Genomic DNA, 144,179 nt, shown 5'->3' with positions numbered 1-144,179 from the left:
GTACAGTATAGAAACCTGGACTATAGGTGTTTCTAAGGCAGGTGGCTCATATGAGACTTTTCTATTTTATTTCAACAATCTGTGTGATCAAATTTTTATTTTTTAAAAATCTTTCTGTTAACTGTATTGAAGTTGGTTTTTTAGACGTTGGAGTCAGGAAGACAAGTTAGAGGGCTAATGTGTTAAATTAAATGAGTTACTTGAGGGTTAAAACGCAATAGTGGCAATGAATCTGTAGCTCAGGGAGATGCTTTCAGAGATATTTCAGAGAATAAACTGAGGGAACTGTTGAGTGTTGGGTATCTGGTACAAATGAAAAGAGTTTTTAAAAAATGGGTTGAGGGGGCCGGCCCTGTGGCACAGCAATTAAGTTGGCACATTTTGCTTCTCAGTGGCCTGGGGTTCACGGGTTCGGATCCCGGGTGCAGACATGGCACCGCTTGGCAAAAGCCATGCTGTGCTAGGCATCCCACATATAAAGTAGAGAAAGATGGGCATGGATGTTAGCTCAGGGCCAGTCTCCCTCAGCAAAAAGAGGAGGATTGGCAGCAGTTAGCTCAGGGCTAATCTTCCTCAAAAAAAAAAAATAAATGTTTTGAGTCTGCTTGGGACTTCCCCTCTGCTCACTCCTGTACATACTCATCCGTATATTTAACGCCTGTTAAGAAAGGGTATTCTTGATATGCTGTCGAATAAAAACTGTGAGCTATAAGGAAATCCCTGAAATGTATAGAGCTCCATATTGGACATAATATGCCATCAGACAGATATGAGTGAAACATCATTAAGGTATTTGATGGCGAACTATTATCCAGGCAGCTCCGAATAGAAATAATTTAAGTTCAGATTTGTGTTCTGATTCATTTCACTATTTTTAGGCCAACATTACTAACCATCTGCTTTTCCATGGTTAATAGAAGGAAGTTAGTCTATGTTATTGTATTCAATGCCCTGAAAACCTTCTAATAAGCCCTTTAAAAACTACTAGACTCTTATTAGATATATGATTTATGTATATTTTTCCATTCTTTGTGTTGTCTTTTCACCTTGTCAATAGTGTTCTTTGATCACAAAGGTTTCCATTTTAGTAAAGTCAAATTTATCTATTTTTTTTCTCTCATTGCTTGTGCTTTTGCTGTCACATTTAAGAAACCATTACCTAACCCAAAATCACAGCGATTTATACTTGTGGTTTCTTTGAATAAATTAATAGTTTTAGCTCTTACATTTAGGTCTTTGATTTCTTTTGAGTTGCTTTTTGTATTTGGCATAAAGTAGAGATAAAAGTTTTCTTTTGTGTATAGGTATCTAGTTATACCGATATGATTTGTTGAAAAGACTATTATTTCCCCATCGAATAATCTTGACACCCTTATTAAAAATCAATTAACCATACATGCATGGTTCTAAGACTCTTAGTTCTATTCTATTGATCTCAATGTGTATTGTTAGGCCAGTATCGCAACGGTTTGATTATTGTAGATTTATAGTAAGTTTCGAAATTGGAAAGTATGACTCTTTCAACTTTGTTCCTCTTTTTCAATATTATTTTGGCTATTCAGGGTCCCTTGCAATTCCATATGAATTTTAGTACTGTCTTGTTCACTTATGCAAAAGAGTAGTTGGGATTTTTATAAGTATTACACTAAATCTGTGATCCGTTTGGGAAGTATTGCCATCTTAATTGACACTAAGTCTGCTATCCATGAACATGAAGTGTCTTTATTCAGGTCTTCTTTACTGTCTCTAAAAAAAGTTTTGTCATTTTCTTTCACAAGTATTGCACATCCCTGGATAATTTACATGAAATAACTCCTACAACTTAATGATAAAAGGACCAAAACTCAACAAAAAATAGGCGAATGAGTAGACATTTCTCCAAAGAAGACGTACAAATGAGTAAAAAACACGTGAGAAGATGCTCAAATTCAGTAGTCAAGAGGGAAATACAAATCAAACCCACAATGGCATACACTAGAGTGGCTATAAGACACATACATAACAAGTATTATTGATGATGTACAGAAATTAGAACTCTTATCCGTTGCTAGTGGGGGTATAAAATGGAACAGCAACTTGGAAAACAGTCTGGCAGTTGCTCAAAATGTTATCTATATTACCATATGGGTTAAAACATGATCCAGAAATTCTACTTCCAGGAATTGAACCTTACATTCACACAAAAACATGTACACAAATGCTCATATAAATATCATACACAACAGCAAAAAGTTTACAGCATTAAATGCATAGTTTTGGGAACAATTAAAATCACGCTACATATATGTTTGTGTTTGTGTATCTGTGTGTATACACACAAGTAAATGTGTAGTATTGAAATGAAAACACTATTTCCACCTTAGAAAATTTAAGAAAGAAGTGCAAAATAAACATAAAGCAAACAGAGGAGAAGGCAGACTAAATATTACAGCAGAATCCACTGGACGCGAAAACAATAAAGTCAATGAAACCAAAAGATAGTTTTTTAAAAGAGGATTACTTAAATTCGTAAATATCCAACAAGGCTAACCAAGACGGAAACTACTACTATCAGGAAAGAAGGAGAAGGTATGAGTATTTTCCTACAGATGTTGAAAAGAAGTAAGGGAAAATTATAAACAACTCTATGCACATAAATTTGATAAATGAAATAGACCAATTTCTAAAAAATACAAACTACCAAAATTCATGAGTATCTCTATATCTATTAAATAATTTGAATGTCTAGTTCACACACTCCAAAAATAAAAATCCAAGTGCAGATGATTTCACTGGTGAATTCTACCAAACTTTTAAGGGAGAAGTTATACTAAATCTGTACCACTCAGAAATCAGAAGAGTTGAGAAAATTTGCCAACTCTTTTTATGAGGCTAGCATTACCCCAATTTGAAATCAGAAAAAAAATAAATAAATTACAAGAAAAGGAAACTACAGCCCATATCTCTCTCGAACATAAATACAAAAATTGTCAACAAAATTTTATTGGCAATTCAAATACAGTATTACATAAAAAGGATAAGAAATCACAATCAAGGTTGGTGTTGTGTATCTCTACTTGACACCCAGATACATAAATACGAATTAACCAAAGCTATTGCCTCAACTTTAGGTAGCTTTTTTAACGGAAACACACATATGTACAAAAAATCACAATAGAGAAAGATAAGAGTGCAAACATTTAGGAAAACAGAGAAGAGAGAACAACTAATTCTGGCTTTGCAAACAGGTAAGATTTCAAAGATTACATGACATTTAGATGAAACCTTAAATAAAAGTACGCGTGTGTATGTGTGGGAGAAAATGCCTATCAATTACAAGAAATGGTTAACAATTTGATGAGGTCAGAGCAAAAGTCACACAGGACCTAGGTTCTAGAACAGGTGCTATACACTTCATTAGTTTTTTAAGCATAACGAAAAGAAGAAACAACTCTCCAACACAATTACCTACATTAATGGAAATGTTCTACAATCTGTGCTGCCCAATATATTAGCCACTAGCCTCGTTTGACTACTGAGTATTGAAATGTAATAATTTAACTGAAGAATTTATATTATATTTAATTAATTCATATTTTTAATTTAAATAACTACATGTGCAACTTACACTGTGAAATTTAAGGTCTAGCAAAGATGTGACCTCGTTAGCAATTAAAATGTATTTACTACTGCAAAGAAGAAGGACAGGGCATTACGGGAACATATAAGAGTTTGAGAAAATCAAAGAATCAGAGAAGACTGCCAGAATGACAGTAAAGTTAAGGTAGAATTGCTGAATGAGTAGAAGTGAATTGAGGTGCCGAAGAAACAACTTCCAGGAGGCAGAATACAGAGGTGAGTGTGAATGCTCTGAAGGAGAAGAGAAAGTGTCAGATATTAAAACAAAAGTAAGAAGCAAAAACAACAGTTATTCTCGATGGAAAAAATGAAAATGGATGATATGAAATGAGTCTGAAATGGTAGGAGTGGATATGATCTTATAGGGCCTTGGCTCTGTTAAAATTAGACACTTTATGCTGAGAGCACTAAGGAACCTTTATTTTTTCCTGAAATGTAAGAATTATTAGTTTATCAGACAGAGATTATATTTCAATGAGCTCAATTCTACCCTGAGTTCAGTTGAAAGATGATTCGGGGAACTTGTTAATGAGAGCTCTGGGCTGGAAGCATTACTAAGAGGGGATAAGGTGACATTGATGCTCTTTGTAACTCGCTGTCCAAACTCTCTGATTGTCTCTCGCCTAATGATGTTAAGGCAGTTTTTTATCTGTTAAAAAAGCAATACAAATACATCCATATTCCCCACAAGAAGAAATTCTCGATGAATTAAAGATGTAAGTGTAAAAAAAACGCCATACAAGTATTAAATGTAAACGAGTATTTACCAAATTTTGAAGTGTGTGTGGAAGGATGTGCTGAGAATAGATCACCAAGAATTCATGATAGCCTATCCAATCTTTCTGAGTTGAGCCACACTATAAAAAAGGCAAAAGATAAGGATAGGCAATAAAACACATGTTGTAACATATAAGACACACCAGAAGTTTATAGCCATAATACATAAATATGTCCTACTAATAAATAAGGTCACATAAACAAAATGAAAAGTGAACACAAGTTATGAATAGGCAACTCATTGTTGAGAAATATAAATATTAAAAATATCGCAATTTCTCTATTAATTGGAGAATATGAAACTTAAAAGAATATATAATATTTATACACTGAGCCCTGACTATGCCCTAACTACACTGCTAAGCACTGTTTATACACTATCTCATTGAATCTTTACTATATCCTGAGTTAAGACTATTACTGCTCTCATTTTGTAAGTAGGAAAGCTGATACTCAGAAAAATTAAATAAATTTTGCAAGTTTAAAATTATAGTGGATGTCTGTAACCTCGAAATCCAGGCATCGTGACTTGGTCTTTATGTTACTGTCTTTACAACTAAATGAATTGTGGGATCACTTTTGTCTCTCTGTTTGTAAGATTTGTAAATGACAGAATATCCAGTGCTGGTTAGGACGTAATGAAAGGGACTTGTCTGCAGGAGGGAAATATTTAAGTACGAAAATTTAGTTCTTACATTTTATACCAATACTTGTATATATGCAAATGAATGCATAAAAATGGACAGCATTGTAACTAATGGTGTGAAATTGGGAGTAATCTAATTCCCTAGATCTTAATAAATAATGAAATTATTAAATTATATATGTCTTCTATGGTATTCTATGCAATGTTATTAAAGAATGAGTTGCAACAAAATAATTTAACAAGGAATGATATCTATTACATACCGTTAACTGAAAATAAGGAAAATTGCAGAATATTTTGTGTAGTCAAATTGCTTTAGTGTATCAGGAAAAAATATCTCTTTGAGTGCGTGAATATGGCTGTGTGGGTGAATATATAAAAAGATCTTGTAGAACATACTGTAAGTGTTTAATATTGGTTAATTTGAAGATCTAAGGACAAATGGAGGATTGGTTGGACACATAAAGGCCATTCCATAAGTCACTATATTCTGTTAATTCAATACTTGATTCTCAGACACTTGATTCTCATATCATTAAGCATATATTACTATTAAAATTTTCAAAAATAAAAAATTAATGTTTCAAGTACTCTACTGACTTTTAAAGATATTAAAATGCTTTCTTTATTCATTAATTCTGCTTTGTTATTGGGGAGATGTATGGATGAAAAAAACATGAATAATACCCTCAGTGAAGGGTCCACTGTGGTGTAGCTCAGCCCTGTGTTTAACCAACCCCAGAGGAATTGAGATAAATAATCTCCCGAGTGTAGACTGAGCACCATGTGCATATTCGGAAAATCAAGTCCAGCCAAAGGGAAACCAGGTTGATGCTATAAGGTGGCTGGTTCACTCCTGCTTTTCTCTGACTATGTTGCTTAGGTTTTTAGAAAGTTTATGTCATGACATCACTACATCTCTTGGGTTTCTCCTCCCTTGCACCCCGTCTTTCTTCACTGTGGTCTTTTGAGGATTTATCTGATGACCAGAGAAGGTAGCATTGTTTTATCTTTGGGTAGTTTCCAGTCTTCATCTCAGCCAGGGGACTCTGAAATGTTTTACCTTCCAGTCATTCAGGAGGATTCCCTGGAAATTTACATAAAGTACTCTCAAGATTGCAGTAGGAACTTCTTGAAGTTCAGATCAGAACAACGTTTATGTTTATATGGAAAGATAAAGGAGGTAATGAAAAATTCTTTTACTTATAGCAGAATCTATAGAAAACTTGCATGCAATCAAACCTGTACTTTCCCCATGTGAGAGGCTTCTATGTAATAGATGGAGGCAAGGGAGAACGAAACGACAAAAAGTCTCCTGAGGTACATTATGAATGCATTACATCTCATATTTTAAAGAAATTAAGAAAAATCTGGGATTATATTCCTGACTGGAATTATTGGACATGTCAAAAAGTAAGTATGTTCCCTATTTGTCAATAAATGTAGTTTTATCTTTCTCCCAGCCAAAAGTTTATTTTGTTAGAATAATTGCAGGGATCCCCATGTTATCACTTTAACATATTTCGTATTATTAATTTTGCATTTTAATATTTCAGTCATTTTTCAAAACACAGTAACAGTCTCTGCCTTTTGATCTTCCAATTTTGCTGATATGTTAATGACAAAAATGTGTATATTCCTAAAGAAAGAGAATGTTGATTGTCAGAAATCAATAAAAGAAAAAAAGGCACAAAACCAGCTTTGATACTTATCAGCTGCTGACTCACCCAGTTCATGCCGTAGAAATAAAACAGTACAACAAACGTTATTGAGAACCTATATTGTCGATAAAATGCTGGTTTCTAAGAAAAAAGAGAAAATGGGTAGATAAAAATCATTTAGATTACACTTTAAAAATTTGTGGTTTCTATAAAGTAAATCTTAAAGATAATTTTATTTATTCTAATTATTTCTAGAAAGAAGGAAATGAGGAATTTTGTCATCAAAAACTCCCTTATGTGGTCCTTCTTGTCCTCCGGCAAGTTTAAGAGTAAAAAGACAAACTGAATATAGTAAAAAAAAAGATGAATATGTATATAGATAGGACTTTTAATCTAAATAAGGAACATAAAAATGACACAAACAGGTTGGTATATTCTAGAATCATATTACTGTTATAGCTCTATCTATATGAGCATTGATCAATTTCTCTGGCTTCTGTTTTCTTTCTCATTAATTAAGAACTTTTGTTTACAACCAAGGCAATTCTAGTCCTATATTTCTGTAATTGCAAACACATTTATTTCTGTTGGTCATATCTAAAAGAATATGTATTAAGAATAAAAATTATTATCTTAGCTATTGTTAAGTTCAGGAATTGTGACTGGGTCATCAATTTCCACCAAAGTCTTGCAAGACAATAAACTTTGTAATTGGCATCAGCATTAAAACCCAAATGAGATATTTCAGTCCTAAAAGCCACACAATCTTCGAAACTGGAAAAAGATGTCTTCATATCCAAACTAATTAACAAATATTGTTGCAGAAACATATAATTAAAGGTGCACATATAGAAAATGTGGTTACATGTAGATGTTTTGGGAAAGTCTTTGATGTGGGGACTTTTAACGTACATCCATGAATACGTTTCCTTTTCAATGGAGGATGTGCGAAACTTTTCTGCTTTAGTAAGAGTGAGTGGATATTGCAAGCATGCTACAGGGAAGAAAGTCTATTGCTTCATTTCATTGGAGCTACTAATACCAATATTTAAATCTTCAATTCATGGGCAATTCACTTAGTCTTTCTTTTTGTTTGTTTTTCGCCAATAGGTTTTGCTTAAAGAAAAAAAGTCAGTATGAGAAACCACACAATGATTACAGAGTTTGTACTCTTGGGCATATCAGACAACCCAGAGCTTCAGGTTGTAATTTTCACTGTTTTATTTATGGCTTATGTATTAAGCGTCACTGGAAACCTAACCATCATCATCCTCACCTTGATAGACTGTCGTCTGAAGACTCCTATGTATTACTTCCTCCGGAATTTCTCCTTCTTAGAAATTACATTCACCAGTGTTTCTATCCCCAGATTTTTGGGGGCAATCATCACTAGAATCAAGACCATTTCCTATAACAGTTGTTTAGCTCAATTATTCTTTTTCATCTCCATGGGTGTGTCTGAATTTTTCCTTCTAACTGCCATGTCTTATGATCGTTATATTGCTATCTGTAAGCCTCTCCGTTACACCACCATCATGAACAAGAAAATCTGCACTCTGCTCGTCTTGTGTTCATGGCTAGGAGGTTTTCTTACTATTTTCCCACCACTCATGCTTATCCTCCAATTAGATTTCTGTGCTTCCAATGTAATTGATCACTTCTCTTGCGATTATTTCCCCATTTTAGAACTCTCGTGCTCAGATACATGGCATTTAGAGATGATTGGCTTTTACTTTGCTTTTGTTACTCTGCTGTTCACATTGGCATTAGTGATTCTATCCTACCTGCGCATCATTAGCACCATTCTGAGAATTCCATCTGCCAGCCAGAGGAAAAAGGCTTTCTCCACATGCTCCTCTCACATGATTGTCATTTCCATCTCCTATGGAAGCTGTATATTCATGTATGTCAAGCCTTCAGCCAAAGAAAGAGCATCATTGACCAAAGGAGTAGCGATTCTCAACACTTCAATTGCCCCAATGTTGAACCCTTTTATTTATACCCTGAGGAACCAGCAAGTAAAACAAGCTTTCAAAAACTTGGTTCATAAAGTAGTGTTTTCTAGAAACAAATGAAAGTGTGTATTAATATTATTGAACGTCATTGTGAAGAGGCAATAAGGGGAAAATGAGTTGTAACTTCTGCAATGTCCTCCCACATCCATCTCGCAGACACCTGCAACGCTGAGCTCACTTGCTTAAGCTTTCTTTTTAACCTAAAAATAGCTATGCTATGTTTTCCTTTCAAACTATCTATAGGTTCCATGGAATCATGGATTTATAATTTTGAACAGGAAACCAATAGCTGTAAAATGTAAATCGTTTTGCTGATTATTCCAAATAATAAAAATACTTTATACAGTAATGGCTAAAGGAGTGTACATTGTTTTAATCAACTTACTCAAATTATTTCTTGTTACTAATACAACAGTTTATTTCTTACAGTTATAAGAAATATGACAAATTAAATATCTACAACATGCATATTTTTGCACACTATCTGCAGTATCTGTTCAATTCTTCCCACTTATCTGACGGACGTGGATATTTTATTTTCCTACTACCTATAACTTGCAGTTAATAATATCCTATATTTCTTAGTTATACTGAAGGCACGTGTTATGTGTCATTTTATATACTTTCCTTGCTTATCAGTATTCTTTTTAATAAAACATGTAAAAGGAGAATAATTGCATAATTACCATTAGTCTTATGTCTACTAGAAGATTTATAGGAATTTTATAAATAATAATATCTCCTCTATAGAGTGTATTTATTCTGAGCCATATGCTGATCTAGGTATGTTTTATACTAGATCTTATTTAACTTTCACAACTACATGGCAAATTAGACATAATTATCTCTTTTTTTATAAACGTGTAAATTGATGCTCAGAAAAGTTGAGTAACTTGACTGAGGTGTTGAGCTATAATAGCCAGTATGATAGCGTGATCTGAAAAAATAAAATAAAATAAACAAAAAATTTGTATTGGCTCTACTTTATACAAATTTGAAACTCTGTAAGGATCTGAAAATTCTGCATAGTTTTTACTAGGACTTGCACAATTTTATTGTTTCTTTTTACTCACATAATCCCATTTGGTCATGATTATATTGTTATAGTCTAGTCACAGAAGGTACTAAATCCTAATATTACAATTAGCATATAAATTACAACATTAATCAATTAAAACAAGAAACTCTTCAACTGACATCCCTGGTGAGCAAGAGTGAAGAGGAAAAAGAAGTATAAAATATTGGCAGTATTATGATACCAAAAATTCTTATTGGAGGGCATATTAAAAATAATGCAGTTAACAAACGTACTTAGCACAATGTGGTAAACTATGAGTTTAAAAAGTGGGATGGAGTATTGGGTAGAGATCTCCATCATGAATTAAGACATATGGTTATTAAACTTTATTTGAAAAATAATGTTAAGGGAAACAGACTTCACACTTAGTGTTTTTGTTTGCTTGTTGGTACTTTCTCGGTCTCACTGGACACTGTCCCCCAAGCTTCCTTTTCCAATTTCAATAGTAATGTGTAGCATGTTTCATATTCCTTAGGGTTTTGTGTACATTCCTGTTCTGGCAATTTCGATTCCTCTTGAGCCAGCAGCAGAGAGAATAGACAAAAAAGTTAACTGATTGTGCTACATAAAATCTATGTAGAAACCATACCAGAGAGCTTTAAAATACCTCCTCGTATTTTTTTCACTTTCACATATTTGCTCCTTTCTCACTCTCTGTAGTCAAAGAAATATATCCTGTCTGGATAAAATGGAAAATTTAAGACAAAAACGTTGACAATAGAAAGCAAATTTGTCCAATGAGAGCAAATGTTTTCAGAAATGCTGATTTCCCTGGATTACCATAATGGCCGTTGCTAACATGTTTTATAGTCCAGCTATTCTGAGTGTCAGTGAGCCTGTAGGAAAATCAGAGGTAAGTCGGACATATAGAAGGCAGTGGAAGTCCCCCTAGCCTTATCATTGATTTATTACTTATCAGCTCTACTTCAATCAAATTAAATAGGAAATATTGGAGTTATATTTTGCAACTGGATATATTAAAAAGTGTAGTAAGGGTTTAATATATTTTGTTTTATGATATCAATTTTCATTCTCTATTAAAGGCAGGAAACTACTATCCCTGTCTGCCTGTGTTTCTAATTGAATATAGGCTATGTAGTTCTTTGTTTAAGGGAATAGATTTTAGTTTCAGGTGGTCTGAGATTACATTTGACATTTGATAACTGCATGAATATATCTAAGTATATAACCTCTCTGAGCCTAATTCTTTGTTTGGGATTAAGATAAAAGTTTCATAGGTGTGTTATTAGGGCTAAATGAAATAAAATATAAAAGTCTTTAGTATTACACTGGAATAAATAATGTTTTTGCTAAATCACAATTACTATGAATATCTTTCCCTAAGTTAATTCCAACTGACAGAAAAAATAAATAAACAACTATTCATAAAGACTAAGTGCCACATGATTTATAGAGTATTTTCATTTCCATTATTCCTATTAATTCTCAAAAACTGCCTTGAATTTTCAATTCCATTTTAAACAGAGAAAACTGAAGCTTAAATAAATTAACTCTTACAAAGTCACAAAGTCATTGTGACCCATTTTTATTTTGAACCCATGTTTCTCTAACTGCAAAACCTATATACTTACTATGATAATAATTAACCGTAGAATGTCATAAATAAAAAATTAATAGAGTTTTGATAACATAATATTATTACTCTTTTTACTTTTCTTTAAATTATACCTGGCTAACAAAAGAAATAAAAGTATGAGGTTATGAGTTGATATTTGCCATAAACAGATATTGGTTTTGCTACTTCTAAAATTATTATTAAATATGATTTGTTGATTTGTTTTACCTTGATTTTGTTCTATGAACAGTTCATGAATGATGAGAATTGAATATGCCCATATTATTGAAATGAAGAAATATAAATTATTCAGATTTCTCAAGGACATAGTCATCTAAAAGAATTGTGAAAATAAAGGTAAAAAGCACATAATAAAACAATCTTTCCAACCACTCAATGTATTCTCCTGAGGAGTCTGGCTTCATTCGGGCCGAGGGAAGTTCTTCAATGAACTGTGTTTCATGGCACAAACCCCAGAATAATTGAGCAGTGTCCAAAGTAAATGCAGAGTAGTTATGAAGCCAAGCTAGCTTTCCCCACAACGTTGAATTAGGTGATTTTCCTTTTCTCTGACTTCTTATCTTACACCCTGAACAACTGTTTAAACTCATAAAGTGGAAAGAAACTGAGTGATATAATCAATAAAGCACATTGCTCTGGAGATAGGATTTGTGAAATTTGCTAACGACCTCTAATGAGACTTAACTGAAGAAGAGAGAATTTAGTAGACATAGAAAAAGTTGAAACAATTAGACTTTCAAAGTTATTATATTACTAACGAATGGTTCCACACAGTGCAATATAGAACATTATTTAAAACTACAACAACAACAAAAAAACCAGCAATAAAACTGAACCCGTCTAAGGCTCTTCTCTCAGTCTCTCACAGGACCATGCACTGGTCCTTCAAGCTTAATGTATCCTTTAATATAGAGTCCCTTTCTCACCTTGGGCATCAAATAAATCATCAATATAAAGTTTATCCCAAGGATTACTGTTAATATTAACTTGATGGTAGGAATTTTGGAAGGGCAAGACATAAAGGTATTTTCAGAATGACTCCTTGAAGATGCTTTGTACCAATCTTATTTAACAAATATGAAATATTACTGTTACTTTTCAGTTTGAATAGCTCAAAGAGTCTCAAATAATTGAATATGATGAAAGGGGTGGAAAGAAATATAACAACCTCAATCATGGTCATCCAAGGGGAAATGTGGATCAGTATTCAGAAATAAAAAGCTGAAAAGCCAAGTTAAATTCTTGGAGATATCCTTGATACTCTGCATGAATGCACCCTGGGGATGGGTAAGGAAGGCTCTAGGAACCACATCACCTTGATAAACATTGAAGTTAATTTCTCTCAAAATGCTGACTAATGAATAAATGAATGCACACAATTTTTGTCATGCTTATTTGATGTTGGTAAATGACCACAATATGCTGAATTTTCGTAAAGGTTTTTACATAAAAGCGTAGTCCAGCACCTCCAATTCTGTAATATTGGATCATTGCTTGCTAGAGTTTCTCTAAGCCTGTTTGCTCTGGTCCTAGAAGGCTGGTTATATAAATACTAATTTTGAGTGATGCTCACATGGGCCTTTCCAATATCTATTAATATCTTTCTTCACAGCTCTTCATACATTCGTTCACAGGCTTAATCAGTAGCCAAAAAGTATAAGTCATGGTATTATTATTCAGGAAAGTGTTAAAATTAAGGGGAAACTTAAGAGGAAATACAAATATGCAAAAAAAAGTTTGTGAGATTAAAAATCTAGTCCAATGATACATTATTCACTATGTAATTGTGATGGTATAATGTTTTTTTAAAAAATCTGTATGTCCAATTTCAACAAGTTAAAATTTAACAAGCAGAAATTTCAATCAGGAGATTGAAACCAAATCTTGTGTATTTGATGAGAATGCATTTTATGACTTCAAGGTGTTATGAAAAACTAGCTCTTTCAATGAAAAGCAGACCCTGATGAAGGAAGAGTGATGGCACCGAGCAGGAGGAAGGTTATTCAAAAGGATGAATTGTGAAGAAATTTAAGAAAAGTAATTTTGAAATGATGTTTTATGAAGTTTTCTTTTAAATTATATATTAAAATATTTAGCTTCCTTTACATGCTTTTGTTATAAATTTACTTAACACAGGAAATTTAGGCCAAGTAGATAAATATATCTCAAAAAGTAGGTAAATTAGGAAAATACATCTTGTAAAACAAGACAAACTACATAATGTACAGCCTAGAATTTGGCATAACATAGAGAATTGCACCTGATGGTGGTGTATGATTCAATGACAAACTCAACATTATTTAACCTATTAGACATGTATTTTAAACCTACTATGATTATGCAAGGCACTGGATTACATTGCAATAGCTTTGAAGGTGAGACTCTGTCCCAACTTTCAGAAATGCACAGAGCAGTGGAGGAGTTCACAGGAGATTTCAGCACAGGGTGTGGTGAGCTGGGAAGAACAAGTATGAGATTCCTATAGAGCTCATACAATGAGCATTAAACCTAGTGTTAGAGGAATGATAAAAAGAAGTGATTTTTGGGTGTCATTGAAATCTGCTGCCCACAGTGCCAGTTACATAGATAAATTTTATTTAATGAAAGCTTCACAATCCTTCCCAGAAAAGTTACTATTACTAATGAGGGGCAGAGAAATAAAGTGGCCACTGGTAGCCATGTTGACATGCTGCAAATATCTAGCTTGCCTCAAATATGGTGATCAAATCCTACCCGAAGATGAGAGTTGTTGATTGTGTGTGGGGGTAGGATGGGGGGACGACGTGGTGGAGAAGGCAGATACACCATGGTGGGAGAGGTCACCGTGGACACAAAGTGCAAGAACAAGGCTAAGATTCACTTGCCTAAAATGCCTGAAAGTTATTGTACAAGCAGGTGATTCCGCCTGATTTTTGTTGTTGTCATTATTTCTATGCGATTTTCTTTGTTCTAAATTTATTCATTACTATTTATCTTAGACATACCTTTTAACAGAGGAAACCACCTTAATCCTAAGGTTTTCAGCTCAGTGGTTAGGGAACGTTTTCTCCCTTGAACAAAGCCTTATAAGGCTTTTATTAAATTTTCATCATTTTTCTAAATGCTTCACATATATTCAGACATTTAATGCTCACAATAACTTTATGTGACAGGCTTGTCTGCAGAGGAATAAACTTTGCATTTATAGATGAAGCACAGAAGAACTAAGAGATTTGCAAGGTAGTAAGTGGCTTGGATTCAAACTAGATATCCTCACTCTTCCTTATGGAAATATCTATGGTAGTACCATTTAAATTTTATTTTTAACAAAGAAAACTTAAAACTTACTATTTTAAAAACATGTACAAATAAAGACATGATACCGTTTTCCTAGATTCCTTTGAGAGCATTTATCTAAGTCTTTAACTGAGGGAATTCTTCAATATAATAATAATAATAATAATAGTTATTTAAATAGAAAGGTGATAAGTAACATAAAAATAAAGGTCATAAAAATAGCACAGAGGTAGGCTGAAATGTCATAAAATATTGACAGGGTTTCGGATGTAGTCCACATCAACATTTTTCTGTGTGTTTGTGAAGAAGATTGGCCCTGAGCTAATATCTGTTGCCAATCTTCCTTTTTTTTTTCTTTTTTCTCCCCAAAGCCCCAGTACATAGCTGGTTATCCTAGTTGTAAGTCACTCTAGGTCTTCTGTGTGGGATGCCACCACAGCATGGCTTGATGAGCAGTGTGTAAGTCCATGCCCAGGATCTGAACCGGTGAACCCTGGGCTGTGAAAGTAGAATGCAAAAACATAACCACTTGGCCAAGGGGCCATCCCCTCAACCTCAATTTTAAGCTCTTCCAGCTTAAATGATTTTCCACCTCTTTCTCCCCTCTATCTCAACATCTGAAATTACTCATGGCAATGACTTTAGCATTTCTGGCTTCCAACAAGGTAGTAGTAGGATTTGGAAAAGCTGAGTGTTAGCAAAAGTGGATAGATGGCTGAGGACAGAACAGTCACTTAAATAATAAAGCGTCTTTCCCACTTTTGAGAACTCTCAATGTAATTGAACTTTTATATTGACTGAGAAAGTTGTATAGCAGTTGGAGCAATAGCACAAAGGGGGTTCTCATTGGGAAGGAAAATCCTGGGCAAGTCTCTGAGCGTTCACATGTAATATTTGGAGTCAGGAAAGTCTGGGAACAAATTCTTGCTGAATCACTTCAAGCATTGTGATAATAACTTCTTTTAAAGCTACCTCGAACAAAAGTTTTCACCTATAAAACAGGAAATCAGATCATTGCCATTATCAATCTGCTTTAAATTTCCCCTGAAGTTGAAATGACATATTTCTGCCATATTACAGCTCCGCTCTTGGATATGTTACACCACTCTTCAAGTTTGTTCTTTGTACTTTTCCCCATAGGTCTGGCAGGAGACGAACAAATACGTAACTGAAGAATGAGAAACCAGACAGAAATAACAGGGTTCATCCTCCTGGGACTGTCAGATGACCCACAGCTCCAGGTGGTGATCTTTGTCTTTCTGCTCATCTCCTACATGCTCAGCATCACTGGGAACCTGACCATCATCACCCTCACCCTGCTGGCTTCCCACCTCCAGACCCCCATGTATTTCTTCCTCAGAAACTTTTCTTTGTTAGAGGTTACATTCACGAGTGTCAGTATACCCAAGTTCCTGAGCACCATTATTTCAGGAGATAAAAGCATTTCTTTTAACGATTGCATGGTTCAGTTATTTTTTTTCATTCTCTTGGGAGTCACTGAATTTTACCTTCTGGCTGCCATGTCCTATGACCGTTATATTGCCATCTGCAAGCCTCTGCATTACATGACCATCATGAATCGGAGAGTCTGCACACTCCTTGTCTTTGCTTCCTGGCTGGCTTCGTTCTTAATCATATTCCCATCACTCATGCTATTCATACAGCTCGATTACTGTAAGTCCAATGTTATAGACCATTTTACTTGTGATTATTTTCCCTTACTACACCTTTCTTGTTCAGACACAAAACTCCTAGAGACAATGGGGTTTTCCTATGCTGTGTTTACTCTAATGTTCACTTTGGCATTGATATTTCTCTCTTACATATATATCATCAGAACTATTTTGAGAATTCCTTCTACTAGTCAGAGGACAAAGGCTTTTTCCACGTGTTCTTCCCACGTGATTGTCATCTCCATCTCTTATGGCAGCTGCATTTTCATGTACATTAATCCATCAGCAAAAGACAGAGTGTCTTTGAGCAAGGGAATTGCTGTGCTAAACACCTCAGTGGCCCCCATGCTGAACCCCTTTATTTACAGCCTGAGGAATCAGCAAGTCAAGCGAGCCTTCCTGGACATGGCGAGGAAGACTCTATTCTTCACGAACAATTCTAAACATGTAGTGTCATGAATTAGAGGCACAGTGAGGGGAAATTTAAAATATAAGTACGAATTTTGAGTAACTCCTTCTAATCGGAATAGCCTCTCTGTTATCCTTGTTTTTCTCTTTCTTTTTTCTAGGAGTTTACAGGCGTATTTGTTTAACATACTTTTCATTCCATTAAAATACATTCCTTGTGTCTTTGTGACTCCCCCTTCGTTGCACAACTTTTTAAATTACAGCCTTTTCAATAATTATTTTGAAAGCGAAATTGTGTTTGAGGTTTTTTTTCAGGAACATAAAATGGCCCCCAGCAATGTCGGAATTTCTTTATAAACATTGATAAGATATTTCACTTGCTATACACAGAAAATATAATTTTATCATTTCATTTATTTTTGATAGAAATTCCCTTCTCTATGTTACTGATGTTCTAGGAAATATATGAAAAGTTGTCTTATAATTTAAAGAAAACGTAAATACATTCATTTTAAAAGCAAAAAATATTTTCATTCTTCATTTTAATTGGATATGTCCTTGGAATTTATCTATTAGTAAAGAAGCATATACCATTATCAGTATACTCCTTTTTAGAAATAGGTTCTATTTATATTTACACTTGTTGAATTCCATATCTCTCTACAAAGAATGATGATGATAGATAGATATATACATACATACACAGATATTGTCAAAAATTAATGAGGAAATATATGTTCAACTCCTAAGATACATTCATTTTCCGTAATTGAGTAGAAAACAAACTATTTTCTCTCTCTCAACAGCTAAAAAAAATACATAGGTCTCATTCTCAAGTTTTGCACTAGTGTAGAAATAGCAACTATTTATACCTAAACAAAATCATTTAAGGTTAAGTTTTTTTCTTTTTTTGAGGATAGTTAGCCCTGAGCTAACATCTGTTGCCAATACCCCTCTTTTTGCTGAGGAAGACTGGCCCTGAGCTAACATCCGTGCCCACCTTCCTCCACTTTATATGTGGGATGCTGCCACAGCATGGTTCGACAAGTGGTGTGTAGGTCTGCACCTGGAATGCAAACCGGCAAACCCCAGGCCGCCAAAGGAGAGTGTGTAAACTTGACCACTGCACACCGAAAGCTAAAAGTAAAGGGTTGGAAAAAGATAGTTGGTGAAACTGGGAATGAAAAGAGAGTGGGATGACTGGCTATACTTAAATCAGACAAAACAGGCATTAAATCTAAAACTGTCACAGGAGACCAAGAAATGTATTACATAATGATAAAAGGGTCAGTTCGTCAAGAAGATATAACACAAATATATAAAATCACAAACTCAGAGCGCCTAAACATCGAAAGCACACTTTGATGGAACTGAGGGGAGAAATAGACAATGTGAAAGAATTTCAATCTAAAATAGAACCAGTTGATATAAAATGGAGAATCTCCCACACGTGACTTCAGGTAGACGAAACCCAAGGACTAGGAGACTGATTACATGTAAACGCTTAATTTGCAGAAAACTGATAGTGTTGGAATTTTCTTGGATGATGGAAGGTGGATCAGAGGTTGTCTCACATCAACCTTGGGAAGTTTTGCCAGACACGTGAGCAGGAGATGACCCAGGTCAGGTTGGTCTCACAAAGTGGGCAAAATCGAGCTTGCTTTGTGTAACTGGACTGATTTTCTCTGCTCGGCCAGTTTTCAAGTTTGGTCTCTGTTGGGTTTTGTTTTCTGTGTTCATGTTTTTTCTGTTCTTGTTGTTGATAAATTGCTTTTTGTTTTTTTTGGTGGGGGGGAGGGAGATTGGCTCTAAGCTAACATCTGTTTCCAAACTTCCTCTTTTTATTTTCTTTTTTCTCACCAAAGCCAGAGTACATAGTTGTGGACCCTAGTTGTAAGTTATTCTAATTCTCCTATGTGAGATGCCACCACAGCATGGCTTGATGAGTGGTTTGTAGGTCCGTGCCCAGGATCCAAACTAGTGAACCCGGGCTACCGAAGTGGAGCCCGCAAACTTTACCACTTTGCCAACAGGCCAGCCTCCTTGTTTTTGATTTAAACTCACTCTAACTGAACTCTCCCTTCTTTACAAAACCTTCCCATAAATAAGACCCACCCCAAACCCTCAACAGACTTGCCTAGGGCTTGCTACAGTTTCTTCTGCGTTGCAATTCCTCTGCTATTCCAGAATAAACTCATCTTTTTGAGCTTGCCTCAGTTTACCTCTTTATTTAAGTCAACAACAACAATACAGTAACAATGGGAGACTTAAATACTTTCAAATATGGATAAGACAAACAGAGAGACAATCAACGAACAGTGGGCTTGAACAACACTACAAATCAAATGGACCTATCAGACCTATACAGAACACTATGGAAAACAGTATGGAGGTTCCTCAAAAAATTGCAAATAGAACTCTCATACGATCGAGCAATTCTACTTCTGGATATATATCCAAAAGAATTGAAATCAGGATCCCTAAGAGATATCTGCACCCTTATGTTCATTGCAGCATTATTCACACACACACACAAAAGATACGAACACATCCCAAATGCCCATTGACAGATGAATGTATAATGAAAATATGGTATATACATGTAATGGAATATCATTTAGCCTTAGAAAAGAAGAAAATCCTGCCATTTGCAACAACATACAAAAACCTGGAGGACATTGTGCTAAGAGAAATAAGCCAGTAATAGGGCAAACACTGAATGATTCCACTTACATGAAATGTCTCAAATAGTCATACTCATAGTATCAAATAGTAAAATGGTGGCTTCTAGAGGCTAGAGGAAGGGGGAAATGGGAGTTATAATCAACTGACAAAAAGTTTCAGTTATGTCATGAGTAAATAAATTCTAGAGATCTCTACAACATTGTGTCTATAATTCACAATACTGTATTGCACACTAAAAATTTGTTAAGTAGGTGTATCTCATGTTAAGTGTTCTCAGGACAATAAAATACAATTTTTAAAAGACAACATGACGAAAGACAATTTTCAGCTTAGTTTACAAACAAGAATTTTACGTACTTAATATATAACAAGATTCTAAACATAAAAAAGAAAAAAAATATAGGAAACTATACGAGAAATAGTAATATATTTTAAAGAATAATATACACAAATAAAACAATCAAATAAATTTTTTTCACTCTCATTCACCATATAAGAACTGGAAATTAAAACTACACTAAATGGGGCCGGCCAGGTGGCGCAGTGGTTAAGTGTGAACGTTCAGCTTCAGCAGCCCAGGGTTCGCTTGTTTGGATCCTAGGTGCGGACTTGGCACCGCTTGGCATGCCATGCTGTGGTCGGCGTCCCACTTATAAAGTAGAGGAAGATGGGCATGGATGTTAGCTCAGGACCAGTCTTCCTCAGTGAAAAGAGGAGGATTGGCAGCAGATGTTAGCTCAGGGCTAATCTTCCTAAAAAAAAAAAACTACACTAATCTATCACTTCTGCATCTGATTTATTGGCAAAATCTCAAAACGCAACAGCATTCTTTAACAAATCTGTGGGGATTAGTCTGTCATAAATTGTAGGTGAGGTATAAAGTGAAATAACCCTTATGGGGTATTTGGAAATAAACAGTAAAATTACATATGTGCTTCTTCATTGACCCGCAAACTCACTTCCAGGAAACGATTTTAAGGAGAAGCTAGTAAAAAAATTTAATTAAAAAAAATTTAAGGCAAATTCATGAGTCAATTCACCATAAGCCTACTTGTAATACAGCAAGATTAGAAGGAAAAAAGATACTCATTATGAGAGTACTTTTTGAATAAATAATAACATATACACACATGTCATCTGTAAAAGGCATGACACATATCCATATCCTACTGCGGCATGTCCTCAGTATATATTGATTAAGGAAAATGGGAAAGTGTATATATATTTCCTTAAGAAGGGAAATGTTAATTTGCGCATACAAAAGCTTATGTTTAAAACATAGTAAACAATGGAAAAGCAAACCATAGAACTTAAAAAAGAGATTTTCCTTTAGAGAAGGAAGGAAAGAGGTTGGAACAATCAAAGTTTGACCACAGACATTTTGTAATATATCTAGTTTGAATATTTGATTTTATACCTATGTTAATATTTTATAATTACAAATCCATTAATTTTAAAAAAACGAATCTCTGAAAAATAAAATTTAACTGGAATAAAAATAATTTAATGTGTATTCAGTTGGTGATATAACCACATGATGCAGAATTATTCCAAAAAATTTTCAATATTGTAATTGGACTGTACATCTAAATGGAATTTAGTCTAAGGGCAAAGAGAATAGCTAAAAAAATATAAAATTGTTCCTAGGTATGAGTGAAATTGTGGGTGGTAGTGCTGTCATTGTTATTCTAATACTGTTTTATGTGCAATGTGAGGGGAAAAGGCAAATGAAGATAAAAGTAATATTACAATTTTATCTAATTCTATTGATAGTCATGGCACCCCTTATGACATAAAGGAAATATAAATGTATGAAAGATAAAAGGAGTTTTGTAAAAATATACTGTAGTCCTAAATTTTAATGATACATTTTAGTATGCACTCATAGATATTTTATCTTAAAATATAAATGTTTGCTGACCCTGTCCACTGAAAATACCTAGACAGGATGATCAACTTCATAGAAATTATTGCAACTAGTGTTCAGATTCTTATCCTGATTTAACATTTCCTAACTAAGGTAAGGAGGATTGTGTGGAGAAATGACTCAGTCCAGTTCTAATATGGAAAAGTGTAGCTTGAGCCTGGAAACACTTGCCATACAAGAGAGGAAGGAAGCAATCAAAGAGTAGAAATGTAATGTCCAAAAGAGTTAGAAGCCAACCTGAAGAGTTTCCTTCTGGCTAAAGCACTCCAGAGAGGTAGTGATGTATATTTAAATCTCCCCTGAAATATTTGTCAATCACTAATGTGACCTACAACAAATAAAACATTTATAAATCCATGTATTCATAAAGATACTAAGAAAAAGATACTAGAAAAGCAACTCTGAACACTGAAATAGGAATAAAGTAGGCATTCATCTGGGCTTTTCTGTATAAAATGTAACAGTGAATAAGCAAATGGTAAATGATAGATTAAGGATATAATCATTTTGCAGCACATAATGAATTAAAGGACCCAGCCATTGATTAACAATGGAAAAAAATCCAACTAAATGTAGTATCTCCTGTCAAAATGAAAAATTCCACTTCTGGAGTAGTCTTGCCAAAACACAAGTTCCTAAACCTGGATTAAGCCTCTAAATCTGAATAACAATGACAGGACTCCATGAGGATGAGGATGCAATGAAGGGAAGCAACACTCCACACGTGCCCTCCATGAAGAATGATAGGGTTCCCTGTTGCTTATTAAGTGGGCTTTTAGGATTAAAACATAACATCATTTCGTGATTGCCACAAAACTGATCTGTAAGAATAAGGCATTATATAACTTATTGAAATTTGCTGTGAGTAGAACGTCATTGTTCTCACCTCAAAAAAGAAATGGAAACTATGTGAGTGATAGATGTATAAACTAACCCTACTGTGGCAATCACTTCACGATGTATGCATATAAAATCAACACATTGTATGTTTAAACATACACTATGTTATATGTTAATTACATCTGAATAAAGCTGGAAAAAAATGAATGAGGTGGACAAGGGTATCGCTCCCTCCGATATAGAGTCACATCTGTCTAAATGCTCCCTTTACTGAGTTAAACAAACATGGTATATGCATTCTCACAGATCTGAGTTATGCCTACTTTTTCTTTCCATTTTTTCCACACTCACTTCTAATTCCTCTCTTGTGGTAAGTAATTCCCAAACAGACTAGCATCAAACTATGATTTAATTGTGCATGGTGACTGTATTATTATCTGATTATATAAATTCCTTATTGTATTTTTATGTTAACTGCACATCTTGTTTTTTCACTTAAATATAACAATTATTTAATATTAAGTAATTATATAATATATTTTATTATTTTATGATTATATAACAAACATGTGGCTTATTATTAACTGATTATATATAATTTTTATTGTTTAAACATTTGTGAAACATAATAAAATCAATAATAAAGAAAATAACAATAATTCACTAACCAGAATTTGAAATAAAAAGAAGATTAGTATTTTGTGATATTTCTCATTAGAACGTTGAAGACATGATTTTTGGTTGTTATAGTGAGTCAATTTCAAGTCATAACCATCCTATGTACAGAAGAACGGAACCCCACCTGGTCTTTTGCTCCATCTTCTCACCTTCCAGTGCTGTATCAGACAATGCTCCCCTGCTGTTCACAGGGTTTTCATGGCCAATTTTTTGGAAGTGGGTGGCCAGGTGCTTCTTCCTAGTCTGTCTTAGTCTGGAAGCTCCACTGAAACCTGTCCAGCATGAGTGACCATGCTGGGATTTGAAATCCCAACTACAGAGCTTTCCACATCACAGCAACACACAGCCACCACAGTATGACAACTGACAAACAGTTGGTGTGGTTTACTGATGGGTAAATGACCCGGATCACAGCTCTGAGAGCATTAAATCTTTATCACTAGATCACCAGAGCTGGAAGAAACAAGATGAACAATAAGATAGACAAAATTGATACTGCAATTAAATATTACTATTGGTAATGAAGATTAAATTAGTTAACCTATGCAACAGCATTTTTAAAAAATTGTGGGGGCTGGCCCTGTAGCCAAGTGGTTAAGTTCACATGCTCTGCTGCAGGCAGCCCAGTGTTTCGTTGGTTCGAATCCTAGGCTTGGACATGGCACTGCTCATCAAACCACACTGAGGCAGTGTCCCATATGCCACAACTAGAAGGACCCACAACGAAGAATATACAACTATGTACTGGGGGGCTTTGGGGAGAATAAGGAAAAAAATAAAATCTTAAAAAAAATTGTGAGCAAAACATGTACATTATAATAGCTATTATTTTACTTAGAATTACGAAATAACCTTGTTTCTTGATGCTCCAACACTAACAGACCCTGAGGATAACCAACAAAAAGAGTATTTGTAGAAACATTTACTTTTCAAGGAGATGATTTAAAGTAAATTACACTGAGTTCTATTTTTGTAAGAAAATAGATTTCAAAACTATTTTTATTACTCTTGAAATATTAATTTCAATTAATGGAAGTAATTATTTTGTAGAAGTCAATATTTTATGTTCTCTGTGGGATACAAAGATGAACATAACTGTTCTCAAGGGAGATTCACCATAAAGAAGGGTTAAGAGGCTACTGAGACACCCAAGAATGGCCTTCAGGAATCCCTCATGATCTGTAACAGAGCAGAGATGTAGTTTTCTCTTTAAAATTGCTGTCTTAAACTTCTAGATTAACAATATCAAAGCTGACTATGGTATATTTCCACATCTTCTTAAGGTTTCTTACATTCTACTTTTATTTCCTGAACTGTTTCTTTGGAGCTATCATAAAATAGAGAAAAAAATAAAATCAAATTTGATTAATGTGAATTTTGATAGTTTCTGGCAGGAAAGCAATAATTTTACATTCTATCCTTCACAGTAGAAATTTGACTATCTAAAATATAGAGGAAGCAACTGTCATAATTCTAGCAAACCAAATCTACAGCATAGTATATCCAGCACAGCTGGGAATTAACTGAATAGTTTAGGACAAATGGAAGAGGTTTTTCTATACATTTCTGAGATATCCTTATGGATCAGTAGTCTTATGTGGAAGATAACTATGGGGCAGAATTACAAGGGAATAAGACATCTTTTCCCCAAAGCTTCATAGCTCAGAAAGAAGGATGTCCAAATGGAAAATGAACTGGGCTACAATCTGGGTGACAGAGCTGCTAAGATCGGAGGCAAGTAGTGTCTTTTGCAGTTTGTGTTTCAGTGCAAAATGAAAAGTAGATAAACGCCGTATGACCTTTCAAGCTCAGAAATAAAAATGTTTCCATATATACACTTCTAGCAAGTCATAGAAGATGTGAAACATGAATGATTTTGATGGAATTGTGAGACTAACCAATAAGTATGTTCTCTATTTGTTAAATAAAATAATTAGACTATTTGTATAATCTTATAGCAAATGTATATATAAATTTGTATAGAATGTATATGTATAGAATGTTCTCATATTATCTTGATAATTACACCCATACATATTAATACTAAAAATAAAATTAATAATTAAATAAAAAGTAAAAGTTAATTTTATTTGCTAAGAAAAACATTAATTGATTCTATATATCATAAAAAGTGTAATGGGTTGTTAATTTAGTCTTCTAAGTTTCACTTTTACTTTTTGAGGGAATTAAGATCATCCATTTCTGGTTCTAGGTGGTGGTATCCTATAATAAATACATGACAGAAAAGAAAGAAAAAAACATATTTTATATGATCATTTCAACAAAAATATAATGATTTGCATAAATTGGACAGAGCAAGAGGTATTGATTTTATTTAACAGAGCAAGAAGGATTGATTTTATTTATTGGCATGGATTATAGAAAATGTTTTAGAACTGCATCAATGATGATATTGATCATGATGAATCATATTTTCATCTCCTCTCTTTAGTATTCTTTCCACCTAAATATCATTAAAAGAAGAAAAAAGAAGAGAGAGAGAAAAAGAGAGAGGGAGGGGAATGAACCACACAGTGATCACAGAGTTCATCCTCCTAGGCCTTTCTGATGATCCTGACCTTCAGATTGTGATTTTCCTCTTTTTATTTATCACGTACGTATTAAGCGTCACTGGAAACCTGGCGATCATCACCCTCACCTTGGTGGACTCCCATCTGCAGACACCGATGTATTTCTTCCTCCGGAACTTCTCTTTCTTAGAAATCTCATTTACAACCGTATGTATCCCTAGATTTCTGGGGGCAATTATCACCAGGGATAAGACTATTTCCTATAACAACTGTGCAGCCCAACTATTTTTCTTTATTTTCATGGGAGTGACTGAATTTTACATCCTAACCGCCATGTCCTATGACCGCTACGTTGCAATCTGCAAGCCCCTTCACTACACAACCATCATGAACAGGAAACTCTGCAGCCTGCTTGTGCTCTGTGCGTGGCTGGGCGGGTTTCTGACCATTTTCCCACCTCTTATGCTTCTTCTCCAGTGCGATTACTGTGCTTCCAATGTCATTGATCACTTTGCATGTGACTATTTTCCCCTTTTACAACTGTCTTGCTCAGATACATGGCTCCTAGAAGTAATTGGTTTTTACTTTGCTTTGGTTACTTTGCTAATCACTTTGGCTTTAGTCGTTTTATCTTACATGTACATTATCAGAACTATTTTGAGAATCCCATCTGCCAGTCAGAGAAAAAAGGCTTTCTCCACTTGTTCCTCTCACATGATTGTCATTTCCATTTCTTATGGAAGCTGTATATTCATGTACGCTAATCCCACTGCAAAAGAAAAGGCTTCATTGACAAAAGGAGTAGCTATTCTCAATACCTCTGTGGCCCCCATGCTCAATCCCTTCATTTACACCCTGAGAAACCAGCAAGTAAAACAAGCTTTCAAGGATGTGGTCCATAAAGTAGTGTTTTCTGCAACTAAATGAATTGGGGTTTTTTGTCAAAAATACAGGACGTTCTACAGAGCATTGAAGGGAAATCTTGAAATTCCTAAATATCCATATAACTATACGTGTTCTTCATAGTGTCTTTATATGCCACATTACAGTTAATTTAATATTTTCCCAGCGCATTTTTTCTACTTCCATACCCAAGTTTCTCCATTGAGTGACTTATTGACTTGTTTAAAAGTATAATAAAGCTTATTTGTCCTACAGAATTTTCTGGAAGTGAAATGCATTTCTTTAAGACATACTCTATGGTACAATGTAAAAAATAGTTTTAATTCTGTTAACATCAATCCCTAAAAGGTACGTATGATATCACATTGTACTTCAAATGTAGAGTTTCAAAATTAGTTGGTATTTTTTTCTGTATTTTCGAGACAGACATTGATAATTTCCTAACATTTAAAGAACCTACAGGTTCTGTAGATTCAGAGTTATTAAATTCAGCCCTAAGAGTCAACAAGTCCTAGTGCATTACACTTTAAATGTAGAGCTTTATACTTTGTGAACTTCAGTGGATATTTTCAATGTAAATATTGATCATGATATTAAGTATTAGTTATAGAATTTCCATGTTATCTAGTACTTTTTAGAAAATGACCATATTTTAAAAAATGCAAAATAAATACAATAAAATGAAAACACATGCCACTTTCCTGAGCTCATTGAGCATCTTTATGACAGTTATTTTGAATTCTTCGTCAGGTGTTCATATACCTCCATTTCTTTAAGGTCTGTTTATGGGGATTTGTTTCTTTGATTGAGTCATTTTTCAGTTTCTTGTAACTTTGTGTTGATATCTGCACATTTAAAAAAACAACCACCTCTCCCAGTCTTTTTAAACTGGACTTTTACAGAGGAAGACCACCACCATTCAGTCCACCTAGAGATTCTGGGGTCCTTTCAAATGTTTTCCAAGGATATTCCTAATTAGAAGATTTTGTCCATTTTTTAGATGGATCTTGTAATCTCTTGCGCCCTCTGTTTTTGTCTGCTGTAACACTGGTACTCGAAGCAACAGCATGTACTCAGCTCTTTTCTGTTCTCAGCAGCATCCAGGCATCTAGGGTAAGTCAGGTCTCATAAAAACTTCAAGATAGGCTACAGACACCAATCCTTGGGCAGCCCCTCAAAAGCCCAAACATTGGACCCATGCTCCACTCTTCTCTTCTCCCCTGAGCGAGGGATCCCCGAGCGGTCTTGGCCCTCAGTCTGCTGTAATGGATCCTCTGGAATATGAAATTTTCAAAAAACCCTTTTATAATGTAATAAAACATGCTTTCTTTGAATTAAATCCTTCTAAATTAGTTGCATTTCACTATGGACTAGATTATAGTCAGAGTTTGGTAAACATTTAAAAACATTTGTAAAAATGTTTTATAAAACATTTGAAAATTATATGTAATGGTAGTTGAGTGCAGGGTCCTGTTTCAGTCAACTAAGTCCAGTTCATTAGTACCGTGATTTAAATCTTCTGTATTTTTACTATTTGTATAATTACTGAGTTATTTAAATCTCCCAAAACAACTATGGAGTTGATTCTTTCTCTTTGTAGTTACGTCAATTTTTTTTTAAATATTAACACTGTGTTTCTACGCAGGCACAAATTTGGAATTGTTATATCTTCTCTGTGAACGTGTTTTTTTCATCCTTATTGAGAACCACCAATTCTTTTCTATCAAAAGTATACTTTTTTCCATAAAATCTACGTTGACAAATATTTAGATAGCTAGACCAGCAATTAAAAAATATATTATCTACGTGGCACATATTTTATCTATCTGTTATTCACTTTTCAGTGGATGCTAGCATATTATATAGAATATCTGTAACTAGGTACAGATTTTTATTCCTTGATCAAAGTAGCTAGTTATTAGGTATTCCCAATGAGGCCAAACATATGGGTAGAGGAAGAGGATGTCATGTGGTAGAAATTTGTTCTGAAGGAGTCTAAATCATCAATTCATAAGCCTTACTTATGCCTCTGGACCTGCTCAAGTCTGATCTCCTAAGCACTATCTCCCTTTGATGATAGATTGCTGTTGTGAATGGCCAGCATTATATCTCAGAGGGTCCAATGACACTCAATTCATTATGGGAAGCTCAAATCTAACGGTCAGTTGATGTCCTATGGTTTGGTCTTTAGTCTCTACTCAGAACCAGTAGCAAGCCAGGAAGTGTTGTTCAAAGGCAAAATGTATGTGTGCAATAGGCTGCTCCATAAGCACAGTTTCTGCTTTGAATTTCCACTTGTGGGGAAGCAGAAGTGCCATATAGCATCCTATTTGTGATTGACACTTCAAACAGCATTAGAATTTCTTGGTCACTTGGTCCAAGTGGAAGAGTGCTAATACTAAAACCAGTATTAAATTTCATATGGAAAAACAAACATGCAATATTAATTAGGAAATCTTGAGAAACAAGAGAAATACGAGGGGACTAACCATACTAGTATTAAAATATAACATTTTCTCAGGTATGAAAACAGAGAGATCAATGGAGTAAAACATGTAAATGATACATTTCTGAGTTTAGGTATTTGTATATTTTTAACTTCTGAGATCTTCTTATTGTTTCACATATTTGAAATATTTAATTTAAAGTGAAATGAGCAAGAGTGGGAAAAATCCTAAAATCAATACAAACAAGTGAACATAATTCTAAAATAAATTGATAATCTTGTAGGGGGGAGAACAAAGAATTGAGGCAAGCGATTTTTTCAAGATAGCGTTTTGACAATTGTCTAGAAACTGCAAAAAAAAAAAGAAATTTTTTTAGTAGGTTTGTTGTGCTAATAATAGGAGTATAACAATTCAGAAACTATTTTATGTATGTTGTAGAAGTGAGTAATTGATAGGTTAATAGATTGCTGTTGGAGCCAGGTTTCTCACTGTGGAGGAAAAGAGAAACAAATGTGATATAAGAGAAAAAGTCGGCAAATTCTGTTATTGGTCTGGAATAACAAATGTCAGTGTGAAACTATTATTGTTTTAAATGTAATTCCTTTCTCTGTTCCATGAAAATTCCAAGGAATAATGATAACAGAATAGTAAGGAGCCCGCAAAGCATGCAGATCTTGGGCTATAAGGACAATATTTACTAAAAGTAACCCCTGAGAACTGGAGAAATGGTTGATTCCAAGACTAAACTTTGAAAGAACAGGATGGGCTGGAGTGTCTTATTCCAAAAAAGAAGTGTGCAAAAAAGTGTCGCAACATGTCAAATGATATAGGATTCACTTGGAAGGAGTTCCCACAGACAATATCGGGACAAACTAAGCACTGAAATGAATAATGCCAAAAATTAATAATAACACATTAAATAAAAAAAGGCACTAAGAAATAAATTAACAATAAATTGATAAATCAATAGGATTAGAGAAGATAATGCTGTTCTTTGTGGTAAAATCCCAACTAATAAATGTAGAAGGAATGACAGATTTAGAAAAGTATTAATGTGATACTAATGTATATTACTGTTAGTTAGATTAGGGAAGGAATAAAAATGAATAATCAGGTAAAAGTTCATTAGACAATATAATATTTACTCTGATAATATCACTTCACAAATTACCTTTTTATTACTTGCGGGGGATGCCTTTACAGTGGAGAACTTTACAGTAGAGAACCACATGAACAAATGATACGTGTTAACATCCTTGATAATATAAGGCTGACAAAAAGTGTTTCTTAATGTGATACACTGAGAAGGTGTTTCAGTCCCACTGACTAGTTGACTATCCACTTACAATACTACACAATCTTAATTATGGTAGCTTTATCTGGTAGTATAAGTACACAGGTTTCCTCCTGTCTTCCTTCTTCAGAATTCCCTTGGCTGTATTGTCTTTCAATTTTTATTGAGATTATATTCCAGTGAAAAAGTACATATATATTAAGTGTGTAGCAAATTGAATTACGAAAAAAATGTACACACATGTAACCAACAGAAAGAACAAAAATAGACTATCATCAGATATCCATTTAGAACTGATATTATTATTTTTCTCTTTTAAAGATTAGCACCAGAGCTAACAACTTTTGTCAACCTTCCTTTTTTTTTCTGCTTTTTCTCCCCAAATCTCCCCAGAACATAGTTGTATATTCTAGCAGTGGGTCCTTCTAGTTGTGGCATGTGGGACACTGCCTCAGCATGGCCTGATGAGCAGTGCCATGTCAATGTCCAGGATCCAAACCAGCAAAATCCTGGGCTGCCAAAACAGAGCACTCTCACAAACTTAACCACTCAGCCATGGGGCCGACCCCTAGAACTGATATAACTTTTATCTAATACCTCTCTGATCAGAATTTTTTCAATTCTTTGAAATTTTTAATACTCGGTTTATTTTGAACCAGTTGATAACCCATCATATGGTTAATTTTGGTATGTATTGCGTGTGTGGGGATATAAAATAAAGCAGGGAGGAGTGACATCAGCAAGATGGCGGAATAGGAGGTTCCAACTTTCATATCCCCACAGAAACACTAATTTAATAACCATCCATGGGAGAAAATCCCTTCAGGAGAGCTCTGACATCCAAGAGAGAGGGTACAGCACACCGGTGGAGCACAGAAATGAGAAAAGAAGAGTTGATAAAGGTAAGAATAACAGTTTCACTGTTTTGGTGAGGACATAGATTTTAACATTTTTGAGTAAATACTAAGGAGTGTGATTGCTGGATTGTACAGTAAGAGTAAGTTTTGGGGGGAAGAAATCATCAAACTGCCTTCCAAGTGACTCTCCCGTTTTGCATTCCCATCAGTAGTGAATCTTTAGATCATGTTGAGAAGAACTGACATCTTGACAATATCGAGTCTTCCTATCCATGAACAAGGGCTGTCTCTCCATTTATTTAGTTCTTCTTTGAATTTTTTCATCAGAGTTTTGTATTTTTTCTCCCAGAGATCTTATATGCATTTTGTTAAGTATGCATTTTTGGGGGGTGCTAATGTAAAATGATATTGTGTTTTTTGTAATTTCAAATTCCACTTGTTCATTGCTGGTGCATAGAACAGTGATTGACTTTTATGTATTAACTTTACATCCCGCAACCTTGCTGTAACTGCTTATTCATTCCAGGAGTCACTTTGTTGATTATTTTGGATTTTCCCCATGGGTGATCAATTTTACATGAAAAGAAACAGTTTTATTTCTTCCTTCCCAACTTGTGTATCTTTTATTTCCTTTCCTTGCCTTATTGTATTTAAAAGTCCTTCCAGTATGATGTTGAAAAAGAGTGTGGTGAGATGGGCTATCCTTGCCTAGTATCTGATCTCATTGGGATAGCTTTGAATTTCTCTTCAATAAGGATGATGCAAGCTGCAGGTTTTTGTGGATATTCTTTATCAAGTTGAGGCACTTCCACTATAGTCCTAGTTTACTGAGAGTTATTAGCATGAATAGGTGCTGGATTTTGTCAAATATTTTTCTGAATCCATTGGTATGATCATGTGATTTTTCTTTTTTAACCCATTGATATGATGGATTACTTTAATTGATCTAAAACATTGAAACAGCCTTGCATACCTGAGATAAATCTCACATGGTCACAATATGCAATTATGTTTATACATCATTGAATATGATTTGAAAATATTTTGCTGAGGATATTTTCATCTATGTTCATGAGAGATATTGGTCTGCCATTTCCGTCTCTTAAAATGTCTTTCTCTTGTGTTGGTATTAGGGTAATCCTGACCTCATGGAATGAGTTAGAAAGTATTCCCTTTGCTTATATCCACTGAAAGAAATTGTAGGGAATTGGTATAATTTTTTCCTTAAATGTTGGATAAAATTCTCCAGGAAACTTATCTGGACCTGATACTTCCTGTATGAAAGGTTTTGAATTATTTCTCCAATTTCTTTAATAGAGGACTGTTCAGATTGTCTATTTATTCTTGTGTGAGTTTTGACAACTTATGCCTTTCAAGAAGTTGGTTCATTGCATTGCAGTTATCAAATTTGTGTGCAGTGAGTTGTTCATAGTATTTCTTTATCATTTTGATATCCATATGATCTGTCATGATGTCTCAGTTTTTCATATCTGATATTAGTAATTTGTGTCCTACTCTCTTTTTCTTAATTTGGCTGGAGACTTGTCAATCTTTTTAAAGAATCAGCTACAGGTTTCATTGACTTTTCTCTATTGATTTCCTGTTTTCAATTTAATTGATTTCTGCTCTAACTTTTATTTCTTTTCTTCTGCTTACCTTGGATTTAGTCTGTTCTCCTTTTGCTAGTTTTCTAAGATGGCAGGTTAGATTAATGATTTTAGATCATTCTTCTTTTCTAATATATGCATTCAATGGCATAAATTTCTCTTTAAACACTGCTTTTGCTGTATCTCACAAATTTTGATGAGTTGTCTTTTCATTTCATTTAATTAAAATATTTTTATATTCACTTTGAGATTTCTTCTTTGTTCCATATGTTATTTAGAAGCATGTGATTTAATCTCCATATATTTTTGGACTTTCCAGTTGTCTTTCTATTATTGATTTCTAGTTTAATTCCATTGTGGAATTAAAGCAGACATTGCATGATTTCTAATCTTCTAAATTTGTTCAGGTGTGTTTGAGGCCCAAAATGTGGTATATTTTGGTGAATGTCCCATGTATACTTGAGAAGATTCTGTATCCTGCTGTTGTTGAGTGAAATAGCCTCTAGATATCAGTTTTATACAGTTGATTGATGGCATTGTTGAGTTCATTTATGTCCTTACTGATTTTCTACCTGGTAGATCTGATCATTTCTGATAGAAGGATGTTGAAGACTCCAACTGTGATAGTGTGTTCACCTATTTCTTTTTTGCAATTCTATTAGTGTATGCCTCACATATTTTGATTTTCTGTTGTCAAGTGCATACAAATTATAAACTTTTATGTCTTCTTGGAGAATTAACCCCTTTATCATTATCTAATGTATTTCTTTGTCCCTGTTAAATTTACTTGTTTATATCTCTGTTCTGTCTAAAATTAATATAGCTGTTTATGCTTCCTTTTCATTAGTGCTGGTATAATATATTTTTATTCATTCATTTACTGTTAATCTGTATGTGTCTTCATATTTAAGGTTGGATTCTTATAGACAATATATGCTTGGGTTTTGGTTTTCCTTTGACTTTTCATTTTTGCATTCAGACTATTGACATTTAATTATCCAATATATATTTGGATTCATATCTTTCATATTGATTACTGTTTTCTATTTTTGCCCATGTTTTTTATACCTATTTTTGTCTTCTACAGGTTTTGCCTTTTTTTGTTTATTTGAGCATTTTATATGATTTTATCTTCTCTCCTTTCTTAGCATATTGGTTATATATTTTTTTTACTTTTTTTCATGGTTACCCTATGGCTTGCAGTATACATTTACAACTAATCCAAGTCCATTTTCAAATAATGCTATATGACTTTATGGATAGTGTGAATACCTTATAATAACAAAATAACCCTATGTCTTCCTTCCCATTGCTGCCACTCATTTCACTTATATATAAACATACATAAGAATATATACATATGATACGTACATAGGCATACACAATCAAATACATTGTTGGCATTATTATTTTGAGCAAACTTTTATGTATAATATTATTTTTAAAATAATATATATTTTTTTACCATCACTTATTCCTTCTTTAATGTTCTTTCTTACTTTATAGAGATATGAGTTTCTGACCTATATTATTTTCCTTCTCTCTGAAGAACTTCTTCTAACATTTCCTTCAAGTCACGTGTACTGACAACAAATTCCCATAATTCTTTTTATGAGAAATACTTTATTTTTTCTTCACTTTTGAAGGCTTATTTCACAGGTTACTGAATTCTAGGTTGGTGGCTTTTTTCTCTCAACATTTAAAATATAAACTCTACTCTATTCTTGCTTGTATGGTTTCTGAGGAGACATTCGATGTCATTCTTATCTTTGTTCCCCTGTAGGTAAGGTTTTGTTTGCTCTGGCTTATTTCAGGATTTTTTCTTTATTTTGATCTTCTGTTCTTTGAAAATGATATACCTAAGTGTAGATTTTTGGCATTTCTCATCCTTCGTGTTCTCTGAGGTAGTCTGTGGTTTGGTGTCTGACATAATGTAGAGAAATTCTCAATCATTTTTGTTTCAAATATTTCTTTTGCTATTTTCTCTCTTTCTTCTCCTTCTGTGTTTCCATTAAACCATTGTGACACCTTTTGTAGTCGTCCCACAGTCCTAGATATTTCTTCCTTCTTTTTCAATCTTTCTCTTTGCTTTTGTTTTTGAGGATTCTTTTGATATATTCTCTAGCTAGAGAGTCTTTCCTCAGCCATGTCCAGTCTACTGATGAGGCCATCAGAGGCATTCTTCATTTCTGTTACATTGTTGTTTTTTATCTTTTGCTTTTCTATTTGACTGTTTCTTTGTATTTTCAACTCTCTACTTCCCTTGCCCATCAGTTCTTGCATTCTATCAACTTTCTCCATTAAAACGCTTATTGTATTAATCATAGTTGTTTTAAATTCCCAGTCTGATAATTTTAACATCTTTGCCCTGTATTGTTCTGAATCTTTCTCTGTCTCTTCTAATTGTCTTTTTGCCTTTTGGTATGCCTTGTACTTTCTTCTTGACAAAAAGACATGATGTACTGGCTAGAGTTAACTAGTTTAAGTAAACCTTTGGATATGTGGTGGTGAGGTATGGGGTGAGCGAAAGCATTCTATAGTCCTATGATTAACTCACAGTCTTTCAGTGATCCTGTACCTCTGGACTGTGAACTTCACAAGTGGTTTTCATTTTTTTTCTTCTCATTTAGGTGAGAGAGGATGGCTAGAGTGGGCTGAATTTGAATATTTCTCTTCTCTTACATGGAAGACTAGAGGACACTAGAGTTGGGTGTTTCCTTTACCCTGGTTCAGTTAGGGTCTGCTTAGCTAGTTTTCCTTGAGGGCAAACCATTTTAGGAACAAAGTGCTCTGGTTTATTTCAGAATGGTTCCTTTTCCCCTCCCCCTGGCACATGCATGAGGTAATTTTTCTCTGATATTTACAGTGTGAACTGGTCAAGCTCCTGGAATCAAATCTCACAATATTGTGGTGGTCTCACTTTTCTTAGTATCAATAGAAATTTAACTCTCCAAGTTCTCCACACTAAGCTTCCAGCAACTTATCATTTATAGTTCATGTTTTCCTGCTCTGGGACTGGTTCCCATGGCTGTTTCTACTCATGAGTCTCTGCTCCAGTAAAACTTGACTCCCTGTATTCGTCTGTCTGATTCTCCATACTTGAGGGCAGTGATTTACCCTATGTCTTTCCTGCTCCACAGATCCAAAAAGAGATTTTGGTCTCTTTTTAGTGGTGACTTCCAAACCCTTACATGCAGAAATGGAAATCAGAGTGTCAGATCTCTTTGAACACATTATTTTTTTGTTTAATCTCACATTTCTATATGTTCTTTGCATGACTATGCGTCTGTCCAAGCTACTCCATCTTATAGAAACAGAAGTTTCCACATATTATATCTCATTTAATACTTCCAAAAATTTTGAAATTCTTTCTTATAAACCTGTTTTAGAAATGAAGAAAGTAGGAACTTTAATAACTTTTCCAATATTGCAACATGAATAAATGGCAATGCTTGAACCTATTTATCTTGGATCTAAGATCCCATTTTTTAAAATCATACTGCCTCCCATTGCTATTCTTACATCATAAGCACTTGCATATCAAGCTGAAAACATTTTCTGAAAATTTTGACCCCTGAAGGTCACAAAAATTATCTATAGTTGAAACTTTAATATAAATTAAAAATATATATTAAAATTACTCTTTTAATAAATATACTAGTTATATTGGCTAGCTGTGATACAAATATTAGATCATCATGAGCCACAAGTTCATCTCCAAGCATACTTCTATTGAATATTATGATTGACTTAGCATAATTTAGAATATAATATTTAACAAGTAAAGAATCACTATTTTTTTGATAATTTTTGTTGTACATGTGATTCAGCAGAAAAATTAGGAAATGATGAAAATATTATTTTTATAAATTCATATTAAAAATGACCAAGAAATAATGAGGTCAATAGTATATATTGGTGCATTGGAATAAGTTTGTTGGTAAAAAGTAGTTTGGTATAGTAGAAAAAGTTTTGAACTGAGAGGTTGCTTTACTTCTATCCATTCTGAATTTGGCCCTTTATTATATGACGTTGGTTGTCAATTTTGTCTCATTGGTTTGCCCTTGATTTTTAGTAAGCTACATGAAGGTGGGCGTCATGTCTCTTTTGATTGCATTTTATCCCCAGTGCATTGTGTAGTATCTAAGTATACTAGGTCCTCAAATATTTGTTGAATGAATAAAATAGTGAGTAAATCACTAGACTTCTTTTTTGTCATTTCTAAAATGAGACTGAAAGAAATATTAATTGTAAATTCTTGCAAAGTTTCTATATGCTTTTGTTAATTACCGGGATCAACCTAGCACATCAAATGAAAAGGGAGCTTCTGGATCGTAGATCCCTCTCAACAATTAGCCCCATTGCTGTCATGGGAGAAAGTTATCAAGTGATTCTTGAACAAGACTGAAGAGTTCAACGGGTGTTTAGGCCAAATTTTCTCATGCCTTTAGATGGGAGCTCACCAAGCAATAAATTCTATCTCATTCTTTTTTTATTGCTCCATATTTGGTATTTTTGAATAATTTATTTGATGCTTAATAGCTTAGAGAACCGCATTTATGGAGACAAATGTAATGTTTTTATATAAGATTAAGTCATCCCAGTATTTTGCTCAGTAAAACAAAAAAAGCTCTATTCTTCAGCGAAGTCTGATTTAGGAAACTCAGGAAACCTTTCCCAAAACCTTTGCACAGTTCGATATTTTATCATTCAGACAGTACGCAAAATACTCCGTCTGCTTCTAGTCTCCTTATGCCTCTTCTGTCTCTTTGGACATTGTCCCCCAAGTTTCCGGTTCCAATATCAGTACCACTGTTGATAACATTCTTATAACCCTTACTGTATTTTCCTTTCAGACTTCGTTGACACTTTTGATTCTCTGGAACATTTCCCATAAGCCTTGGGCATATATGGTAGATAAAACCACATGCAGCTTATGCAGGTTAAAATTCACGTAGAAATCACGTCCAGAAAGGACCAAAGTAACTGCATATCTAGCTTCTCTTCACTATTTTTGTTCCCATGGTTACAATGGAAAATGTATCAAAGAATATTAACTACAGAAATAAAATAATTACAAATACATGGAGAGAGAGAGTGATTTTTAGAAATGCTGGATTTCTTAACCCAAAATTGAAATTGGGTAAGGTTAAAACTGAATTTCCAATATTTTTTTTATCATTTCAACCAGCTGATGCAGTGCATTTGTATGACAAATGGAGGCAAGTCTGTAAAGTTGAAGCTGATGAAAAATTTCCTTTTCCTACCACAGACTCATTAATTCTTAGCTCCGCTTTTCATGAGGTTGAGTAGAATAATTTGGGGTTGCTATTTATTTCTGTGTATATCAAGGATTATGAAAAATGAGCATGATTACGTTTCCTGTTTGTCATAATAATTTATTTCTTTATTAATTTTCAGAAAATTGGGGGCCGGCCCAATGGCGCAGCAGTTAAATGCGCACGTTCTGCTTCTCTGTGGCCTGGGGCTCACAGGTTTGGATCCTGGGTGCGAACATGGCACTGCTTGGCACGCCATGCTCTGGTAGGCGTCCCACATATAAAGCAGAGGAAGATCGGAATGAATGTTAGCTCAGGGCCAGGCGTCCTCAGAAAAAAGAGGAGGACTGGAAGTAGTTAGCTCAGGGCTAATCTTCCTCAAAAAAAAAAAAAGAAAGAAAGAAAGAAAAAGAAAATTATTGTCTCTGAGTTTGGTCCTCCTTGTTGAATATAGGTTTAATAAGTAGCACAAGGTTCAGTTTCAGGCAGAAATAGTTTAGAATTCCAATTCTACCATTAAATACCTGTATGATCTTGTTTACGTTATTTAACCTCTCTCAGAGTCAGTTTCTTCAAACTTAATATAGGGTTGTTTTAATGAGTGAATGAGACAAATACATAGAACCTTAGCATTGTCTCTCAAATAACTTCCTTCAAAAATGTTTACTATTCTTATTTTATAGTGGGACTATCTTCCTGAAATGTGGAAATTGTTTTTATTTTTAGGAATAATAAAAATAATAGTATCCACTCTCTGAGAGTACATACTATAAAATTTTCGTATAATTTTACTTTTAATTTAAATTAACCCTCATAATAATTCATTTTTTAAAATGAAAAAACTCTAAAACTCAGAGAAAGTTGCATTTTTAATCTCTTTCTCTTTAAATGCAAAGCCTCCAGGTTGTCCCTATAATCTCACACATTGTAAATTAATATTGTCTTGATGTCATACTTTTTATAAGAATTCCTTTTATTTTTTAAGTTAAAAATTTTCTTCAAATATAGACACTAGTTAACAAACTGAGACAATTAGGGTATAAGCAGAACATCTCTATAAAAATCTACAGATTTTGAGATTGATTTAAGTACTCTTTTTCCTTCATGATTCCTATTCATGCTGGTTGGTGCTTTTGTCTGACTTGATCTGACTTCCCTTTCTATTGGGAAAAAAAAAGAATTCCATTTTCTTTTTCAGAGGACTCAGGGAAACAGAATTCTGAACTACTTTTAGGAATATTCTAAGGCAGTCCTAAACTAATAATCTAAAAAAAAAAGTTGTCGCAATTAAATACCGAGGAGGTCAGCTATTGCTGAAAGTTCATTGAGTACTATTTCCTTCCTTGTAATGGAACTATAATTTCTACACTAAATTGGAAAAATTTGAAAATATTGAAGTTTACACTTGATTGATAATTGTTGGTTCTTAATCACTCAAGAAATATATATCATAAAGATCAGATACTTGTAGATCTGGGAATTAAAAGAATTGTAAAGTTATTACAAAAGATATGAGGAAGTCTATGCTCGTATTATTGGATGACTCAGCTCTCCCTATAATTCTATACCAACTTCTTAGTGGCTATTATAAATGTTTGGAATCTGTATGAGCATTGTGATCACCATTATCAGAGGTCAACAAACTTTCTCTGTAAAGAGGGATATAATAATAATTTAGACTCTACAGGCCATAGAGTCTCTCAGGCAGCTACTCAGCTCTCCCTGTTGTATGAAAACAGCCATAAAGCATGTGGAAACAAATGGGCTTGGCTGTCTTCCAATAAAACATTTTTTAAAAAATTGATGATGGGCCAAACTTGGCCTTGGAATCATAATTTGCCCACCCTTGTCTTAGATTTTTCCATAAACAGTGACCTACTTATTATTTCACATTGAATATGTGATTACTTGACTAAAATGTGAAAAATCAATAATAGATATAAGATTTTAAAATTTAACTCCAACTTTTATTTTTTTATTCTGAATGTGAATGAGAATAATCTTATAACACATTTCCAGAGAAAAAGAAGAGGTAAGCCTTTCTAACTAATTTTGTGGACTTTTATATCATCCTTAATATCAAAAGACAATACAAGGAATGAAAAATCACCAGCAATTTGATTCATAAACTAGAAGATAGAATTTTAAAAGAAATCAATAAACCTACTACTTCATGTTACACATGATTTTATTCCAAAAGTAATTTATGATTAGAAAATCCATTTGTGGGGTTTACCACAATAATAGATTAAAGATGAAAGAAAAGTAAAATAAAAATAAAAAGGAAAACACAGTCTCTGACAAAATGCAGTGGCTATTTATGATTTTTAAAAATGTTTTAGTTAAATAGAGAGAACAGAACATTATTAACCTGATAAAGGTTATCTACCAAATCAGTAGCATAAAATACCTGTGCAGATATCACAACCAGATATGCTGTATGCTTCTTGTTTGCCTCTAATTTGAACAAGTCAACTATGAAGTTATATTTTGGAGGCAATTACAGGTCATACAAGTATGGGCAAGGTATTAAATGATAACCAAAGATTTTTTGTTAATTTTGCCAGCTGTGTAAATTACATTGTGGTTAAGCAAGAAAACAAGCACACATTTTAGAAATTCACACTGAAAGTATATAGGAGTGATAAGGTACAATTTTTAGGTTTTCGTTTAAAATACATTGGCAAAGGGAAAGAAACTAAAAAAGATAAAGCAAATATGAAAAATCTTCAATTATTCAAAATATTTATTGAGTCTGCTTGATCTGTACATGGGATTTTTTTCCATTTCTTTATCCTTGTGTGTATTTGATAATATTCATAATTAAAAAGTACAGCAGACACCATGCTTAAATTTTGAAACAATAGCAGCATCCTTTGTAAAATCAGTTACGAGACGAAAACGCCCACTGGCACTGCTTTCATTCAGTACGCTATCGGAAGTTCTATCTGGGGCAACAGCACAAAAAAACAAATGTATTTTAAAATATTGGAAAGGAAGAAGAATCAGTCTTTATTTGCAAATAACATGATTTTTCATGATTACATGACCTTAGTGCGTTTACACTAAATGTTTCTTAAACCTGAAATTCTGCTCTCCCAGGTAACGGCATGGCCTACACCCTCAACTCCTTCAGCTCTCTGTCTAGATGTCACCTCAGTAAGGCCTATCCAATGACACTTTCCAAAATTATAGTAGCTCCCCACTTCCAAGTTTTTAAAATTTTCTACTCCTTTACAAAATACTTATTATCTTATAAGATACTATATAATTTACCTATCAATTAAGTGCATTGTTAATTGCCTGTATTCTCTCACATCCCTCACCGCATGAAACCAGGGATCTATGTCTACTTTGTAGACAAAATGGTGTGCTCTCAGCTGTGGTGTGTGGAGCCTGCCTGTATCACTTCCCAAGAGCCAACTGTGCGTGTCTCTCCTCAATTCTTTATTCAGTGAGGTCTTTTCAGCAGCTTGAAATCTGCCATCGTGGGAGACTTCACATCATAGAAATTAACAAACTCTACACCTCTACCCCTCACTTCTATCCCCTGAGAGGCAGTTGTTTGACATTTACCAGAAGACACCAATCCTCTTCATTTAGAACATGCTTCTGCCATGTGGTGGGTCTTCAATACATATTTTTAAAATAAATAAATAAGTTTAAATAATTTAGAATGGTTCCAGGGTCACAGCAATCAAAAACATTGACTAAATATTTTATCCAACATAAACACTATTTATATAATAATGTATATAACATTGACTTAGCTTTTAAAACAATGTTCAAATAAAATGTGTATTTCATTATAGCTAGAAATAATTAATCGAATATTTTCTAAGGCATTTGGTGTTCTTTTTACTTGTTTTATTTTCCATTAGGCCATTTGACAGCTGCTTTTTATTTTGTATGTATTGACTTTTCATGAAGTCAGTAATAGCTCTCACATTTTGAGCATTCTAATGGTACAAATTTCCAAATGGTGCAAATTCGTATTTGTTTCAAAAAAATAAAACATCTCTTAACTATTTGGGTTACACCTGGTAATAGATGAGATCCAACACCATCTGACAATAAATGCATTTCTGAGATTATAAACTCAATTTATAGAATAAGAATTCAATTAAATGAGGGTCCTCAGTAAATGGTAGGCCAGTCAGACATCCTGCTGGGAGGCTTGCCTATAAAGGCTAATAATACATCTCTGGAATTAATTAGTAACATGTTGTGGAATTCATAGCAATGTAATGTCTCAGCTCACACCTTAAATAAATGTCCATTTCATGATAGATTTAAGTCCACATCTTTTACATTTTGTGTTTGTTTTTATGGGTGATTTCATTTCTTAAAATGGTTCTCAAAGGACAGTACTAAATCCCTGAGGCTCTTATGAGCAAAATCACTGGGACGTGATTCACAGAGAAAATACGTGTTAGGTGGGTTTTTTTAAGCATGAGTCCTAGGTCCTTTGGAGGTGAGTTTAATGTTAATGAGTCCACAACGTAGTACATCCAGCAAAAGGACGAGGAGGTCCACTGCTCTGTGTGAGGCCTCTCCTGAAAGTGCTGGATAACATCTGCAGTGTGTGACGATGCTGGGGAAAAGATGGAGAGCAGATAAATTCCAGATTCATATGATGGAATAAATTTTTGTTTAAGAAAACATAGTGGCAGCTTTGTTGTGAGGCTGAAAGCCAAAGAAATATATGGTCATGTTACCAACTGTTATGGAAATGTTAAACTCTTCGCAACTGCTGCTAGTTGGCTAAAGATTTACAAAAGATGACAAGGTGTGAAAAACGTTAAACTTTCAGGTGAGGCAGGTGAGGCAGAAAAACAAGCTGTGGAAGAGTTTTAAAAGAATCTGCTACATATTATTCAGAAAAAGATTATGTTGAAGAGCAAGTTTTCAATGCTGACGAGACTGATGAGACATTGGCAAACTAACATATACAGCACAAATTATGGGAACCCATATAATAACAAATGGTTTTGGTTGATGAAAATGTTGTGATGGGGCCTGGCCCCATGGCCTACTGTTTGAGTTGCCAGTTCGCATACTGCAGGCAGACATGGCGCCACTCGTCAGGCCATCCTGAGGCAGCATCCCACATGCCACAACTAGAAGGACCCACAACTAAAATATACAACTATGCACTGGAGGAATTTGGGGATAAAAAACAGAAACAAAAACTGCAAAAAAAAAAAAAACCCTCAAAATGTGATAGAGGCTTGAAGGAATTCAATACTCTATTTGCCTAGGAGCAAGAGTTCAGGATTGCTAATTCTGTGTTTCTGGCAACTTTATGGAACATAGCTACCTCAAATAATGAGAATTTACTCTCCCCACAGACACATTGGTATATAAATGCAATAGATATGTGTGCACATGGATTCATGTGCCTACAAAGATTTCCCATCTCTGTTCACTAATAGATCGTAAGAAGAACTCAATTTTTTTTTTTTTTTTTGGAGAGATTAGCCCTGAGCTAACTACTGCTAACCCTCCTCTTTTTGCTGAGGAAGACTGGCCCTGAGCTAACATTCATGCCCATCTTCCTCTACTTTATATGTGGGACGCCTACCACAGTATGGCTTTTACCAAGTGGTGCCATGTTCGCACCCAGGATCCGAACCGGCAAACCCTGGGCCGCCGAGAAGCAGAACATGTACACGTAACCACTGCGCCACCGGGCCAGCCCCTCAAAGTTTTTTTAAAAAAAAGGTAAAGTCAAGTTGAAAGGACTTAGGAGCCAACTTAAAAAGGCGGCCAGTGGCGAAAGCTGAAGAATTTTAAAAATAAAATAAGGAATATACTATTGAATTATAATCCAAAGAAAAGGAATTAATATTCATTAGTGCATATTGTTATGAATAAATGGTTAAATAACTAATTAAAAGTGGAAAAAGGTTAACTGTTTCTTACAGAAGAATGCCAAACAAGAAATGTAGAAAAAATGAAGGAAATGCAGAATTGCTATCGTAAAAAACACAATAATAATTTCTGCAGCAAATCACTGTAGAATGCTACAATTAGGAAAATTAGAGAAAATATTTCATAAGACTTTTTATCTGGTGGGGGAGAAGACTTTAGGATGTGCTAAGGAGCGTTACTTTGTTTACTATAGAAGATAAAATGAAAAAGCAGAAAGGAGTATATTAATATGCAATATACAATTTTCACTCATCATTTTTTTAAGTTCTCTTTTGTTTCTTTACAGTTTACACATGTCTATTTTATTAGTTTTTATTTTTTAATTTTGTAAAATGAGGGTAAATACCAAATATCGTATATTTATTTATTTTTGTGTGTTAGGAAGATGGCCCTGAACTAACATCTGTGGCCAATCTTCTTCTTTTTACTTTAGGAAGATTGTCACTGAACTAACAACTGTGCCAATCTTCCTCTATTTTGTGTGGGATGCCACCACAGTATGGCCTGACAAGCAGTGCTAGGGCTGCACCTGGGATCCGAACCTGCAAACCCCAGACTGTCGAAGCAGAGCGCATGAACTTAACCACCATGCCGCTGGGCTGACCCTCATATAGTTCATTTTTTTACTATGCATACTGGATAACTAGCTGATAAACAGCACCACTTCAATCACTGGGGAAAAAATATGGTCTCAGGTGTGAATTTGAAAGTAAAGTCGAGCTAAAATACTATTATATGGATTTTTTTGGGGGGGGGGATGAGGAAGATTGACCCTGAGCCAATATCCATGCCAATTTTTCTCTATTGTGTATGTGGGATGTCATCACAGCATGGTTGATGAGCTGTGTGTATGTCTGTGGCCAGGATCCAAACATGCGAACCCCGGGCTTCTGAAGCAGAGCACGGGAACTTAACTACCACTCCACCTGGCCGGCCCCCATACATGGATCTTATCGTTAGTAAACCGATATGACGTACCATGGGTTTAAGACAATCTTCAATGGATTTGTTTTTAAAGGATGTTTTAAAAGATTAAATTGCTTCTTAACTTGTTTATTTATTTATTCTTAATTTAACAGATTTAATGACTTATATTCTGTCAATTTTTATGCACGTTCCATTAATTCATTACAGACAATATTGATAAAAAGCAGATGCTGCTAAAAATTTTGAAAGCACATAAATTGCTATATGTTATTGTTTAAAATTATTATTAAAACTACTTGCTTTGCATACTGTACTGGTTTACATAGTTCCCTTCAAATATTCATGTCATCCTGGAATCTGGAGATAGAAGCTTGTTTGGAAATAAGAGTCTTCGCAGATATAATCAAGTTAAGATGAAGTCATATACATTAGAGCAATTGTCCATGTATCTTTATTAATAACATGTTCTCCACAATGTATAATATTAAATAACACTTTGGCCTACAGATAGACATCATATAAACACTATTGTGATACTGTTTGTAATTAAATATGAGCATGTTTACGGCACCTTATTCAAGTCCTCAACTTTGATCAATAATAACATAATAGGTTGAGTTAAAATAGCTGCTGTGTTTTAATAGTCTCTTTCCTCAGTATGCCCTCTGCGCTGCTTAATTCACACATCCTGAATAACCTCCTTTGTCCCCCAAAGAAACAGTAAGAATCAATTTAAAATCTTTGTTCAGAAAGAGTCTAGCATTTTAAGGTTATTAAATACTCCAGTTTTCACTTAAACTATTTATATGTCTATGGAACTCCTAAATTAAATGTCAAGTAAATATGTCTCAAATAATGAATATAAGGCAACTATTATAGATGTCTTTTCAGATCAAAGCAGTGAATAACAAGATGATGCCAGGGGAGAATATTGCTTGCACTGAACATGAGAAAATGAATCTGAGATTTCAAAAATAATGTAGAATTCTCAAACTTTTCTGTAAGAAGTGTAAATTGTGCCAAGAACTATCTTTCTCATCTCTGTATTCTCAGAACCTAAGCTTGATCCCAACACATGATAAGCATCCAAAAAGTAGTTATTGAATGAATTAATGATAGTGATTCCAATCAAAATCAGGTTTTTCTATGTCATCATTCAGTGGAAAGATGTAAAACCTTAAAGACAAGCCTGACATCTCTTATAGTGTAGAATAATGGAGACCTCAGCCCCAGTCTAAAACATCACAATGAATTCTTTTTTGTTTAAGTCTGAAATGTGTTTCTTTTTTTTTTTTTTCAGATTCATGCCTGAGCTAACATCTGTTGCCGATCTTTTTTTTTCCTTCTTCTCCCCAAAGCACCCTAGTACATAGTGGTATATTCTAGTTGTAGGTTCTTCTGGCTCTGTTAGGTGGGATGCCACCTCAGCATGGCTTGATGAGCGGTGCTAGGTCCACGCCCAGGATCCGAACTGGTGAAACCCCAGGGCCACTGAAGCAGAGCACACGAACTGAACCACTCAGCCACTGGGCCGGCCCCTACAATGAATTCCTAATATTTTCCTTGAGATTAAAGAAGAATCTACCGTTCACAACTTAGTCTGTTGCCATTTAGAAACTGCTAACCTCTATTACTTTAAGATTCTTCTCCTTGTGAAGTTATGGATTATTATGAAAATGTCAATACTCCTCTATATTTTTCGCCTCTGATTTCAGGCCACTATCACCAAAATATTGTATTCTAAAGTGTGTACTAATTTGGACTATTGTTTAAGCTTGGTGACTTGAGAACACCTGTCTCCATGGTGCCATTTGTTTATTCATCAACAAATCCCCCTGAGTCCATTGTAAATGAAGCAGAAAGAATTGTGGCTAGGGCTAGCCGGAATAACATTACCTCTGCACACAAGATCATATCATCCTGCCCACCAAGCTTGGGAAGACATTACTCAGCCTTCAGTTCAACTATAACTTATTTCATTTCAAGTACCAAGATAATACTTCTTAAGTGGCAACAGGTAAGGTATCCCAGAACCTCAGATCCTTAGAGAAATCTGGGCTGATGTATAGAAATGTGTTAACGTACACCCTTTTTGTAAATGTTGTAGAGGAGTTCTTGGAATTATTCTTTATTATCAATATTTTGGATATTTGATTACAAATATAAGATGACAGAAGAGAAATAGATTGCAAAGCTTTTTGAAAAATCCCAAAGCACGTTATTTAAACAAATTAAAGAAGCCATTAGAAATGACTCTGACTAAACCAGTCATATTTACCATAAAAGTAAGTACATCTTTGATAGTTTCTTTCAGGAATATATTTTCTGCTTCAATGGTGTGCAGTTATACTTTATACAAGTAACATCAATTATGCACAGCATTATGTATAAATAAAATTAAACTGCACACTTTATACGAAATATATAAACGAAGGAAAGCGATAATTGAGTCATCTCTGAAGATTGTAAAAGTTTGAATGGGGAAGGAGAAAGAAATGCTTATTTAAAATGGAAAAAATAAAAAATGTATATGCAGAAGAAAGTAACAACAGAAAAGTATCTTCAAAAAGTATTATGGTATATTGGGAGTAAACTCTCAGAGTTTTACTTGAGAAGGTTTAATCTCAGGGGTTTTAATCTTTCTTTTTTCTTGTTTTCTAGAATATATAGAAACATTCAGAAGACAGAGATTTATACTTAAATATGTAAGAATACAATGCAGGAAACATAGAAATAATGAGTTATACGCCATAAGGTATAACAGAGTTTTAAAAAATATTTTGTTTCTATGTACTAGAAAATCTTTTTTCTCTAAAAGCAAAAGACAGAGATGATCTTTAAAAAAACTGTATGTCCATGTACAGGCATGAAAGTTTGTGTGTGTGTGAGTTTCTTTGCTGATGTCATAGCTTTCTTATTTCTTCCTCTATTTTATAACTAAAACAAAGTGTATCATTATAAAGAAAGAAAATAATGAGAACTTACACAGAAGTAACAGAAGTTATTCTTCTTGGATTGACAAATGACCACAGTGGCAGGTTGTACTTTTCCTGTTTCTGCTAAGTGTAACTGGGAACCTGATCATTATCACTCTCACCCTTTCAGATCCCCATCTGCAGATTCTGATGAATTCTTCCTTCGAAACTTCTCATTCCTAGAAATATCATTCACCTCTGTCTACAATCCCAAATTACTTGTCACCATTGTGACAAGGGACAGAACCATTTCCTATAATGATTGTGTGGCTCAGTTATTTTTTCCATCTTCCTGGGGGTAATAGAATTTTACCTTCTGGCTGCCATGTCCTATGACCGCTATGTGGCCATCTGAAAACCTCTGCATTAGAAACCACCATGAGCAGCAGAGTCTGTATCCTTCTTGTCCTTAGCTCATGGCTTGCAGGATTCCTGATCATCTTTCCACCAATACCCTGCTGCTGCAGTTGGATTTCTGTGCCTCCAACATAATTGACCATTTTAGCTGTGACTCTTCTCCAGTTCTGCAGCTTTCTTGCATGAACACTCGCTTTCTAGAACTCATGGCATTTTTTTAGCTGTGTTAACGCTCATGGTCACCTTAACACTAGTTATTCTCTCCTACTCATGTATCATCCGGACAATTCTGAGAATTCCTTCCACGAGTCAAAGGAAAAAGCCTTTTCCATGTGTTCTTCCCACCAGAAGTTGTCTCCCCGTCTTGGATAGCTGCATCTTCACTTTCATTAAGCCTTCTGCAAGGGAAAGATTGACTTTAAGCAAAGCAGTAGCTGTGCTCAATACCTCAGTGACTCTTCTCTTGAATCCTTTCATATACACACTAAGAAATGAACAAGTGAAGCAAGCCTTCAAGACCATAGTCCAGAGAATGGTCTTTTCTTCAAATAAATAAATGTGATTATGTGAAAAACGTGCCCCCGAAAACAAAGCTGGAGGAAAAACTCAATGCTCCTCTCTATGCACATTCTGTCAACACTTCATTTCATTGTTTCAGTTAGGCATATTTATATATCATCAATGCCTCTTTCTTGTTATTAGCCTAAAAACGAGGTTCTAACTATTTTAAGTTATATAGAAAATGGTCAATCTCTCACCTGTGTAATCAAATTTTATATGTCAATAATTTCCATTGTTTCTCATATAAAAGTGAGGTAGATTGTGAATTCATTCAGAAAAAACAAATTGCTAAAACATAAGAAGCTTGAAACTTGAGGATATTATGCTAAGTGAACTAAGACAGAGAAAGACAAATACTGCTTGATCTCACTTATATGTGGAATCAAAAAAAATTAAATTAAATAAAAATAAATTTAAAACCCAAACTCATAGTATAAAAGATCAGACTTGTGATTATTAGAAGGTGGTGGACAGGAGCGATTGGATGAAGATGCTCAAAAAGTACCCACTTCCAGTCATAAGATGAATAAGTACTAGGGATGTAATGGACAACCTGATGACTATAGTTAACACTGCTGTATGATATATAGGAAAGTTGTTCAGAGAGTAGATCCAAAGAGTACTCATCACAAGGAGAAAAATGTTGTTTATCTTTTTTTGTATCTATACGAGATGAAGAAGTTTAACTAAACTCTTGCGGTAATCGTTTCATGATATATGTAAGCTGAACAACGTAATTGAAATGAACTATGGGTATCTCAATTAAAATATAGAAAGCATTGCCTTGTAAATAGTGAACATGCTTTATTTATATTAACAAAAAAACATAAAACTATTCAGAAAATTTCTAAGTATATTGTTGAGAGACAACTATACACATTTTTGAAAATTAAAGATACGTTAATTTCAGAGTTGACATTTATTTATTTAACAAACATAATTGAGCGGCACTGTACCACACAGTGCCGTAGGCTTTGAGAACAGTATGTTGAACTAATTATAGCCCCTATTTTCACTAAGTTTATATTCCATGTGTGAAAAAATTCTTATCTATTGAATAATTGATATTTGTATGTGTATTTATACGTGTAGGTATATTTGTATGTATTGGTATCCAGGTAGTTGTAGTTTTCTGTAAAGAAAAATTAAGATAAAGTGAGAATGATGAAGTTGCTATTTAAGAAATTACATTTTAAACAATAAAATGCTATGCTTTCTTCATCACATTGTCTAACTGAATATGTATTTATAAATATATATGCCTTTTGTTGATGATGTAGAGACCCATGAACTCACACGTATTAGATGGCTTAAGAGAAATTGGCCTCTCAATAAAGATAGAAGAACATTAATAATTATTCTGAGGATGGTGTTTGGAATATAAAGAAAAGAATTCCAGAGGCTGGAAAGAGTATGTGTAAAGACACACTAGTGCGAGGAAATATGACACACTGCAAGATGGAAAACAGTTCCGTATCAGTTAATATATATGTGTGTTTTGTTTTTGGGGGGAAGATTAGCCCTGAGCTAACATCCACCACCAATCCTCCTCTTTTTGCTAAGGCAAATGGCCCTGAGCTAACATCTCTGCCCATCTTCCTCTGTTTTATATGTAGGACACCAGCCACAGCATGGCTTGATAAGCAGTGCGTGGGTGTGCAAACTTAATCACTGCACCACAGGGCTGGCCCCAATATATATATTTTGAAAGTCTCAAACGTGCAATTTAGTGGTCTCCCTAGAGTTTTACAGAACCGGTCTTTGCCTTCTAGGATGTCTTTCCAAAGTTTTTCAGACAGCTGTCATTTATCCTCAAGTTTGCAAGTTAATTAATGCCATTACATTCACATGGAAAGTCAATATTTTCCCAGGTGTTTTTGCATAGGATTTGAATTTTAAAACCTAGACACAAATTTAAAATCTAACATTTGTTTCCTGTTTGACACTAGGATAATCTACCTAGGCTCTTTAAATTAAATTCCAATATAAAGCCTGCTTTTCTAATTGAAAAAAGCCGCCTTTGATATACCATAGAATAGAGATGTGGAGATATTTTTTAAGTATCATCATCAAACCTGAACATGAATACTTCTATTTAGGTTCACTATTATGTTTCTGAAAACATCACATATTTAGTTAAATATTTCCTAGAAAGGTATAAAATCAAATTAATACTTTTATACTTCACAGGTGATCTATATTCTGGGCAGATATGTTAGAAAAACATAGCGGTATTACGTTTCCAAAATGAATTCATAGTGGAATGTTTTGAAGATGAACAAATCAGAGAAATAAATTAAAAAATGAAGTGAATCTAGCCATGAATAAGAGGACATCACGAATTGAAATTATATGATTAAAATGATAAAATTTTAGCAGTAGATTAAGTATCTATTTGTGGGTGACTTCAATCACTGTCATAACATAAAAATAGAGAAATGAATATGTTGAAAGGGTAGCTGATATGGGCTGTAGTTTTCAATAGGCTTTAGTGGTATTCTTTTATAAAAACCAAAGGTAATATTTTAAAGTAGTAAAGATGCATTTTTTTTTTTTTTTTTTTTTTTGCTGTATCCTTCAGGGCTTGTCTTAATTGTTTCTTTCTTAGAGTGTATATAAAAGGGCTTAATATAAGTGTAATTGAAGTACTGAGTACTGATACCCCCTTGTTTAAAGCTACCCTTTCCTCTGCAGAAGATTTAACAAACATAAGAATACAACTACCATAAGAAATAGAGACAACAATCATGTGGGAGGAATAGCTAGGAAAAGCCGCTTTCTTCTCCTGGGCAGAAGGGATCTTCAGAATTGTTCTTATGATATTTGCATAGAAAACCATTACCAGTGCCAGGAGTGTGACAGTGGCAAAAAATAGTCACAATTTTATGCTTATTTTGTCCAATTCCAGCACTCTTCATTTCTTCGTATAGATCCAAGTTCTGACTAATATCATATTCCTCCTGTCTGAAGAATTTTCCTTAGCATTTCTTGTGGATTATGTCTTTGGTTAGTAAATTACTCAATTTTTATTCGCATGAGAAATTCTTTATTTCTCTTTTTCTTCTAAAGCATATTTTTGCTATGCAGAGATATCTGGGTTGACTTCTTTTTTCTTTCAGAACTTAGAGATGTCATTACATTGTCCTTTCAGTTTCAAGGTTTTGTATGAGTCTGCTCCAATTCCTATTCTTCTTTTGAAACAATCCTGCCTCTCGCAGCCTTCTCAATTTTCTCTTTGTCTTTGGTGCTTGGTAATATGAATATAATACGCCTAGGTTTGTTTTTCTTCATAATTCTCCAGCTTGGTATTCTATAAACATTTTGGGTTGGTGATTTCATATCTGTCACCAATTTTGGAAAATTATTAGCCATTAATTCTTTAAGTATTTCTCCAAGAAATTTTGTATTCAGCTAGTCAAGAGTTGAGCTCTGTTTTAAGTTTGTTGTGGCTATGAGGTCCTTCAGTCATCACGGATTTCAGATCCCTCCAGTGACACTTATGTTTATTGTGTGGGCTATTTTACCAGAGTGTTTTCTGAATATGTGTCCTCACTTGGCTTGGGTCCTCCTGTGTGACTTTGGCTGTTTTCTTTGCACTGTTCACAGAGAATCTGTCTTTTGCAGCTCTTCTAGCTGTATTTGCTGTTACGATAACTCAAGTGTTTGTTAGCGTTGGATGAGGTGGGATGCAGAGGAAGGTCACATTCTCTGATGTTCTAATTGAGCCTGAGTCTTAGGGAGATAATGAGAACCTGGATTTTGAGCATTTTGCCTTCACAAGTGTTTCTATTCATTATCCACATTTAATGCTGGATCTAGCACACATTTCTACCCTTTTGCCAGGACACAGATTTTTTTCCCTTGTTCCTCTTTGACAACTGCATGGATTGCCATCAGGCCATCAGGATACAATTTTGTGGCTCTACTCCCAGAAGTTTGAGGTGTTTCTTCCTTAATGGATATGTGGGAGATAAGTCTTGTCTGAATTTCACAAGTAATTGACGTTCCTCTCTCATAGCAGGGGCCCTTAGATTACATTTTTTTCCCCTCCCTTGAAGATTTGGTTTTTGTCTCATAGACGATTTAGGGCAATAAGTTGGAGGGGAGTTTCAGCAGTGGTGGCTGCTCCTCTCCCCAACCCACAGCACCATGGGGAGTGCTTGCTCAAGATTCTCCCTGGTGGGCTTCCTAGGGGAAACATGTGGAAGAGAGTTCAAATCTCCCTCTGTGGCAACTTCTACTGGCTCTACATTCTCCTGGTAGCCACACTTAGCATTTAGGAATTCATTAAAAGCTTCTAGCTGAATACTCAAACATTTGCAGGCTTGCATGATGTTTGCTTTATTTCTGGCACAGAAAAGCAAATATTTGGACTCTCTTTCTGCCTTAGGGTGCATATCTGTCTCTAGAGTTAGGATTAATTGTTTGATTAAAAGCTTCAGTTCTTTCATGAGTTTAGAAAAGTCATTAATTTGTAGTTTATCAATTTTTTATCTTGCTGTGAGAGTGGGAAATTTTTTTCAACCTTTTTACTGCTATGAGCTAAAATAGAGTCCCTTGATTATTTTTTAATCACTCTTAGTTGTCTTAAGTAATGTCTCCCGAGGCCACCTAGTTAAAAATGTTTCTGTCTAAATATAGTGTGAATTCCATAGTGTTTTCTCTCTCTTAGGATTTTTTTTCTTTGATTTCCCCGAAAATAAATTCCCCATGTTTATTTAAAGTTATTCAAATGAAATATATGTGATTTTATCGTTGAGTCAAGCTTTTCCCCAGGAAAATCACAGAAATGATTAGAGATAATAGTCTTCAGATAATCTTCTCAGTAATTTGTAGAAAAATAAATTTGTAGATTTATTATTATATTGTACCATATATCTTACATCATCGTTTTCTAATATGATAGACATCTATAATCCTGCAATTTCTATCAAAACATCCCCTTTCTCATGATTACTCAGGTACACAAATTTGACAAAATTAATAAAGCTGTATGCTCAAAAGAGTGTGTCATACTATGTCTTTTTTATCTTACTTAAAATAATTGTAATATTAAAAATTGGGAAGGGGCATTTTAATCACACGATCGAGTGGTTGGCTATAAGATAACAGCAGAACATAATCTATTATGTTATACTTTTTCTTTTACAAAGTAAGCAGTGATTTCTGTATATAGCTTCAAAGCGTATTTTCAGATCCTAAAACAAACACTAATTTCTAGTGTGAAATATATTTAATGATTAAATACATCATTTAATTTTATGCTAACACAAAGTTAACTGATTTTCCCTGAATAAATATCATGTTAGTGGAAATTATCGAGGGTGAATATAGACTTTGACCTGATTTGTTTCATTTTTATTAAGATTAAATTAGGATTCATCATTTCATATAACATTCCCTATGATGTGTCTACCAAATATAGTCTCAGTTTTATTATGTTTATTTATGTCTAATCAAGTGTGAAGGATTGGCATTTTCTCTGAGTGACAGTAAGAAATTAATGATTTTTGAATTGCATAAGAAACTACGGGAGGTGAAGGATTTTACAATTTTAGTGGGTTTTTTAAATAACTTCTGTAGTAAAACACAAAGAAAGTAGGAAAATGCCTTTTAGGGCTTCAGAAATATTACTTTCATCCTTCATTGACAAATATAATATATGTATATCTAAACACTGTAGATTTAACCTTTGAAAACAGAAGTAACTACTGTAATATTGTTTCTGTTTATCTTTAAATTCATTTCAGTGAGTAATAACTAATATCCTCAGACTTCTTTGTAAAACAAGTAACACTTTATTTCCACTTCTATAATTTGTCTACTCAAACAGACCCTCTACATTCCAACTCACGCAGGACAAGTGTCAACTTAGGTGTTTAGAGTGGCTCTGGTAATGAGAAAATATCCAGAAATTGCATCTCATACCTTTACAGCTTGCTTTATTAGATCCCCAGTGTAAATAGAAGGGGAATTGATCACAGAAATAGAAAATTAGAAACTTTTAGTTAAACACCACAAATATACATTGTACACTATTTCCTCTCCTTCTGAGAATCCATAGTAAAATATCGTAAATGGTGGAAAGCACACATTAATTGAAGAAGAGAGCATTAATGGGGCCTATATTGGGTAAAATCTTTTGGTAGCTTTTGGAAGGTGGAAAGATGAAGAATTGTGGATTGATATAGTTAGGTAGAAGAAGCTAGAGCTTTTTAGATTTAAAAAAGAACCTGGTTAAAACTTTCCTCTGAACTCTCTGTCTCCATAACCATAGAACACTTGTACATACAATATGATGAAAACTCTCACAACAAGAATTAGAAAAAACACACTCACATAAAGAAGGCAGAGAATCTTACACAAGAATTCTGAAACAATTCCCACTAACTAAAAGTAAAGTGGAATTGTAATAAGGAAATAACCATATTTTTAAAAAACGAAAGAAAAATAATAATCCTCAGCAAAAAGCTATGAAAGGATCACCTAGAGGAATTGAGTCTATTGAAAATGGTAGAAAGAGACTTCAAAACTTCTCCATTCTTTGTCTCCAGATTCAGAAAATAGGTCTATTTTTTTTTGTTTTTGGTAAATAAGAAAACTCACAGCCATTTTTTTTACCCCTATATTTTCTGATGTTCTGTTTCCTTTTTTTGTTTTTTTTCTGTTTTGAAGAACATTAGCCCTGAGCTAACTACTGCCAGTCCTCCTCTTTTTGCTGAGGAAGCCTGGCCCTGAGCTAACATCGTGCCCATCTCCCTCTACTTTATATGTGGGACGCCTACCACAGCGTGGCGTGCCAAGCAGTGCCATGTCCTCATCTGGGATCCAAACTGGCGAACCCGGGCCGCCAGGAAGAGGAATGTGCAAACTTAACCGCTGCACCACCAGGCCGGCCCAACCCCTGTAAGTTCTGAAGTGTGACATAGTCAAAGTGATGTTTTAGTACATAATCATGTATCTCTAGTAGATAGATATGGCCACACTCTTAAAGTGTGAAAGAAGTGTGGTGAGCAGTGGTGGTCACTCAGTGGATTTTCAAAAATATTAACACACAAATACAAGCTTTATTGGGAAAAGTGTTGGGCATAAATCATGTTGATAAGACTTTTTTTTGATTGATTCCTTTAACCCAAATCAAATAAATAGGCAGAGGAAATAGTAAAATGAGTCATACACAAAAAATTAGTAATGGGAGTTGTATACAACACACTGTCTTACAAGGCTGTACCTTTAAATATTTGACTGTGGCAAGAGAGGAAAAGAAGAAAAAAAAATAGAGCAAAAAATTAGTAGAAGATCTATGAAAAAATAAGAAGAGAAAGAAAATATATGGAAAATAACTGTCATCCAACACAATCAAAAAATAAGAAAGGAAATAAGAAAGGAAATAGAAAGAAAGAGAGGGAAGAGAAGAGAGGAGAAAAAGAGAAAAGAGATTGAAAAGGAAAACAAGAAAAAAGAAAAGGTAAAATATATTTCTGAAAAATCACAAATCCAGAAGAATATTTGAAAGACTGCTTAGTAAGTTCAATACCTTAAAAGAACATAAGATTAAATTAAAGGATAAATAGAAAGCCACACAAAAAGAACAATCTAATTATAGTAATAATAACGAAAATTAAAAGGAAACAAGAGTATAATAGAAGGTTTAAAAGAAAGATTGATAATATAAGAAAGTTCTACAAAGATGTAAACTAAGAGGAATCACAAGTCAAATGTCTAAAAAACCAAAAATCTAATGTTGCATCAGTTGAACGTTGTGATTAATAGAACAAACATAGCAAAGCTCTATCAAAATTCAGAACATGCTTTAAAATGACAAAAAATAATTAAATAGATGTGTAAAAAAATAATGGAGATTCTAAAATGTGGTACTTTAGCATTATTGCTGGAGGGAAAATTAGCAATGGAAAGGACGAGAAAAGACAGATAAATACCTAAGAGAACGTATTATAAAAGCAAAATATAATCACTTATGTTAAACTATGATGAACAATGTGTCATAGTTATTAAACACAAAAATTAAAGATAAATATCATTAGATTGATCTGAAAAGGTAATTAAAATGAACAATCAGTAATCTCAATTAAAATGTAAAAATCTTTGCCCTGTAAATAGTGATATGGAAATGTTTTACTAAATATGTGATGTTACAGAAACATAATAATGAACCTAAATAGAAGTATTCACGTTCAAAGTAAAGATAATACCTAAAAGATAAAATCAAATTAATAATTATAGAGTTCACAAGCGATCTTTGCTGTGGGGGCACAGACATTTTGCTATGTTAGAAACATAGAGGTGTTAGCTTTCTAAAGTGAATTCATAGTGGAATATTTTGAAGATGAACAAATCAGAGTAGTAAACTAAAGAATGAAGTGAGTCTAGCAATGCTTAAGAGAACATTATATATACGGATTATACGATTAAAGGATAAAGATTTAGCAATATTTTAAAACGTTATTTGTCAGTGACTTCAACTACCATAACATAAAACTAAAAGAATATGTTAAAAGAGTGGCTGAGATTGGCTGTAATTTTCAATAAGCTGTAATGGTATTCTATATCAAAGCCAAAGCTAATATTCTAAAGTAGTAAAGACGCATTTTTTTACTGTATCCTTCAGGGCTTGTTTCACTTGTTTATTTCTTAGAGTATAGATAAAAGGATTTAATACAGGTGCAACTGAGGTAGTGAGTACTGCTACCCCCTTGTTTAAAGCTACCCTTTCCTCTGCAGAAGGTTTAATATACATAAAAATACAGCTGCCATAGGAGATAGAGACAACAATCATGTGGGAGGAACAGGTAGAGAAAGCCTTCTTCTTCTGCTGGGCACAAGGGATCTTCAGAATTGTTCTCATGATATTTGCATAGGAAAGTAACACCAGTGCCAATGTAATCAGGAGTGTGACAGTGGCTAAAATAAAACTTAACAGTTCTATGACTTGGGTGTCTGTGCAGGAGAGTTTGAGGACAGGAGAATAGTCACAGAAAAAGTGGTCAATAGCATTGGCATCACAGAATTCCAACCTCAGGCCCATGATAAGTCCAGGAGAGACTGTTAATAACCCAGCCAACCAAGAGGTAACAACCAGTTGGGTGCAGACTCTGTTGCTTATAATGGTTGCATAATGAAGGGGTTTGCAGATGGCCACATAGCGATCATAGGACATGGCAGCCAACAGGAAAAACTCTGAAACACCCAAAAAGATGGTAAAAAACAACTGTGCCACACAAGCATCATAGGAAATTGTTTTATCCATAGTCACTATGCTGACCAGGAATCTAGGGATGCAGACAGATGTCAAGGATAATTCTAAGAAGGAAAAATTCTGAAGGAAGAAATATATGGGTGTGTTGAGGTGGGAATGCAGCAGAGTGAGGAGGATAATGGTCAGATTTCCAGTGACACTCAATAAATATGTCAGAAATAGAAAAAAGAAAATTATAATTTGCCAGTTTGGGTCATCTGTCAGTCCTAGGAGAATGAATGTTGTCACCATTGTATCGTTTATCATGGTGAAATTCCTTCTAATACCATTAGATCTAGGAAAAAAAATAGATAATCCCATGTTTAAAAATTCTTCACTAAATATAGATTTAAAAGTGATATGAACAATCAAGTAACACATTTTATCTAGCAGTCAGAACCACAGGCTTAATCCTACTTATTTCATCTCCTTTTCTGGATACCCATTTTCCTAATTCTTTCAGATCTTTACTTTGCAAAAGAATGGCTATATTATCTCCTGTTATAAGAATCTGCAAGTTTCTCTGGTTTAAACTTTTATCTAAGATACTGAGAAGGAACTTTACTGAATCTTTCTGAAATCTTACTGAATCCACAAGAAAACATTCTTTAGGTTGGCTTGGTTAATCTCCTTATTGTTAAAATAATCTTCTGCTCACTTTGTTTTGGCAAGATATATCTTTTCTGTATTCTTTTGCATTTTAAGCAGGTAGTCAGGACCAAACTTTGGTAATTAATCTTTTCTTAAATGGTTACTTTCTGATGATATATTTCTGCTTAGTCTTCAGGTTCCTTGGTACTGTCAATTAGAACTTTTTTCAAAGGAAAGAAGTTTTTATGAATTTTAGTATAACATGAATCTCAAAATTGCTATGTAGAAATTAAGGTGAAATTTTACATGGAATTTGAAGTTAATTTATTAATTGTTCAGTGAGCTTCATCTTCATTAATAGTTTTATCAATGTGAGGAATATTTTACATTCAGTCGTATTAAAGTACCCAATCATTTACTAAATACGTATCACCCAAATTTTCAATAAAAACTTTTGAGAATTATTGTTCTTCTAATAGATAAATTCAAACACTCTTTAAAATACATACATTGAATCTTGACTCACAAGTTACATAAATATTTTCTTTGTTCCTCAAATTCTAGATTTAATTGGTTTAAGCTGTGGTCACACATTCCAAATAGAATGGATTATGTTGTAATTGCTTTGTACACAAAACAACAAAATACTGAAAATACTTACTTTCCATAAATCCTGCAGGAGTTTTGTTTACTGATGCTTTGTGCATTTTTTTTGTATCATTAACCAAAAATATAATATGAATTATTTCCCCAAAGAGATGTGTATTTCTATCTAACCCATAGTTTTCTTTGCTTCCTCACTCTTCAAGGAGACCTTGTTTACGTTAAAATCTAGGAACGTTTAATAATAAACTTGAATGTGTGTGAACCTCTCTCTTCCTCTCTCTCTATGTCCCTCCATTCATCATACAAGTGATGTTTGCAAACACATTTTTCTGATTTCCTGACAAATAAAAATGAATAACATCTGGGTTCAGCCTAACTTAAAATCTGAATATCTAAGTTACTTATCTAGAATCAAAAGAGTAGAGTTTGTGTGTGTGCGTAAAGAGAATGCCGGTCACTCACTAGAGACTCTCAATCTTTCTTGAATACAAATGGTTTTGCCTCCATATAGCTATAGATTTATCTTTGTTCTTTAATAATGAAGAGAGTATTTACTCAGAACTTGTACAGGACCCTGGGGATTCTTGTGGAGAAGGTATTAATTGACTATTTTCATCATTAACTAAAAACAAAATAACAAAGTTAATCAAGAGTGTAGTTATGATATCTATATGGAGTCTTAAAAGTTGATGTTAAAATAGACTCTAGTGAGGATTAAAAGGACACATAAAGAACTTTACACTTTTCAAAGTGTCTGAACTGAGACTGACCCAAAGAAAGAAGAAAACTAGAGCTCTCTCACTTTCCATTCCAAATGTAGAATCAAGATAGTAATATTGACATCTCTTTAATGACAACATTGTCTATAACCTCTAATTCACTGAATATTCACTAATTACATATGTTTTTTCCTTAGGTCAAAAATACATGTTTCTTATTTTCTGCACACAACCTATTAGCCTTTCAGCCTTAGTGAAACAACCTTTATTATACCAGTAAATATTAGCATATTTATTATATATTAATGTGGTGACCAGGAAAAAATGGCTCAACTGACTTTTTAGGAAGTAATTAATAATAAAAATGTAATTAAATAAAATCCCTTTAGAAAAAAGTACATCTATATTTTTGTCCATGTGTCCTCTAATCCAAGGAAATGATTTATTCTCTCATGAAATATATGTAAAATAACAAAAAAATAGGAAAAGTAAATCTTTCATGTTTACATTTTACTAAGAAAACTAGCGAAAAATGTGTAAAACTTGATGAAAAACAACTTGAATTCATAACAGAAAAGGCTAGAGTGATTTTCTGCAGAGAATGATATCAGTAATTGATTATGGTACATATATAGAGTAAGAGATTTTCTTTGGGGAGGATTAATTATATTTTAGAAAATGTCAAAAATTTAAATGCTAAACCAGCGAGGAAAATTTTTTCACTTTTTATGTACTAATATATCCTCTTTACATGAGCATTGAAAATAGCAGAGGGGGAGCTGGCCCAGTGGCACAGAGGTTAAGTTCGCCCGTTCCACTTCTCAGTGGCCCGGGGTTCACGGGTTCCATTCCTGGGTGCGGACATGGCACTGCTTGGCAAACCATGCTGTGGTAGGCGTCCCACATATAAAGCAGAGGAAGATGGGCATGGATGTTAGCTCAGGGCCAGGCTTCCTCAGTAAAAAGAGGAGGACTGGCAGTAATTAGCTCAGGGCTAATCTTCCTCAAAAAAAAAAAAAAAAAAAAAAGAGCAGAGGAAGATGGAATACTTGTTAGAGTTTGATAAGAGAAGCAAATCTCTTATGAGTGATATTGTACAAAAGAAATTTTAGAGAATAGACCTACTAGGCCATGCATAATTGTGGAATTGTTGAAAACACATATAGAAGATTGTTACCTCTGTTGATGATGGTACTCTGAAGTTGTATAGAAAGAGCAGGCAGTTCAGAAGAAAGCCTGATGTGAGGCAAGAGGAAATCTTACTTTTAAATATAACAGATTATTGAAGAAGCAACGTGGACTCAAGAAACTAAAATTTCAGAAAGAGAAACTTTCAGAGAAGATGCCAGTATCTACATATGCTTTTCACTGGGATCTGACCAATGGTTAAAGATGAGAATTTGGGCTTGGCACTGGAGAAGATTGCTTTTGTGGGTGAGATAAATTAAGAAAACTATTGGCAGTCCAGTATACTTGGAGTGAAAAGTGGAAAAATTGAGGACATCAAACGAATGGCTAATTTTAAAACTAAACACCTATGCTAACTTCTAAAGCTGTGTGGTATCTGAGGCTAAAGAGTAAAACAGACCCAGCAGTCTCTTCCTCACGATATTTGCCAGATTTTAAAGATGAATAGAGAAGGAGTCTAAAGAGCTAAACTGTACATTTCTGAAATGTACACGGACTCTGGGAGCTCGGAAGACACACATCCCAGCCCCACCCCCACCCCAGGGTATTAATGAGAATCTTTGAAGAGCAACACATTATATATAGGAGTAACCCAGAGATAGGTTGAGTCTAGCTAAATAAATCCAGCTTGAATTCAACATAATTTCCTTTTGGGATGAACTTGATTAGCCTCACCTTTATATCCAAATCAGAAAAAACAATAACTTACCAGAAGCATACAAGGATTTTTAAAAACAATGTCTGGCATCCAATGCAATAATTAAGCCAGTAAGATATAGGCTTATGAGACCAATAAGAGAAAATAGGAAAAAATGATACAAACATTGGAGTTAGGATATAATGATTGTAGATTTATTATTAATGGTACATTCAAGGGAATAGAAAAAAAGAATAAAATGATTAAAATATGGAGACTGCAATAGATATTGGAAACCCATACAAAGGAATCAATGAACTTCATAGAAGTAAACAATGCTATATCCAAACTTAAGAACATATTAAGCCACTTTAATAGCAGTCAAAGGCTAGAATTGTAAATTAGAAGACAGGTAAATAATAAATACCAAAATAAAGAAAGAAAATGAGAGCATGGAGGATAAAATACATGTGAGGCAAAGTCAACAGTTCTAACATATATATATATATATATATATACGTATATATATACGTATATATATATAAATTGGAATCTCAAAAGAAGAAGAGAGAGAATGTAGAGAGGAAGCAATATCCAAAGCAGTAACTCCAAAGAATTTTCTAAAGTGCTAAGAGAGCAAGCCACAGACTCAAGAAGCTAAGTGAAGCTGAGTGAAAACCACGCTTCGTGGTCTCCTCATTGAAACTAACTGAAACTGAATACAGGCAAATCATGAGTTCAAAACCCTTGGTGATGAGTTTTATTTATTTCTCCAGTCAGCAATGAAACATACCTTTCTGAAGTCTGGGCCATTGGCAAAGGGAAGATAGACTAGTAATGGAGGGATGATGTATAAAGACCCTATATAGTAGTAATTTTTGTGATTCAACAATATTTGTTTCTTCTCTGTATCAATTAGTGTCCAGAAAGGAAAAGAGAAACATCACTAGATGGAATTTCACACAAGGAACTGCTATTTAGGTTGAAAATGGTGAAAGACAAAAAAGGCACACTGAGGTAACCCGGAGATAATAACTATACCCTCAGGGATGAGGTTAAAAAAAAGGAAGTGTATGACATCTGAGGATAGATCACCAGAAGCATTGACCCTTCCATCTTGACTCCTTGGATTGCCAATTCTGGGGAAAGAGGTGTATTTCTAGAACACAGGTGCTCAAAGTAGGTGCTGCATGGAGTTGGTGCTGTTACTTATAAGGATGTGATGCCGTGTGGATGCTTTGGTCCCTGGGAACTCAGAAAAAGGACCCCATATCTCTGAAGATGAGGCAATGCCTACTCCTGCTTACACATATGAGAGTCATGATGTGGCTAGTTCTGATGATGGCTTATTCTAAGCTAAGCTGAAGCCTGGAGCCAACTGCCTTTATGAAGTCAACTTCCACTGCTAGGGCTATCAGACAAATACCAAAACTAAAAAGTTGGAAAAAATAAACCCCCTTGTTTTCTCCCACTTTCTAATTTTTCTGTAGTGCCTCTCATTGTCAGTACCTATCAGGAAGCCTGATTGCAAAGTTTTCAGTGTCTGATCCCCAACATCACAGAGTGAGGTAATAAATGGTGGATTTGAAGCTAAAAAAAATCAATAAAAGTTAGCATACTTTCCTTTCTTTTCTAACATTTGCTATGATTTTATTTCCTTATATTCAAGATTATAAATATTTTCACTTTGCTAGGTGGGGCCATCAAACATAAATAGAAATGCTGTGTCACTTACAAATGCAGGTATATAATAGCCTCTGCGTTATTCTCTACCTTAGCTTCCTCCTGACTGTTACTGACGATATTTTAAATGATATTAACTTGGGTGCCAGAAGGAACAAGAGGGGGAGGAGAGTCTTTAGTCAACATGCATTTGACATGTGTTGCGAAGGAGAAACAATTTTGTTTTAACCATTGAAATGTTGATATTTGTTAATGAAGCACACCATAGACAACATTCAATAGTATTCCAATGATAGCCTCATGAACAATTGCAGAAAAACAACTCAGTAGTAGCTACCCATTTGTTTCCCTTGCTCTGTTACCTCTCTACATTTTCACAACTATTTTATACAGAAAAATATGTTGGCGGTGGCCCTTATAATTTAGGCATAATTTTGCAAGATATTAAAGAGAGATTTTCACTGAACTACAATAGGAATGAATGTCACCTAAAGAAAAATAAAACTGATGACAATTTCCCCTTTCCCTTGGTGAAGAGATTGACTTGCATTTGATTGTCTGAGAGATATTGGCTTATATTAGTGTGTTGTTTTTTTAAAGATGCTCTTCTTGATATTTTATATGTGTTTTTGATATTTTAGAAGTGTTTTATTGATGTAAGAATTAATGAAGGAGCCTATGGTAAGTGGCGTGCATTTGCTAATCAACTTTTTTTCTTTCTTCTTAGTTGAAGCCATAAAGGGGAAAAGTACTCTTCCAAGCCTTAGTTTCTTTTAGGAAAATCTTGTCCCCCAAATAAAACTCTTCCCACACACTTTATAAAAACAATGGATTAGAAGAAAGAGTAAATATGATTACCTGTAGCTCAAGCCCTCAGCCTAAGTAGAAGACTAGAATAGCCATCTCTAAGTCCAAACCCAAACAAGGAGGAACGTGGGAATGTTGTGGAGTGTAGGAAAGTTAGTTAGAGTCTTAGATGTGGCAGAAAATTTAAAACAAAAAATAAACACAAACTGATAAGATCAATGACAGTTCACTACAGAAAGAACATCTCTCATTAAATGGAAAAATAATGAATCTGGTGCGTCAGTTTGCCAAATACTAGGGAGTCCAAAGGAAAAGGATTGGAAAGTTTGCAAGATCTGAACTGGCTTTCTTAAAAAGGCACCACTTACAAGGCAGAAAGGGGACCTTGTGTAATAGTTTCGTATGCTGCATAACAAATTACCACACATTTAGCACCTTAAAACAGCATACATGTATCATCTCACAATTGCTGTAAGTGAGAAACCTGGGCACTGCTCAGCTGGGTGACGGTCTGCAAAGCTACAATCAAGATATCATGAGAGTTGGATCATCATCTGGAGGCTTGACTGGGGATGGATCCACTTCCAAGATTACTCAGATTGTTGGCAGAATCGCATTTTTTTATGGCTGTGGATTCCATAGGAGCTTATTTATTCAAAGACGGCAACGGAGACAGAGACTCTAGAGCAAGTTTGCCAGCAAGAGTTTTCTGTAACATGACAAAATCACGAGTGACATCACATCATCTTTGCCCTATTGTGTTGGTTACAAGCAAGTGACAGGCTCTGCCTACACTCACGGAGAAGAGACTGCACAAGGGCACAAACAGCAGGAACTGGGAATGATGAAGACTGCCTAACAATCTACCTGCCATATCTTGGAAAAGAGATATTTTCCTGGAAACTGGGGGGTGAAGAATTGTTTTTGAAATGACTGACACACTAAATCATGCTAAACATAGCATAATATTTACAAAATATTAGAAAAAGAGGGAAAATGTATCATTCTTGGTTAAAAAAATATTGACCTTCGTTTAAAGTTCTCTTGAAATAAAACAATCACCCTAAGCCACCAGCACTTCTGCCCCACTCCCACGGATTCACTTCTGACAGCAAGTCCAGGAAAATAGTGCAAATATGTAATTCTAAGGACAAAAAAAGTCAAATTTGGCATTGATAGAAAGCATACTGAAACAAGAAGACAAAAAATGATAATCAAATATCTGAGTATCTGAAAACAATGTACCAGACCCCAAACTGTCTAAAAGGAATAATTAGACAAATAAAACAGTACACACACTTTGCTTGCTTCGTTTTCTAATGTGAAAGAAACAGTACCTAAGAAGGTTTTTCAGATACCCAGTTTCATGAGTTTTAGGTTTATATATCAACCTCTCAATTTTTACTGTAGCTTGATGATGTGTCTATCTACTGACTTTATCTTAACTAAAGTACTTTTTCAATATATTTTTTATTAACAAATAAAACATTGGAATGGCAAATTTTGTATCCTTTTGACCCTTTCCTCTTGCTATTTTCTGCTTCTTCACAAGTTTACACGTAATTGGATTGTATTGCCTTGGGAGACATTTATTTCAGGTAAAAATAAATAACACTGACAATACAAAACCCAAAAGAATTCAAAGACTATTTCCTCTCTATTGTTCTTTGCATCGTACACCTTTCTGACATTCAATATTTTTTTTAAATCATTTCCCAAGGATATCTAATTAAAATTATTTAACTAAATTTAGGGTGCATTCCTCATACCATATCTCTCCAGAGACATGCTAATTCTGCTTCCTTGCAACAATCCCCTGTGACTATTTTGAGAAGAAAACAGATAAAACCAGTTTGTTTTGGAAACAATAGTTAGAAAACCAAGACTACCCACTGGAAGTTCAAGACAGCTAAAAAACAAAAAAAAGATAACCCATCTTTCTTTCCCAAAAGTTACTGAGAGCCAAGTAAGATTCTATTACTAGGTTCTCCTGGCATCTAAGCTTAAGATATTGGTATTTTTATGGAAATTTTGGAAAACCAGAGATGCTCAATGTCTGGCCTTGGTTTTGCAAGTTGGGATAGTTCCTTGCATTTCAGGATTTTGTTTCTACAAACTTTTACTCACAGGCATGGAGCTCACCTCTTTTCCATAGCTACTATTTCTTGATTCACACTCATGTTTTAAGTCCTTTCCTTACAAAATAAGAGCTTCACTTCATTAACCAGCATAATATGCAAGTTTATCACTTCTATTTGCCTGTTTCACTGTAATTAGTGCCCTGATCTCACCTTTTTTTTCTTTTCCCCTTTCTTGTATCTATTTAGTTTTTGAGAGTCTTACTCACATTCTAGGAAAGTGTAGTCTCTGATTCTGCTGTGTCACCAGATAAAAACCCAGGACAAGAGTCCATTTTGCTACTGCCCTACCCCATTTCCATGCCTCTAGCATTTCTCCTAAATAGCAAGTTAGTATCTTGTATCTATTTAGTTTTTGAGAGTCTTACTCACATTCTAGGAAAGTGTAGTCTCTGATTCTGCTGTGTCACCAGATAAAAACCCAGGACAAGAGTCCATTTTGCTACTGCCCTACCCCATTTCCATGCCTCTAGCATTTCTCCTAAATAGCAAGTTAGTATCAGAGACATGGTTACCAGCGAACAATTTTGCAACACTACTTGAGTCTCAGAATTTCAGATTTAACATGAGTTGACCACTGGGGACTGCCCACAGAGCTTTTGCCACCATATCACTGACTCTCATGGATCACAAGTTGCGGGACCTCTTGAATACTTTGCTTGCAGTCTGAATGTAGCACCTTCCACCAGCGCCTGGGCCTGTGTCACCTTTCCATCAGGCCCTTCTCGATTTAAGGAATGAATTTTCTACACGACCTATTATTCAATATGTTCCATCTCACTCTTTGCAACCAGAATCATCCTTCCAAATTCAACCTGCACATGATATAAGTATGTTATTGCTAAGAAAATCAAAGGCAGAAACAAGTTGTGAAGTCCATGAAATGCTCCAAAAGTGAAGCATCAGGCACGGGCTCTCAGTTAAAGTAAGGCAGCCAGCTTCTGGGCTTCAGCAGGCAAGTGGCTACCACATGGGATTGTATCACTGTAAGTATATTTTTCATTTCTCATCTCATCTACTTTTTCCATTTTCTAATCAATTTATAACTTAGATCACTTAACTTTGCCTGTTAGAGTCTCTTCCAAATAGTAATAGATTACTATTTAATTCAGAAATGAAAAACTGTAAATTCTGAGTTTGTTTAGGAGTATATAAATATTAGTTTTGATGGCCCTGATTCTTTTGTTAAGTTATTGATCCTCCACGTAGACAGAAGTGACATTAAACATCTTGGAAAGATTGTGGAAAATAACTCCCTAAAAAAAAGCAAACTGCAAAATGTTTCATTTCCAGAAAATCCTGAGAACATGTCGTCAGTGGTAAAATATTCTAATAAAAATAAAATAATATTTTACATTTTATAATGTTCCACCTAATTTTCATACACATATGATCACATTTTTAAAAGAAAATAAAATGCATTTGATAAATATATTTTTCCTATAGAGATGCGTTTATTAGTTCTAACAAGTGACTCCCTCAATAGTAAACGGCTAGTGATCTACATCGTGGATACTAGATATAAGTTTCTTTGTCCTGGCTCACATATATTTTTAGAATTCAGTAACTTGGTGGCTAACTTATTGGCCTATTTCATTATATTTTTCTTAAATCAGCAGAAGTCATTAAAAAATGTAATCCTGTACTCACTAAGTCATCGTTTCTTGTTTGCATTTGCAGACCTCAAAGAAGTCAGCAGTAAGAAATGAAAAATCAAACATTTGTGAAAGAGTTCATTCTTCTGGGATTGACAGATGACCTGGAGCTAAATGTTTTGATTTTTCTATTTCTATTTTTCACATATATACTAAGTATAACCGGAAACCTGACAATTATCACCCTTACTCTGATAGATTCACATGTCAAGACTCCCATGTATTTTTTCCTTAGGAATTTCTTTTTCCTCGAAATCTCATTCACAACAGTTAGTATTCCTGATTCCTGGTCAGCATTGTAACAGGCGATATGACCATTTCCTATAACTCTTGCATGGCCCAGGTATTTTTCTTCATATTCCTTGGTTCAACAGAATTTTTCCTTTTGGCTGCTATGTCCTATGATCGGTACGTGGCCATCTGTAAGCCATTGCACTACACGACAATAATGAACAGCAGAGTCTGCAACCAGCTTGTAATTAGTTCTTGGCTGGCTGGATTTCTCACTGTCTTTCCACCTGTGATCATGGGGCTTCAACTGGAATTTTGTGACTCTAACATCGTCGACCACTTCACCTGTGACACCTCTCCTATGCTACTGATCTCCTGCACAGACACAGCGTTCCTAGAGCTCACGGGATTTTTCATGGCAATATTAACACTCATGGTAACCTTAACATTAGTGATTCTTTCCTATGTATTCATCCTTAAAACGGTTCTGAGAATCCCCTCTGCTGAGCAAAGGAAAAAGGCCTTTTCCACTTGTTCCTCACACGTGATTGTTGTCTCCATTTCTTACGGAAGTTTCATTTTCACGTATGTCAAAACTTCAGCAAAAGAAGGAATGGCTTTGACCAAGGGGATAGCCGTGCTCAATACCTCTGTTGCCCAATGCTAAATCCTCTCATTTACTCCCTAAGGAACCAGCAGGTAAAGCAGTCCTTTAAGAACTTGGTCAAAAAATGCTTCTCAAATAAATTGTAATCATAAAGAAATTCATGGCCTGAACTTTCAATGAAATCGTATGTCTAACACAATATTAATATTGTTATATTTCTCCACCCACTACTGCATTCAACTTCCTTTTCCTTCAGGTTTAATTATAGATTTATTTTATTTTGACCTCACTTGGTTCAACTATTTTTTTTAAATTTACATTCCTAAAAAATTTCTGAGCATGAGTGATTTGACGTCACATAAGTGAGAATAACCTTTAACAGGAATGCCAGGATTAAGTTTTCACAATCATTGAAGAACTTTCCCTTTGGACACTAATCAAAAGTAAATAAAAGTTACCATCAAGCCATCCTAAAAAATTATTTCTCCTGGTGCATAAGCACAGAGTATTAAAAGCAGGTCTTCTGGGAGATGAAGTCTCCTACCTCTACTGTGCTTCTGTTTGTCCTTGTATCTCCTTTGGTTTTTACATTATAAATGTTGATCTATGCTATTTGAGGCAGAGGTGTCATATCTTCATTGTGAATTCCATCTTTTAATATTACAACATATATTGTTTAATAATATTTTGCACCAAATTCCCAAGGTGCTAGGAGTATGGTATTGATATTTCTGTAAGACATCAGTTCATTCACCATGGAGCATCTTTAATGAGCTACACTGATGATTGCTCCATAGCCACTACTTCCTTTGAATTTGTTGATGGTGAGTCTAGAGGTCATCTGAGAAAGCTCAGCTCCCTTAGAAAAAATCTGGGTTGCTTTAGGTTTCCTAAGATCCAATCTCCTCTCTTTGATTTTTTTTTTTTTTTTTTGGCAATTAAAACCATAAGCTGTCTATCTCCCAGGTATTTCTTAAAATTTCTGGTACATTGATGATACGCGAAAATGTTTTACAATGTTTGTATGGTTTCATTCTTTTTAAAAATATATGTCTTTCAGAATTTCTGTAGACATTGGAGAGTGTGATTTAAGCATGTTTCCACTGTCCAAACTTTGACATAAATCTTTCCTATGAGAAGTTCTAAATTACAGCTCTCCACATGGAAGAATTAAACTTTGCTTAGTATTCATCCGTTTGCTTCTTTCCTATCTTCCTCCACAAGGGACGCATGAACACATGAGATTATTTAATTTACCATAAGAACATTTTTCTTTAATATTCATTTGAATTCTCAGGGTTTGGGTTCTCTTTTCCCACCACTGAAAAATGAGTTCTTCTAACAAGTATTTATAGAAGCAGAGTTACACATAATCAAAAACAGATGAAAATTAACAAATTCTATCTGAAAGTATGAATGTCTAAAACATCCATATGATATTAACATTTTGGATCTCAGGAAAAACGTTTAGTACATCTGGTTGTAAAAGATATTTTGCTAAATTTGATAGTAACTTCAGGTAGAATTGGGAAGTATACTGGACTCTCTTCTTAGACATCATAGATGAATTTTCCAGCTATCCAAGAATTATGTTTTTCTTTTTCTCTTTGATTTACAAGTCTTTTCCTTTTTCCAGTTGTTTCTTTGGAGATTCTATGTAAGTCTAAATACTTGCTTCGCCTCTATTGATGCTGATCTGACTCCAGCAATGTGGTGCTCAGGAAAGTCCAGACCCTTCAGTGCATATGGGCAGAGAGACAGTGTGCTGGGAAGTGTTTAACAACCAGTTATCAGAAAAAATACGCAGACATATTATAAATTTTCCTAACATAAATTACAAGTAATAATAAAACACGCAAACACACAGTTGTAGTCAGAAGTATCAGTACACTCAGGATAATACTTCGTTGAGTGGAAATAGATGGGGTATCCAAGGACCTCAGATCCTTAGAGAAATTTGGTTGGATGCACAGAAATGGGTAGATATGTCCCCTTGTGAGCATTGTAGAGACGCTCTTGGGATTTTTCTTTACTGCCCATGTATTGGATATTTGGTTACAAATAGAAAGAGAAAGAGGCAGAACAGTGTGCAGAGGCTTTTGAAAAATTCTGAAGCTTTAAATTTAAACAAATTAAAAGAGCAACTAGGACTGACATTTTGATTAATCAAATCAGGTTTACCATAAAAATAAATGCATACTTTCATTGCTTTTTGAGAAATATAACTTTCTGTTTAATAGTAAATATTTATGCTTTATACAAATAATCTTAATTATGTACAACATTAAAAGCTGTCTGGACATTGGAGTATTTAAAAAAATGATATTAGGTGACAGCACATCTAGGCTTTTATGGCAGATAACTAAACCTGAACGAACAAGTAAACAAAACTTGAATAACATCAAGGGTGATATAGGAAGCAAAAACCGAAGGAAAAAAAATCACTGTGTCATCCAAAACATATCTTGAGTGTTGAACAATTCTCATTCACCACCCCTCAAGAAAAGGACACTCAATATTGTGGAGAAATGCCACATCGGTCTGGAAATAAGAATACCGGGAACATTTGCAATTTTCGTAAATGCAGTTAGGACTTAAGTAAAAGTACTACTTTACATAATGGAGAGTAGATTCATGACAGGTAGTAGGCAAATAAAATCATATATCCAAGAAGAGTAAATTTACAATCTAATGAGCCCATGACAGTAGATTATTAACTAAAAATCTAATAACTTGCATCAAAAACATTAGGATGAGAGTGGAAATCCCTCCCAGACATTTAAACATATCTGCACACCATTATAAGAGACAGATTACTCCACCAGAGGAACACCTGAGTTAATTTCATTGATTGTAAAAATATGAACAGCAGAGGAAAAATAAATGATTATTCAAAATAAAAAAAAGAAAGGAAAGTAAAATAAAAAATCAAATAAAAATATGCTGATGAGTGAGCTCTCAGAATTTTTTTTTTTTTTTAAGATTTTATTTTTTTCCTTTTTCTCCCCAAAGCCCCCCAGTACATAGTTGTATATTCTTCGTTGTGGATCCTTCTAGTTGTGGCATGTGGGACGCTGCCTCAGCGTGGTCTGATGAGCAGTGCCATGTCCGCGCCCAGGATTCGAACCAACGAAACACTGGGCCGCCTGCAGCGGAGCGCGGGAACTTAACCACTTGGCCACGGGGCCAGCCCCGAGCTCTCAGAATTTATTAAAAGAGCTTTTAATCTCAGAAGTTTTAATCTTTACTTCTCATTTTCAGGGAATAGATTGAGTCTTCAAAAGAGATTTATATTGAAATATATGAGAATACAATGAAAGAAATATAGGAATAGTGAATTCACATATAAGGTGATAGAGTTACAATTATTACTACAAAATTGTTTTTCTCTGAAGGAAAAAGGCAAAGATGATTTTTTTTAAAGTGTGTGTGTGGTGTAAGATTATTTACTTATGTCTTAGCTTTGTTATTTCTTCACATATTTTGCAGCTAAAATAAAGAATACAATGTAGGGCCTGGGCCTTGCTTGCTATCAAGAGCCCACAAGCCCATTGCAACCAGGGGTCCTTCTTGCCCTCTTCTGGGCAGGATGCCCAGCTGCTGGGGTTTGTGATGATCCATGGCCTGGGCAGCTCAGATCTTACCTTATCTCACTCAGAGAACATCATATCTTAAAGGAACACAGAGCCCTTCACGTGATCTACTGTTGCCGGGAATGCTGGCCATACCGTGGAGATGCCCTATTAGCAAACACATAGCTTTGGTGGCCCTTGCCTATACAAACAACTCCCTTCCCACCTGTGATAGCGGTGCACACTTCTGTCCAGCTAGCTACCACTAGACATTGCCCTTGAATAAGTCCCAATAAACCTATATGTCTCGTTCGTCATCTCTTGGTCTTTTTTTGGTCTCTCTGCAATCTATCCCGCAAGGCTTACCCAATTGGGCATGTGGCCAGACAATAATAATAAAGAAAAAAGTAATAAGAAATTGAATGGAAGTAACAGAGTTTATTCTTGGAATGACATATGACCACAGTAGCAGGCGGTACTTTTCATGTTTCTACTTGTTACCTACATGCTAAGTGTGACTAGGAACCTGATCATTATCACTCTCACCCTTTCAGATGCCTATCTGCAGAATCCAATGTATTTCTTCCTTTGGAATTTCTCATTCTTAGAAATATGATTCACGTCTGTCTGCTTTCCAGATTCCTTGTGCCCGTTGTGTGGGGCAGAACTGTTTCCTACGATAGCTGTTGGGCTCAGCTATTTTTTTGCATCTTCTTGGAAGTAACAGGGTTTTACCTTCTGACTGCCATGTTCTTTGACTACTCCATGACTCTCTAGAGATTATCTTAGAAATGAGAAACAATTTATGTCTTAGTTTTCCTTTATTACCAAGGGCATAATACTGCCTTTATCCTTCCTTTATCTCTTTCACAGTAGGTCCCAAAACTCTATCCTCATATTCAAGAAAAAGACTTTTGGAGGTATGTGAGAACTGAAAAAAATAAGTTGAAACCAAGTTCCTACATCTAATGAGTTGTTCAACTCCAACATCTCATTAATAAAATTGATTGTCTCTGGTTAATAGCTATGAATCTGACTAGATACGAAGTAAATTGATTTGATCTTGGTTTCTTGATTTTCAGCCTGGTCTGAAAATAAGCATTTTTTTTAATTTTTAAATTTATAACTTTTTATTGATATATAACTGACATTGACACAATGTACAACATACATTTTTTTCTTCTGATGAGAACTTTTGAAGATTTACTGTCTTAGCACCTTTCAAACATATAATACAGTATTATTGACTATAATCACCATGCTGTACATTAGCTCCTCAGGACTTATTTATCTTATAACTGAAACTTTGTGGCTTTTGACTCTCTTCACCCATTATCTCCACCTTCATTCACACCAATCTGTTCTCTGTATCTATGGGTATGGGGGTTTTATTGTTTCATCTTTTTTTTTTTAGATTCCACATACAGTTGAGATCATATTTATTTGCCTTTCTTTGTCTGATTTGTTTCACTTAGCATAATGCCCTCAGAGTCCATCCATGTTGTCATAAAAGGCAGGGTTTCCTTCTGTTTTTATGGCTGTATAATATTTCATTGTATATATATGCATTCATTTTTCAATGGACACTTAAATTGTTACTATGTCTTGGCCATTGTAAACAATGCTGCAATGAACATGGGGGTGCAGATATCTTTTCAAGTTAGTATTTTCGTTTCCTCCAGATAAATATCCAGAAGTGAAATTGCTGGATCATATGATAGTTCTATTTTTAATTACTTGAAGAATCTTCACACTGTTTTCCATAGTAGCTATGGCAATGTGTGTTCCAATCAACAGTACACAAGGCTTCCCTTTTCTGTATATCCTTGTCAATAATTTGTATTTCTAATATTTCTGGTAGTAGCAATTCTAACAGGTATGAGATGATATATCATTGTGGTTTTGACTTGGATTTCCCTGGTGATTAGTGTTGCTGAGCATGATGGCCATTTGAAGGCATTGTCTGGAAAAACATCTATTCAATTCCTATGCCCATTTTTTACTTAGATTATTTTTTTGCTATCTTTATATATTTTGGATATTAACTCCTTATCAGACATACAGTTTGAAAATATTTTCTCCCACTCTGTAGGTTGACTTTTCATTTTGTTTGTTGTTTCTTCTGCTGTGCAGAAGCTTTTTAGTTTGATGTAGTCCCACTTGTTGATTTTTGCTTTTATTCTCGTGTTTTTGGTATCACTTTCAAAAAATCATTACCAAGACTAGCGTCAAAGAGCTTTTTCTCTGTTTTCTTCTTTTTCTTTTATGAATCATTCATGAACTATGAGTCTAAAACAATGAGCAAAAGTACTCTTTCCAGGTGAACTTTTTTCAGAGATTCAGTTCCTTTTCTTTAATGTGACTCAATAAAAGAAAAAAGAAAGAAAACCAAGCGAGAGAAAGAAAGCAAAAAAAATAAAGTTCAGTTGGATAACACCGTGTGTGTCTACTGTCCAAAGGTCAGGGATTTCCTGGCTGATATTCGTATAAGAATGAGATAACTTCTATAGACAGACTCATGCTATCAGGCTTTATATTGTCTTTACCACTGCCTGATAATTGGAGACCACTGATTACCAGTCATTACTTCAAGCCCTACAAATGCTTGCTATTTATGCAAAGTAACAGGAATTGTTTTAGCTTTGATTATCACAATAGAGCATAAACCACATGGTCCGGCATTTCTATGACACCATTAATTGAAGACTACATTGCGCTAGTGACTTAATAAAAATTAAACTACAAAATACCCAATCTTGGGTCACACATTTAATCTATTCTTTCTAAACCCAAGTACGCAAGTATTTATTTTAAGAAATCTCTAATACTTTGCTAAAGTACTCAACTAAAAATGCGTGGCCTTTGCCAAAGAGAACCTCACTTCAGCTGTACTCAATAAAATATTTCATCCACGTTTGTACTGTAGAATCACCTAGGTTGGGATATCTTCTAGGTCTGAATTAAATTCCAACCTCATCATGCATGTTTTCTCATTGAAATTTATGAGACTCAAAGTGACTGTCTCTTCTTTTAAAATAATCAGAAGGAGAATTTAAAAAATAATCAAGGAAGAAATAATTTTTTCATCAGTCTTTCTCTTTGCTTCATGTAAAGCATAATATTACAGGTAGAATTCTACATTCCTCCAATACCTGATGGCTCCCAAGGGAACCCAATTAAAAAGTGTTTCCCAAATTAAATGCAAAGTAGATGCGCTAGATTTTAGTCTCCAGAGAGGTTTTCATTATGTTTCCCTCAAAAACAAAAAGAAACTCTTGTAAAATGTTATATTCAAGAACACAAAAAAATGGGAGCAGGTCCGGTGGCCCAGAAGTTAAGTTCACACATTCCGCTTTGCTGGCCGGAGTTTGCCAGTTCGGATCCAGGTGTGGACATGGCACCTCTTGGCAAGACAAGCCGTGGTAGGAATCCCGCATATAAAGTAGAGGAAGATGGGCACAGATGTTAGCTCAGGGCCAGTCTTCCTCAGCAAAGAGAGGAGGATTGGCATCAGGTGTTAGCTCAGGGCTAATCTTCCTCAAAAAATAACACACACACAAAAAATGTGTCTTTCTTTTGGAGAAAAGCTTTTTGGAAAACCTATGTCACTGAGCAATGTCAGAATAATCATGAAATACGTGAGATTTAAATTTCAAAACAAAATAATTTTGAAAGTATGTTCATTAGATTTTTCTCATCCTCACAGATTGGATTTTTGATTGAAATTGATGATTTATCACAAGGAGGAATCTGAAAAAAATCTTTAACTTTTTTTTTCATTTTTATATATTTTTTGAGGACGATTAGCCCTGAGCTAACATCTGCTGCGAATCCTCCTCTTTTTGCTGAGGAAGACTGGCCCTGAGCTAACATCCATGCCCATCGTCCTCTACTTTATAGTGGGATGCCTGCCATAGCATGGCTTGCCAAGCGGTGCCATGTCCGCACCCGGGATCTGAACTGGCGAAACCCAGGCCGCCAAAGCGGAATGTGTGAACTTAACCACTGCACCACCAGGCCGGCCCCAAAGTTGTAAATAATTAATATACAAAAGTTAAGTAGTTTTATAAAATGTGTTAAGAAAAACACTTTTTTTATCTGAAACATTATGTTTCCCTTATTACAGATAATCAGAAAAATATCTAGGTTTAAACTCTGAATCGGATCCATCAAGGACTATCATAAAAGTAAGTATGTTTCCTTTCTATTCACATTGTTAATTTATCTTTCTGAATCATTGAACTCTAACAATTACTCTCTTTGAAATGCCTCATAAGGGCATTTTGTTAATTCTTGCATTATTTTCTCCACCTATAACTTGCTAAATTTTTCACTACTGAGCTAATGAATGTATCACACTTGTCTCAGGAAGGAGTCAAGTAGCTTTTTTTTAGTAAGACCTCCCTTGTTTAACTAAGTATAATCATACTAGCCACAGGATGCATTATCCCATGCCATTGTTATCTGCACATACCTAACATCTCACACTTTGATTCTGTTATTAAATCAGATTATCCTCATAGTTCACTCAATTATCATCAAACTGGTTCCCCTCTTTCTACTAATGGTAGCAGCACTCCATGCTGAACTACATGAGTAAATATATTTAACAATATTAAGCATTTATGTCACTGAGATTCTAAGATTCTCATTACCTAAAATTCCCGTTATGTTGACACACACGATTATTGGAATCTTTGTCCATCAGGATTGACTAGTTCAGAATAATTGATCTATGAGTACAGAGCTAACCCATAGAGCTAAGGAAATCTCTGGATGTTGAGGCCAATTCTAATATGAGTTGCATATACATTCAATCATTAATTTGTTCTTTAATTCATTAATTAAAATTGAATTAGAATCTGTGTTAAGAACCAGGAATGGTGCAATAGAAGACAGACATGGATGCCTATCTATCTATATATACTGCTTATGTGACCTTGTGCAAGTTACATAACCTCTAGACCTCAATTTCATCATCTGGAAAATGAGTATCTTTGGCTGGCCCACTGGTGCAGTCATTAAGTTCATGTACTCTGCTTTGGTGGCCCAGCATTCACAGATTCAGATCCCAGGTATGGACCTACACACTTCATCAAGCCATGCTCTGGCAAGATCCCACATGCAAAATAGAGGAAGATTGGCACAGTTGTCAGCTCAGGACCAATCTTCCTCGCCAAAAAAAAAAGAGACTCTTAATAGGACCTACAGAAAACATTTTTGAGCACAGGGTGAAGGCTGTTTAGATCTTTGCTTTAACATTAATAATAATGATGATAATGATAAGAATAATAATAGATACTAATAAGACATTTTATTTTGTTACATGATTGTTATTGCTGTGTTATTATCTTCCTTTGGCTATATTTCCTTTCCTATCACACCCTCAAAAACTACAGTTTAATAAACATGAAAGTTAGATTATTGTTTTTGAAAGCAAAGCTTGATAAAGACTGTCAAGTAAAAATTTTCTGAAATAATATATTTCATCTTACAGGGAATAATCTTACTTTTTTCATTGTTTATATGATTGACTATAGTTAAATGATTGAATTAGTAGTTTTACACTATGATCTTGTTTATTTATAAGGGCTGGCATTATGTTTGTGGCAACTTTAGTCAAAGAGGAGCTAATAAGGTCAATTTTGCCTAAATGCAAAAGGGAATGAATTGCCTGAAAATATAGTATTTTCTGTTTAACTTTTTACTGTGAATAGAAACAAAGAGTTTTTTAGAAAAATATTTCATTCTGACTCAAAAATACCTTTTCCCATGGCGACATTAGCATGTAGAATTTTATGGGAATTAAATTTTCAAAAATACTATATATTTCAATACCTTGTTTAATCCTCCCAAATGAATTACTTCCACAATGAAATAAGCTAAGCACTTATCATTATTACCTCTTTTTATGACTGTAAAAAACAACTTACAGTCTTTTAAGTAAGTAACCAAAAATATATATTAGGAAATTATCAAAGCCAGGATTAAAATCTGTTTTTTAAAGTAATAAAACACAGGGTAACATTTCCTTACTAAAGACATTCTGAGACAAATTTGCAATTCTTGTAGGTAACCATTTTGTCACTTCTTGTTAATGCCTGTTTTATTGTTCTTTTACAGAATAAGAGCACTACAAATTTGTTTGCAATCGTATCAGGAGTTGACTTCTACTCTTATTTTTCCCTGGAGGTGTACAGAATTCTGAGTTTAGTCATGCCAAACAAGACATCAGAGAATTCCTCCTTTTATGACTTACAGATTACGCAGTTACAAGCTGTGATATTCTTCTTTATGTTGTTCACCTACTTTTTGAGTGTAATTGGAAACAGGACCATTGTCATGTTAAAACTCTATCTAATGTTTATTTGAAGACTCCCATGTATTTCTTCCTCAGGAATTTCTCTTTCTTAGAAATTTAATTCACAACAGTCTATATCCCTAGGTTTCTGATCAGCATTGCTACAAGAGATGTAACCATTTCCTGTAATGCTTGCATGACACAAGTATTTTTTTAATCCTTCTGGGTTCCACAGAAATTTTTTCCTGGCTGTAATGCCTTATGATCAGTATGAGGTTCTCTGAAAATCTCTCCCTTATACAACCATCATGAGTAACAAAGTCTGAATTCAGCTTGTAATCAGCTCTTGGCTGGCTGGTTTCCTCATTATCTTTTCACCAGTGATTATGGGCTTCCAACTGGATTTATGTGATTCCAACATTATCAACCATTTCACTGGTGACTCTTTCATGCTGCTGATTGCCTGCACAGACACAGTTGCTAGAGCTTTTGGCATTTTTCTTAGCTGTATTCACACTCATTGTAACTCTGGTCTTGGTGGTTCTCTCTTCCACACTAATTCTTAGAACATTTCTGAAGATCCGCTCTTCTGAGCAAAGAGTGGAAAGTGGCCTTTTCCACTTTTCTTCCCCATATGATTGTATTTTTCCATTTCTTATGGGAGTTACCTCTTCATGTATGCAAAAACATTTGCAAAAAATTTGTTGACTAGGGTGGTCAGCATCATGGTAAAGTGAGCTCTTTCCTTAGATTCTCCCCACAAAGATAAAATGAAAAGGACATTCATATACAAATGGATGACATGCACACAACACAAAATACATCTGAGAGACCCACACAGCCGTAAGTCTGAAGGTGGAGGTGCTGAACCCATGAGAGGAAGTGGAAGGAGGTAAGGGGATCTCCTCTCCCTCTATGTCAGTCATCCGGGATGTGGGGCTGCACACAGCTCTAAGAGCACAAGGGTGAGGGGTAGCAGTCCATGGGAACATCTTTGCTCTCCAAGCTCCCTCACAGCCTGTGGGAAATCCCCACACAGAGGTGGCTAAGTTATTGCAGGGGTGCCTTTATCAAGCCAGCACCCCAAGAGAGCAGAGAGTGAGGGCAAAGTGAGTATGCCCCAGGGATTGCACATGTGAAAGAAAGTGCCCATTCTCCGCCTATAATCTCCAGCTCAGCTGGTAGGCCAGAGCACCCATGCATGCAATAGAAAAGCTACAGCTGTGAGTGAGTGAGCTATGGATTATGGAAGGCTCAGAATGCACAACTTGACTCCCACCCAGTGGTGGCAGGTGGAAGCTGTGACCACATACTATCACTGTGCAGAGGCGCAAATCCACACCATCAAACAGTATGAAGAAATATATTAACACACCAGACGAGAAAGCAAGTGACAAACACCCAGAAATCAATCTTGAAAGCACAGGAATTTACAATCTAAAGGACAGAGAATACAAAGTAGCAATCATAAAAAGACTCAATGAGATACAAGAAAATACAGAAAGACATTTCAATGAAATCAGGAAGAAAATTAATGAACAGAGGGAATTCTTCACAAAAGAGATTAAAGCTAAAAAGAAAAACCACTGAGAAATGTTGAAGATGAAAAACACAGTGGGTGAGATAAAGAAAAATCTGGACTTCCTAAATAACAGAGCTGATATTATGCAGGAGAGAATTAGTAGTCTGGAGGATAGAAATATAGAAATGTTTCAGAAGGAGGAGGAAAGAGAACTAAGACTAAAAAGAAATTCAGAAACTCTCTGAGAAATATCTAACTCAATTAGGAAATGCAACATAAGGATTATAGATATTCCAGAGGGAGAAAAGGAGGGTGGAGCAGAAAGCTTGTTCCAAGAAATAATACCTGAGAATTTCCCAAACCTAGGGAAGGAACTGGACATAAGAGTAAATGAAGTTTGGGCTGGCCCAGTGGCGCAGCAGTTAAGTGTGCACATTCTGCTTCAGCGGCCCAGGGTTCACCAGTTTGGATCCCCAGTGCCGACATGGCACCACTTGGTAAGCTGTGCTGTGTCAGGCTTCCCACATATAAAGTGGAGGAAGATGGGCATGGATGTTAGCTCAGGGCCAGTCTTCCTCAGCAAAAAGAGGAGGATTGGCAGCAGATGTTAGCTCAGGGCTAATCTTTCTCAAAGGAAAAAAATAAAGAGTAAATGAAGTTAATAGAACTCCTAATTATCTCAACTGAAAAAGGCCTTCTTGAGGGCATATAATATTAAAACTGTCAAAAGTCAATGACAAAGTCAGAATATTAAGGCCAGCCAGAGAAAAGAAAATAACTTACAAAGGAATCTTCATCAGGCTTTCAGCAGATTTCTCAGCAAGAACTCTACAGGCTAGGAGAGAGTGGAATATGTTCAAAATATTGAAAAACAAAAACTGTCAGCAAAGAATACTCTATCCGCAAAGTTATCCTTCAGATATGAAGGAGAAATAAAAGCTTTTCCAAGAAACCAAAAGCAGAAAGAGTTCATTGCCACTAGAACTGCCTTACAAGACATATTGAAAGAAGCCCTCTTACCTGAACCAAAAAGGCAAAGGTTTACAAAGCTGTGAGAAAAGTGATAAATAGAATCAGAAAATTACAATTCTATATCAGAATAGGTCAGTAAACGATTATAATACGAAGGATACAGGGAAAGAAATCATCACGAATAACTATCTCTGCTTCAATTTGGTCACAAATTCACAACACAAAAAAGGATAGTTTGTGACAACAAAAACATGGAAGGGGAAGAGGAAAAGGATAGAAACTTCATAGACTAATGGAGATAAGATGCTCTCAGCAGAAAAAGGACAATTTCATCTATGAGATCTTTTACAAACCTCACGGAAACCACAAAACAAAAAATAAGAGCAGAGTCACAAATCCTAAATAAACAGAAAACTGAGAAAAACATCATAAAATATCACCAATCTGAAATGGTGGACATAAATATAAACAGAAAAAAAGCACAAGGGAAATATAGAACAACAAGAAAACAAAAGACAAAATGGTAGTATTAACCACTCATATATCAATAATCACTCTAATTGTAAATGGATTGACACAGGGTGGCTGCAATGGATTAAAAAACAAAACTCAACAACATGGTGCCCTTGGAGACACATCTCAGCTCTAAAGACAGACATGGAAGATGATACTCCAAGCAAATGGCAAGCAAAAGAAAGCAGTTGTAGTACTGTACTATATCAGAAACAACAGACTTCAAGACAAAAAAGATAACTAGAGGCAAAGATAGGCATTATACAAAGATAAAAGAGACATTCCACCAAGAAGACATAACACTTATTAATATATGTGCACCTAACACAGGAGCACCAAAGTATATACAGCAATTATTAACAGACCTAAAGAGATAAGTTGACAGCAACACAATACACTGCAAAGCTATGGTAATCAATACAGCATGGAATAGCAGAAAACACACAGCTCAGTGGAACAGAAGTGAGAGCTCAGAAATAAAATCACACATCTATGGACAGGTAATCTTTGAGAAAAGAGCCAGGAACATCAATGGAGAAAGGAGTCTCTTCAACAAATGATGCTGAGAAAACTCAACAGTCACATGCAAAAGAATGAAAGTAGACCATTATCTTACACCATACACAAAAGTCAACTCAAAATGGATTAAAGACTTGAATGTAAGACCCGAAACCATAAAGCTCCTAGAAAAAAACATAGTCAGTGCACTCTTTGACATTAGTCTTAGCAGTATCTTTTTGAATACTGCGTCTCCTCAGGCAAGGGAAACAAATAAAAACAAAAAAGAACAAATGGCACTATATCAGAGCAAAATCTTCTGCATGGCAAAGGAAACCATCAACAAAATGGAAAGACAACTCACCAACTGAGAGAAAATATTTGCAAATCATATATCCCAGAATGGGTTAATTTCCAAAATTTATAAAGAACTCATATAACTCAATGAGGAATTGTTTCATAGACCGTGGACCCAGGTACTTTTTCCTTAATAGTCCTCTGCCTGATTGGCCTTTCATGTGTTTTTCTTTTTAAGGATTGGCACCTGACCTGACATCTGTTGGCAGTCTTCTCTTTTATTTTGCCTCTTCTTCTCCCCAAAGCCCCCCAGTACATAGTTGTACATTCTAGGTGCAGGTCCTTCTAGTTGTGCTGTGTGGGACACCGCCTCACTATGGGCTGATGAACAGTGCCATGTCCACGCCCAGGATCCAAACCTGCGAAAGCCCGGACCACAGAAGTGGAGCTCGCTAACTTAACCACTTGGCTATGGGGCTGGCCCCTGGCCCTTCCTATTTTAAACTGATTCCCCACAGTGTTAAGAATGATACATGGATCATAGAAAAATGTACATCAGAAAATGTTGGTTTATTTTTGCTAAGCTTTCCCCCTCCCCAAATACCTGACCACTATCCTGCTGGATAATTGCCTCAAACCTCTCCCGGGACACAGATCCCACAACAAGCCAATTAAAATATACTCCCCAAAGTTGATCTTGTGCATGATTCATCAGTGCCCTATTAGTAGTTTCCCAAAGTCATTAAAAATTTTTCTCAAAGAGTATTTCAGAAGCAAAAAAAAATTTCTGTAGCAGAAATCTTAAAGGTGCTTGGTTTACTTTTTTCCTGAGGAAAATAAATAGAAATGATCCTCTGATATATCAGAATAGTCTATCAAAAATAATTGTAGAATGTTTTTCTTTTGTAACTTTCATCTGAAGATTTGGTGTTAAGATGGCAGGCGGAATATTTCAGGATTTCAGATTTTGGAAAACCTGAGGAAATTGTTCCATTAGCTATTTTGTGGAGAAACGTCAAGATTTTTGTTTTTTGAGGAAGATTAGCCCTGAGCTAACATCTGCTGCCAATTTTCCTCTTTTTGCTGAGGAAGACTGGTCCTGAGGGACCATCCATGTCCATCTTCCTCTACTTTATATGTGGGATGCCTATCCAGCCTGGCTTGACAAGCGGTGCGTAGGTCTGCACCTGGGATCTGAGACAGAGAACCCCAGAGCACTGAAGCAGAACGTGTAACCTTAACTGCTGTGCCGCTGGGCCCGCCCCGAAACATGAAGGTTTTTGTGAGGCAATATCCAGCTTTGTGGGAAGAGAGGGAAAACAGTTATTTCTCCAGGAAGCATTAGCCTACTGCTTGTCGTCTGATTTAAGATAATTGAGCACACTAATTTGCATTCAATATTTAACACTAAACCTCAATCTTTTCACAATATGTAACTATTCTCAGCTGATTTTTATCTGATAGTTCAACTTCTATTCACTGTACAGCATTGATTCTGCTCTCTGGTGAGTTTCTCTTCCTATCTCCATATATTCAATTAATAGTAAAATCAATAAACTGAAATTTAAAAATATTTTAAATGATGATTTCTATCAATTAACTGAATAATGTGGAACATGGCATAATTAACTTTAGTTAGACCTGATGCACATTCCTGGTGTGGGTATCCAAGATAGTTCTAAATAATATATGTCAAGTATTTGTATGTTTCATATCTAAATTCTATATATGAGTACTCCTATATTTCGTTAACAGATCTTTTGAACATATTGTTTCATGCTTAATGATTAACTAGATTTTTAAAAAGTATTTAATTAGGAATTTTGAAACAATAAAGTTAAAATTGGTAAGTTAATTGGATTTTCATGGAAAGTCACCTTTTATAAAAAAAAAATCAAGAATGAAGATAGGGGTTCAGAGGCTCCATCGCCATTAGGAAATAAAATGTATAGTGGATTGAAAAAATATGGATACTATTTATATAAACCATTGTTTAATATAAATAAAAGTTGATAATGCAACATTAGAATGACTTTCTGATATTTTTTATATAAACAAAAGGTCAATAAACAAACTAATATAGGTAGTATTCACTATGTCCAAGAAGAACATTTAGAATTTTCACTAGAAAACATCAGTTAGGCTTGGTTTGATCACTGATTTCCATCATCAGCAGGAATTTTATGCCTCAAAAGACAACACAAGAAAATCATCATCTCTGTATTTTGACTCTGTTTCTTTAGTATTTAACAACAAAACACGAGAAAAGTTTATGATCCGTTAATAGATTTCCCATGTAACAATTGTTAAGCAACGGAGGCAAAGTAAACATGCAGTGAGTAATCAGAGGACATTATCCAGAGAATAAGACTGATATTAAACACAAAAGGTACACCAGTAAGATGTATAATAAAGTTGGGGAATGTATCTGTAGAAGGATTTTTTTTCTAAAGACCCAGATCCTTCTTCTGAAAACATAACCATTACTTGAAAAAACAGGTGGAGACATTTATGCTTTTCTAACTGCTTTATTGTTGCCTGTCTTGATTCACTAGTAAGATGTGTTAAAAATCAACCACTAGAAATGAAAAATAGAACATCAGTGACAGATTTCATCCTCCTGGGCCTGACGGATAATCCAGAACTACAGGCTGCGATTTTCCTCTTTTTATTTCTCACTTATGTACTGAGCGTCACTGGAAATCTCAGTATCATCATTCTTACTCTTCTGGATTCCCACCTGAAGACCCCCATGTATTTTTTCCTCAGGAATTTCTCCTTCTTAGAAATTTCGTTTACTTCTGTCTGTAATCCTAGATTTTTGATCAGTATCCTAACGGGAGACAAATCTATTTCCTATAATGCTTGTGCAGCTCAGCTATTTTTCTTTATCCTCCTGGGTTCAACAGAGTTTTTTCTTCTGGCCTCTATGTCCTATGATCGATACGTGGCCATCTGCAAACCTCTGCATTATACAACCATCATGAGTAACAAGATCTGCTACCAGCTTGTAGTCAGCTCTTGGCTGGCTGGCTTCTTAGTAATCTTTCCGCCATTGACCATGGGCCTGCAGCTGGATTTCTGTGACTCCAATGTCATTGACCACTTCACCTGTGATTCTGCCCCTTTACTGCAAATCTCCTGCACAGACACAAGTACTCTAGAGCTCATGAGCTTTGTTTTAGCTGTGCTTACTCTCATGTCCACTTTGACGTTAGTAATTCTCTCCTACTCTTATATCCTCAGAACAATTCTGAGAATCCCCTCAGCTCAACAAAGAAAAAAAGCCTTCTCGACCTGTTCTTCCTATGTGATCGTTGTCTCTATCTCTTATGGGAGCTGCATCTTCATGTATGTGAAAACATCAGCAAAGGAAGGGGTTGCTTTGACAAAGGGGGTAGCTATGCTCAACACCTCTGTCGCTCCTATGCTGAATCCATTTATTTACACCTTAAGGAACCAGCAGGTGAAACAAGCATTTAAGGATGCTGTGAGAAAGATAGTCTTCTCAAAAACAATGATCTGACTAGAATGTATAGATGAAACATACACAATTTTAACCAGAGAACCAATGAATAATTCCTTTTTGTAAATATCTTCTGTCTTCTTGATTTTATTTCCTCTCAGAAATACAATTCTTCATGCTATTTTGGCTTTAATGTTCTTACATTGCAAATCTTTCTTATATGAACTTCAGCACAAAATCATTATATAATGTAATGATCAAATGTAATGCACTTTTATACAATACAACTGAAAGTCAGGACTAAAGTTACTTCTTATGTAAACATATGCACTTCAAATTATATATATGGTGATGATATTAATCAATGCCTAAAATATTTGAGCAGAATAAGGTTTATTTAGTTATTAACTCATGTATGTCTAGATTCAAATGCACATGTGTATTTATGTACAAACATATGTCTATATATGTATATGTGTGTCTGCGTATATACACATACCCTGTTTTTAATGCTGTCTTTGAAATGAAACACAGAGGAACTCAGCCATATGGATACAGAAATAACTGGTATAAAATAAACAGTAAAATAAAAGTTAAACGTGAAAAAAGAGTATGTTAATTTTCGTATTGAGCATGAAATTTAACAGTTTACTTATATTCTACATAAAAATTTTAGAAATATATTACATATTTGTAATTGTGACAGCAAATCAACACATCAAAACTTTATGCTGGCTTTTTTCAGTTTTTAGAGCAATTTATTGTGAGTACTTAAGTAAGAAAAATAATTAATAAAGAAAAATAATTAATACAATGAACTGACTTAAAGAACAATTTCATGAATGTAGAACTTTTATAATTATACGTATTACTTAAAAGGCAATAACATATAAGCACATCTCTATAAAATATTTCTACAGGGAGCTAGCAACATTTGGATTGCGAATAATACTCTTCTCTCTGGGCAACTTATTTTACCTTATTTGTGAATAAGGACTCTTTATCCATATGAATACTGGCTAATAGTACGGTTTTCTCTATTATCCATGTCTCAGTCTAACACTGATAAGATTTGACCATTGTATGATGTGAGATTATATTAGTTGCCAAATAAACATTAAACATAAAATCATGCTATGTAAAAAAAGATTTACTAGACTGAAAATTTTAGAAAGTCTTGTAAGATCTTGTAAATACTCTTCTTAGCTCAGGAGCTGGAAAGATAGATTTATACCATGACTACATATTGCTCATAATTTCTCTCACATACTTCCCTCTCTCTGTTTTTAACATACAACTTTATTTGGCTCAATTTTGTTTCCTTCTTCCATAGAAGCTTGTCTTCTGTCTTGTGATAAATAGTACAGTTCCTTGTAGACTTCAGTTCATTCTTTCAGTTCATGATAAAAAGTAGTAAACTTTTTGTCACCAAGTTCAATAAAAGTATCAGTCGGAAGATGTTGATGGATACATCTTTCCATAGGTGTCAATTATTGAGCCATCTTTTTAATACATGAGCATCGATTATATGTTCTATACTCATAGTGTGTTTAACTGTATGTGTGCTGGAGTTAAGCTGTCTAGATTTGTCCTCTGGCTCTGTCATTCGCAAGCACGAGATTTTGAGGAAATTTTAAATTTCTCCAGGATTCAGATTTTTCACGTGTGAAGGAGGTACAATAATTTTACTTAATCATAGATTTGTTGTTATGATTACATATAAGTTAAAATATCTAAAACATTGCCAGTAATCCAGTAAGTACTCAATAATGTTAGCAATTATTATTGTTATTGTTATAATAATTATTTTTATTCACATAGTCTGGGTCATATTATCAATTGAGAAGTAAGGTGGGGTGACAGATAATCTTGCTTGACACGAGGGAAAGATAGTTCTTGGGTATAGATGAACCATTCAAATTTATTTCAGCCAACTCCATTTGACTAATTTGCTTGTATGGAAAACAGGGCACTTCCCAAGCTAACGGCCACCTGGGGATGTTCTTTAAAAGGTAGCATAGACTTCATAAATTTATGATAGCAGAGAATTGGCCCTTTGCCTTGTGCAAGTGTCCTATTTTATCAGATTTGAATTCTTACCGATCAGAGTCAAATGATAGTCAAACGTATAAGACAACGTGAATTAATAACTTAAAACAAAATGTTTCAGTGGCTGAAATTTTCATGTGTAGGGAGCCACTTTCCTGGCATCAATATACTAATGAGGTAGAGTATATTAGATAACAGATTGGTAGAGAAAATGAATATCATTGTTTTTCTTGTTACTGTTGTTTCTTTTTAACTAGACAAACATATATGAAGAAGCATCCCTTCCCCTAAAACCACTTGTCAAGTCTACATGCTGCAGACCTCACGTGTTTCTTCACTATATTGTACTAAATCAATACTGCTAGACTCTGACATCTATTTTATTTGTGCACCTTGTTTTAGCTGTGATATAAGCTAAGCATCCCTAAATGATTTGCACAAGTTTATCTAACCGCTCCTTGCCTTGATTTTAAAGAACACATTTATTTCTTCTCTCTTCCCTTATGTAGGGCTTTCTAGCCCAGTTTACCCATGAGATATTTGTCTTCTGTAACTAAATGTTGATTATGCTTCTGTACTCTTATTTTGTACAGCTCCCTTTTAAATATGTCTCAGATTTTCATGTTATATTCTGTGATAATGACTCTAGATCTATGAATAAGCCACTTCTTTCAAGTGCCGAAGGCCTACATATCTTTCTAATTTTCACCATGAAGATGTCGTTTGGGTAGTAGATAGCAGACCATGTTCTGTTTTGACTCTTAACTCAATAAGTAGCTTCAAATAATGATATATTTGAAGTGAGAATAGCATCCTATATAAAACACCTAGAAAGTAATTAAACTAGTCATAAGCCCAGATATGACTATCCCCCTGACAAGTCATCCTTTCACACAGCATGTCTGAGACTGCAACTGCAATTATCCCATTTATACTCCTGTGTAGATATTTGACTCCTTATCAAAATCAAGACTGGAAAACTGGAAATATCATCCTTGCCCTTCTACTGAAACTTCTCCGTATTCGTTATCTTGCTTGATGAATTTTAGCTTACTTAATTTGCCAAACAGAAATCTGGAATTCATCTTTTATCGCTTCTTTGCCTATTCTTAATCAAAGCTTTCATCAAATCCTGTTGGTTCTGCTTTCAAATGTTTCTCACATCTTCTTACTGATCTCTGTATCAAATGGGATTATGTGGAGAAAATAAAAAATACTCATGACATTTCAGAAATTAAGGGAGTTAACACAGAGAATTAGAGAGTACATAACCAATGGAAGAACCAGGGAAACAAAAATCAAAAAGGAAATAATAGAATTGCATAAAATGCTTGAGTAAGAGAAAATATCTATCAGTGATCCTGGGTATCTTCAGCAGTGAAGCTGGTAATTCTCAGGATGTACGGAAGTCGCTGGCAAAATCTCATGTTGGCTGACTGCTGACTCCTTCCTGCTGGTGATAGTCACTGCCAAACTATATTGGCTTCTTATTTTCATATCTCAAATTCCATGAGCTCCTTTATTAGGTGAAATCTTGTGAAAGAACACTGTTGGAATGAAGAATCTTAAAAAAGTTGCTGCTAAATTTAATAAATTAGTTTAGCTAGTTTGCAGGATACAAAGTCAACTTGCAAAAATAAGTGTATTTTTTTATAGTAGCAATAAATAGTTAGAACTCAAAATAAAGTACACAATATCATTTACTGAGAAAAAAGAAAGAGGAAATAGTTCTGTGTAAATTTACCAAAATCCTACGGGATTGGGAGGCTGAAAATATAAAACCTTGATAAAAGTAGTTAGAGAAGACCTGAACCAAAATGAAGAGATACATTGTTTTTCTGAGTTAGAAGACAATATTTTTAAGATGAAAATTATCTGCAGTTTGACCTATACATACATTGCAATACCAAATTCCTAACAATTTTATAGATATTTACAGCTTGATTCTAGGTTTTATGTGGAAAGGTAATAGAAATAGATTAGACATAAATAATTTTGAAAAAGAACAAAATGTGAGGACTCACATTACAAATTTCAAAATCTGCTGTAAAACTCCAGTAATCAAAAGAATATAGTATTGGTGAGGAGATAAATACACATCAATCAAAGAGAATACACATCCCAAAATAAATACAGATATATGTAAGTGATCTTTGACAAGGGTATATAGACAATTTAGTCGAAAAACTTACTTCTGTAATGAATACTTATGAAAGAATTGTGTCCATATTCAAAGAAATAAACCTCAATTAATCCCTCACATCTTATATAAAAATTAACTCTAAGTAAAGTATAGACTCAAAGTCAAAATGCAAAACTCTAAAACATTTAGAAGAGATTACAGGAGAAAATACATGACCGTGGTTTTGTCAGTTTTCGTATTTGACACCAAAACCACAATCCTTAAAAGGACAAAAACCTCATAAGTTGAAGTGTATTCAATTTATTTTTTAAAAATCATTGAAACAGCATTGCTAAGGGAATGAAAAGATAAGCCACAGACTAGGAACAAAAAATTTTTAATCACATTTCTGACACTTGTATCTAGAGTATATCAAGGACCCTCAAACTTAAAAATGAGAAAACAAGGCAATCCAATAGAACCTGGGCCTAAGACTTGCATAGACACTTTACCAAAGAAGATGAAGTCATGTGTCACTTAACAACGGGGATATGTTCTCAGAAATGCCTCATTAGGTAATTTCGTCATTGTACAAACATCATAGAGTATACTTACACAAACCCAGACTGTGTACCCTACTATATACAACTAGGCTACACGGTACTAACCTTATGGGACCACCCTTGTATATGGGGTCCATCATTGACCAAAACTTCATTATGTGGCTCATGACTGTATGTAGATTTCAAATACAAATGTGAAAATACTCTTGAATTCATGAATTATGAAGGAAATGCAAACTAAAACCTCAGTGAGATACCACTATATGCCTATCAGAAGGACTGAAAAAATACTGATAGATCTAAATACTTATAAAGATGTGAAGCTACTGAAACTCCAATACATTGCTAGTGAGAATGCAAAATTAATTTTGGAAACCATCTGGCAGTTTCTTACAAAATTAAACATACATTTACCATATGAGCTAGCAACCCAACTCTTTCCCTAAAAGAAATAAATACGTACGTTTCCTCCAAAACATGTATGTGGGTGTTCATGACAACTTGATTCATAATCAACAAAAGTTGGAAACAATATAAACCTTCTTCAACTGTTAAGTGGATAAACAAACTCTGGTACGTGCATATATTGGAATACTACTCATCAAAATAAAGGAAGAAATTATTGATTCATGTAACAACAACGATGGGTCTTAAATGGATTTTACTAAGTAAAAAGTCAAATTTCAAAGACTATAGATTTTGTGGCCCATCCCTATGCAAAGTCATGCTTTTGTTTCCTACGAGAGATACAGGGCATAATACGCTATTTTGGTAAATGCTCCACATGGACTAGTAATGGAATGTATATCTTTTGTTTCATTTAATTATATGTAAAATGAATAATTTACTACACAGAAAAGTTCTTTAGTAGCTTACTTAATTTGCTATTTAGCCAACTATTAAGAGAGCTGCAGTAAAACTTCCTGTTAAAGTTGTGGAATGATCTATTTCTCCTTTTAATTCTATCAACTCTTGCTTTTTGTTTATATAAAGTATGTATGTGGATGCAAAGACACACAGAATTTAACGTGCTTCTCATAGATTTGCTTCAATCATCATTATATCATTTTCTTCTTTATTTCTAGTAATGGTTCTTATCTTAAAGTCAACTTTTACCTTACTGTACTTAGGTAAGTTTCAGTTAGTGCATTATCACATTTTTCATTCTTTTAATTATGTTTTTTCTGTGTACTTTTGTTTTGTAGATGCTTCATTTATGTAGCTTTTAACATTTTTAAATCATTCTGTCTGAAATCCTTTTTCTTTTTATCCTGAGGATTTAATCCATTAAAATTTAATGTAATTACTCATTTGAATGTAATTATATTTACCATCTTAATAATTGTTTTGTATACACCCATGTGATATATATCCCCTTTCCATCTTTGTGGCTTTCATTTTAATTATTTTCATTATTAAAAGTTATTTTTATTGTTCCATTTTTTCATTCATTGCTTATTAGTTATATTTTTCTATTAATGTAATGATTACATAAACTTTACAGTTTGTATCCTTGTATTACTGTACTTTAATATGAATTATTACTTTCATCCTTGCTCCAAGATGATAGAACTACACGATACACTAACTACTTTACATTATCTTCTGTCTTTTTCATTTTATGGACATTCATTTTACTTCCACACAATTTTCAATTATATAGTATGATATTATTAATATTTTAACAATTATTCATATATGTATATCCACATATGTATCCTTTCCATTCCTTTGTGAGTTTTATGTTTCCGTCTTTCCTTAAAGAATCATTTTCATCTGCTCTAAAGTCCTTTAAAATACACACACACACATTTAAGTAAATGTGCTGGCAGTGAATTATCTCAGTTCCTTTTTCTCCAAGAATGTATTTCATTTTTCTTAAAAAAGTATTTTTAAGAGATATTCTGCTGGATTTAGATTTCCTCATTGGCAGTTCTTTTCTTATAGCATTATTCTATGGCCCCCATCACTTTTGTTCTAAAGTCAACAATTAGTATTTATTTTTGTTTTTTCTATAGTAATGCAGCCTTTGTCTTTTCTGATTTTAAGATACCCTTTTTAGTTTGGCTTTTCAACAAGTTGATTATGATATACTTAGGTTTGTTTTCCTTTGTAATTATCCTCTCTTTTTCCCCTTAACTAGTGCTGCAGAAAAATACATTTATCTCATTTATCTTTTTAATCCAGTGACTAGGCGTTTATGGTTATCTTTCTACTAAGGGTGCATCATAATGAGGGTTTAGAGTTTAGGCAAAGTGATCATTTAAGTCTTCCATTTAGAACAAATTCAAATAATTATTCCATGACCTTTTGTATCCATTAAAATTGAAGACACTGGCTTGTATGGTCTACTTTTATGATCGCTTATGTTACTCTATGTCTCCATACACATTTTACAAATTGACTGTCAAGTGCATACTTCTCTCTGGCACATCAGGATTCTCCCCTTTTTCTTTTAGGTGCACATGCATATACACTAAACACACTGCAAGTGAACAGATTAACTCATATTAACCAATGACTTAGATTCCAACACATTCAATAACATGGGCTATTTCAACTTCATATAAAGGGATTAACAGTTGAAGATGAAATAAAATGCGTTATGAAGTGACATAATGAGTTTTCCCCTATGTTTCAAGTAAATCGTTATTTACTTGTATAGGGAAATCATCAGTAGCTCTTGGAATGTAAGTGTAATATGGGGGGCTTAACTGAATCTCCTGCCCTTCTTGCCTGTAATCATTTACATGAGTGAGGACCTCTTGTATTCTGGAGTTGTATTCTATAAAATAAGACCAAATGAGGTATTCAGGAATTTATTATGTTACAACTTAAAATATTACTGTATCAAATGAGATAAAGTATCACTGAGCATTAAACATTTATTTATGTAGGTTTATTATATATTCAATGAAAACAAAGGAGGTAAAAGAAATATGGGGACAGTTTGCAATGGAACAATGTCAGAAGTAAGCGTACATCAGAGTAAACTATAAATCTGTTTAAAGTTCACATTCCAGCATCCTTACTATCAGATATAGAAACGGTAATTCAATTTCTTTCCTTCCATATCCACTTTATCTGATTCCTCCTCATATCACTATTTTATTTCCTATAAACTGGGCCTTCCTGTGACTAGAATTTTCTCAATGAGGAAATGTCTTATAGTTCGCCATGTTTACCAAACTAAAAGCACTCAGTATGTCCTTGATGACATGAAAATCAAGCGAGTATTTTGTGCATTTTGCATCTTAGAGTATTCTGTTTCTCAAAAAATATTGCCTTAAGATTTTGCCTATGTCTAAGTCGTCTCTGGAATCAATCGTTGGTATCTTAATTCTAAATATTCTGAAAGATATCATGCTTTATGTGAAATTAAAATCTCAATCACCATATGTTTTGGTGTCACATATTGAAAGTGGACAATATGTCCTTTCTTATGTGTGTCCAGTTAGAAATCAAAACTAGCGTTTTCTTTCCTTAAAAAACACATTTAAAAATTCATAGTAAATGGAAATTTAATTACCATAAAAATCAATAAAAGAGAAAGAGACAACTATACGGTTATAAATATAGAAGAGCTATCCCAGAAATAGGCATAATAAACACCATTTTTTCTGTAATGCATTGATAAGAATTAAAGTAATTCTCTGTACTAGTGCTCAGTTTGTGTTAAAATAGTCATTCTTATAAATACATGAGACAAAAACAAATAGTTCTGTGGAAGTTTTAAGTAGGAAAAGTTTTGACCCAGTAATTTCATTTGTGGAAAGCTACATTCAAAATGTAATAGGACAATAATATCAACATGTATATATGTGACTATTCATTCTAATATTTTATATAATTGGGGAAAATTTTAATGAGTCATATTGCCAACAAACAAAAATTTGATCATGGTACATTCATACATTGACATACTATTCAGCCATTAAAAGTGATGATGTAAATATGTATGCTGGTGTTGAATGCCTAAGTATTGCTTAGTGACAAAGGAAATTTTCCAAAATAAGAGACACATCTAAAGTATGTGTATGGATTTCAACTAAAATTTTGGAAAATAGATACAATAAAAATACTGGAAAAAAAACCCAAAGCTGGTGAACCTACGTTAATAACGCAGCCAAGTATCCCTTAATTCAAGTGAAGAAAAAATTCCTGGGAATAAAGACAAAGTTTTCATAAGGACAAAGTTTTTTCAGCTAATATAATTATAAATTCATATGTCTTTAACAGCAGAGAAACAAAATACACATAGCAAAATCACTATAAATTTCAAGAGAAATAGACAAATCCAAGTGGAATATTTTAACAAACTAGTCTCAGCAACTGATAAAGAAGATAGACAATAACAAACGTGTGAAGATATAAAACGTAACTTTAAGGATAAAAAGCTTGGCAAGTATACCACTTTGAACTCATTGATATATATAAAATACTGATTCCAACTACTCTAGAATGCGTATTTCATGCAAGTACTTACAAAATATTGGCTGAAAATAGCCAGATGTAAGGTATAAAAAAATTTAAGATTTACAAAAGAATGAAATTACCCAGAGTATAAATTCTGACCAGAATGGATATAAATGAAAACATTGAAAATCACCATAGATTTGAAAATTATGAAATAGCATCTAAATAAAACATTGCTCAAAGACTAAATCACATCAAATATTGTGAAAAAATGTTTCATATGTCATATAAAGATACGAAGTACCAAATTTGTGAGATAAATAAAAAGTGGTGATTAGCAGTATGTTTGGAGTGAAATCCCATTAGAAGAAATTATAAAATCTTGAAATCGACAACCTGAGCTTTAATCTAAAGAAGTCATAAAAGGCATGACATTAAACCTAACTAAATTGAAGAGTAAAAATAGTAAATATTAAAGCAGAAATTATAGAAATGGAGAAAAAGCAAATAGAAAGTGAGTAGAAAATAAAGAAGACATAAAAGCCAAAAGAGAATTCTCTAAATGGACCAATGAGATCATTAAATCTCTCTCAAGAATGATCAAAAAAAAAAAAAAGAAGAGAGGGATCCATAATTACATTAGGAAATAGAGTGCACATTGCTACACATAATATAGACATAAAAGTAAGAAAATGAATTACAATTTTGCCAATACATCAGTAATTAGTGTTGAAATTACTACAAAAATACAATATATCATAACTGGTATAGCAAAAAAATATAAACACTGAATACTCATATATTTATCACAAATTTTGAATCGCCAATTGAAAACCATCTCATAACGAAACTTCCAGAATCTAATGTTTTCAATGAAGTATTTAGCAAATATTGAAGAAAAATTAATACCAGTTCTACACAGACACTTCTAGGGTATAGTTGAAGGAGTATTTACACATTTTTAAAAAATGAGAACAGCATAATCTTGATACAAAACTTGACAATGATATTATAAGGGCCTTCCACGGCTGAACAAAGTCAAATCCACTAGAAAGGGAGCCTGTGAATCTCTTCTACTCTGGTCAGCCTCCCCAGATGCAGAACTGGATGAAGGAGAGCACAAACAAAAACTCAGTGAACTCAGTGGTCCAGTAATTCATCTATTAGAGACAAAGACGGATTTGATCAGAGAGGGGTAAATAGGAGGTTTCTAAGTTACAGGCAATTTTCTTTTCCTCAACCTAGATTGTGGATACCTCTACTGTTACCACCCAAAGGGGGTCCTCTGCTGGCCACAAGACATGCCAATAGTCAGGAGGCAAGGTGGTAGGAGAGAAAGAACTTTATTACAGTTTGCTAGCAAGAGGGAAGATGGGAGATTCATGTCTAAAATAACCATCTTATAGAACAAAGAATGCAGGCCAGTTATATGCAGGGATAGTGTCTGGGTAGGGACTCCATCTGATCTCTGGGTAGGAAGACATCAGTTCTCAATTCCTGATAATCCTTTGTTTCACTGGATATGCATCAGAGACTGGAACAATGCCCTGTACCCTGCTCTTTCAGTTGTCATTGATGATGGCTGCAAACATAGGCTCTCTGGTTGGGGTCATCACATTCCTGGAGAGTTCAAAGAACAAAATTATCATCTTAAAACAACTAGGAGGTGCCCCAAAATCTGTGGAGCATGTCTGGGCTAGTTAATCAGAGGTCATTCAAAGTTATAATGTGGTTTCTTTTCTACAAATATGGCTTCCCTTATGTCAACTTTGTGTTTAGCCAGTATCACTACAATTATATCATGCATGGTAGATTTTATAAAACACAAAAGTTTTATTTAAAAGTTGTACTATAATACACTTTATGGTATTGCAAATCCCATTTGTGAATCTATAGAAAAATCATTGTAATGTTATATGTTTACAAAATATAACACGTTTTATATGTTATAAATACCATATGTTATTTTTCTTTGGGAAGAAAGGCCCCAGGCCATGGTCCTCAGATTTCAGCTCAGAATAAACTCTCCCAAATTTTCATTTATAGATTGGTTATGGATTATTTTCGTTGACAAAATTATTAATTGTGAACCTTCATTTGCCATCAACAAACCATAAACTCCAAAGGCATCTAACACATAATCATAAAAGATTTTTACAGATTTCTAAGCATTCACCTCATCTCCTAGTTCCTGTAATTTTTATTTCTCTTTTTTTGGCCAAACCTAATGTGGGGAATCAGAATTGCCCACACCAAAATGTGTCTCTTTTCCTTCATAGAACAAAAGACAGAAAGAAAACCGTGACCTTCCCTCTAACTCACTAAAGGAAATTTAATGTAAAAGGCCTGTCCCCAGGACAGGCCACCACCATAGATAACTCTGGGTGTGGGTAGACTGTGAGGGTCACTGTTAAGCCCATTCTTATCAAAGTCCGGTTTACCAAACATTTGCTTTCCGTTTCTGTGTGAGTTGCCTTCCTTCCCTTTGAAGTCCCAAACCAGTACCCCCAACACTCTCCTTTGTCTTTGGCTGAAGATGGTATTTTAAGCTGGCAGCTTGGTCATTTTGGCAAGTTACTCAGCTTTCCTGGGTTTCTCCCATGTATACATGTCATAAAGATTTGTTTGATTTTCTCCTGTAGTTCTGTCTCATGTCAATTTACTTCATAGACCTGCCAGAAGGATCTTGAGCAGGTAGAGCAATTCTCTTCCTCCCCTACAGAAACATTTCTAACCAGTCCTCCAAATCTTAGTTTTATGTCTTAAAATAGTCTCAGATGGGTTCCTTTTAAACACACATTTCAAAACCTCAAAGGCACATATTTCAAAGCAGGAATCATCAGTGTAACTGCTGTGGGGCCTCCAGGACCAATTGAACTGCCCCCATCTCTTATCAACAGCGTTTAATAATTGTCTTTCAGAAAATCTGCAAAGTCGTGTAGCCAGGACATGTGCAAAAGAAGAAGTCATGACCTGAAACCACCATGGAACCAAAGATCCTCCTTCCCACGGAACCCAAGGACTGCAACACGACTGGAAATTGAACATTGGACTCTTACTAGAAGCAAAGGGTCCCTCATTCAGGAAGATCCAGTGTTCAAATTCCTCCCCCACCTCATCATAAATGTTTAGAACTCTGTCACTAATGTTTAAAACCTTGCCATAAATGCTTGAAGCCCACCAATCAAAACTGTCCCACTAGCATTTCTCTGTGTCAGCCTGTTCTCCCTAACTTCTTAAATTTCACCACAAATCCTGATTCAGGAAGATCTGAGGGCACATGCCCTCTCTTCTCCTTGTAGATCTCTCTCACAGAATAAAGCTGATCTCTTTTCCCAAAGACTGACGTTATAATTAATTGGCTTGTTTATGCACATCGGGCAAGTGAATCCCAATTTTGTGCAGTAATGTTAGATCAATGATTTTAATTAGGTGAAGCATTTTTGAGTCATCCATGTAACCATGGTCTTACTCAGCGTTGACTGTAGGCACAACAAACAATGTGTCTGTAGTATATTTTGTTGCTGTTTTTCAAATGTTGACAAATCCTCCTGTGATTAAAAAATATACAAATTCACTCTCAAATATTGTGACCACAGGACCAGGAACATAATTTGTCACCCCAAAATATGCCTCTTTGGCATAAGAATTATTTTAGGCTGATTATCTTTAAAAAATAGACACAGGGAAAGTTCTGAAAACCTAGAATTTATGTATTTGTAAGGGCAATTTAAGTTTTTAAGAGAAATCTGTATTCCTAAGGATGCCCTCCACTCTCACCTAGGAAGGAGAGGAGGACTAACTCTCTAGAAACTCTTATCTGTAGAGAGGGGAATGACTTAAATCTACATAGCAACTTCACCCTTGTTTACTGTGCTGACCTCATCTTAAGAACAGAATTTTAAGGTTATTTTTCAGGAGCTGCAGGCCAGCCAGTAGGGTGCACAGAAGAGAAAATTTTGAACAGTTTGATCTGCCAGGGGAAAGTCATCCTGCCAGCACTTCACATTCCAGCCTGCCCTCCTTGATTCCTTCAACCTTACCCTATACCCTGGATCCAGGAGGGACAGACTTGAGAGGACTTCTCCTGTCTCCTTACCAATCAGTTGCATAACACACTTTCTTCCCTCAAAGGCTGGTGTACACAATATCAGCTTCTGTGCACACCGGTGGAGAGAGCCCTTGCTCAATAACAACTCCATTGAATACATAGTAATTTTTCTCAATGTGTATTTTCGTACTAAATAGATATTTAACAAACAATTATGTAATGGGAGATTAGGTAAAGCAAAATATTTTTATTATTAAAGTCTCTTAGCTCAACATCCTTAGAAACTGTAGTAGGTAATTGAATCAGACTGGTGCTTTTTTTCTCATTAGTCAAGTTGACATCTGGCCTCGCTCTGATGTTGTTCTTCTATCTCCCTGTCTCAAAGGACCATGTCCCTGGTGCCTATTTTAGCTGCTTTGCCAAAGTTCATTATGCAAAAGGTTCATTTGTGACATTAGAACCTAGGTCACTAAGGATCCTTTTCTTTATTGATTCAGGTGATCCCAGTCCACCTCCGGAAGACTGAGCAGAAGCATATGAGTATCATTAATTTTGGAGTGGGAAAGCCAATTTCCTTCTCAGAATGATCAAAGCTCTTCCAAAACCCGAGGAAGTTCTTTTGTTCTCCTGCCTAAGGTTAGGTTTTCTTCCTTTCATGACAGAGAACAAAGGAAAATGTTTGCAAAGCTTAAAATGAGAAGATTCTCTAATGAGTCTCTATATAATATGAAAATGGGAAACTCAAAGAACTAAAAACACTCCAGCAGATTCCTGCAGAGTAAATTCAGGTTGATGATCCTGTTAGACCACTGCAGTCTCACGTCCCTTAACACAACACAGGTAAACACAGCAAGGAGCGGCCAGCTGAAACCGTGAAAAAGTATCAAAAGAGTAAGTACCACAAAGGTAGATATGAGAATTACTTTCCATTTTGAGAGATGGGAGAAAGAAATATTTGTTGGCACTTTTTCTCTAATGTGGTTAAACTTTTTTCAAATTTTAGTATGAAAAATTGTAGTAGACATGTTAAGCACTACTCAACAGCCCTTTGTAAGACTAAGGTCATACCTAGGGCTATATTTTCACCCTATGTAGTCACCCATGCAGTGTATTTTCAAGAACATATAGATATATACCTTCAAAATCCTTGGATTTTATACTCAAAAAGAATATCACAGTACTTAAAATGTCAACATTTTATAAATTGTAAATAGTCTTTTATGAGAAAAATTTAAGCAGAAATGATTCCATCCCTCTTAAGCATCTATTAGTTCAATGGACATATTCCATTAATATCTGAATTACTAAATAGAGCAATTCAATGGCTGAGGAGAAAGAGACACTTTTTGTTGTTGTTCATGAAGCACTGCCCAGAATAGCAAGGTTGAGAAAAGGATCTCACTAAGACAGTTTGTACTTGGTGTATGTTCAGAAGAGGAAGTATGAAAAAGGAGATGACAAGGATTTCCATTTTTAGTTACTTCATAGTTTGTTCTACTCATTGCCCTTTTTGTAGGTCTGAAGTAGTTAGGAGAGAATTAATTCTTAGATAAACCAAAATCAAAGGACAAGGCAAAGAATAAGGCATAGTAAACTATTAGTCCACTACTTTACTTGCATGAAAGAGAAACCATTCAGAAATTGATCTCATCTAACAAAGCAAAAAATAGAATTTGCATAGAAAAAGGATTGAGGGGATATGGAAAATCTCAGAGAATTTGAAAACAAAGAACTCTATTTTTCTTTTCTTCTATAAACTGTTTAGTTGTGTGAGAGGCTCACAAAGAGACTGCTCTTTTCGGGGTGGAAGGGTCATCAAAGGAAACAATTTCCATTTTTTATCAATTTCTTGAAAACGTTGAGAGATTCACTGGGAGGTCAGTAGATGTGATAGGCTATTGCTGTATATTGTAGGCCAGTAGCTGTGTTAGTGTCTTCATCTTAGTTGTACTAGGTTTGAACCATTTCTCTTATTAGAGATTTTCTTTAGATTTCCTGCATAAGTGTCCATTTTCCTGTGATAATCACTTTATATATGGCCTCGCCATATGTACCTCATGGGATTTTATAAAGCATATGTCCATAGGAAGAGAGGAATTCATTTTTCCAGGCTCAGAGGACTCAGATCATTTGCAGGAAATATTTTAAAGCTAATGGAGGGAAAAGTCATTCATGTAACAAACTATTGGATGTCTCCTGGGGACATACCATTTCATTCAGTGATAGCGAAGTAGCAGGAACCCTAGAGACTGTTTTTTCAGCTAGAACATATTTGCAGAACTACTATTAAAAATAATTAATGCTGGTTAAGGAGTAGTAGTGGTTATTGCCCCATGAATAGAACTAGAGTCTTGTCCTCTGGCTGAGGAATATACATAACAGATGCAGATGATATCAACAATGTAGGGCTCATAATACAGCAAAAAGAACCCAGTTAATATTTTATTCATCCATCATGTGTATCAGAAATTATAACAAGAATACAAGTTAATATTAATGATATAAGGGGCAGCACTGATTGAGAGGGGGGTGTTGATATCAGCAATGATGTAGAGGTTGGGCAACAAACTCTTTAATTGTCCAGGTGGATCTCAAACAGTAATATGCATATTAACTCTTCATCATCATACTAATAATATTCTAATTTTTATTTTTCCACTAGCACCCAACCCCTCTCCTCCACTTCTGGATAAAAGTTTTTAGGTCTCTCTGAGTTCAGGAATCTACATGGTGAAAAGCATCCTCATGCTAATTCAGAGAGTCACCCTCATTAAATTACCTAGTTAAAGACGAGTATTTGTGGAAGAAGGAGGGAAGACATCAAGTAAGTAACTACAGTGACAATTTCTGTGTAAATCAAATGAGTTTTATGATACAGAGCCTAGCCCAGTACTTAGCAAATAATAGACAGTGGACAGAATATTTCCATTAAAAATAGGTTGCCTCAGGGGCCTGCCTGGTCGCAAAGCTGTTAAGTTTACAAGCTTTGTTTTGGAGGCCCGGGGTTCATCAGTTTGGACCCCAGACGTAGACCTACATACCACTTATCAAGCCATGCTGTGGCAGGCATCCCGCATATAAAGTAGAGGAAGATGGGCATGGATGTTAACTCAGGGTCGGTCCTCCTCAGCAAAAGAGGAGGATTGGCAGTGGATGTTAGCTCAGGGCTAATCTTCCTCACAAAAAAATTAACGGCTTGTCTCAGATTTTCCTATCAGCAGATGGAAGCAAGTCCTGACATAGAATTAAGTGGATGGGCTCTAATAGGAGGGAAGAGAGAGAGAAGAGTCCAGAGTTGCATCATTGGTTGGGGAGAACGAGCTCAAGAGAATGTCAGAGTGCAGCACTGCACACAATCAAGGCCGAAGCCAGTACACCATGGGGAGTCAGGAAAAGGAGGTTGGGAGCGTAGGCTGGTGAGATGGAGAACAAAGGCTAAGGAGGCACTTGACCTTGTCCTAATTTTGCCCACACTGCATTTGTGGAAAGATTTCTGAGAGAATAAGACCCAGATAAATTAGTAGAATGAGAGGAATCTTATCTTAAGAAAAAAGGAGAAGTTATAGTCATTCTTACATAATAAAATATGAGGATAGAAAAGAGGATTAAAAGTGATATTGCATTTCTCAAGAGGAAAAGAGAAAGGAAGCTGGTTAAAATTAGTTTGGATAAAGGATCATGTTAGAAAGTAGAAAAAAATTAACAAGCAAACTATAGGTCAAATAGTTATGTAGGTAAATTTTGTGTTTAAGACACTCAGAACTAACATTTTATTCTTTTTTCCAAATGATATGGCTTCTGTAATGACTGGAGTTGTGATTCACCAACAGTCCGTTCACAAGGGCCTCAGATCTGTGAATGTGGGAATGGAACAGAAAGCTATTTTGCAGTATGTGCCACAGCCTATTAATAATTAAGAATATTATACTTTATTTGAATGTTGTTGTTGACCCCTGCATAAGTCAGAATTTGTTTTTGGATGTGTCTGATTCCAAACTCCTGAGATTTCCACTGTACCAAAGAATCTCAAGCATGAGCATGCATCCTGGGGGTGATAGAATCACCAGCCTATACCTGGCTCCCCACAAAAAACAGCAATCGATTGCTACCATGGTATTTGATTCCACATTGCAAAGTGTGAGTCCAAATGAAAACTAGAATGCTGTGTTATTTTAAATTGATTGGTGGATGAGGAGATGTAGAAATGAGAGTATGGACAAGGCATTGAAAATTTGAATAGCACAGTTTTTAGAGGCTCTATGATGGTTTACAGATACAGAAATGGAATGACATGGTTTTTCCCTTACCAAAAGTTGCTTGGTTGATTTTTCTCTATGCTTAAGTACTTTTTTCTCTAAAAAGATTATTCTTTGAGGTTGGTTCTGGACAGATTAAAAAAACAAAACAAAAACGGACAGCTAAATGAACCTTCTAATGTGTGCATTAAGAAAGGGATGGAATTAATACTATGAATATTAAAGGTTATCTCATTAATTAATTTCGGGTTATATTAGCAAATGGACTGGAACTGTCAGCAGGAAATAAACAGGCTTTAGAATACAGGTAGTGAAGTAAATTATTTAACCGAAAAAGAAAGAGATTCCATCTTGGTACAATCTCAGGATTGAGCAGCAATTCTAATCATCCTGATGCTGCAGGCTGAGCCTTTTAGTTATCAGGATTGTCTGAAATTTTCTCTACTTTTTGAAAGATTAAAATCTAAATTGATTTGAAATTCCATATGAGATACATTAAATAATTCATTCAAAAATTATTGAATATGTGCTACTTGTCAGGCAGAGTTTCTGTAGCAAGAAGAGATCTAACAAAGAAAGAACAAATTCCCTGTTTTCAAAGTTTATTTGTTAGTGACCTGAATAATTGAATGATACTAAAAATATTACTATATTCTTGAGCTTCTGGATTGTCTCCATATGTAGTATCTATGTGAATTCCTGCTGATTTTAATGAAAACTATACAAACTAATTCCTTGAATAAAGAACATCAGTATTTCTTATCAGAGGAAGGGTGCTGAGGTTGGAAGTTGAGGTGGGAAAACTAAAGATAACATGCCACACTCCACCCCCTCTCCTAGAGGAGGAATGAATCTTTAGACACAGGGAAAGTGGTTTCAGTTTTGGAAAAAAGAGAAAGCAGAAAATAAAACAACTTCAGTCTCTAAAAAATATTATATGGGGAACACATTCAGGACAATGGGAAAAATGTAAGTACCTAAAAGCAAGGGACTCAAGAAAGTATTGCGGGAAACAAACCAACAAGCAAACAACAGTGGATGGAGAATTATAATATTAAAGGTGAAGCAAAGACTAGTTCAAAGGCCAGAGAAAAAGTCTGGAAAATGAATATTAATAAATATTAGACTTTTCAGCCCTTTTGTGTAAGAATGCACTCAAAATTACAGGCATTTTTGAAACAAATATGAAAATAAGAATGTTGAACCAACTGACCAGAACAGGCATTAAAGAATACAGCTTAGTCTCAGTACATAGACAACTCTGTTTTGTTTCTGCAGTCTACAGTTACATAACACCCTACAGGTGCCAGATATAAGGGAATATAAGGATATATAAAATATAGACTCTAGTTTTAGAAGTTTACAGAAACATAGAGGAGAAACATAAGCCTGCTGAAGTATACAATGTGATATATTCCAAGACAGGGTACGCAACAGGTGCTTGGAAATAACACAGGATCATAATCTCACATACTCTGGGTGGGTCAATGAAGAGTTCCTTGAAGAACTGATACCTAAGGAGAACCCGGAAGGACCGAGAGCCATGAGACAGTCAGAGGATGGGCCCTTGCAGAGGGGACATGTAGAAAATAAGAAGAACTGCTAGCAGTAAATGTTAGTGGAACTTAAGCTATGAGGAAGAAAGGGGAGGAAAGTGATGAGGTGAGGAAATAAGGAAGACCCTGTTCATGAAGGGCCTTGCAAGCCACACAAAGGAGATTAATCTTTACCAAGAAATAGTCAACACTGGAAGAGGAGAAGGCTTGGAGAGGGAGCAAGATTTCACTTTGAGCATACAGCATGTGAAGTGTCTGTGGAGCATCCAACTAGTGGTGTATACTTAGCAACGTTTCTCATTTGCAAAGTTGTGGACTTTGGAATCCTTCACAGAAGTGACAATCAAATAAATGGCACCGAGTGAAACCATCCTGGGAGAGTATGGACTCAGAAAAATAACAACCAGAAAACAAGAAGGGATAGGCCTCAAGATGGAATATTGGAGAACAGCAGTATTTCATGGATGAACAGAGAATGAGAAGAGAGGGCAGGACACTAAAAAGAGAAATCTAGAGTTAGGAGGAAAATCAGAATGATGGCATGGAATCTATTTGAAGAATGACTGAAATTTAATTTTAAAAAAATGTTATGGGGATGACTATAAAAATTGGCCATTGGTGGGGCCAGCCTGGTGGCACAGCGATTAAGTTAGTGTGCTCCACTTCGGTGGTCTGGGGTTTACCGGTTCAAATTCTGGGCACAGACCTACACACAGCTTATCAAGCCACACTGGGACAGGTGTCCCAGATATAAAATAGAGTAGGATGGGCATAGATGTTAGCTCAGGGACTATCTTACTTAGAAAAAAGAGGAGGATTGGCAGTAGATGTTAGCCCAAGGCTAATCTTCTTCTTCAAAAAAATTGGCCATTGGTTTCAACACTGAAGTTTTCCTAGGTGTTGGAAAGCAGTAGGGGGTTGGAAGTGAAAGTCATATTGCAAAGGCTTAAAGTTAAACTGATAGGGGTAAGATGAGAAGGTGGAAACACTAGTATATTTTCAAAGGAATTAAAAACATAATGAAAAAAGGCACAGCCTGGAAGACTATATTCAGCGGAATTACATGAAGTTTAAGCCTAAATGACTTTGAGAGAAATGGGACCGCAGTCAGTTAACTGAAATGCAATATGAATGTATATTAGGATATTCCTCCTGTAAATATCTTGAGCATAATATTTTTGCACATTATAGATAAAATAGTTGTACATCAAACCATCTATGTATTAAGCATAAGGGATACAAACAGAAAAGGATAAAAAGCCAAAGGAAAATCTCAGGATCCAGTGTTGTGTTTGGTTGTCATTGGTGTTTGTTTGTTTTCCAAGGGAAATGCATCTTGCCCTTAAAAAAAAATGCTTTGACAGCAACAATTGAAAGGAATTCATCCTCTCAGTCACCTGGATATGTCCTATATCTAGGATTTGTCTCGGATAAAGGACGTTTAAGTACACATGAAGCAACATAATTCTTTTTTCCTCAACTTACTTTTAAATCCAATTCATGTAATGAATTACTATCAACTACATTCTTCAATTTTGATGGGGAAAGAATGATCTGAGAAAAAGATGGATTGTTTTACTACAACATGAATGCTGAAGGAATAAAGTACTGCTCATACTTATAAAATTCAGGAAGGCTGTTGGAAAAGTGACAATATTGATCATGCTGTTAAAAGAGGAAATAAATGTGAACCGGTTTGCTTGGCTTTTCTAGCAATCTCGTGCTACAGAATTTGAATATCTACCTCCTCATAAAATCTCTTAATTTTTCACATGACGACTGAATAGATTTCATAAGGCAGTGATGAGAAACCACACAGTAATAACAACTTTTATCCTGCTGGGACTGACAGAGGACCCACTACTGCAAATCTTGATTTTTATCTTTCTATTTCTCACCTACACGTTGAGTGTAACAGGTAACCTGATTATTATCACCCTCACTCTGGTGGACTCCCATCTTAAAACGCCTATGTACTTTTTCCTCAGAAATTTTTCCTTCTTAGAAGTCTCATTTACCACCGTCTGCATTCCTAGATTTCTGTACAGTATATCAACTGGGGAAAATACCATTACCTATAATGCTTGTGCAAGTCAAATATTTTTTGTCATTTTCTTTGGAGCAACAGAGTTTTTTCTCCTGGCAGCCATGTCCTATGATCGGTACATTGCTATCTGTAAACCCCTTCATTACATGACCATCATGAACAATAGGGTGTGCACCTTATTCGTTGTCTGCTGTTGGGTCTCTGGCTTGATGATCATTCTCCCACCCCTTAGCTTGGGTCTCCAGCTGGAATTCTGTGACTCCAATGCCACTGACCATTTTGGCTGTGATGCGGCACCCCTCCTAAAGATCTCATGCTCAGACACCTGGGTAATAGAACCAATGATTATCCTCGTGGCTGTATTTGCACTCATCATCACCCTAGAGTGTGTGCTGCTGTCCTACACATGCATCATCCGGACAATTCTGAGATTCCCTTCGGTCCAACAAAGAAGAAAGGCCTTTTCTACCTGCTCATCCCACATGATTGTGGTTTCCATCGCCTATGGAAGCTGCATCTTCATCTATGTCAAGCCCTCGGCAAAGGACCAGGTGGCCATAAATAAAGGTGTTTCAGTGCTCACTACTTCTGTTGCTCCCTTGTTGAACCCCTTCATTTACACCTTAAGGAATAAGCAAGTGAAGCAAGCTTTTTATGACTCTATAAAGAGGATTACATTTCTCTCAAAGAAATCAAAGTTTTGTTAAATCAGAGTAAAATGAGAGAAGAAAGTCCTCTAAATATTTATCTACAGCTTCTAACTTATTTCATTGCTTTGTACCTATAATGTAGTTGATTAATCTGTTCAAAAACATTTAACGCTGACTCTTAATCTCACTTGAATCAAACTCTTTCTTCTTTCTTCAAACCAAATTCACACATGGTGTTTTCCCTCATTGTGAAATATAAAAGTCTCTTCCTCTATAACAAAGTTATCAAAATTAATACCATAAATCTAAGAATCAAATAAAAAACAGAAAACAACAGAAAATATGTATTATAAATAAATTAAACCACGTAAGGCATCCCAAGTCTGTTAAAATAATAAAAACAACAATGTGAAACTCAACGGGAAACTCAACGGGAGTTTGGGAATAATCAGAATTGAAGAAATGGAAACATCTTTCCAATCATTGAGAAGATGTATTACCTATTTATATTTAGTCATGAGAGAACTTCAATTGAAAGGCAGACATTTAAATAAAACAAATTTAAACATAATGCCACTTATTATGAATTGCAAAATTAGGATAGATGCATAAGAACTAATTGGAACACCATATTTTAAATGCTGGTGAAATCAGACAGCTATTCACATCAACACAAGGCTAACTGAATGATTTAAGAAAATATCAAGGATATCCAACCAGCAGAAATAGGAAAAAGTAAGGAACTATGAAAGTGAATAGATATTAGAATTTTAATCAAGGGGACAATTGAAGAAAACATTCCTAAATTGAAGAACTTTGAGTTTGGAAGCAAGTAACAGTGCACTTGCCAATGAAAAAAGAAAAGAAACAAAGAAAAAGGAAAGAAACTTTCACTGATAATGTCCCTTCTGCGAGGGGATGAACACCAGAAACTTCTATTGTCATCTTACCCAAGTCCTATTTATGGTTATCTTTTGCTTTCTGTGTCCTATCTTACCATCACTTAAATTTACCCTAGGAGTTTTATGTTCTTTAGTTTTCCTTTCTTACCTCATTTAGTTTCAGTTAAATATATTTTTATTTTGTTTCTGTTAACTTATTAACTCTACATTCAGTCATTATTCTTGTAAGCCTAATTTTGATTTTTTGGTTAGGTTGTGTTTTCCAGGTCTTGCCACTGATGATTTTAATTTTTTAGTTAAGCGATAATTTGAGAATTTGTATAAATCCTGTTCCTCATCATTTACCAACTAGTTTTCAGTTCTATTGAGATTTTCTAACTCCATTGTTCCTTCTATGCTTGTTAGTTCACATTTTACTGTAAGAGAGCTTTTTTGGTCCTCTTTTATTTCTTTACTCATTTTTATACGAGTAAAAATTTTGTATATTTTTATCGTATTCTGTGAGTTATAATACATTCTTCTCTTTATAATCTGATTCTGTTTTTTCCAAATGTATCCGGTTGGAGCCTCTTTAAGCTGGGCCTGTGTCTTTTTGATAAGCTTCTATCACTAAAAAAATTACTCGGTATACTTAAGAAGTTCAATACTGCATCCTGTGCCAAATTCTGGATATTGTTTCCACACGCAATTTACTCCAATGGGTTGATTCAGATTTTGACTGAAAGAACAAAAGTGAATTTTGTGAGGAAGTAAAGCAAATCTATATTGCATGTCACTTGTGAAAACAGCTCTAAGCATGGAAATAAGAAAATGTGACATTAAAATTTCTCAGTAAGTTGTTAGTTCATGAGGAAAGCAAATGCGCATCGTTTAACCTAGGGTAGTGATTTTTCATATATTAAGAGTCTTGCTTTTTTGAGCTGCTATTCCTCCAGTAAACATACTAGGCAGAAAATCTTCAAACTATTTAAAAATGCATAAAATAACTTGTAAATATTGTTTTACAGTACAATACTTAGAATTAACATATTCTACTATTTATTAATGTATCAAACACGTGCCATTAATAGAATTGGAAATACTGCAATTTTTGCTTTAATAATACTTTGTGGAAAATAATAAAGTGGTTTTTGAAATCCCATATTTCACTAGTTGTTATTCTAATCCTTTCTTTCCAAATCAAGAATGCATTATAGTAAGGAAGTCTGTAAGGGTGACATTATAAAGAGAACTTTTAAATCTTCTCTAGTTTGTATATGAAAATAGATGATTCTTAAATATTGATTTTCCCATGTTTATTAACCTGCAACATGAAATAATATGTTGGGATATGAAGGTTAGAATCACAGGTCTAGATTTTAATGGGACTTTCCCTAGTTCAAATTTATTGAGCAAAGATTACTATTACATTTTCGTAGAGCAAATGTCCTTTATCTCCTGATCTGGCAGAGGAAAACTTTATTCATTTGTGGTTTATAACATAGTCTGTATATTTCTCTGAGCTCTTACATTACTGATAAAAATTTGAAGTTTGTTCTAAGTCTAAGACCTTATGTTTGTCATTAAAATAGCTGACTTCAGATAGCTATGTTAACTGTAACATGTCATTTTAATTCTCCTTTATCTAGAAATTTACTTATGGCATAAAAATTCCTACCTCTTATTAAGTATTTTATTAGAAATAAATGTAATAAAAATTTCTTTATAATGACTGAACAAAGAATTTTGATAAGAAGCCATATTTAAAATCTAAAGCTTGCCATATCTTTTTAGAACTGTTTTATCTTGCTGTTTTACCTACTGATATTGTATTTAATTCTATACAGACTTATATGATTTTTGTTAATTCACTCTTTTGCATGCAATCTATATGCCATGTTCTCGTGCTTCCATCGCTTTCTCTCTGCTCACCTCCATTTTGGCTGCTTTGTGGCTTGCTTTTTGAGATGAGTGCAAAGTCAGTCACTTTAGATGTCAGCAGTTGATTTTTCTCAGCTTTTTGCTTAGCAGTCTATCACCCTTTGTTCCTGGATTAATAGCTGGCACAGTGACTGGCATATAAGTCCTGTGGTTCTTCTAAATTAAAAAGCACTATCACCAAATGCATGAGCTATGCAATCAACATTATTCTTGTTAATAACACATTCTATCTTCTCGTCTCACATTTCAATCTCCCCTCCAAACAAGTCAAGGATTTCCATAAAGTGGGCTGATAATCATGAAGTTAGGATCCTGAAGGCTCTTAGGTCTTCCAATCCAATCTAAAATTTTTATATCCCTCTCCAAAACTGCTTTTTTTCTATTGAAGTAAAATTCACATAACATAAAATTCACTATTTTAACAATTTGGCGGGGTACAATTCAACGGCTATTAGTACATTCACAAAGTTGCACAATCATCACCATTATCTAATACTAGAACGTATTCATCACCTCAGAAAGAAACTCCATATCTGTTAAGCAGTGACCTCCCTATTACACCCTTCCTCCAGCCCTTGGAGACCATCAATCTGTTTTCCATCTCTATGGGTTTGCCTATTCTGGACACTTCATACAAACTGAATCATATAATATTTGTGGCCTTTTATGTCTGATTACTTTCACTTAGCAAAATGTTTTCAAGAGTCATCCAGGTTGTAGAATGTGTTGGTGTTTCATTGCTTTTATGGATGAATAATATTCTATTGCATGGATATATCACATTTTGTTTATCCATTCATCAGTTGATGAACATTTAGGTTGCTTCCACTTTTTGACTATTATGGACAGTGCTGCTATGAACATTCATGAGCAAGTTTTTGTTTGAATTGCAGCACATTTAGGCACACTTTCTAATATTTTGAAGACCTGATGATAGCATTAAAGGGGCATACAAATTTTGAAGAATGATCATATACATTCCTTACTGCTCTCTGAGATGGTAACATCACTTTAACAATAAAAATATTTTAATTTTTAATTTTAATTAATATTTTAATTTTAAATGCATTCATATGCCTATTCCTGAACATCTTAGTAAATAATTTCATAATTAACATATTGATGCTATATGCTATTTTTATCATTATGTGCTGTTAAAATTACCCCAAAATTCACAAAAGAATTAATTAAGAGGGCGGAATTTAACCTAAAAATAGTTTCACATTAAAGAGAGAAAATAACAAGTGAAAACTTCAGTTAACATAAGAGCATACTACTGATGGCTAGAAAACAAGTCATCATTTCCTAACATTGTAAGAATGAAAATAGATAAGATCTTCCCATGTGTCTTGTAACCTCCAAGCTTCTTAATAAAATACCAAAATTAGATCTCAATTAACTCTAATAATATTCTAACATTGAAATTCTAGAAACTCTTAAAGAGTCAATTCTTGGGGTATTTAATAGCTTTCAGTTGATTCTAAGTCTACTACTCACAAATGAAAAAATGATTTGATTATTTTAGTCCAGCCCATGGTCCATCATGACTCCCCTTGTAAGGCAAACAAAGCTCACAACAAGAAGTCGTATTACGGTGTGAGAATGTGTGTCCAAGCCTGTTTTTTTTAACATTTTTGTAATTTCACACTTAAAGACATGCTCTGAAAATAGTACACGGTACTCCATATGCCGTTTATTGAGTCACAGTTGTTTTAATTTTGTCTGATTTATTATCTACTTATTCATTTTTTTGCTGAGGAAGATTAGCCCCAAGCTAACATCTGTGCCAACCTTCCTCTATTCTGTATGTGGGTCACTGCCACAGCGTGGCTGATGAGTGGCATATGTCTGCACCCAGGATCCAAACTGGCAAACCCAGGCTGCAGAGGCAGAGTGCACCAGACTTACCGCTACACCATGGGGCTGGCTCCTGTATGATTTATCTTATCATTCTCTTTCACTCTCTCTTTCACTTTCTTTCTCTCTCTCTCTATGTACATATATATATATATATATATAGACAATAGACATTTCAAAAATGTACTTTAGAATAACTCTCTACACTGTTCTTTTAAAGAGCAAAGTCTCTTGGGCCATCTTAAGCATACTTAATAACGACAAAATTCAATTTATCCAAGAATTTTAAAGAATATGGCTTTTAATAAAACATGGTACATTTATTTAAATTACTTAAGATACAGCTAGCTATCCAAGAAGTTATATTGTATAATGCAATCAAAACTCTTCATTTATTTTATTCTATCCTACTTTTAGAGAAAGTAAATTTTGCAATTTTATATTCCTAACATGGAAAGGCTTCACTTTGAAGAGCATGAAGTTAAAGTCAGCATGTATAGAATGGAAAGAGTTTCCAAGCTCCAGTAACCTAAAGTGATTCAAATGATTAAATATTGGAGGTCAATTCTTAAACTAGAAGAGTCATAATAGTTTTTGTTCAATGTTCCTTTTATGTTCTCATGTTAATTACTCCAATAAATAATATTACTTGTCTGAAACAGAAACTATCTTTCTAAATTCAGCTCTGAAGCTTAACTTGCTGGTTCCTGAGTATAAATGAATGGGTTTAACAAAGCGGAAACTGAAGTATTGAGCACAGTTACTCCTTTACTTAAAATGACGTTATTTCTCTTGCTGATGGCTTTATGTAGATGAAAATACAACTACCAGAAGTGATGGAGACAACAATCATGTGAGAAGAGCAGATGGAAAAGGCTTTTCTCTTCTGCTGAGCTGAAGGGAATTTTAGAATTGTCTTGATGATGTAAGAATAAGAAACAATTTTAATAACAATGTGACAATGAGGGACATCACGGCTGGTAAAAAAAGCAATCAGTTCCAGTAAATGTGTGTTGGAGTAAGAAAGGTGCAGAACAGGAGAAATGTCACAAATGAAATGATCAAGGATACTTGAAGCACAGAAATCCAGGTTAAGACCCAAACTCAGTGGTAGGAAAAGACCAGGAATACAGTTGCCAAAGAACTGAGTACAAGCTGATGACAAACTCTGCTGTTCATGATGGATGTATAATGCAAAGGTTTGTTGATGGCAACATAGCAGTCATAGGACCTCGTGACCAGAAGGAAAAATTCTGTAACTCTCAAGGATATGTAAAAAAATAACTGAGATACACAACCATTATAGGAAATAGTCTTTTCCTTAGTTACAATGCGGATTATGAATCTGAGAGTGCAAGCACTTGTGAGTGAAATTTCCAGGAAAGAGAACTTATGGAGGAAGAAATATGTTGGTGTCTTGAGATTGGAATCCAGTAGAGAAAGGGCAATGATAGTTAAGTTTCCCATTATACTCCACATGTAAGTTAGAAGTAGAAAGAAGAAAGTCACAATCTGTAATTGAGAGTTATCCATCAATCCCAGAAGGAAAATCTTTATCTGCCTTGTATGGTTCTTCATTTCCCTTGCATAATTTCAATCAAATTCTAGAAATGAAAAGGGAAAAAAATAAGAAACTACACAAGTAGCTTTATATTCAGGAAATGATCTATAAAAGGATCCATATTTATAAACATACTCATTTACAATTTTGTATTGCATGTTGAAGATATAATCTAGAACCGTGCAACAGAAACTATTTTTAAAAAGCACCATAAAAGTCAACTCAGTTTTGGAAATTGACCTGCAAAACATATAACGGTTAGTTACAAACTTCCAGTCACTGGTAACTAATTCCAAATTTATCCATTTGTTAAATAAATTAGATAAAAGCTTGGTGCAGGATTCAAAAACAATTCATTCATGTTTAATTACTAACATCAGCAAAACAAAATTATGTCAGTGGAATTAATTAAGATCTACAGTTAAATTCTGAAATTTTAGACTTCATATTAAAGTGACATTTTTTTAGAGCCCCATTATAGTCTCTTGTATGTTCTCTATGAACTGCTAATGAAGACACAGAAAATGACAAAAAAAAAGAGTAAGTATATAATACCGCAGCAAAACAAATAATAGCTGAATCTACAAAAAATTGAAACTAAATAGAAAACAGATATAACCACATTTTCAAAAAAGATAATCTTTTCAGGACTTCAGCATTTTTCTACATGTACTGAGACCATAAGAATAAAAGAGAAAATACAGAAGATGCATTACATCTCTTCAGAGTCTCCACCCAGTTATTGATATGTAGAGTCTAAGCCTACTTGCCAGATGCAGCTCTGTGAGAGTGAAAAATCACTGTTTTCTTGTCACATTGCCTGTGTCCTCATGTCCTCAGCCAGCACTCAGACACCTACTCAGTGACCATTAATCTAAGGAAGTATTGGTCTAGGAGGACTGTGATGATTTGGATGGGACAATCGCATTCTGATAGTATTTTATATTTGCAGTTGCAGGTTTTGAGAATCTCAGATAGCCAATGATGAAAGCAAAGTGAATAACAGAGCAAATTATAGCAATGGTGGGAGCCTGTTAGCAATTAGAAACTGGACTTGCAACTGTACTAATCCACACAAAATCCAGCTATGGATCTAAGAAAGAAGAACGCATTAATGGTACTGAGACAAAGGACAACCCACTCTTAAAGTTTGGACAAACGTTTTATTGCTTAAAAATAAATTTTTAAAGAACATCCCAGATGGTAAATTGAAGCTATTACAATAAGATACTTCAGTAATATGAACAGACAAAACAAATTTGTAAAGAGGAAAAAAATGCTTAGAATATGTAATGGAAAATTTACCTTTCTCAAAAACCAATTAAACTTCCATACTAGGTACAAGCTATATGTTATGATATAGTTTGAGTGAAAAATAGAGAGCAATCTAAATATTTCTAAATATTTAAAAATAAGTAATTCTTTAAATAATTTTATTCATTCAAATAATTACATTTTGTAGTAAGAACATTTATGAATATATATTCTGATTAAAATTATTCCAGGGATGGCACAGTGACACAATGGTTGAGTTAGCATGCACCATTTTGGTGGCCCAGAGTTCATGGGTTTAGATCCCAGGCGTAGACCTGGCACCACTCATCAAGCCACACTGTGGCAGTATCCCACGTAAAATAGAGCAAAATTGGCACAAGTGTTAGCTTGGCAACAATATTCCTTACATTATTTAGATTAACAATTTATTCCTATAGCAAACTATTTTTTTTCATTTTGTATTTCTTAGCATATTTCTTCTCCTCTTATACTAATTTCCCAATGAAATATCTCGAGGCTGTTGATGGAAATGGTAGTTCTTAGAGAATCATAGATGAGTCTAAATCTTTTTTCCTTGATCTCATCTTCATTTGGTCCTGTTCATTTTGTTACCCTGTCCTTGCTCTAACTTCTGCCTTTTCTGCAAAATGCCTTGAGCATTCCTATAAGTTCAGTGTTTGTACCAGAATAATTTCAAAACCATGAGCAGATATTTGTTCTATAACCAGTAGGGATCCGGCAATTCATAAGTATCAATGATAAGTTGTCATTGCTCAAAGTTTTGATCAGAATTAGCTTTTCCCAAACAGCTAATTTTTGTTTTTTTAAAAATGTATTTGAACATATGAAGTCAATTCCCCAGGAAAAAATATCCTCCCACCTTGTTACGTTTGATTGACATCTACAGTCATTCAGACTCTCTACTTAGACAGCAGTGAAACAATCATCACTTCCTCCACAGTTCTACCTGCAGCATCTGGTTTAAACGCTAAAGTATTAGAAATGAGATGCAAGTGTATAAATCAAACTTTACTCTCTTGCATTTACAGATTCAGAAAATAGAAAATGAGGAATAATTAATGTCTTATTCAAAGAGGAATGATAAAATATGAACTCTAAATCTGTTAATTTATGTATATGTAATTTACATGGTATTTGTAATAATTCTTAAATTTTTGAAGACAAAGACCACGACTTTACTTAGGATTGGCAGTATACGTTGGTATCTTTTTTTTTCCTCTAGACTGCCTGAGCAAGGATTAATCATAATGAAACGAAAACATACTCAATGGAAAACAATATTGAATTTTGTAGGCAGGAAGATGAGTATAAAATAATCTCTCAGTTTAATTCAAAGCAGAGAGTTAGTGTGACTGCTTTAGGAACATGATTATTCTGCACTATCACATATATCTGAACATATGGTAGTGTCTGTGCCTTGGATAATAAAGATTTCTAATAAACTCCTCTTTTTAATATCAGATAACTTATAAGAATTGTATCCAACTAATTCCACCTCACAAACATTCATAAAGATTATCGTAACTGAGATGGTTAAGTTGAAACTTGGGAAATATTTGCTTGTTTCGAATTATTTACAAGGAGTGAATGCTTCTCTACAGGAAATCTAAGGGGATAGTGTCCCTAAGGAGAAACAGTTAAGATGAAAAAATATTCAAAAGAGCCCACAAAACACTACTTGGCCTTTGTCTTCATCATTTAATTAAAAATAAGTTTATTGTTTTAAGCATGATGATATAACGTAATATTAGAGTTGTCACATTAAAAAAATACTCATTTCAGGGGCTGGCCCCGTGGCCGAGTGGTTAAGTTCACGCGCTCCACTGCAGGCGGCCCAGTGTTTCGTTGGTTCGAATCCTGGGCGCGGACATGACACTGCTCATCAAACCACGCTGAGGCAGCGTCCCACATGCCACAGCTAGAAGGACCCACAACTAAGAATATACAACTATGTACCGGGGGGCTTTGGGGAGAAAAAGGAAAAAAATAAAATCTTAAAAAAAAAAAAATTATGAAAAAAAAATACTCATTTCAGGGCTAGCTCTGGTGGCCTAATCGTTAAGTTCAGTGTGCTCCGCTTCAGTGGCCTGGGTTTGGTTCCTGGGCCCAGATCCACACTGTTTTGTCAGTGGCTACGCTATGCTGGTAGTCCACTTAGTATAAAATAAAGATTGGCAAGGATGTTAGCTTAGGGCAAATCTTCCTCAGCACAGGAAAAAAAGGCTCAGTTCAAAACAATCATGTAGACACTGCAAACTGATAGATTATTTTGGATTGTAAATAATTACATATGTCCCAAGATACCAAGATAATTTTTTTTTGAGTTTTGAGTTTTGAGTTATTTTTGAGTTTTCAGTATTTGAACTACCACTGGGGCAACAATATATGAGTACCTAACAGAAATACTACTCCTACTTATATTTAAAAAACACCTGTGCTTAATATTAAGAAAAAAATTAGAACTTCTGCACAATATTATGATTTGAGAGTAAATATTTTGTTCAGTTATTTGAGGATGTGCACCTAAGTTCAACCTTTTTGAAGTCTTACTAATTATTATAACACGTCATGCATAGAGCATTTACTGTGCATGAAGTACTGTGCCAATTGTTATACACACATCATTCGCTTTAATCACCATAATAGGCAAAATACACATAATTACAAACCATTTTTTTTTTTTTTTGCTGTTGAAAAAACAGAGTTAGAGGTCAGCCCCATGGCCAAGTGGTTAAGTTTGCATGCTTTGCTTTGGAGACTTGCAGTTCACCGGTTCGGATCCTGGGTATGGACCTACACACTGCTCATCATGCCATGCTATGGTGGCATCCTAGAGAAAAGAGCTAGGGTGACCTACAACTAGGATATACACCCATGTACTGGGGCTTTGAGGAGGGGAAAAAAGGAGCAAGATTGGCAACAGAGTTAGTTCAGGGCCAATCTTACTCACCAAAAAAAGAAAAAAAGAGAGAAAAGAAAATCACTCTTCCTATAAGCACTTGGGACAGTGGATATTTATTAAGAAAAGAAAAAATAGAATTAGGGAAATCATTTTACTTGGTCGCACTCGTGACAAAGTTTAAAAATTAAGGAGATAAGATTGTAATCAGATCTTTGATTCTAAACTGTAATTTGTTAACCATTATGCAATACTTCCAGCTAAGTAAGTGATAGGTGGATGACAGGTAGATGATAGATAGATGATAAACATCTGATGCCTTATACCACACTTAGGATTTGAGTGCTGAACTTTTTACTTTAATAAATAAATAAATATGTGATTGAAAGGTTGACATTCTTACCCCATTCATGCAAAAATGTTTTCAAGAAATGAAGTAAACACATGAAGATTTTTTGAGTATACATTTTAAAGAAAATTTTCATTTTTCAACTATATCATTATTTTATATATTCCAAAGTTTTAAGGTACCATATTACAGGGGAAAAAAACTGCAATTGAATCTAAACAGAGACAAACCAAGACAATATTTCACACTGAATGAAAAACCAGAGCAGTAAAATGTTAAAGAAACAAACAAAAATAACTTAGTGTGTAGCTTTTTAAAATATCATGCTCTGATCATTGACTCTCCATGGGAGGTATTCTAAAGATTGAAAGGATTAGAAATACACCTTGAACTTTGTATGCTGTGTGTTATCATTGATGCTACTGATGGAGGAGTTCTGATTTTATTTTTTGTGAATTTTAGCATTGGGCAAATTAGTAAATATATTGATGTTGAGAAATAGAAATCTCACTGCAGAAAGAAGGAAGGGGGAAATCAAATATGAATGAGAGGAGAATTCAGTCGTGTTGTATTAGAATTAGAGGCAGCAGTGTAGACTAATGATTTCAAACTTCGAAAAATTCTCAAAGCATTTTAACAGCATCATTGTGCTTAAAAACCAACAGGGAAATTCCAGAATGAAACAGGAGACTTTATGAAGGCCAAATTTGCAAAATGATGAGTACTGAAACAAAAATTACTATAGAAGTAAAGAATTACAACATAAAAAAAAAGAATCCATGGTGATATCACCACAAATATAGATATTGAATGGACAGATGTGGGTATGAATGTACAAAGAAAAACGGAAACTCTGCAGAAGAATTCTAATGCCAAACTATTCGTGTATAAAAAACCAAAAAATTCGAGATCTGCCCTGTGGCCTAGTGGTTAAGTTCAGTGCACTCTGCTTCAGCAGCCCAGGTTCCATTCCCGGGTACAGACCTACACAATTCATCAGTGGCCATGTTGTGATGGCAACTCACATACAAAATACAGGAAGACTGGCACAGATATTAATTCAGGGCTAATCTTCCTCAGCAAAAAACAAACAAAAAAAAAGGACAAAATTAAAAAGTCACCATTTCAAAACCTCATGTCATATGTGAAATAACCCACAGCCAGTTGATCTCACTCTGGAGAGTCACAAGGAGATCAGGTTCTCAAATTTTTGGTGGCAGACCCAGCTTTTTATTTTAAGTTGTATCCTGTAGCTTTCAGCCACACCTTAAATTCTATTGTTTCAAATTTACACACCACCCTTATCAGTGCCTTTATGCTCCTAATAACCAACAATGTATACAACAGATGTGGTGTCTTTACAAATTATGTTTTACATATTTACAACCTTGGAGTTTGTTTCTTTAAATGAAAAAAAAAATGAAAATTAAAAGTGAAATTGCATAGGAAATGCATCTTTTCAAAAAAAGAACTGTGGTTGGCTATGGTGCCTTGAATAAAGGGTGTTTCACTGATGTCAATATTTTGAACAGTCTCTTTGATGCCCCATAGATGGAAATCACTGAGGTTTGCTAAGTAATCATAGTATCATATTAACGTAGGACTAAGGATAGATGAAAGGTGTGCTTGTCTTTGTAAAGTGGGAAAAAGACAGTTGTGGAAGGGGAAGTGAGAAAGAAAAAACAGGCCTAACACCTAGACCATAAGTGAATCCTTATTTAAATGTACTTTATGAAAGAGAACATCAGAGGTTAACTATCCAGAAATTAGATTTCAGCTTTTGTCCTTGAAAACAGTACACATAATGTGCTGGAATAAAGTGTCAGATAATTCCAATATGTGGCGACACTATTGGTTTGTTTCTGTATTTCTGGGGATTTTTTTCCCTAATTGTTTCGTATCTCTGATCATTTGCTAGACGCTATATTTGTTTTACTTAGAAAAAGAATTTGGGGCCAAATATGATTTTATCTCCTCCAGAGAGAATTTTTCCTTTTTTTTTTTTTGTTTCATGCAGGGACCAGAGAACATAGGCGGCCTTTTACCTGCCTGAAACTCTTTCTTCACTTGATTTCCACGATACCACGCTGACCTGGGGCTCGTCCCTCCTACCTCACTATGTGTTCTTTCTACAGATTTCCTGCTGATCTCTTCTGATTTTTCTGATCTCTGAATGTTGGATTTTGCCCCAAGGCTCAGTCTTGGGATCTGTTCTCTTTTCTTTCTACACTTATTATCAAGGTGCTCTCATTCAGTCTCATGCTTTAAAACTCCATGCATGTGCTGGAACTCAGCCATATCTCACCATCATCATTTCTACTTTTCTGGGTAAAACCACTCTTATTTTTTTGGACATTTTACTAGCTATTTTAGTAGGCAAAAATATTGAGATTGAACTCACAGCCTGTGAGAAGCTAGAGTTGACCATCAATCCATGATATGCTGGGGTTTTTGTAAATTTCAACTTTAGTTAACATATTAATAAAAGTTATTATTTTATGTGACAGAAACAAACATGTCACCACAAAAATTTGTGCTTCCACTTAGATATTATCTTTCTCAACCCCTTAAGAGAATCAGTATGTGGTAGAATTGAAGAGAAGGTAATGGAAAGGAAATACAAGAGGCTAACAGGCAATGAGCAATGTTTTTAGGGGAAGTTGGTGGCAAGGGAGAAGAGAACAAAATAAAACTGTCATAGATGCATGATGTGTATGAAAAATGTCAAGGAAGAGTCAATTTAAGAAAGAGATTCTATGACATGCAGCAGCGGATTATGCGTTATATTCTCATTGTTTCATTCAAGAAATTTAATTACATTTTAGTTTTAGCGCTTTCTTCTTCTGGCTTTGAGATGTTCTGTATTAGACTTTAGTATCAGTGTGAAACTAGACTACAAATAACTACACTATATTCCAGTTACATAAAATATAAGTAGATATTTTCATTTTTCATAATTTAAAAAGATGCTTTCATTTACTTTAAAATTGTATCAGTTGTGAACACTTACAATGTTTTCATTTTATCCTAGACATATATGTTGGACATTGCAACCTTCTATAATGATATGGAATGGTGGGTGGGAAGGGACACAGGAATTTTCATCTCCCTTCTTGATGGATAAAAGATTTAGTTTTTTGGTTTTTTTTTTTTTGGTAAGGAAGATTTGCCCTGAGCTAACATCTGTTCCCAATCCTCCTCTTTTTTGCTTAGGGAATATTAGCCCTGAGCTAATATCTGTGCTAGTCTTCCTCTATTTTATATGTGGGCTACCTCCACATCATGGCTGATGAGTAGAGTAGGTCCACTCCCAGGACCTGAACTCATGAACCTGGGCCGCAAAAGCAGAGAGCATTGAATTTTAACCACTCAGCCACGGGTTGGCCTCTGATTTAGAATTTTTTAATAAATTGCTCACATTTATTATTTAATATTTTTAGAAATTCCAAGTCTAGACCAATGTAATTTCTACTTGTTAGCTCAATGTGTTCTTTACTCCCCTTCTTATCCAAGAAGAAGTACCATTACAATTATTCAATCATCTCTCGCTTTGTATCATGACCTCCCACTCCCTCTTATTGTCCATCATGCTGCCTTGACACCAACCCTTCTCCATGAAGTAATCAATTTCCACTGTCAAGAATATTTTTTTACTTGTGACCCTAATGGTTAATATTGGCAATCCAATACTAGGTAGCAAGTATCCTTTCCCTTTTCCTTTGGTTCCCAGCCAGGGTGATATAAATAAGATGATGTAAATATGGAGTGAAACTGAGACAGAGGTAGACAGGGAAGCTTATCTTCTTTCTCGATTTTTAGAAGTTCTTCAAAATTTCTGGAGTGATGATGGCTCCCTTTTTTTCTTTCCAAATACAGAAATTAAGATAATTTCTAAAAGCAAATTCAAAGATAAGATCAAAAATGTAATATACTGGTTGATTTTTATTAAACAGATTTAGAAGAACTGCCCAATCATTTTGGGGAAAACTCGATATCCTCATCCTGAAAATATGTGAATATCTTAGAAAAGGATAAAGAATCATTCTTATTCAAAAGCAATGAAAGAGTAGTAAAATTCTATTCATAAATAAAGCATAAATTACTGATAACTATTAGGAAAATTTTTGTATATCATTAGTAATCAACAAAATGTAAATTAAAGTGAATGGGGAAACAAAATGTTATTTGGATCATCATTTCAGCAAAGATTTAGTACACTGATAATGTATCTCGACATTTGTGTTATTAATGCATCTTTCATTCTCCAAGGACACTGTCCCATTCCTCGGTGCATTAGTTAGCTTTTGTTTTGTTTAATTTTCTTATATAAATTATATTTTATATTCCTTAGTGATTTTGAAGTGAGGTCACCAAGGACACTTTTTTCTAACTTAGTTGATCTTACCTATTACAGCTGGCCATATAAAGTATCCTCAATCATATCAGTGGTGAAACTGTTAAGGGGACTACTCTGTGTTAAAATCGTTGGGTCAGATCAATAAGTTTTCAAGGAGCAAAGAGAATTTATGGTTTTCCTTTGCCTGTTTACTAGTCTTTCCCTCTATCTAACTATTAAGATTATGCAGAAATAGTTTCTTTTTAAATATGGACTGATGCTGTAATTCATGCTAAATGTTAAACATCGGGATACAAAAAATGATAGCCTGTGCATGCATTGCCATTCCTGCTTTTAAGAGAGGAAGCATGACTAGATTATATCATCTCACTACTTGTAAGTCTTGTTTAATTTCAAGGTCCACTAAGGATCTGTGTCTATAAAACAAAAAACTGAAGCCTGAGTGAGAGACTAAAAAGTAAGTATGTTCACGTTTCTCAAATCAATATTTTTTCTATTCTGAAATTTGAGAAAGTAATTAGCATATTTTCTGTCACTTTCCAAAAGTATATATGTACACACACATTTATATATAAACACACATTTATATGTTGTGTGTATTTAAAAAATTTACATATTCCATTAGGATATGAGAAATTAATTTCATTTCTAGAATGTCATATCTTTTTCAAGAATATTAATCATGGAAGCAAATGAGGAGGTCTCTAAGCCTGTTTTATTAGTTGGTTAAGTATGTGGGCAATAAAATAGTCAAATTTGATGGCATACAACGTAACATCCATGGCTCCCATTGCTAACACACGTGCGTGTGAGTGCACACACAAAAGCACAATCTCAATTATATAAATACATCTCCCCAACTTAATGAAACTTGGTTTGACATTTCATCTAAAAAATCATCTTTTTTCAAATATAAATACTTTTTGATATCTAGGCATATTAAACAAGAATTAGTAAGTTACACTTGAAATATAACTAATTTGTCAGAATGTTTCTGAGACGTCTTTCTGAAGCAGGTAACTAGAAGGACAAAAAGGCTGTTTTACATTCTGGGATAATAGGATGAGCAAGGACTTTTGCTAGAGGTTACAATAGAGAATGAAGAGAGGATGGCTGCAAGAAGGAAGGAAGGAAGACGGGCTCCAAGGAAAGCAATCCTGTGTTTGACAATTTGAGCTATTACAGATATTTCAGCGAAGATTTGCAGAACAGGATAGGGTAACAGCATTTACACAAAACTTTTGCCCATGAGCCTATATCAGAGTTTGTCCTGTTTGATAGTGTCTGGAAACTCTCAATGCTGCCTCTAGTTACGTAGGTTCCATCAGAGACTGTTTTGTCAAAGAAGGAACCCAGGAGCAAGCTTTGTTTGACACTAGCCATCTGATAACACACCATCCAAAGAAATGCGAATTCCAGTCTAACTGGCGCTAGTAGTTCTAGACTAAGTAGTTTGTCCCATGTGCTCAGTAAAATGGAAAATAGTATCCCACACAGTTAGAGGACTTTCCTCAAAAGTTTCAGAGAAGTATAACACATGGGAAATTATCATTAGATCATACGTAGAACTTTTTTACCTTATATTTGTTTTTTATGATTGCTATTTTTTTTCACATGGTCTATATTAGAAAGAATTTAAATGAATAGTCCAATGGATTTGTGACCAGTAGAGCTGATGAAATGCCTAGGCTGAGTGATTATATTCTACTGCTCAAAAATTTATTCCCTGAAGGTCAGGGGAGCATGATACAGACTCTCATATTCAAGGAAGTGTTTTCAACATTAGTGTAGTATCTTCTATATGAACCATAGGAGTACAGGACTTCTGTCAGGTAGGATTTTGAAATGTAAGTAGAGAATATATCCTGGTCTTTGTTCATAAATATCTATGTGTTTATTCATACACTGAGAAACTATTGTATTCCAGGAAATGTGATAAGATCTGAGTATACTATTGAGAACAAGACAGTCTCTGATTTCACAGATCGCGCGTGTGTCTCTGGGTAACAAACAATAAATAAGCAATACGATACAGCTCTGATAAAGGGATGGCTACTGGAACATATCGGAGATGTACTTAGCCTACTCTACAGGATTGAGATGGCATCTCAGAATTTATTCTAGATCCCGTGAGGAAAATGCATTAAAATGATCATGACAAAAGACAGGAAGTCCAGTAAGAGCATGAATGTTTCATATCCAATGTGAGATCAAAGTGATCTGAAGTAGTGTAGAAGTAGATAGAATGGAAAAGATGGACTTTTTTTTGGATGGTTGTGCAGTAGCTGTCTGTGAATTTAATTCCCTTTCCCTAAGTACTAAAAAGATCACATTTCATATGTTCACTGTCCATTAGCTTTGCTTTTTTGTGAAGAAATTTGTCTAATTGTTATTCGATTGAATTTTATTTTCTTATTGATTTGTAATAGAATTCTACAAATGCTGGTTCCAATCCTGACAGTTACTGCATCCATTTTCTCCCACTCCATGACATATCTTGTTTAAATCAATTTTATTAAAGTATAAGTCACATACCGCAAAATGCAATTATTTTCAGCGTAGCATTCAAACATGTTTTGACAAATGTATATATACTTCCTTATAACTACTACTGAAATCAAGATATATACATTTCTATTGCTTCAAAATATTTGATTGTGCTCTCTCCCAAGAGCTTTGGGTTGTTTTTCCTAAAATTGTCTATCACGTAAATCTTATAGTATTTTCTGTTTAATATGTATGTACTTTCCCATGGCAGGCTAATTTGAGATTTATTCATATTATCACACACATGAAATCTTTATTCTTTTTGTTGCTATGAGGTTTCTCAGGTATCATTTATATTATGTCTATATACATTGGAAACTCCATCAGATAATGGTATAACATTTGCTTTCAATAATCAATTTTATGAAAAAAATTGTATAGAGTAAGTATTTTTGTCTGTTTTTAAATGTTTGATACAAATCTACAATCAAGGCATCTGAGCCCAGAGTTCTGTTTGTGGGATGATTTTAGTAAATATTTTAGTAACTATTTAGTTAATAGTTATAGAGCTATATAGGTTAATTATTTCACCTTGAATTAGCTTTTGTAGATTGTACTTTACAAAGAATTGGTTCATTTCATTTAAGTTGTCAAAGGTGCTTTGCAAAGCATTTCAAAATATTTCATTTTGAAGTTTTTAATGTCTGTATAATCTATAATGATGTCATGTTTCTCATTCCTGATAAATTAAATCTTTTCTCTTTTTTTCCAGATCAGTCTCACAATAGTTTTATCAATGCTGCTTGTCCTCTCTAAGAATCAGCTTTTGATTGCATTAATAGTCTCTTTTGCTTTTCTGTTTTCTATTTTATTGGTTTTTGTCTTATTATTGCCTTTCTTCTGTTTAGATACTTCCTCTTTGAATTTTTACATGTATATTGCCTAAAACGTCAATGGTAGTAATGGGAAATCACACAGCAATAACAACATTCATCCTGTTGGGACTTACAGAGGACGCACGCCTGCAAGTTCTGATTTTTATCTTCTTGTTTCTCACCTATGTTCTGAGCATTACTGGAAATCTGACCATTATCATTCTTACACTCATGGATTCTCATCTTAGAACACCTATGTATTTTTTTCTTCAAAACTTCTCCATCTTAGAAATCTCATTCACAACAGTCTGTATTCCCAGATTTCTGTACAGTTTATCAACTGGGGACAACACCATTACTTACAATGCCTGTGCTAGTCAAATATTTTTTATTGGACTTTTTGGGGCCACAGAATTTTTTCTTCTGGCAGCCATGTCCTATGACCGCTATGTGGCCATCTGTAAACCCCTGCATTACATGACCATCATGAACAACAGAGTCTGTACCATCCTTGTCCTCTGCTGCTGGATCTCTGGGTTGATGATCATCATCACACCCCTTGGTATGGGCCTCCAGCTGGAGTTCTGTGACTCCAATACTATTGATCATTTTGGCTGTGATGCAGCTCCCCTATTTAAGATTTCATGCTCAGATACGTGGTTCATAGAACAGACGGTTATAATCTGTGCAGTATTGACATTCATCATTACCCTGGTAGGTGTCATTCTTTCGTACATGATTATCATCTGGACAATTCTAAAATTCCCTTCTACTTCACAAAGAAAAAGAGCTTTTTCCACTTGTTCTTCTCACATGATTGTTGTTTCCATCACCTATGGCAGCTGTATTTTCATCTACATGAAGCCTTCAGCCAAAGAAGAGGTGGACATCAATAAAGGGGTATCTGTGCTCACTACCTCTGTTGCTCCTTTGTTGAACCCCTTCATTTATACTTTGAGGAACAAGCAAGTGAAACAAGCTTTCAATAACACAATAAAAAAAATTGCATTTCTCTTACACAAATAAGAGTACACTGAATTTGAATAATCAAATGAAATTGATACGATTCATCCCTTAACATTTTTTCTGGTAGTCCTAACTAGTTCAGTCTGACGAACCTTCTCATAATGCTTCAAATCTTGATTTGTGAACCTATTTGAAACAAATCATTTCTTTCTCTCTTTTATCTCAATCAGAATTGTTTCCAGCAATGAAACAACATGAGAATTTGTTTCCAGGAAAGAAACTCTTCCCTCATCCCTCACTAAGTTTTTCTGTTATTAGCCAAAAAGAAATTACATAACATTAAAATATAGTGTTTATGATTCATAGGACATTTTTGGAACAATAGTTCTGCTGATCTCCTTTAATATACATATGTAAATATGCTGAAAGAAATTTGAAATATAGGGAAACATATTTATCTTTGTTTTAAGGTATTAATAAGACAAACTTTAAAAGAAGAGCACTCAAAATGGACGCATCAAGCACAATTAAAACATATTGTAACCAAAGTAAAAAAAAGCCAAAATCTGGAAACAAATGTGATGGGCAAAAGATATAAGCAAGCCAGAATATTTAGAAGATTGTCTTCAAGAAACAGGAGAAAAGTTTAGACCACAGCTGCTTAGCAATCACATGCAAGCACAGATACATGAGTGCACAAACAAAAAATGAAACAAGATTAAAAATAACCAGAGTATTTTGCTTCCAGCTCTGTCAGAGCGACTAGTTTGAGCCCATGTTTTCTGCCCTAAATAATCATAAAACTGAGTCAACTACATGAAGAAACTTTTGACAACAAGCAGCTCAAACTCTCTCTCTCTAGATAAGGGGAATTCAGTAAATGAGTCCACAATTCGCACTAGCTCAGTCCACACTATGAGCTAGAGATTAAGCTCAACATGGTTGTCTCTCTAAGTTGAGCTGGCAAAGATGTGGTCAGCTGAAGTGGTTAGTATGCTCAGTTTAGCGCTACATTGTGCTGGGATCTGGGCAGAAGACGTTCCCCATGTATCATTGGCTGAGGGATTGACTGAACACATGTGGGGCAAGTGTAGTCCAGGTTTGCCAGTGGCCAGGCTGAGGGTTCAACAGAGATATTGGCGCCCAGCAGTCTGTGGGCTTGGAGTCTGGGCTCAGTTAAAGTGATGAGACCTTGTTACTATCTCTGCAAACCGCAGACTTCTGGCTGAACACTGAGAAAGCCACTTAGGAGGACCTTAAGAGTGAGGACCACATTCTAGAGCAAGAGTCAGAAAACTAAGGCCTGAGGGTAAAATCCATCCACCACTGGTTCTCATAAGCAAAGTTTTATTGTAACATGCCCACTCCCACTGATTTGAATGTTGTTTATGTTTGTTTTCATTGGCAGGGTTGAATAGTTTAACAGAGTTCATAACCCAAAAAGCCACAAATGTTTACTATCTGGCCTTTTACAGGAAAAGTTTGTCCACTTCTAGTGTAGAATTTACTTGTCCATCTTTATAATTTTTCATCCTTTGGGTATAAATAGTGAAAGATAGGCTTCTATGCAGCTACGTTTTCATCCACCCACTTCTCTCCAGGGAGTAACTCTTAAACTTATAGGCCAGCTAAAGGAATTCAACTCCTTTATCTCTCTGCAATTTTCCCTTGGTCCCTGACTGTACTTCAAAATAGAATTGAAAGGATGTGAATTTGGGGAAGCCTGCCTATTCTGTCCACCTGGATCTCACACTAACAAGCAAAGTTAGAACAACAACAATGTTTTGTAGCAAATGGGGAATTCATTCACTTTTCCATTTAACATAAAGTTTTCCTCAGCCTACCACTTCCTATAAATCTTGAATCTCACCTCAACCTCCCTTCCAAAAAATAGACATATTTACTACTCCCAAAGTCATATATGTGTAATTTGAAATCAAGCCACAGGAGGATAAGCCCTATGGCTGCTGAATTCTAGGTCAGGCCGTCTGCAAGATGCGCTCATCATGTGGCTAGTCTTTCAGGTTCCATAAGTGTAAAGCATTGTCCGGAAGTTTGGATGGTACCCCTCAAGTGCTGCTTGGCAGAGTCATCACGGGAGCAGCCTGCCAGGCACTAACCTAAAAGCAGCCTTTCATTTTTGAACACAGACCCCTTAAGCTGAAGGGACCATCCAGGATGAAAATTATTTGAGAACTAGTTTTTATTAATTTCTGCTGGAAAACTTAAATTTTTTTATTTTTAAAGATTTTATTTTTTCCTTTTTCTCCCCAAAGCCCCTCGGTACATAGTTGTGTATTCTTCATTGTGGGTCCTTCTAGTTGTGGCATGCGGGAAGCTGCCTCAGTGCGGTTTGATGAGCAGTGCCATGTCCACACCCAGGATTCGAACTAAGGAAACACTGGGCCGCCTGCAGCGGAGCGCGGGAACTTAACCACTCGGCCACGGGGCCAGCCCCAAAACTTAAATGTTTTTTAAAGAGAGTGCATTCACCAATCCCTAGGTTATGTCTTGTATCACAAAAAGAAAACCAAAAAACAAAAAAACATCCTTTTTTGTCCTAGGTATTTAAATTAGATATTGGAACTTTCCGTTTCAAAATTAAAAGGAAATTCAATATTATATATGTCATAGTCAAATAATTTATCAAGATGATTTAAAGTTGACATTTGATGCTTCCTCTTTGATAAAATATTAATCATTTATGATTTTATACTTTATGAGCAAAATAGACAATAGCACATACTTTTTGTGTACACTGGACTTCTACTTATCTGTTTAGGAGTTTAAAGTAGTTGCTTTGCTACATGAACAGTAAAAAAGAGAATATCCAAACAACCTCTTCATATAGACTAGAAAACTTTGTTACTCAAAAAGGTTCAGATTGGAAGATATGTATTGACTCATTATGTTTATCTACACATGGTTTAATTTTGCCTTCGTTAAAAAAAGTAAGCAGGTTCTCTGGAGTTGTTGATTGATAATGAGTGAGGGCCAACCAATTAGATCTATTTAATGAAAAATTAGCACAATTCACAGATAAATTCCTGTTCTTCAGTTTGAAAATTAATCTGATATTCTCTCTGAATGTAAAGGAAAATTGCTGTTGTGTTATTATGCAAATTAAAGTAGAATTTAATGCAAGACTATATTAGCAATATGAAGAACATAACATACAGAATTATTCAAAAAATAAAATTCTTAGCTTTACTTCTCTTCACTGCTAGCACACTCAGATTCACCAAATCTGTTAAAAGCCTGCATGTAATTCTTAAGAGAAAGAACACACTGCATACTACCTAGTGATTGCACTACTCTCAGGCATTTATCCCAGATAAAACCTGTGTATAAATATTCCTAGCAACTTTATAATAATCAAAAATTGGTAACAACCCAGATACCCTTCAAAGAGTGAATGGTCGATCATACTATTACACATCCATACCATAGCATACTACTTAGAAATATTAAAAAACACACGGTTGATATTAAACAACATCTGGATTGTGGCCAATTTTTGGGTTTTATAAAGTAATACAAAGAAACAAACTATTGATACAGACAATGACTTAGATGAATCTCCAGGCAGTTACGCCAAGTGGAAGAAACCAATACCAAAAGTCATATACTCTATGATTTGTTTATAAAATACTGAAATTACAGAAATGGAGAACAAATTAGTGAATGCCACTGATGGGATGGGTGAGGGAAATAGAGCTTGGTTTTGGCAATCAATTTAAAGATATTAAATAAGATCTGAGGAATAAAATTAAAAATCTTATTCTTAGATGCAAAGATTTACATGAAATATATAATAATTCACCAAAATTAACATATACAAGTCAATGCAAATCTCATTAGAATTCCAATAATTCCAATAATGATGTTATCAATTATAAGAAAATTATTTCTAGACCCACTTGGAAGAATTAAAACTCACTAATACCCCACAAATGTACAAATAAGATCCACTGAAGTAAATTTAAAAAACTTATTGGCCTTGGGATGGTTAATGCACAAAACAAAAAATAGGTTTGTGTAAATAAACTAATATATTTGATTACAAAGATGGAATGTAAGTTCATTGTGAAAATTATTGACTACATAATGAATATTGTTACTGTAACTTACTCTTCTGTAAATACATTAAACATATTTTTCACAACATACCCAATAACAAATCTCAAATGTATTAAAGACCTAAATATTATCCAGATAGCTATCTTGATAGACAGGTGACATAAACACAGACGTGCGTATTTCCTATAACAAAACATGCAACACCATAGTTAAGGCATTTCTCAAAAAAAGAAATAAAAGACATACAATAATGGAAAGAGATACTATATATTCCAATATATCTAATTTAAAACATTCTATATATACAGTTTTACATGTCAGTACTCCACCAAACAACATCAAGACACATGTTCTTCTCAAACATACATGAAGATTATCTAGGACAGATCATATACTAGGCAATATAACAAGAATTACTATTTGAAAAGCATTTAAATCACACAAATTATGTTCTCCAACCACAATGTAATAAAATTATAAATCAAAAAATGAAGAAAATTTGGGAAATTTATAAGTATATGAAAAACAAACAAGACATTTCTAAATAGTCAATAGATCCAGGAATAAATCACATGAGAAATGAGAGAATATTTTGAGATGAATGAAAAGAGAAACACGGCATATCAGAACTTACAGGACGCAGGCTCGAGCAGTGCTTACAGAGAAATTTATAGCAGTAAACATATATCAAAAAAGAAGAAGGATCTGAAATCAGTAACCTAATCTTCCATTTTAAGAAACCGAAAAAGGAGAGCAAACCAAACCAAAGTCAGCAAATGGCCTGTTCTGTCTCCTGGGAATTACTGACCCTTTGTTGTTTACATTTTTTCCTACAATGATATAAAATTATACAAAAGTTAGGACAAAACCAAGGACTCAGGAACAAACAAGACGTGATTTTCTTCTAAGCATATAAGTACCATAGTCACCATAAACATCTTAAACATTGGATCCTTCCTGTGTGCTCTTGAGCTGCGCCGTTCAATGACCCTGCTTGCTAGCTGTTCTACCCAATACGTATCTTAACACACAATTTATTTTTTTTCTGAAACAATGTTTAATAACTAAAAAGCTTCCCCACAGGAAGACTGTGTACGCCAAGAAAAAAAGTACAATACTTCCATACTGCTTTCAGCTTCTGGTGGCCTTCAGAATTCCTCGATTTATGGCAGCATGATTCTAACCTCTGCCTCCGTCTTCACATGGCTTTCTTCTCATAAGGATGCCAGTCACCTGATTTAAGGCCTCCTCAAAATTCTTAGCTTAGTTACATCTGCAAAGACCCTTTTCCAAAGAGGGTGACAGCTGCAGGTTCTGCGGGTTAGAACTTTGACTTATATTTTTCAGGGACACTATTCAACCCACTACAGTGGTGAACCGATTTATAACAAAGGGTTCCAAGACAATTCAGTAGGAAAACAATAATACTTTCAACAAACGGTGCTAGAGAACTGGTATACATATGCAAAAGAATGAATTTAGACGTCTTTCTCATGCCATATACAAAAGTTTACTCCAAATGAATCCTAGAACAAATGTAAAAGATAAAACTCTAAAATTCTTAGAGGAAAACATAAGAGTAAATCTTTGTGACCTTGGGTTAGACAATGGTTTCTTGCATAAGACACCAGAAATACAAGTGGTAAAAGATATGCATAAGTCAATTTGACTTCATTCAAATTAATTTACTTTTGCTCAAAGGACACCATTCAGAAACTGGAACACCCACACAAGGGAGAAAATATTGAAAAATTACCTATTTGATAAAAGACTTGTATCAGAATATATATAAAGAACTCTTGTGACTCAACAATAGGAAAACAAGCTTTTTTAAAAATGAGCGAAAGATCTGCACAGATACCACACCAGAGAAGATATGCAAATATTAAGTAAGCGTATGCAAAGCTGGGTAACATCATTTGTCATTAGGGAATTGTAAATGAAAACAGCAATGAGATATCACCATACGCGCACTAGAATAAAGACTGGTTATGGTAAGTGTTGGCATTGACGTATAGTAACTGGAACTCTCAGACACTGACAATGGGAATGTAAACGCTAAAGGCATGTTGAAAACAGTTTGACAGACTCTTCAAAAGCTAAACACACACCTAACCTATAAACTAACCAACCATTCATTCTCATTCCAAGGTATTTACCCAAGAGAAACGAAAGCATATTTCCATAGCAATCTAGTGCACAACTGTTCATAACAGCTTAACTTGTAATAGTCACAAACTGGAAAAGTTCCTCAGGTCCATCAACACTGGAATATTACTCAGAAGTAAACAGGAGTGAACCATTGATAAAAACAGGGATAAATCTTAAATTCCTCCTCACTGAAAGGAGCCGGGCAAAAAAACCCCAATATTTCATTATTGTATTTACTTAAATTTTTACAAGAAAGCAAACTAATCTGCAGTGATAGACATGTTCTCAGTGGTTGCCTGAAGAATGGAAGAGTGCAGAAAGAGGGGGGCACATGGGATTTCAAAGGTGCAAAAGGACACTTTTGGGGGTGATGAACATGTTCACTCTTTTGATTGTGTTAATGTTTTCACGGGAATGTACATATGTCGAAACATCAAATTGTACACTTCAAATACGTGCAGTTTATTGTACATTTATTTTCCTTCAATACAGCTATTAAGAAAAATAAGAAAATGAATGAAATAAATTGATACTTCTCCCCTTGTCTCCAGGGACACTGGAACCAGCTTTTGTTAGTAATTTTGCTTTTGCCAATTAAAATTAGCCTGAAGATCTATTAGTGACTTTTCAGTGTAAATCACCAAGGCCCTTGTGTTTATTCATTTATTTGCAGGTAGAGCAAACTAAAGAGAAAAATCAAGTTTGGTATTGTTCAAACCTCTGTCCCTGTCCAGAGATATTGAAACTCAACTCTTTCAAAAGAGAGGAGAGTTTCTGGCATTCCACTGCCATTAAGATGATCTTTCACCACATTTTAAATGTTAAAATACACAAGAAAATATTTCTTAGGCCTTTCGTGAGAAAATCTATCCAGCTTATTGGAGACAGCAATCTCAGAGAGCATTCTACTGTTCAGAGAAGCTGTGAGTGTGAACATGGCTGTCTAAGCAAAAGTGAGGAGACGCTCACATGGAAATCTTCATCAAACCTACCATTTTCAACTAACTACTTTTAAGAATTATTATTTTTTTTTCTTTTTGAGGAAGATTAGCCCTGAGCTAACATGCGTGCCCATCTTCCTCTACTTTATATGTGGGACACCTGCCATCGCATGGCTTGATAAGCTGTGCAATGGGTCTGCAACTGGATCCGAACCAGCAAACCCCGGGCCACAGAAGCGGAGCGTGTGAGCTTAACTGCTATGCCACTGGGCTGGCCCCATGAATTATTATTCTTAAACAACTTAAGGAAGTTATGACTGATTGACGGAAAAGTAAGTATGGTAAGTTTTGCAACCTTAGTAATGCTTCCTTTTGTGAAACTTTGGGCATATTTTTCTGTGAAAAAAAGATTTCACCTGCTCGAATTAAAATTAGTTGTGTGACTTATAACTTACATATTTTATAAAGACTTCAAAAATACATATGAAATATCTTAATAGTAAATAGGTGGATTTATAACTAGGAATCTTAATATAAGAAATATCCAGAAATGACATCAGCTATACCATCAACTTCATATTGTTTAATGAAAGCATCCATTCTGTGTGCATGTGTGTGTGTATTTCTCCCTTCATCAATCCAAAAGACTGGTTGCAGTAATAACATTCATTAGAAATCGCTGGCTCCTTTCAAATACTTATTGAAAGATAAACAGAAATCAGTAGGTTACGTGTCACTGTCAATTAGTTTATTGAATGCTGTCTTACAATAGTGTGTGATATCTTGTAAGAAAAAAGCAAATTTGAGCATCAAGTAATGCCTGTAGCATGTTGAACTGAGTAAGTTTACATAGTGATGCATATATAGCCTGAGAAATAGGAGAAAGGTAAAGAAAAGTAGGTAGACTGCAGCAATCACTATCCGCTACTTCTGAATTTAATCAAACATATATGTTGTGTATGTCGCAAAACTCCCTTGGGGATTCTAGTTTTCAGGCCAAGTGTGAGCCTAAGTCAGCAGTTCTTCCCCAGATAAGTAACTGCCACCCTGTGGTCTTCACAGTATCAACTGGGCAAGCCATCAGATGTGGCTCTTCTTCGACTTCAGTATGAATAAAATATAGTTAAAAAACAAAGAGAAACTGTTCACAAACAAAATTGTGGTTTCAAAGGAAATCTTTTTCACTGATTTAGGATTATAAGCATTGAAACACTGAAAATTGAAAACATTCAAGCTCCCATTATAGCAATTCATTCTTGATGCCTGAGAAAATTACTGTGGAGCAGCCTTGACATAAACTCAGCTTCAAAAAACCCATGAACCTTGGATTTAACACTGCCATAATTGGTAACAGTGAGGATGGAAACACGGTATCAGTGAAAATACAATTATCTATTTGAATGACCAGGGGAAAAAAGAGAAGGCGGTTATAACTTTTGTCACAACTGTAAAGACCACATCAAAATGTGACTTAATTAATAAAAACAGCTCCTCTTTAAAAGAAAAAAAGCAAAAGACCACAAAATTTTCTAGTAAAGAAGTCAGAGACACAGAAAAATTAACAAGCGTATTCAGTATGAGAGCAAAATGAAGTTAAGTACAAACAAGAAGAAATAGCTTTGTCTCTGTGTGTTTGGTAAATTTAGGACATATAAATTTATTCAGAGCATATTCTTTGGATGTTGACAATATGTGTAAAACTGTGTTACTGTAGTTGCTATCACAGTGAGAAAGGCGTGATCACAACAAACATATTCCTCAGCTAAGCACTGGCAAATTTTGTTTGTAAGGGGTGGGGCCGGCCCGGTGGCACGGTGGTTAAGTGAGCACGTTCAGCTTTGGAGGCCTGGGGTTCGGTGGTTCGGATCCTGGGTGCGGACATGGCACCGCTTGGCACACTATGCTGTGGTAGGCTTCCCACATATAGAGTGGAGGAAGATGGGCATGGATGTTAACTCAGGGCCAGTCTTCCTCAGCAAAAAGAAAAGGATTGGCAGTGGATGTTACGAGGGCTAATCTTCCTCAAAAAAACAAAAAAAGAAAGAAAAAGGAGAGCACAGGACTGGTGTGTAGGCTTAGACAGTCATCAGAATCACAGAAAACTTTCCAGGGGATGTGATGCTTCAACTGAAAATCAATGATGATTACGTTTACTCAGTGAAGTTGGGGAACACAGGACAAAGTACACAACACAAGTGCTTACTATAATATCTGACACAAGATGGGTGGTCAACAAGTGGGACCTGTTGACACACAGGAGAGAGTGGAAGGTGGCTCACCTTGTGGAAGATTCTGGCTTCTGCTCTAGGCAGACAGAAATGGACATGCACGCGATTTGTGCAAGCGGTGTGTTTGGTACTACGTTTAATATATAAGTAGATATATTTGGTAGTCAAGTCAATATTCAAGTCAGAAAAAAATCCCTTACTAGAAAAAGAAATTTAGTATTCATTAAGTGAAAGACATTATACAAAATTGTAGGAACTGTGGAAAAATAACAAGGAAAGAGTGTATAGTCATGAGTGAAGAGGAACTGACAAGTCTAAAAATCCAAACAAGCAAACGGATGACTTCTAAAAACTCGTGTGTGTAATTTTTAAGTTAATTTATCAAAGAACTTTATAAACATAAATACAAATAATTGTATTTAAAATGCTGTATTCTGCATAGCAGTTCACACCTTGATAGAGAATGCAGAAGGAAGGCAGAAGAAAAGAGAAATGTAGAAGGAAAACAAGGGGGTAAACTTCTATGCAGTCTTGTGTGTAAGGCTTAGCATGGTTCATAGGAGAAAATAAACTTATTTCTCAAAAAACAAAGAAAATAATCTAATTATAAAGGTGGAGCAGAGACTACAAGTTCTGGGCAAGACTCTTTAGCATGAGTCCAAATTACATATGATGTATTAACGTTTTGACAAGGACAAAATTATTAACCAAGAGCATAACTTTAATAATGTGTTTTTGTGTGTTTTTTTAACCTAGCTCCCAATAGAGGAGAATTTTGGGGAGCCAAATGACATTTTTGCTACCCATAAAACCATTCTAGATTAGCATATAAATCTAACCATATTCACAGTATGAGTTAAAATATGATGTGTAGTGTAGTGAAGGTAGATGTGATTAAATTAGAATGTATGCAGATAATATAATCTATATAATAGTCTCTGAATTACTACATATGCAGAATGAACAGAAGTCATCAGTGATGAAAAACTGTACAATAACAACATTCATACTGTTGGGATTGACTGATGACCCTGAGCTGCAAGTTCTGATTTTTATCTTTCTGTTTCTCACCTACCTGCTGAGTATAACGGGGAACTTGACTATCATCGCACTCACCTTTGTGGATCCTCAACTTAAAACACCTATGTACTACTTTTTACAAAATTTCTCCTTCTTGGAGATGTCATTCACAACTGCCTGTATTCCCAGATACTTGTATAACATAGCAACAGGAGATAATATCATTACATATAATGCTTGTATCATGCAAGTCTTTTTTACTGATCTCTTTGCAATAACAGAATTTTTTCTCCTGGCTGCCATGTCCTATGACCGCTACGTGGCCATCTGCAGTCCCTTGCAGTATGTGACCATCATGAGCAGCAGAGTCTGCAGGAGGCTTGTTTTTTGCTGTTGGTTGGCTGGATTGTTGACCATAGCCCCCCCACTTAGTCTGGGGCTAAATCTGAAATTCTGTGACTCGAATGTTGTTGATCATTTTCTCTGTGATGCTTTTCCCCTCCTGAAGATATCATGTTCAGACACATGGCTCATGGGAAAAACTGTATTAATCTGTGCTGTGCTGACCCTCATTTTGACCCTTATGTGTGTATTTCTATCCTATGCTTACATAATTAAGACGATTTTAGGATTTCCATCTGCCCAGCAAAGAAAAAAGGCCTTTTCCACCTGTTCTTCCCACATGGTTGTGGTTTCCATCACCTATGGCACATGCATGTTCATCTACATGAATCCGACAGCAGAGAAACAAGTGACTGTCAATAAAGTGCTTTCACTGCTCGTTTCTTCCATTTCACCTATGTTAAATCCATTTATTTATACACTGAGAAATAAGCAAGTGAAGAAAGCCTTCAACAACTCAATTAAAAGAATTGCATCATTCCTGAAGAAGTAAAATAAAAAGTAATCAATAAAGTTAAAATAAAAAATAAATGGCTGCTAAACCTTTCTATTGAAGCTTAGAATTTTCCTTGTCTTTTAATAGTCTATATTTCAGGTGTGTTATATTACTTAGCTCCTCCCTGGATTTACTTACATTGCTCTTTAATCAACTCATTTCTTTCCTTTGGTTTTTACTCACCTTCTTGTAGATTTGTCTTGGAAAATAAAAAGAAAGAATAATTATCATAAATTCATTTGTAGATAAATATAACTCCATATAATTAAATTTTATGGTATAATAAAATCATTCATCAGTCTTCTATAAAATTTATAGCATAAAACTGCTGATTTTTATATTCAAATGTGCACAAAATAATACAAAAATTCAAGTAAGAATTGAAATTTTATGTTAAAATACTGAATAGGATGAATGAGGGCATGACGTAATAATACAAGGAACAACTGAGAGAGAAAATAATAGCATTTCTAGTACTCTAATAAAATACATTCAAAACAGAAAAGGGGCCGGCTCTGTGGCCAAGTGGTTAAGTTCACGCACTCTGCTGTGGCGGCCCAGGGTTCAGATCCTGGGCGCCAACATGGCACCACTCATCAGGCCACGTTGAGGCGGTGTCCCACATCCCACAACTGGAGGGACCAGCAACTGAGATATACAACAGTGTGGGGGCGGGGGGGTTTGGGGAGATAAAGCAGAAAAAAAAAAAAACAGAAAAATATGCTGGATGAAATCTCACAAATATCCTTTTGAATATATAGCTTGAAGTAACAGTTAGTGTGTGGGTAACCACAAGTTAGCAAAGATACAGAATCATCAGAAATGAAGATAAGGGGCTGGCCCTGTGGCCGAGCGGTTAAGTTTGCGAGCTCCGCTTCGGTGGCCCAGGGTTTCACCAGTTCGGATCCTGGGCACGGACACGGCACTGCTCATTAGGCCACGTTGAGGCGGCGTCACACATACCACAACTAGAAGCACCTACAACTAAAATATATAACTATGTACTTGGGGGATTTGGGGAGAAAAAGCAGAAAAAAAAAGAAAAAAAAGAAATGAAGATAAATCATCTCATCTATTACTTGTGGATTCCTGGGAAAGCAAAGAATGGAAGATGGAGAGATGTAAGCTTTTGAATTATGGATACAGGGGCTTAGGTTCAAATGTCCATATGGGGATGGGAGATGAAGTATCAGGATCCAAGTGGTGAAACACACGATACTGAGAGAATAGCATAAAGTCAAGACTTTAAAAATGTGATTTAGGAAAAGAAATTGACCACTCCATGAAAATACCAATGTTCTCTAAGAATTTTTTTTTATTTCTTCTTGACTTATGAACTATGGATGGGGTGGGGAACCATTATTATACTCCTCTGTCTATCTGAAAGAGAGCTTTTACAGTCCAAATTCTATAAAAAATAATCTACTAATGCCACCTATAAAGAATTGAAGAGCGAATCCAAATGTTACTCTTTGGAAGTTAAGAAACACATATGCAATGAAATAGAGATACTTCAAAACAATTCATATAAAGCATAAAAAAGGTATACTCAGAAGAAATTAAAGAATTATTCATCCATAAATATGTCATTATTTTATAAAATAAACAGAACAAAAAATAAAGCAACTCCTGCTCATTATAAGATTTTTAAAACCCATAAAATTAATCCAAAGCAAGTAGAACATGGATTTTACTGAGGAAAGAAAATTAAATAAATTTAAAAAGATAAATCCAAAAGTTGATTCTTTTAAAAATTTCAAGAAAATTGTTAAATTTCTCAGAAACATGGATGAATGCAAAACAAGGAGCAAAATATGTAAGGTTTCAAATAAGAAAAAGATATAAATACTAATGCAGTATAAATTTGTATAACTTTATGGGTGTACTATCACAATTCCACAATAAGAACAAAATAATGTGAAGACCCAGAGCTAATGAACAAAGTTTTAGCAAAATAAAATTTTAAAATTAATTCTGTCAGGTGCACACCGTGATCGTCCTCCCTCTGTAGGGAACATGTCTGGACATACTTTCTCTTTCAGATCAGAAACCATCAATATGTGCAGAAAACACTCAATCCCAGAGAGCCCAAATAGAGTCAGAACTGGGGAGTTTTAGATTTTGCTACTTATGTAGGAATAGTACGGCTACATGAAATAGCCTCAAAAGGAGAACCCTATAGTGGTCTCATCTAGACCAAGTGCAAATGATCATTGTCACTATTATCAATAAGCAATGTTAACAAACTGATACAAAATGTCCTGAGACTCCCCAGATAGATACACATAACATGTATGAATCTCAAAAAATTGTGAGTTGTTGCCTGTGAATTGCAGCTTTGGGGGATGGGCAGGAGTAAAGGACTTAGAAAAGGGGCCCAAAGAAACTTTAGGGAATGATGGATATATTTATTACTGTGATCGTGATGATGCTTTTCAGGAAGTACAAATATGTCAAAACTTAAATTGCACATTTTATGTACAGTTGATTGTATGTCAATTATAACTCAATAATCCTGTTAAAAATTAAAAAGCAAAAACTTTTGACAGATTTGACTGTAAAACAAATGAAATATATGCCAAAAATCAGCATTAACATTTTTAAAGACTTGTCATAATCTTAAAATACATATATAACATATTTAAATGAACAAGATATGAATAGGCATAAAAATAAAAATAATGTACACTAAAACTTAATTATGGTGGCAAATGTTCGATATGAATAATCTTATGGCTCTTATAACACTATATAAATTTTCCAAAAACAAAATAATATTTTTATCTAGAAATTTCCCTTCTCCCAATTATGCTCACACATGCAAAAATATTTGTGTGAAAATACTTTTGATAGAATGATTGATAACTGTGGAAAATAAAGAACATTGTACATTTAATTCAGGCAAAAATATTCATGCAGCTAATATCATTAAAGTGAATAATTGGAAAAAACAAAAGTTTATATTATGTGATAAATTAAGAAATGTTTAAATATATAAAAGTGTGTTTTTTATAGTGGCAAAATATACTTAACATAACGTTTACCATTTTGCCCATTTTTAAGTGTGAAATGCATTGAATAATTTTAAGTGTAAAATGTATTAAGTGCATTCATATTGTTGTGCAACGTTAAAATCATACATTTGTATCCAATTATAAGTTGTGGTTGCAAATTTTTATGCATTCATGAATAATACTTATGATAGTTCGTGTATTTGGAGAATGAAAAATCTGGAAGGAAAAGGTCCATAATGTAAGCAGTAGCCTTATGTAAAACATTTCATTTTGCTTATCTGATTAAAATTGTCCAATGATAATAAAATATTCCTATAACAAATGATTCATATAATAAAAAATTACAATCTTCCAAATGTTTTACCAGATGTGAAAGTTAAAAAAATGAGCCATGTAATTTAAGTGATACAGTTGCCCTCCTGACCTGCGTCAAAGGCTGCTGTAACATCTTCCTATCTCCAAGGACACAGTCCCCACTGAAGCCTGTGTTACTTGTGTTTTGCACTTCATTACCAGAAAATAAATTAATAACTCTTGATTGTAGAGCACCAAGGGCCATTTGTTTTTTTCACTTAGTGGCATTTCCTGCAAATTAACAAGTCATGTTTGACATTGTAAAAGCATTTCTCTCTCTCTCCTGATGGTTTAAAATATCATCTCTTCCCCGGTGGAGAGAGTTCCTCAGCCCTTAGAGTAATTTATTGTCTTTTCAATGATGGAGATAGTAAGAACATATTTGGAGACTTGTAACAGCATTAAGCTCATCATAAGCAAGTCTGTCCAACTTGTTGGAGACAGAAAACAAAGGGAGCTCTATGCACTCCTAGACATGCCAGTGAATGTGAAGACATAAATACTTCTATAAAAATATCACTTTAACCTTGTAGTCTTAATATTGCCATGTGTAAACTACCAACAAAAGTCTGGTTTACCAACAAAAGAGTAAGTATGACAAAGTTTGTCGCTTTGATTGTAATTCCCTTTGTAGGATCTAAGTTATATTGTCTTTGGTAAAGAAAATGGATTTCAGAGATCATTTATATATTTTAATGCATTTGAGATATATAAATATGAGATGTCATTTTTTAGAATGAATTTTCCTTCTGTAGATAAATGTCATCAAGGGTGGTTTTTATGCATAAGATATGTAAACAAATCTGTGTCTAACTTAATGCAAGAAATATTCAGGGTAACTTTGCATAGACAGTCAACCTCAAATTAAAAATAAAGTGTCTTCGTATATGCAGAAGTATATAAGCAAGCCCTCGCCATTCTCTTCCCGCCCCAAAAAGAATAATATAATGACTGAAGTGAGAGCATCTTGCTGCAGGTGACTTTGTTCATTTTGAACATTTCCTTGAAAGATAGAATAAACAGACAGGCGTCAGTTTCACTTTAGCGTGACTCTGTTTATTAACTTCTGTTATCGAGTAAGTTGTAATATCTTGGAAAAAAGCAGCCATACTTTGAGAGTTGAATATGCTCAAAGTTTGGAGAGTTGAGTATGATTTCACAGTGATGCACATATCATCTGACAGTTTAGGAGAAAAGATGGAAGGAAGATAGAGATATATAACCTTCTATATCTCAATTTTATATAAATACTTGATTCTTGAATGAGAGATTAAATTTCCTAAGAGATTTCTAACTTCTGAGTGAGCCGTGATCCTCAGTGATTTTTCCAGATATTGGGGAACTTTATGAACTGGATAAATCATCACACGCAACTCTGCCCCAACCTCAGTAAGAAGAGAACAAGTTAAAGAATAAAGTGAATCTGCTCATAAAACAAACTAAGGACACAAGGGGAAATATTTTCTATTAATTTAATCTCAGAAAACCTCAAGATTTAAAATAGCAATTGTATACTAGAAACATTTGGGTTCCCATTGGTATAGGATCAATGAAGATAAAATAATTCATTGACTGGAAGATGAAGGAGGGAAAAGAAGGCAGTCATCACTTGTGTCAGCAGTAGAGGTAACACACATACTCAGTAAGGGTAATGCACATACTCAGAAAAAAATGTGGACTGTGTATCAGGGGGTGGGGAGCAAGCAGCAGGGCTTACATTTGTTTGTTAGAATCAAGCACTCTTAACCTAAAAACATACCAGCAAACAAAAATCTTCTTTTGGAACAAAGACTTCAAGTTTTGCTCTAGAGTCTGTAGAGTGGACCCAAGTTATATTAGCATTTTTTTAAAAAAGACCCAAAGTGTCAAGAACATACATGAAATCAAGGGTGAAATTTTATGATTTAGTTTCTGAAGACGGAAAAATTCTTGAAAGCTGAAAAACATTGCCACACATAAAGTTACACCTCCTGAGGAATCTATTTAGTCACATGGGAAAATCCTAAACACAGGATAGACATTAAATGTAAATATATATGCAATATATATAATTACATATGATGAAATATAAAAGCCTGAATATATTAAATTTTAGAACAGTTAAAATAATCTATAATCCATAAGAATTTCTCTGAATATCACAGACAGATTGGAGAAAAGTCAAAAGTCAGTGATGAAAAACGGTACCGTAACAACATTCATTCTGCTGGGACTGACAGATGACCCTGAGCTTCAGGTTCTGATTTTTATCTTTCTATTTCTCACCTACTTGCTGAGTGTAACTGGAAACCTGACCATCATCACACTCACCTTTATGGATTCCCACCTTAAAACACCCATGTACTTTTTCTTAAAAAATTTCTCCTTCTTGGAAATCTCATTCACATCTGCTTGTATTCCCAGATACTTGTATAGCATAGCAACAGGTGACAAGGTCATTACCTATAATGCTTGTGCCACGCAATTGTTTTTTATTGACCTCTGTATAGTAGCAGAATTTTTTC

The 144,179-nt window shown here is 34.6% G+C and overlaps 9 protein-coding genes and 1 pseudogene across 16 annotated transcripts in view; 9 read left to right on the top strand and 1 right to left on the bottom strand.

Moving 5' to 3' along the window:
- The first annotated feature begins 7,838 nt into the window (after nt 1-7,838).
- LOC106828539 (olfactory receptor 6C3-like) lies at nt 7,839-8,777 on the top strand. The gene has a single exon (XM_014837126.3). The coding sequence runs from the start codon at nt 7,839-7,841 to the stop codon at nt 8,775-8,777; it is 939 nt and encodes a 312-aa protein (XP_014692612.3).
- A 7,066-nt stretch (nt 8,778-15,843) lies between these two features.
- LOC106828538 (olfactory receptor 6C1-like) lies at nt 15,844-16,800 on the top strand. The gene has a single exon (XM_014837125.2). The coding sequence runs from the start codon at nt 15,844-15,846 to the stop codon at nt 16,798-16,800; it is 957 nt and encodes a 318-aa protein (XP_014692611.2).
- An 8,601-nt stretch (nt 16,801-25,401) lies between these two features.
- On the top strand, nt 25,402-26,337 carry LOC106832652 (olfactory receptor 6C3). The gene has a single exon (XM_014843484.2). The coding sequence runs from the start codon at nt 25,402-25,404 to the stop codon at nt 26,335-26,337; it is 936 nt and encodes a 311-aa protein (XP_014698970.2).
- A 20,170-nt stretch (nt 26,338-46,507) lies between these two features.
- Nucleotides 46,508-86,518, top strand: LOC106832651 (olfactory receptor 6C76). Of its 8 annotated transcripts, none has more exons than XM_070494524.1 (6): nt 46,508-46,675; nt 47,320-47,413; nt 55,227-55,457; nt 76,368-76,428; nt 78,365-79,434; nt 82,583-86,518. In XM_070494524.1, the coding sequence occupies exon 6, from the start codon at nt 84,929-84,931 to the stop codon at nt 85,868-85,870; it is 942 nt and encodes a 313-aa protein (XP_070350625.1). In that variant the 5' UTR covers nt 46,508-46,675; nt 47,320-47,413; nt 55,227-55,457; nt 76,368-76,428; nt 78,365-79,434; nt 82,583-84,928; the 3' UTR covers nt 85,871-86,518. The 8 variants fall into 8 exon arrangements, with proteins under 8 accessions (XP_070350625.1, XP_070350624.1, XP_070350628.1 ...); XM_070494523.1 differs by adding an exon at nt 66,971-67,162 and having other exon boundaries at nt 78,365-86,518; XM_070494527.1 differs by lacking the exon at nt 55,227-55,457 and adding an exon at nt 66,971-67,162 and having other exon boundaries at nt 78,365-86,518.
- On the bottom strand, nt 55,465-63,947 carry LOC106832613 (olfactory receptor 6C74-like). Its single transcript, XM_070494521.1, has one exon. The coding sequence runs from the start codon at nt 58,186-58,188 to the stop codon at nt 57,133-57,135; it is 1,056 nt and encodes a 351-aa protein (XP_070350622.1). The 5' UTR covers nt 58,189-63,947; the 3' UTR covers nt 55,465-57,132.
- LOC139041571 (olfactory receptor 6C76-like) lies at nt 67,173-76,361 on the top strand (annotated as a pseudogene).
- A 20,108-nt stretch (nt 86,519-106,626) lies between the features above and the next one.
- On the top strand, nt 106,627-107,577 carry LOC106832612 (olfactory receptor 6C2). Its single transcript, XM_014843442.3, has one exon. It carries the CDS (start codon nt 106,627-106,629, stop codon nt 107,575-107,577), a length of 951 nt encoding a protein of 316 aa, XP_014698928.3.
- Nucleotides 107,578-126,110: 18,533 nt separating this feature from the next.
- Nucleotides 126,111-127,049, top strand: LOC106832650 (olfactory receptor 6C2-like). Its single transcript, XM_014843481.3, has one exon. It carries the CDS (start codon nt 126,111-126,113, stop codon nt 127,047-127,049), a length of 939 nt encoding a protein of 312 aa, XP_014698967.3.
- A 10,319-nt stretch (nt 127,050-137,368) lies between these two features.
- On the top strand, nt 137,369-138,304 carry LOC106832649 (olfactory receptor 6C2-like). Its single transcript, XM_014843480.3, has one exon. The coding sequence runs from the start codon at nt 137,369-137,371 to the stop codon at nt 138,302-138,304; it is 936 nt and encodes a 311-aa protein (XP_014698966.1).
- A 5,544-nt stretch (nt 138,305-143,848) lies between these two features.
- The window catches only part of LOC106832648 (olfactory receptor 6C2-like), a 936-nt gene continuing 605 nt past the window's right edge, over nt 143,849-144,179 (top strand). Inside the window, exon 1 of the mRNA XM_014843479.3 lies at nt 143,849-144,179. This exon is cut by the window's right edge and continues 605 nt beyond it. Coding sequence (XP_014698965.3) covers nt 143,849-144,179 — 331 coding nt within the window.

The sequence above is a fragment of the Equus asinus genome, chromosome 22, assembly GCF_041296235.1.
Source record: "Equus asinus isolate D_3611 breed Donkey chromosome 22, EquAss-T2T_v2, whole genome shotgun sequence".
Lineage (NCBI taxonomy): Eukaryota > Metazoa > Chordata > Mammalia > Perissodactyla > Equidae > Equus > Equus asinus.
This window is presented reverse-complemented; position numbering and strand designations above follow the sequence as displayed.

Excerpts from the sequence above, each read along its gene's own strand:
- LOC106832649 (XM_014843480.3), top strand. The coding sequence starts at position 137,369 with ATGAAAAACTGTACAATAACAACATTCATACTGTTGGGATTGACTGAT.
- LOC106832613 (XM_070494521.1), bottom strand. The coding sequence starts at position 58,188 with ATGTGTTACTTGATTGTTCATATCACTTTTAAATCTATATTTAGTGAA.
- LOC106828538 (XM_014837125.2), top strand. The coding sequence starts at position 15,844 with ATGAGAAACCAGACAGAAATAACAGGGTTCATCCTCCTGGGACTGTCA.
- LOC106828539 (XM_014837126.3), top strand. The coding sequence starts at position 7,839 with ATGAGAAACCACACAATGATTACAGAGTTTGTACTCTTGGGCATATCA.
- LOC106832650 (XM_014843481.3), top strand. The coding sequence starts at position 126,111 with ATGGGAAATCACACAGCAATAACAACATTCATCCTGTTGGGACTTACA.
- LOC106832651 (XM_070494528.1), top strand. The coding sequence starts at position 84,929 with ATGAAAAATAGAACATCAGTGACAGATTTCATCCTCCTGGGCCTGACG.
- LOC106832652 (XM_014843484.2), top strand. The coding sequence starts at position 25,402 with ATGAACCACACAGTGATCACAGAGTTCATCCTCCTAGGCCTTTCTGAT.
- LOC106832612 (XM_014843442.3), top strand. The coding sequence starts at position 106,627 with ATGAGAAACCACACAGTAATAACAACTTTTATCCTGCTGGGACTGACA.